At 42.1% G+C, this 111941-nt stretch overlaps 1 protein-coding gene across 1 annotated transcript; it reads right to left on the bottom strand.

Moving 5' to 3' along the window:
• Window positions 1-20864: 20864 nt before the first annotated feature.
• On the bottom strand, window positions 20865-86552 carry SHOC2 (SHOC2 leucine rich repeat scaffold protein). Its single transcript, XM_066620982.1, has 9 exons — window positions 86495-86552; window positions 55103-56076; window positions 46923-47060; window positions 37281-37411; window positions 33455-33643; window positions 31568-31690; window positions 29615-29752; window positions 28140-28257; window positions 20865-27362 (listed from the first exon to the last, which is right to left on the bottom strand). The coding sequence occupies exons 2-9, from the start codon at window positions 55803-55805 to the stop codon at window positions 27154-27156; spliced, it is 1749 nt and encodes a 582-aa protein (XP_066477079.1). The 5' UTR covers window positions 55806-56076; window positions 86495-86552; the 3' UTR covers window positions 20865-27153.
• Window positions 86553-111941: the final 25389 nt, after the last annotated feature.

Raw genomic sequence — 111941 nt, forward strand, 5'->3', positions numbered from 1 at the left:
CTGGGAACAGTGATGAAAATAGGCTCTCTATTTTACCAGAACTCTCAGCTCAAGGATGAATGTAGATAAAAGAGCTGTCCAACACTCAGTCCATGCACAGCTGCCCATGTCCAGCATTGATTAAGGGAGATACACTTTCTGCCTCCTTTCTAGCATGTTGGGCATGAGAGGAGTAACTGACATCAAAGATGATGAGCAAATTTTGGGCCCAATCCTATTAAACTTTCCAGCACTGATGCAGCCCTAAGATAAGGGATCAAACCTTCCCTTACCTTGAGAAGGCCTCTATGACTGTCTCCTCCACCGCAGCTCATTGGCATGGCTGCAATAGCACTGGAAAGTTGGAAAGGATTGGGCCCCTTATTTCCTAAACTATAAGCTGTGAGAAGCTTTCGGTCTTATAGTCCAGAATGCAATATTTGTGAACGCCATTCATGTCAGATGAGAATTTTAAATTAAATATACAATTGTACTCAAATTACAAACATGAGACATGGAAAATGCACTGCTTGTGAAAAACAGGTTGGACATTGTCTCAACTGTGGCCAAGGTAGCTTGTCTTGTACCTGCTCCTCTCTTTCAGTCTCAGTTCTCTATGCAAATTAGACAGGTATTGAAAACAGAATGTCTATTTCCCCTTCTCGCCTGCTTCTGCCTGTCCATAAAACAGAAGTCTCTGGAAAGGGACTGTGACGCTTCTGCATCACGCACAGTGCCTGGCTCAAGGTTGGTACTAAACAGTTGTTCAGTAGTGATGGGGAAGGGCACGTTTTCAAGCATCACTGGGCATCTGTGCCAAAACTGCACAAAAGCACCAACAAGACAGGATTGTCAGGTAAATCCTAATCAAAATGATATTGGCAGACACTCTTACAGCCATGTCCAGAGGGACCATCACTTCCAATTCTTGCATTCCTAGCTGATCCACTCCTGGTAATTCTGTAAGACAAATACTAACGATTGAAACAGCCACTTCAGAGGCATCTTCTATACTAGCTGTCCAGCTGCTTAAGTTCATCTATGCTCATTACAAGCATAAGCCTTTTCAGTTTTTTAATTGAGTTGTTAATGTTAACTTCCAAGTTCTGAAGTACTCACCTAGGAAATCTGCGGTGAAGCAAATGGTCATCCAAGTACTACATAGCTGGAGACGTTTTATTGCCAAAGAAAATCCTCTCCTGTGGTTACCCAACATATATGTTTGAATAAAAACCATTTGAGCTCCAGAGAAAGAAGAGTGCGAGGGTGCAACGACACCTGCTGGTAGTGCCCAGTCACTGCCATTTCAGTTTCCCACTACAGTACTTGGAATAAAATTTTCTTCGTCTTCTTCACTCTAATTACAGAACAGCCAGAATGTAGCAAGTCTGTTACATCCATCTGCAACTGATGGTTACTGACAGTCTCCTGATAGGGAAGTGGCAATTTGAAGTGTCAAAATTTTGGAAGAGCAGGCAGTGAGCAATCAACAAGCTTGATGCCGTAAGAGCAAAGGATGTGGATTCTGAAATGCACCAGTGTATTTAAATGTGTTAAAATGCTACATTTCCAGACATAAGAAAGAATCCTGAGCCACAAGCCAAACTGATGTGGCTGTCTTTAAATATAAATGCTACATAGTCTATGCCCCCAGATAGTTTCAGGCTAAAGAGAGATGGGAAGCTAATGACACCACAACAGACATAAGAGAATTATTGTTATAGTAGAGGAGGAACATGGGAAGAAATAAAGCACTTCCAACTACTGCTTTGGATCATAGAACTGTGAAACTCTTCTGAGTAGCACACAAAAAAACAGATAATCATAGTCATTTACAGGAAGACTGATGACTTTTCAAAGCAAATTTACAGTCCAATGCTGCATGCATCTGTTTTTGAGCTGAGTTGGTACAAATAGCAGCCAGGATAGAACTTCTGCAGCAGCCCTAGGCTGCAATCCTATGCAGAGCTGCTTGGGTGTAAATCCTACTGAACTCAGATACACCTATTGCAGAGTCCCTGTGTATAGGAAACTTCCGCATTTTAGGCACACAGGCTTTCTTGACTCCCTCCATTGTCCTTGGGGCTGCTAGTATTATATCTATGGTTCAAGAGGTTCCACTGGAGCCATGCGATTCTATTACCACATAAATACCCTTCCACAGCTGTTCTGTGTTAGGAGGCCATGAATGCAACCATAGGCAATGGATGCTGCAATTAGGCAAGACCCTTGAGCCCATACATTACACACATAAAAACAGGGACATGCAGGTAACACTCCATCTTTCTGCCTGAGTGCTCCCCACTGCTATCATAAGAACATAAGAACAGCCCCACTGGATCAGGCCATAGGCCCATCTAGTCCAGCTTCCTGTATCTCACAGCGGCCCACCAAATGCCCCAGGGAGCACACCAGATAACAAGAGACCTCATCCTGGTGCCCTCCCTTGCATCTGGCATTCTGACATAACCCATTTCTAAAATCAGGAGGTTGCGCATACACATCATGCCTTGTACCCCGTAATGAATTTTCCCTCCATAAACTTGTCCAATCCCCTTTGAAAGGTATCTAGGCTAGATGCCAGCACCACATCCTGGGGCAAGGAGTTCCACAGACCGACCACACGCTGAGAAAAGAAATATTTTTTTTGTCTGTCCTAACCCGCCCAACACTCAATTTTAGTGGATGTCCCCTGGTTCTGGTATTATATGAGAGTGTAAAGAGCATCTCCCTATCTACTTTGTCCATCCGCTGCATAATTTTGTATGTCTTAATCATGTCCCCCCTCAGGCGTCTCTTTTCTAGGCTGAAGAGGCCCAAACGCCGTAGCCTTTCCTCATAAGGAAGGTGCCCCAGCCCCGTAATCATCTTAGTTGCTCTCTTTTGCACCTTTTCCATTTCCACTATGACTTTTTTGAGATGCGGCGACCAGAACTGGACACAATACTCCTACGTGTAGAAAAAGTAGCTAGGGGGAAGGGGATGTGGAGATTGACAGCCCAATCCTATGCATGTCTACTCAGAAATAAATTCATCTTTATGGGGAAGCACATAAAAATATTTTATTTCTCCAATAAAAAATGGTTTAAAAATAAATAAATAAATAAATAAAAGATTAACAAGTTGTGAGTTCCTGCACCTTTTTTTTTTTTTACAAAAAAAGCACTGATAGTATGTAATTTCCCATATTGCAACTGACTTCTTACAATTTTAATGATAAAACTCATCTGCAAACACTCAGTTGTGTTATGGGAACTACTGTACACGAAAGGTTCTTCCATTCATTTCAGTTAAGAGTACTACATACACAAAGGGAAGCCTACACAGAACTGATGCCATGTCAGTAATATTGACTGGTTGGCTTGGAGGAATGACAATTCTATGTGCACACTGCAGAACTACAAGGCAGAGCTGGAGCTTGGAAATTTCAGAGGGCTGTCTTCTGGTCCAAAATATTGCTAGGGTAGTTTCAATCACTTGAACCATCACAGTCACTCACGCACTATGCTCATAAATTTCTCTAGGTGAGGAGATTGCATCCCTTTCCAGAACAACTTGTTTGAGAACCAGTTCTTAAAAGCCAAAGAATCATTTTCAGAAAACCTTTGAGAAAGGGTTGGTATGTGGGGCTAGACAGTGAGTCAGCAAGGCCCCACTTCATATCTTGCATATCTCTTTTGTTGGCCTCTAACAATACTTCAGACTTAGCCAGAGTAGGTCCAAAACTTCTTAGCACATGACACCAAATACCACCACCCCAATACCCAGCAGTGAGCCAGCCATCACCTCTGCCAGACCTCTTCCATCCTGTCCCAGGATTTGAAAAGGAAGAGGGGAATGGAGAAGAAAAGGAAGTATGAAGGAAAGAAGACTGGTGGTCTAGAGCAGGGGTGTCCAAACCCCGGCCCGGGGGCCACTTGTGACCCTCGGGGACTCCCAATCCAGCCCTCAGGGAGCCCCCAGTCTCCAATGAGCCTCTGACCCTCTGCAGACTTGCTGGAGCCCGCGCTGGCCCGACACAGTGTTCAACCTCTCGTGTGAACTATGGGACAAGGGCTCCCTCCACTGCTTGCTGTTTCACACCTATGATGCAGCAGTGGCAGCAAAAGGCCAGCCTTGCTTTGTGGAAGGCCTTTTATAGTCCTTGAGCTATTGTAAGACCTTCATTCATTCATATAAGTTCCATCTCTAATACATTCATTTACGTAAATTTATTCAAATTTGAAATGCAAATTAATTTTATTTCCCAGCCCCCAACACAATGTCAGAGAGATGATGTGGCCCTCCTGCCAAAAATTTTGGACACCTCTGGCCTAAAGCATCAGAGACACTCTAGCCTGCTTTTCCCTTCCTCCACACTTCCTCTTCCACTCCATTCCCCTCATTTCAAATCTAAATAGCAGCAGAAGGAGCAGTGGAGGCTGGAAGACAAAGTCAGGTAGTGGAAGTTCCATAGCAATCTGACACCTGAAGCAACCTCATGGACATGCCAACCCTAACTTGAAGTGGCAGCAAGATGCAAGTATCTTGTGGTCTTGTATGTGTTCCCTGAGGCATCTGGTGGGCTGCTGTGAGAAACAGGAAGTTGGGCTAGATGGACCCTGGGCCTGATCCATCAGGGCTTATCTTATGTTCTTAACTTCAGCCCCCCCCCCCAGCAATGTAATAATACTAACCTACCTTATAGGGTGACTGAAAGAATTACTAGGAGGATAGTGTATGTGAAGCATCCTAAACAACTAAGGCACTAGAGTAGCCATTTTTCACCAGTGTGTGTGGCACATTAGTGTGTCACAAATGGTCCACAGGTGTGCCACGGGAAATTGGGAGAGGAACATTTATTAGTAGGGCCATGGAGAGATGTGAGCCCTCCCCCCACCCCACCCCCGGCAGCCCAGTGTGCCTTGTCAATTGTCAAAAAACTGATATTGTACTTTGAGCATTTTCAAGTTTTGTCAGTGTGCCGTGAGATGAAAAAGATTGAAAATCACTGCACTAAGACAGATGCTTGTTATTGACAATTTCGCCAAAATAAATTGTCCAGCTGCTGTCATGGAAATTCTTTCCTTAGCATTTTATTTGCTTTCTAATATGGTGTTTTGGGTGGATAAACACTTGCTAAAGAGGAAGTGTTGATACGTTATGTTTTGATGAAGTTTTTTACTCACATTTCATTGGAACTAAAATTCTGACTGGGAGCCAGAATTAGCTGTAATAAGATGGCTGATTCTTTCTCCTTTTCCCCTCATGTAGTTTGTGTCATATATGAACCCTGCCCTGTTCAGCTGTACAAGGCAAACAGATGTAAAAGACGTGCCAGATTATAAAGCACTGCTGAGGATAAATTTTCCAAATTTATACCAAATAAATAAGATGATCTTCCCCCTGAATCCATTTCATTAACTAGATAGATGTTCATCCCTATGTTCCACCTAATATGATAATTCCACGCTCACTGGGACAAAGGCCCATTGCCATCAATGAGTTCTCACAAGTACCTAGGCTCTAAGCATGTAGCCCAAAGAGATTATTGTTGCCAGGGGACGGAGGTGAATAAAGATCAGTGTTCTGCATTTAACCTTGAAGGGGACATAACAAATGAAACACTCCACTTATCTAACTGATCTTAATGTAATGAGATAAAATGTACAGTGTGCTAATAGTCCCTGGAAGCTATCATAATCCTGACAGTAGGTAAGAAAAATATTCACTTCCCAGCAGGTGGAGTTTGTCTGATGAGCATTGTGAAAAGCTTGTAAGCTGTTTTCAGAACTGCTGTGCAACTGCAGATGAAGGGATCTTCTTATCCACAGATCTCCAGCAATCACAATTCACTCACAAATCTCATGATAAAAGAGAATCACTTTGCTGAAAAACACAGATTCTCAGATAAAAAGATCTTGGCTAAGGTGCAAAACACAGCCTTTTGCACTTTCTCTTGCCATAGTTAAGGGAGAGTCTCTTTATGCACACAACTCAATTGACCCCTCTCCAGAAACATTGACTTGGGGGTCCAAAGATCCCCAGTAAGCAGAAAGCACTTGTTTTCCTTATTTAGTGTTGTTAAAAGCACTGTATTATATTCCACCCATCTCTCAATGGGACCTCAGGGTTGTGTACCAAAATTTCCACACACAAACACTCTTAGAAACCAAGCTCCACCCCTGCTGTACTTTTTCGCATTATCCCCAATAGTCACTCCACAAGACTGTGGGAGGCTACCAGAGCAGCATGCAATGCGTCACACACATACACGCCCATGCGTGAGTGGAAGCACATTTCATTTGCACACTAGGATCCCATCAACAAACAGGTTAAGCCAGTTAACCAGTTTAGCCCAGTCAATTAAATCAGCTTATTAACCTGATTGTACTGAGGACTGAATAAGGGCAAGAAACCAACACGGGCAATCTTTCTGACTGGGAAACATTGGCTAGAAAAGACACTGTTTTCCCATGAGAGTTTTCCCGATGTCTCTTTTCATTGCAATATAAGCTCGCATACCTAAAAGCCTTGTACTGTTTTCCCCAAAGAGATTGGTGCAATAAAGACGTGTCACCTTAGAAACATGTCTCTCTGAAAAAAAAATTAGTTTGTCAGTTTGATCCTGATTCAAGTTGAAAAAGCAGAAAACTCAAAAACGAATTTCAGAAAGTCGCAGTGAAAATTTTCTTGGTCATAAAATAATCTTTTGTGTCCCCCACCTCATGTGGGGAGGGGAACTAGCTTTGAGGGTGCATCACGTTGCAAAGGTGATTCATCTACAATATGTAGGCTCTCATTAATGCATTGAGCACCTCTGCTTTAATCTTTAAAAATTGTTTTGGCAGCAGGAAGTGGAGCAGGTGGGAATGAAGGAACCATGCACAAAATGATAACTGGAACATAACACAACCACAATGTTATTGGATATAGATTAAAAGAAAAGGGGCAGCTTTTGGACAAATGAAACAGCAGGAAAAGCTATTGCCCTTGTCTCCTACTGGTGGGTTTCCCTGAGGCATCTGGTTGGAATGGGATGAGGAGTAATCCAAAACCAGCCTCTTACCTGTACTATTAATATTGTACTATGCTTGAAGTAGGAGATTAAAAGCTCGATTCTAACTTATGCTGGAACAGGCAGGCCATACTGGCCTGCACTGTATCCAGTGCAGGTTAGGTCCAGACTGGAGGTCACGTTGGGATAAGGGGATTTAGCTGGTGCAAATCCAAGCAGCCCATGTAGGGCTCTGAGGACTGGGAGTGGGGGTTAGAATTCAGCTTGCAGTGCCACAATTGATCCCACCCCATCCTGGGCCCAATCCGCCTCCCATTCAACCCTTTCCTTGCCCCCAAATGCCCTCTCACCCTCTGCACTGTTTGACACAAACATAACCCGTCAGGTTGGCGCAAGGTCCAAGATTTGGCCTGCACTGGCTCATCTCATCGTTTGGATTGCACTCTAAGATAAAAATTCACAGCACACTAGGAAGCAAGCGGGTATTAGTATTCACAACACAAACATGCGAAGAGGGATGAATTCGGTAAGCATCATCCAAATTTGCCCAATGCAGTCCTGTGTGAAGCGAATCTGGGAGAAGCCCTGTCATAAGTCTTATTTGGGGAGTGGACAAGTAAGGAATTATAGGCCGGTAGCATGGCTGGGATATGAGAAAAACCCCATAACATTCAGAACCAACTCCATGTGCTGGCCTCTCCAACTCCTGAGTTGACGCAAGTGCCAGCCTAACCCAGGGGTTAGGATTGCTCCCTTAGCCACATTGCCATTCCATTATCTCACCTAGTCCATGGATCATGAAGCACTCTTCTCCTAAAGGTTTACAAGGCAGACTACTGCAGCATCAGCTTTGACCACTGTACAGCACTTCATCCAGCTGTAGTGGTTGTAGTGGTTCAGTAGATATAGATCCCTTACGGACACTCTGGTACAGGAACCTTCACTCAAACATGTGTTTTCAGGACTTTCTCTATCCATTCGTGCAGACTTCTTCTGGGGTGTTGGTGGGTATTCCTACAGGTTTCAAATGAACCACTTCATCCAGGATTCCAGTAAAGTTTCTGACATGGTGTTCAGTTTTGCCCACCCTAGCAAATGACAGTAGGATACACTGATTTGAAATTTGGTCTATCTTATAGTGCCCTGTATCTTTATAATGAAACATATTTCACCACCAGGTTGACCTCAGCATACACTGATGGCAGAAACAATGGGAAAAAATAGGGTAATTACCCCAAATCAGAGGTTTCCTAGGAAGTAGTTTGAGAGCCATTTCATGAGTTGGAGAGGTTGCCCAGCTGTCTGTCAGAAGCAACTTGAGTGCACTCATTTACTTCACTGAGTGGAAAAAAGCAAAAAACAGGATACTTTTGCCCATCATTCAGAAGCACTGCTTGTAAAAGCTTCCTTTTACATCGGTACAAATTGGACCTCTGGGTGCAGCCCTTTTGTTGCTCATCTCTGCAAAGTACAGCTGACGTGTCAGAGAAATTGCTGCTTTCAATGACTCCACAACTGACGTGAGAAAATATTTAAGAGGCATGTTATGCAGGGCCTGAATCCCACACAGATTATCCTTTGAGTCTGCACCAGATAGGGCTTTCCATCATATGCCACCTTTGCAGCAGTAGCTTCCACACAACCAAACCAATGGTGTACTAGCAAACAATTTACACTGAAATCTGGATGAAAGCTATGGCACACCACTGTTTCTCATGCATTCGCAGAAGCAAGGCATTCTGCCTTCAGCATGCCATTGGCATGTGCATAGTTGCCTCAGCCTGCAACAGCAAGACTAATAGTCTGAACTGAGGGCAATCGACTACTGCCATGTGCTGAGAAGATGGTGAGACTAAGGACCAAGTAGAATTGCAGAAAAAAAGCCAGCCAGTCAAAGTTGTGTTGTCTTTGGGAAGAGCTTTGAAGGAGGACAAGGCAATGGAGCTACACATGATAACAATCGACAGGCCAGTTCAAATGACTTCAAATTCTAGTCAAGATGTCATTCTCTTGGCCCAGTTCAAAACGTGAGGTGTGGAAGGCAGATCAACAGACCCTGAAATACTATGGTCCTGGAAGTGGCAGAAGCCTTCTGCCATCTTTCCCTAAGGGGGAGAAACTGAAACAAAAAAATGAAGGGGTTCACCCCCTCGCAACTCAGATATTCACAGCATACGCTGTTAGGAGAACGTACACTTTGGGACAGATGGTGGTTCTTGTATGACATGACAAGCAGAAGACCTGTTCACCTTTTCCAAACCAGAGGGTCTAGAAACTTATTTTTTTAAAAAATTAAAATGTTTACAGTCTCATGTTATGAAATCTTTAGTATTTTTAGACTTTCAAGGCTTTCCTCAAATACTTTCCTGAGCACCATCTATCCTAATATTTGCATTAGCTCCTCCTTTGTTCAAGTTGCATCACAATACTGCACATTGTTCCACCCAAGGCGGCAATTTATGACCTGCCCTTTATAATTCCCTACAAACAGCAATGCAATAGAGGATTTCTCACCCATCCCAGGGACAGATTGTAGGGAGTGTTCTCAGTCACTTAAAAAGGAATAAGCTTTTTAGGCTTTACAGTTTCTTCCCATAAAGTGCCTTGGAGGCTGACTCAGTGCTTTAGGCTTGGCTGCAGCTATTAGTGAGTCTCTGCAACTGCTTTATTGCTCCACAAAGCACAAATCAATAGGGGAAAAAAACCCTTTTGAAGAGGAAGCAGCAGAAGGATTTGAAACAGCATCATCCTTGTAGCCTGGAGGCCACTGTCACTTTTGCTCAGCTGATGCTTGACTTTCTCAAAAGCAGCCACCATAGGCCTGTGCATGCATCACAAGTTCACCTGAAGTAGCGACGACTATGTGTTTTGCTATTACTGAACCATAATTGATGAAGCCAGAAAGGAACAGGGATAGCTATAGATCACCAATAGAGCTCATAGTTTGGGCACAAATACTCTAATTTCAATTTCCACTAAATAGACCTGTGGTGGTTTATACAGGGTAGTGCTGAAAATGACCACATACACTTCCACAAATCTATGTTTTTCGCCACCTTTGGATCATGTTAAAACCACACAAAATATGCTCCTAAGAGGAATGGGAGGTGGGATGGGTTCCAGTTACCACCAACGCTATGAGATGTTATGAGACAAGCCTTCTGCCCAGCTGTGAGTCTGTCAATCGATGGCCCTCTCATGGAGCTAGAGGATCTTTTTGACTTACATGCTTGCTTTGATTCTCTACCGCTGTTATGCACACACCACACTCAACCCTTCTCTGGATGGTTCCTGGCTGAGTAAGACAACAGAGGCTGGAGGCGGATTTGCCCTTCAGATTAAAAGAAAAAGGCAGATGTGTTTTAGTCCAAACATAAGAAAAGATTTAGCATGAGTAAGCAAGGATAAAGGGATAAACAGTCAAATTCTATACTTGAAATCAAGAAGTACAAAAATCAAATAAAATACTCTAAGACAGATGGAAAGAAATTCACTTACAATCTGCATCCTCCCTGCATGGGAGAGAAAGATTTTCTTAGGAATTACCAGGGATGGGCGAGTCCATTGTGGCTTCACTCAAGACAAGTTGCGAGTCACCACCCCCACAACCTGAGTCAAAAATAAGTCATAACAGGCTAATTTTCCCAGTTGCCTAGAGCATTTTCACAACTCGAAAAGACTTAAGTCATTCTCTTTAAATAGCCATCTGCGGCTCCATGGAAAAAAACAGGGCTGTGGGGGGAGGGAATGCTGTGTGCATTATGTGACTCAGAGCTCTGAACAGAATGGAGAAAGTGAAGGCCAATTCCTAGGTCAACCTCAATGTACACAAAACTGCATCATTTAGAGAAAGAAGGGGCTACTTTAGAAGAGGTGACTATGACAGCATAACATGGAAATACCTTTGCCTGCACCCCTTGAAAAACTAACACTTGACAGTATGATTAGTGCTGAACTGGGTAGAATAAGTACCTAGCTCAGCACAAAGCAGCTCCTCATATCCTTAAGTGCTCAAGAAGTATCTCTGGAAAAAGTAGTTGTCTTTTCTTCTGGGACATCTCCAAGCTGATAATGGAAAACAGGCTATGTGGCAGACAGCACTAGGCCTGCTCCAGCATACTCCCAACTTTATCCCCATACCAGCTGTAAAGTAGCCAATTCGCAAATTGATTTTATGGAGAAGTTCTTATCCGCTATTTTTAAGCACTTCACTAAATTGTTTTAAGTGTTAAAGTTGGAACATTGGGATTATTTCCCAGTTGAAACAAGGTTCTCAGACTGCTATGGGGGGGAGACTCTATGGGGGGGGGAAAGCAAAACATGGATACATTATGCTGAACCACTTATAAAACATGTTAAAGTTTAGCAGTTTTTGTATATCCAGGGACTACAAATTTCTCAGTGGAAACAATTTCATGGACTACAAAGTCACCCTTGCCTCCATATGAATGTATATTGCGCTGCTAACTGGGAAACAGGTTTTTCAAGTGGTGCTTTTCTTATATTTAGCAAAGGGAAGAGTAACTGTCCCTTTTCACTCCAGCACAGTGTCTTTTATAGTGGCTGTTTGCTGGGGTTCTTCTGCATCTTTTTAAAGGGAACCATTAATTATTTGATTTTGTTGTAAACTGCTTTGTGAACTTTTTGATTGAAAAACTGTATATAACTACTGTTAATTATAATATAACCCCAAACCAACATCCCAGTTCATTATGGGGCCATAGTTCAGTGTATGCAAGCTGCTTTGAATGCAGAAGTTCCTAGGGTCCAATCCCTAACCCCAGCAGGCAGGGCTAGAAAGGCTAGGTTTTTTCCTCTGGTCTGAAAAAAATTGCAAGAACTTCTACAAGATGGTGTAGATTAGTGGTTTTCAAGCTGGTGAGTCATGACTCACCAGCCCAAGAAACCCTGTCTCTGCCCCCTTAAGGGGCAATCCCCTGGATCACACTGTCACCAGGGACCAAGGAACTTTTTTAAACTTACGCCTTCCTGTACTGGAAACCCAGCAGATTCCTCTGCAGGGCTCCCTGCCCCTAAAAACAATGAAAAAATGTGTGTGACCCACTTCCAGTTTTGAGATCACAACCCAGACATGGGTCATGATCATTTTTATTGTTTTGAGGTGCAAGAGTCCTACAAAGGGCTCCAAGGGGTTCCCCGCATCCCCCAGAGGCTGGTGCAGAAAGGGGTAAGTTTTTAAAAAGTCCCTTGGTCCCTGGCAGCAGCACAATCCTGGGGATCAAATTGTTGCCATCCCCTTGCCCCCACAAAAGCTTACCAGGGTTCTCAAACTTCCAGTGGGTTTGAGAACTGCTGGTGTAGACAATACTAACTTAGATGGACCATTTGTTCGGTCCAGCATAAGGCAGCTTCTGGCGTTCCTATATACTGTATAATCTGTATAACCACTTTATAACCAGTTATTTGATTTTTTCTGTAAACCGCTTTGTGAACTTTTAGTTGAAAAGCAGTATATAAATACTGTTAATAATAATAATAATAATAATAATAATAATAATAATAATATAACCAATATACCAACAAATATCTCCATACCCACCCACCCACCCACCCAGGAACATAGAGAGTCGGCTTATATATTGGTCCAACTCAGGACTGTCAACGTAGACTGGCAGTAGTTCTCCAGGGTTCCAGATACAATGTTTTCCTTTATCCTACCTGTAGATGCCAGGGATTTAATCTTGGACCCTCTGCAGATGCTCTGACACTGAGCAACGGCCCCCTCCCTCAATAATTCTTGTACAGCAGTGTTTCTCAAACTGTGGGTTAGGACCCAGTAGGTGGGTCCCCATTCACTTCAATGTTTTATTTTTAATAGATTAGACTTGACGCTACCCTGGTATGTGACTGCATTTGGGGAAATGTTACAGACCTGTACTTTTAACAAGCTACTAAGTATATATATTTTTAACAATTATAGTAAATGGGACTTACTCTTGGGTAAGTGGCAGCCTAGGATCATTAAAAATTTTCCTGCTTGATAATGTCACCTCTGGTCATGACATCACTTCCGGTGGGTACTGACAGATTCTCATTCTAAAAAGTGCTAAACCTGTGAAAACCGCTGTTGTACAGGGTGCCTTTTTTTTTTTAACCCTCTTCAGTGAGATCCAGCAGACAGATTGAAGGGAAACACAAACTACCTAAGAAATTCCAAACCCTTTCCTAAAACTGGAGATAGATGAACTCTTCCTGAACTCAGCTTCCAGCAAGTTGAATTTGAGTGACTGGCAGGATTACAGCTGTAGTGAGGTGGCAATTGCCATATGGTGACCTAAGTGTCACTGGAAACCAAGAGAAAGTAGCAGATGCAACTAAACATCTTGAGAAAAAGAGAAGATCCTTCATCTTGCCTCATGCACCAGAGTTCAAAAAGTCAATCCAAACTACTTGGCAGGTCTGCTAATTTAGGCTGGTGCAGCAAACCTGCTTTCAGTGGCCATTTTCCTTTCATGAAAGTAGCCATGCTCATGGGCAACACTCAGACATTGTGAACTTCCTTCTTGCCTCTACAGACAGGCTCAATACTGAACCTACTTAGCACACCTTGGAAGCCACCTGCTAGGTAGGGCAGCATCATTTGTATTATTCCTAAACTCAGATCAAACCTTCATACAGAAGCACTTGTTTCCTCAGCTTCGTGCAAGACCATTTTAAAAGGAATTCCGTTTGAACTTTTACCTCCACTAAAGAACACAGAATTCTTGACTTTGCCCCATACATTGCGAGCTCAAGGGTGTTGCCAGGCACCATTTCAGAAGGGGGACCTTTTGCTCTCTCACACAAATATGAGAATGTAAGTGTGCTAAGTGCACCCGAAAAGTATGGCAGTTTCTAGTGTGACCAGCAAGTTTAAAATAAGGTCATGGACTGGTCTTATTGGAATTGGGAGAATGTGCTAGGCAAATTAAAAGAAGGTGAGTTTTCTCTGCTTTACTACTAATCCAACAGGTGTGGGATAGTTATACAAGGGAGAGTGGTCTGTGACCAGCAGTACTTACAGACCAAGGCTACAAAGGTTCATACCACAGGCCCAAAGGACCCACAACAGGGACAATCTGAAATTCTTCAGTCGCAGTGACTGTGAGCCCTGGTGGGGACAGGACTGTTAACTGTTTACACAGAAAGTAAAGTGACTCACCCCTATCCTTAACCTGGCTGAATACTCATGCTTTTAGCAATTTGCAACTGAGTGCCATGAGGTAAGGCGAACATGGGAGAGGGGCCATGTTTCGTCCTGCTCCCTCATTTGCCTTTTTTGTGTGCAAAGAGCATCACTTATTTTTTATGCAAAAAATGTATCGATCCTTGTTTGTCAAGGTGGGTTGCAGAATTTAAGAAAAACAGTGCAAAATTAAAAAAAACAAAACACTAAGGTTTGTGTGGCAAGAAAGCAAAGGAAGCTAGAGATGCCTATACTTCAGAGTAAGGTGTGAGAATCAGTGTAAGATTGTCACCTGTGGTGAAGATGGAAAATCACCAAGGATCATGACATCCACATTGCACCTCTTGTTCTGAGGGGAAGTGACTTATGGTTCAGCCGAGAGAGAGAGCGCAAGCAGCAGGAGGAGAGTGAGGTCGGAGTCACCTCACCCAATACCAATTAAAAAAATGAGAATTTCAAGTCAGAGAATTCAAGATCTGAACAAGTATTTGCACAACATTCATCTACATAGAGTTGTGTCCTTTTCAAGTAGTTAAGATAGTGACCTCCCCAATAATCTATCAGCACTGAAAGAGCCAGAGGAGGAGTACAGTAAGGCATCATAGGAACCTGATAAGTTGGAACTAATAATGATTTGATAATTTAAAGCTGGCATTCTGTTGGAAATTGGGTGCTGACTAGTGATAGATTTCTACAGTGTCTTTAAGAAGTTTGCAGCCATCCAGATGGCAGGAAACTAGGAAAACATCCAACAAATGTTCAATATGCTGTAGATTTGTATAGGGATTCTCAAGGATCAAGTAGCCACTACCTGAAAATTCATTCATTTCCTAGTGTCTTATAGTCCTTTCCTTCCACTGATCTTTTGCATGGCAAAAACACTGGGCTCCCCCTATACACTGTCAGCACAGCACCTGTCATTTAAAATAGCCAGTTCCAACCATGTGCATATTTTCTTTCTCCCCCCCCCCTCCCAATTCAAGAGTATTTTCCCAGGCAAATCTACCAATCTGTGGGAGAACTAGTCAAATCAGATCACACAGAAGTAAGGGGACTCTAGAAAACAGAGGCTATGCAAATATACAGGCATTAGGCCAGAAGCAGAGGCACAATGAAAAGTTTGCCTTCCTGATAGTCTCAAGCCTCAAGTCTCAAGTTAACTGCACAAGAATAGAGTTTGTGCAGCTTGGCAGCATCTGAGGGAACGGCATCCAACAGGATGGATCTTGGAGATATGCTAAAAGCCAGTCCACTTGAAAATAGTTACGAGCTACACAGGAGGATAATTAAATGGCACAGTCTGGAATCACCATCTGCTCACTCAATGATTAAGGAGCCAAAGCATCACTGCTTGACTGACACTGCTTTCAGACTTCCTGCTGTCCAATCCATTTGCCTACTGCAATCTCTTTGGAGCAAACTGCAATGATCATCGGCCAGCTTCTTACATTTCACAGTTCATCTTTTTCTGATGGCCGATATCCAGCAGGCTATTCTCTGATATCGCATACTTTTATCTATGCTTCCACATCTGCTTTGCTGGTCAGGACCCTGTTTAGTGCTAATGATGTGGTTGAATTTCTTCAACAATCTGTTAACACAGGCCTACAAAAAAAATACCTTTTTAAAAGTTGCCATGGATGTTCGAACCAATTTAGGATATTTGGGGAGAGGGGTGCTGAACCCAAAAATGGCATTGGTTGTGCCCAATTGGGTCTAGTTTTGGGGGTACACCATAGACACCTTATATACTGGTTCAAGCTGCTTCCTTGTGAGAAAGCCAACTCAATGGCTTCCTCACAAGGAAGCTGCTTGAACAGCATATATGGTGGCTATGGTTTATCCCCCAAACCAGAGCAAATCGGGCATAACCAATGCCATTTTTGGATTCAGCACCCCAAATATACCTAAAAATAGGTCTAACTTACAAGTCCGCAATGTGTGTGTTGGCCTGTGTAACAATCAAGAAACATACAAGATTTTGGGAAACATACCAACTTATGTGAACCAATTGCAGAACTCAGCATTACATAGCTGATGCATGAGAGCCTCCCCCCCCCATTTTTTAATAGCCATAGGAGGCTACAAGTTTTATTAGAGGGAGGGTGTTGCAAGGTTGAAAGAAAGCAACTCAAGAGACTCAGCACTCAGGGGTGATAGTCTGCAGGCTTTTATTTCATTGCAAGCAATGGGCCCACGGGACTTTTGTCTCAAAGCGTGGGCACCTCCCGAATAGAGATTTGGACTTTTATACAGTTTGCCACCCTTTGTCTTCAAATCTAGACAATTCATTGGCTGAAATTTTACATCAGAGATGGGGCAAACACCTAATAGGTTACAGATAAGGTACAATTTGCATTAAACATGGGAAATAGGTGGGCAACAGGTGGGCAAAACAATTGATTGGCTATGATTTACATGCAGGTGGGGTTTCACCTTAAAACCTAGAAAAGTACAAGTTTCTAAATCCTAGCAGGGTGCACTGCACTATAATACTATTTACTTAGTGTTGGATCACATTCACATATATCAACCCAATTATACAGATTGTTTTGACAAATTTTAGAACATCATTAAAAGAAAGGTACTGTGTGATCTTATCTGCATACCTTTCCTATGTGTTAATATAGACACTAGGCAGCAGCTGTGGGGCCTCTCTGCTATACCAAGGCTTTTGTCTTTTATTAAGTGACTCTTAAGACTTTTTTAAAATCAAGCAACTTTGGTTTCTATGGCTTAATTTTATATAACTATTGCATGATTATTAAGTCCCCTTATATGCAGGTTACAGGCTACCTTGTTTTACTATGTACTTTTGCTCTGAAAGTATAAAAGTATAAAAGTTACAAAGCTAGTGAATACAATCAGTGAATGACTCTTAACCTTGGCCAAGGTATGAGCTCATTCCTCTTCAGTAGCTGCCTGGCACCTGCTATCTACACTTCAAAGTGTAATCACCCTGAGCTGAGGCTCCAAGCCCCAGCTTCAGCCAGCTTCTTTCAGTCAGACTCGCAAAAATGATTCTTTATTAAAGCCAAGCAGCCTTTAACATTGTGTGTTGCTATGCTTTATACTTGGCTATCCAGTGGCCTTTATATGTGGGTTACAGTCTGGGGTCAAAGGTCACCATGCCTGGGGTGTGTGTGTTAATCCTTTCATTTCCAGCCGTTTTTTCTCCTCAGTTACCACTCAGCTGCTTTTCCAAGTTAGTATGGGTGGGTGTGTGCACATGCTATAATTTTAAAGAGGCAAGCATGCCCAGAAGAGGAAGTTCTAAGTAGCCTCTCTTGCAACTGCTTTTCATTAAAAAAAAAAAAAAAAGCACTCAGACTACTGCTGTGTAATGCTAGTTTGAACTTACACAGCTAGATCAGACCAGGGATTTTATACAATATAAATAAGCTCTGAAACATGCCTACCAGTATATGGATGGAAATGTACCAGTTTCCATGGTTCTGGTGTAGTAGCTGATTTATATAATCAGTTGGCTAAGTAAGTGGAAGGCCTGCCAGCTATGTTTGATTGTAATGTCTTACATGACCACAAAGTGGCAGACCTTGCTTTTTCAGTCACTTTCTGTTGTATACCACAGAACCCTGCCTGGCTGGTTTGCTATTGCTGCCCATCGGGTGGCATATTTTATGCAACTTACACTTTTTCATTAAACAAATTAAAAGTCATGCACTTGCAATCAAATTGTTTGAACAAAAGAAGAAAACCCAAAATGCACACAAGTACCATCTTTGTTTGTTGTACTTTTCCTATTACAGATGAGATGTTGTTCCTAAACCTCTAAGGACATCCAAATAAAGAGCAAAACTGTTGTTAATTTTGCCTTAAAGGATGCCACTGAAACCACCATCCACATGGTAAGTCATTTTTGTTTCAGTTATAACATTACTGCTAGTCATAACAATCTCTGCTACCACAGTGTAAGTCGCTATGCCCCTGTTCAGAGCTATGAGTGGTTAGACTAGAAACATGAAGACTAAACAGGATGATAAAAATTATCATCTGGGGCAGAGAATGCTTGCCACAGAGAAACTGGTTTCAGTGGACTTCTTATGACAAGTGTAATGTGCACTATAGACCTGAGGCTAGAATGGAATTTGGCCTACAAATATATGATGATTAAGCCCAGTAGGGCAAATATAAAGGATATATGCACATAACACTGGTAGGCCTCAAGAAGGCCAAATTATGCTTTTGGATATCAGTAGGCATAATTAAAGTGAAATACAGTGAGAATTGACTGAATGTCACTGAGTACAAAGCCAAGCAAAGGGATCCCTCTCTTGAAAACATGTGGAAGGAAATGTAACATTCAAATAGAGTATGCATGATTTCCTACAAAAGAACTGACACAAGATCATTTTTATATGCATCAAGCAACCCTAACTGGAGCTGACCAACAGTTTTGAATGTCATCTGTCAAACCACAATGAGATGGTTTGCAGCAACATACAAAGCTACAAGTTCTGCTCCTGGCAAGTACATGAGAACATAAGAACAGCCCCACTGGATCAGGCCACAGGCCCATCTAGTCCAGCTTCCTGTATCTCACAGCGGCCCACCAAATGCTCCAGGGAGCACACCAGATAACAAGAGACCTCATTCTGGTGCCCTCCCTTGCATCTGGCATTCTGACATAACCCATTTCTAAAATCAGGAGGTTGCGCATACACATCATGGCTTGTACCCCGTAATGGATTTTTCCTCCAGAAACTTGTCCAATCCCCTTTTAAAGGCATCTAGGCTAGACGCCATCACCACATCCTGTGGCAAGGAGTTCCACAGACCGACCACACGCTGAGTAAAGAAATATTTTCTTTTGTCTGTCCTAACCTGCCCAACACTCAATTTTAGTGGATGTCCCCTGGTTCTGGTATTATGTGAGTGTAAAGAGCATCTCCCTATCCACTCTGTCCATCCCCTGCATAATTTTGTATGTCTCAATCATGTCCCCCCTCAGGGACAAGTACACCAGATGATCAATTTGCCTTGCACACTGAACTGTCATGAGTACAAAAAAAAGCAGCCCTCCAGCCCCACACTACTTAGTGCACCATAAATTAAGTCTCAGGTCTTCAGCAGCAAGAACATACAATTCTTCAGGTCCTCAATATGAAATGCACAAAGGAAAACAAGATGTCATCTGTCACTAATTTAATCATGAAAAAATAAATGCCAGTTGTAGGCGATTTATCATACTGATAGTTTTAACCCAGATGTATAATTCCGTAATAGGATTATTTTCCATTCCTATAATTCCTTTGCCTTTAAGGACTCATCTTCCCAGTCCTTGATGAGCTTTAATAAATCCTCACAGCAGCGCTACATTACTCTTATTATACCCTAATGGAAAAAAACTGACAGATCTGATTTGCAAGAGGCCACCAAGGTCAGAAGATTGCATTAGGACTGCACAAGAAAGGACAGCAAAGATGATGCTATTAATTGCAGGCACACTCTGGCTGGTTTTACACCTTAGCAGTTATAAACATCTGAATTAGATTATTCTTCTAATTTTGAAAGTGGTCATTCAAAAGCACATTCAAGTGTTTATAAATATGGATATAGCTCTGGGTTTTTAGAAAGGTAGGAGGTTTTTTTATTGAAAGAACTTTTAACAGAGAAGGACTTGTTCACATACCAACTCAGTCAAGGGTAGTGTCAGAGGCCAGCTATCAGAGGGTCCATAAAAGCCATGCTGACCCTCCAGTACTGATGCCAGTAGTTCCATGGGTCAGTTGTAACTGCCTCACACAGCTGTTGTGCCAAGCTCCTGCATCACTGCAAGCCTTCCAAGGGATTTTCCCATTGGCTAGGGGATTCCTCCTCTCATTCACCAATGCAGAGGGTGGGAAGAACCAGCACCTGCTGCTGAGTAACTATTTCAGGGCTTTGCCATACACTCCCCGGCCCCCACAACCTGGCAGCAATAGTGGGCCTAGTTCAGGCACAAACCTAAAACCATAACAAAACTCATGAGTACAAGTTGTAGCAAGCCTTAGACATCCATGCTTCTCTCCCCTCTTGGTTTGATATCCTAGTTTGTGAACAAAATTATGTTTTGCCACAACAGTATTTTGCTGCTTCCAGATGCAACAAACTACAAACAAGGTTTTAATTTTCTCCCATTGCACACAAGAGTGAGGAGCACACAAGCACGAAGTTGACCATGACTTGTGCACCTAAACCATGACTCATTTTAGGTGAGCTGGGCCTTTACGATCCTGATCAAAATAAATCATGGTTCCGTTCGGTGGACCTTTGGTACCTCTTTCTATAGCATTTTCATTTTACTTTGTCATAAGAATTCTGAATTGTTTGTAGCCACAGTGATGCCATGAAAAAAAACTCTGAAACACACGGACTCTACCCAAACTACCTATAACAATATCTTGTACAGTACATGATCTTCAAGTATTTGAAAATACATATGCTTTTTTGTAGGAAAACTGATTAGAATCCAAGTGATGCCTCCTGACTTACTGAATGCAACATGCACCAAAATAGTTAAGATTAATATCTTCATCCAGCGAATGGAGTAGGTGTTTGGACACTAAGTTTACTGGAACAAAAAGAAGGTAAAGTATTTTAACTAAGGTATCCTTTATAAAGGTCTGCATTTTTACATAACTTGCTTACTTTTAGATCAGTTACTATCATGCAACTTTAGAAATAAAAGTCAAGATACGTTAAAACTTGTTCTGTATTGGAGAGATGGGGAGAGGGAAGAACTTCTGAAAAGTAAAGAGATATATAATGGCAATCCAATTTTTGATCATTTTTGATACTGCACAGATTTACAGCCAGAGTTAATTTAGATTTTACCACTAGAAAATGCCCAAAAGACTCAGCGACAGTTCCTTTACAAATATACTATTTATAATGAATACATTGATACAGAATGACTTATAAAAAAGCAAGGCAATCTTTTATAGACATAACAATCAACATTACAATAATTCAGAAAGTACATTTTTGTAGATCGTTTACAAGCTTTCATTTTCAATCACAAATTAGTGTGGTCTTGTATTTAACAGGCAGAATCCTGGACTGTCCTGCTTAAGACCTAAACATCAAAATAAACAGAATCTTCAGTTCTTTTTAGAATAAAAAAAAGCCATCAGATGTTCTTTTGCAGATATTACCATTAGTTATTGTCCTACCTATGCCTTTTAAAAAGTTGGTGTGTTGTGCAAATTACTGCCAAGTATATACCTAATTAAAAGCAAGTTCTGACATGCTGATTAAAGATACAATGGAAGTGCAATATTGACTACACAATGCTCTGTTGCATTCAGGTTCTTGAATAATCAGTAAGGGATTTTTCTCTTTTGATATGTTAAGAATTTAAAAAACCATTCCAATTCCCAATTTCAAAAACTATCCCAGACAAAGGTGCTACTTTGAAATTTGCCTATATTTTCATTTGTAAGTAGCTATCTTTTTTCTTACACTCATTTGTAAAACAACCTGAGTGAACTAGGTTCCTTTGCCAGTCTAAATATTTTCAAAGATGAATACTGTAAATAAAATCTGAAACAAAGGAAACGCTAGAAAACTGGTTTTTCCAAAACAAGTTTAAAAGTATACCTCAAGGAAGTTGGGCAAAGGCCAATTCTTTCTCTTCTATTTGCCCCCACCTGGAGTATCATTCTTTAATCGCCATTAACATTTCATGGATGCTACTTACAATGGATCTTTAAATTTGCTTCAAAAGAAGTTAGAGTTGATAGAGGGCTCACTGCTGGCATGCACTGTCACAAATGCGCCATAAGGCACGTTTGCAGCCCTCAGCACCGGTGGAGTGCCAGTGCTAGCTCAGTGCTGGTCAGTGCTGGGCTAGTGCTGGTAGAGCACTGCCGCTCTGCCGCTCAACAGTAATGTGGACCATCGGGCAGCGGAGAGGTAGGTGGGACATGGGAGGAGGCTGGGAGGAAGGAGACAGGACCAATGGAGATTTGCCCAGATCCTGAGCCTCCATGTCAGGCCACCTGCCCAACACAGAGGTTCTTAATTTTACAACCCTTGGGTCGCCGTAGACTCAAGTAACCCCATTGCAGTGCCATTCGCCTTACCCGGGGGAAGAGGACAAAAGTCCCCTTCTCCCAAGGAGCCTCTGGTGCTGCCCACTGAGCACACAGGATGCAGTGGCAGCCGTTTTCAGCGCCACTGCAGCTCCGCAAAACAGGCAGTTCAGGATTGGGCTGCCCATCCTTCAACTTCCAATACTATAAAACAATTCTTAAAATGTGCAAGTTGGATTCTTATTTCCCCTAACTGTAGTAGAAATGGCTAAATCCTGCCTTACAGCCCAATCCAAAGGGCTACTTCAGTGGTGCAGAAGGATGCTTGTGCTATTGCAACTAAAGCAGCATCTGAACCATCTCTGTCCAATTGCTATGAAAATCCTGCTGTTCTAATAGGTGCTATAGGGCTGCCCCACCAAAGCACATAAAAGGCTATACTGGCTTATAATTAAGTCATACAGGCACCATCACTGCTAGACATAAGCCCATTGTACAGCACAGCTGTGTTCTACAGCAACTGCAGGACAGTGACAATAGCAGCAGCATCGAGAGCAGCTGCTGAACCAGGACCAAGGTGGTTTCCAAGATAGAGAAAAGGAGGTGGGAGTTGGGTCCTTGTGAGGGAAAATATCTATTTGTGATTCCATTAGACGTAGTCCAGTAAGAGTGGTCTAAATAGACTTGCGAAAGTTTCTATAGTAAACCATGAAAGCATTGACTTTCACCAAAACTCTTAAAAACAGTCTTGAAAAGATTGTCACAAATTTTGAAGTGTCACAAAATGTCAGAACTAAATTAGAAGAGGCAATGTACAGAATACAAAAGCAAGGGATAACCAAAGAGCTTTTCAAAAAGATATTCCCAATGGGACTTACTCCTGGGCAAATGTAGGTAGGATTGTTAAAAATTTTGCTTGATGATGTCACTTCTTGTCACTGCTTGATGATGTCACTTCCGGTTAAGACATCACTTCTGGTGGGTCCTGACAGATTCTCATTCTAAAAAGTGGATTCTAGCGCTAAAAGTCTGTGAACTTTTACCACTGATCTAGATATATCTTCAATTATCTTGACAATATTGTATATTGTATAACCTAGAATTTGTGAATGGCACCACAGGTTTAGTTCTTAAACCCCAGTTTACAAATCCTACATTACTACCTGGTTAAAATCAGTGGTGGATGTCCCCAGTCCTGCAACCGGGGCAAAGGTCCGCAAGGGCGTCCACCCATGGGCTGTTGCCGCTCCCCAGCGTGAAAAACTGACCCCCCTCATCTGAGGCTCATGGTGCCTCGTACGACCCGAGTCTGCGTTGGGGAAGCTTCTCTGAGGTTCCCAGATGCCATAAACCAGGGATATCCAAACTTTTTGGCAAGAGGGCCACATCATTTCTCTGACACTGCATCGGGGGCCAGAAAAAAATTTAATTTACATTCCAAATTTGAAAAAATTTACATAAATTTACATACATGAACATATTAGAGATGGAACTTATATGAATGAATGAATGAATGAATGAATGAAGGTCTTGAAATAGCTCAAGGCCTATAAAAGGCCTTTCGCAAAGCAAGACCGGCCTTTCCTTCGTTGCCACTGCAGCATCACAAATGTGAAACAGTGAGTAGTGGAGGAAGCTCTCATCCCACAGCTCATGCGAGAGGTTGAACAGTCACCCTCACGCTGAGAGCACTTGTGCCAGGCAAACATGGGCTTCAGCAAGTCTCTGGGAGGCCAGAGTCTCATTGGAGACTAGGGGCTCCCCATGGGCCGGATTGGGAGTCCCCGAGGGCCACAAGTGGCCCCCGGGCTGGGATTTGGGTACCCCGATATAAACTGTGCTTCCAGGAAATCGGAAGCACAGTTTCTTACCCCGTCTGGAGTCTCAGAGAGGCTCCCATGAGGTCGTAGAGGCTCGCACCTGCGGCATTTGCCCCATCAGACCTAATGGTAGGTCCTCAATTGGTTAAAATCCATATTCTTGCTGAAGGAAGTAAAGATATGCCATAACTGTGAATCATCATTAACTTTTAGTTTTGAAATTCAAGTGACTATTATATGCATTTTGTGAAAATATTTTGTGAATTCTTTTTAGCCCATAATTTATTTACTCTCATCTACCCCCCGCCTTGCATTCTGCACCAATAATCAGACAAAAGGTTAATTCAAATTTGGGAACATTCCTTATTGCACATTCAATGCTTAATTCAAGAATGTATTTTTGACATCTGTTTAATCCTAAAGTATAACTGTTTCACTGGTTTAACAAAAACCCAGTCTCTTATTTTTATAAAGAGTGTATGAATGAATAAAAACCAGTTTCTAACATGCAGGCAATTTACTGGAGAGAGGGAGAGAAACAGTGTCAGTCATATAATCCTTGGCAAGATGAACAATCTTATTAGTATATTTACAGACAAAACTCTCAGTCCTATAAATGCAGCCCAACTTCTTCTACCCATGATTCCAAGGTGGCAGAAGAAACCAACCAACTAGAAACATACTATCCAACTTCACATCCTACTTCAATGTTATAAAAGCTTCCAAAGATCTTCTTCCAATTCTGCTTGGAACAATTTTCAGTACATAACTATAAGTCTGATTTTAAAGCAACAGAGACAACTGAATTGCAAAAGGTATCCCAACTCTAAAATAAAAGTGCATGTGGGCAGCATATAAAGACACATATCTCTCATTTTAACAAGTTTTGTGAATACAAAATGGTTTTCCCATACTGAACCAATGGAACCAATGTTTACAGCTTCAGCATACAAGCAGGCTCTATCTTTTTCACCACCACTACAGGAATCTATATTTTAACACCTTAATGTCAGATGGGTAGGCTTGCACATTGCTGAAGCTATACATTTCTAAAAACAAAAATGTAAAGTGAAATATCTGTTAGTGAATGTCTTCAAAAAAGTGGCAGAACCAAAAATATTTTTGTAAATCCAGTGACATATAGAGTAGTTTTCACTACCAGTTTAAGCCCTTTAAGGTTTTATATCTCTACATGCCTTTTTTTTTTTAAAGGAAATTTTCCCTTGCATGTGAAAAAAACTAACCCTGACAGGTTGCAAGCTAGAATTCACATCAGAGAAAACAGACCAAGGCAGTAAAGCTCGGCCCAACTTCAAAGAAAATCAGGAACACGCAAGTCGCACTGAAATAAATGAAATTTGCATCCTGATCACAAGCATGTCCCACTGAATTTGATTGAAATTGATTCCCAAGAAATATTTCAAGGACTGCAGCCTTAAGCACATAACTAGGAGCTTCAATTCTACTGATTTCAACATGACACTCATGCCTAACTAATCTTTGAACTGTGTACATGAAATAGATCTTTAAGTTAGAAATAAACTACAAACTCAACAAGTGGAAAAAAATTCCTTGGCCATCTATGATCTATCGTTTTTCAAAGAGAGAACACTCTCTAAATGCCAATAAGCCCAGAAGCAAACCCACAATAGTGAATGGACATGGAAAACAAAAATATCTGGAATGTAACTGCTATATGAGCCCCCCCCCCAAATCAAACTTGAAATGACACTGCAAGTGTAGTAGCACGTGTATTTCACCACAGCATCATATTAGCCCTTCAAACAGCCACAAAAATGATAGTAAAACCAGCATGTGAACCACTTTGCTGTTTTTCTCTCCAGAGCAATCAAATTCTAAGTACAAATGAAAAGTTGGTTCTTTTTAACAGACCAGACTAATACCGAGATTGATAGGATGAGGTTAAGAGAGAATAAATCATGGTACTGAACTGATTACTTTGAAGCAAGTGTCCCAGCTATGGGGAAAAGTGCATTTAGTTCAGCAGCAAAACAGCACAGCATGAAGATATTGTGCTTGGATGTGGATGTTCCATAATAATGGAAAGATGTACAAGGAAAGTCAAGATATAAAACCAGAGTAACATTGTTAACCAACCGTAAATCTTACATATACTGCAGTGTTTCAAAGAAAGACACATTCATTAATTATACAAGGACCAGGAGAAACCCTTACAATTGCCTGTTGTGTTTTAACAACATATTTCAGAACATGCAGTTTTTCAACAAATCTATCTATTTCTAATCAGAAAATGTGGTGTACTAAATGAGACCAACCATAAAAGACCTGGTTCAAATATGATATGCCTACAACTGACAACTCAAGGAAGCAAGATTTAAAATTAATTCAAGCTTTCGTTGGATTTATCTTTTCCTGTATCAGTTGCTTATGTTTTTGTTTTAATATAATTCAGTCCATAAAAAGCCTTCAGCAAAAGCACATAAATTCTAGATATGATTAAAACAGAGCAAATCAAAAACAAAAAAATCCAGTGATTTACTCTGACTGTAAACAACATACAACACCTTTTTTCTCAAATCTTAAAATAAGTTAAAGGATTTCCCCGCTAGTGGACAAATTATTCCAAAAGGTTCTTGTCACAAAGAATGTGCGCAGAGGGGAATGATAAAAATTCGTGTTACGAAGTTACTTGTTTTTTTCTCATGGTATGGGGGGGAGATCTATCCATGTTGTCCCTTAAATTGATTAGCAATTTGGTGGCAATTGTTTTTAATGAACTGGTATCTCCAAATTACCCAGACATCCATCAAATTGAGCAAAGAAAACTTAGACAAGCATTTTACAAAGAAAAAAATCTAAATGGCTATGCTTCCTCTATTAGCAGAAACACATAGATGTGGTCTTAAATTTGCCTGTTTTATATTATTTATGTTCTATATATAATATAATATACAGTCTATATATTATATTATATATACACACACACAAACACACACATACATACACGATACCAATAATGCTCTCTGCATTTTGTACAGTGTATGGGACAACCCAATTTATACTCAAACCTGGCACCATGTAGCCTAGATATTATATACACAATGAAATACTCAATGCCATTTATAGTTTGTACAACATGAGGGCAGATATCCATCAGATCATGGCACGATATGGTCCCTGCATCTTGAGGAACTGGATGATAAAAGAAGGTCCCCCTGCAACAATCTGAGCCGGAAGAGTGCTGAGAGGGCAGTTCTCAATGCTCATTATAGACAGTTTACTGCAGAGAGCCAGTTCAAAAGGAAGGCTGTTCAGGTGGGGGTTGTCATTCAGATAAAGTTCTTCCAGGTTCTCCAGTGTACCTATGTAAAAGGTAATAGTTAAACATAATTAATATTAAAAATAAACATGTCCTTGAAAGAAACCTGTCCCTTACTACTCAGAAAGAAGGTTTTACTGAGAGAATTATAACTTGTTCTACTGTCCATTATGAAAACACGGCAACCCCTCTGTCAACCCCTGTCCTCATATTCTACAGCTACAGTAGTTTTCTGTTACTGGCATACCCCCCCCCCCAAAAAAAAATCAAACAGAATGAAATCTGCAGAAGACCACACAACTGACCTTTCCTCATAACTCAAGACCACTGCAAGTTATAAAAATGCCCTATTTCTTTCCTTTAACAACGTCCTAATCCAATATCCTACTTCAAGAGATTTCATTATGTCAAATGAATTCTGAAGAGAACCTCTAGAAAAGGCTGCCTAAATTGCCATTCTGTGTCTTCCAAATGCCAGAAGCCACACTTTTCACCCACAATCTATGAACCCTGACAGTATCCACAGTGCACCAAATACTCTGGGGCTAAGTATCACAAAACTTTTGGTGCTCATCTGACAGTTGTTTGAAGAGTTTCTATGAGAATATGCGTGTACTAAAGATACGATGGAATGAGTTATCCACCTAGTTTTTCCTCCCTGGAATGATCCAGTAAGCAAAATGCAATCAGAATGTCAGTTTACATTGCACTGCAAAGCTGATCAGCATCAACATACTCAGAATATATTTCCAGTCTCTCAGTGCCTGCTGAAACAATGCAATATCATTTATCTATGGGAAAAACACTAATTTCATCTTACCAATTTCCTCAGGAAGTTGCGTAAGAAAATTCTCTCCCAGTCCAAGATGTGTCAGATTGATGAGGTGGCCAATTCCTCTAGGAAGGGTACTCAACTGATTGTTTGTTAGGATCAATCTCTAGTGGATGAACAGAGTGTATTTAAACAGCAAGTTAATACCACCTTCAGAACATTCTCCAAAGGTGATGGGAGCACAGACTTGCAGGTTTCATTATCCATGGGTTTCAGTATCCGCAGGGTCTTGGAATGAATCCCCTGCAGATACCGAGGGCCCACTGTATAATAAAAGCTCTGCTGGGTCAGATCAAATGCCCATGTAGCCCAATTTCTTTTTCCCCCACAATGGCCCACCAGCAGTCTCCCAAAAGCCTACAAACAAGAGAAAAAGGCATACCTTTTCCCTCCCTGAAACTGGCAGTCGTATGCAGACTACCACCAAACTCAGGCACAGTATGTAACTGAAGTGACTAATAACGATTGGTATACCCAAATTCCATGAATCTGTTCAATCCCCTTTTAAAGCCTTCAAAATTACTGTCTTCCACCACATTCTATAGCAACAAATTCTATAAAGTATGTCCTGTGACAGTGAGAGAAATAAAATTTACCACCCTCTCCACATCATGTGTATAAGTCTCAATCACATCTCTCCCCCACAAAAGATAAAAAGCCCCAAACAATGTGGAATTTCATCATAAGAAGGTGCTCCAGCTCTCTGATTATATTTATGATCCTCTTTTGCAACTTTTTCAGTTGTATAATATCTTTCTTAAGGTATGTTGATAATCCTTGGTACCTTTCTAAGCTCATTTTCCTGCATAATATACATAATAATGTATAAGTAATGATACATAATATCATGCACATAAAGAGTTACGCCTCTCAATAACCTTTTATTCAGTGCTAGAGAGTAGTATCCAGTTTTATTCCTCCAGAGCAGGGGTGCCCAAACCCCGGCCCTGGGGCCACATGCGGCCCTCAAGGAGCCCCCAGTCTCCAATGAGCCTCTGGCCCTCCAGAGATTTGTTGGAGCCCACACTGGCCTGACACAGCTGCTCTCAGCATGAGGGCAACTGTCTGACCTCTCACGTCAGCTGTGGATGAGGCCTCCCTCCACTTCTTGTTGTTTCACCTCTGTGATGCAGTAGCAGCAGCAAAGGAAAGGCCAGCCTTGCTTTGTGCAAGGCCTTTTATAGGCCTTGAGCAATTGCAAGACCTTTATTCATTCATATAAGTTCATCTTTAATAGATTAGTTCATGTAAACCTATGTAAATTTATTCAAATTTTAAATGTAAATTAATTCTTTTTTTTCCCTAGCCCCCAACAGTGTCATCTCTATGTGGCCCTCCTGCCAAAAACTTTGGATACCCCTGCTCCAAAGCAAAGACTCTTCTTCTGGAATAAGGAAACAGTGGGCGCCACCCAGCATTATTTTTTTTGCCAAGAAACATGACTCTGCACAGGATTATTTCACCTGTAGATCTCTAAGGTATGCTATTTCCTGAGGCAAGGATTCCAGCTTGTTCTCTTCTAGATCCAACTCTCTTAGTTTCCTCAAGTTTCCAATGCCATATGGAAGGTTTCTTAACAGGTTGTTTGACAAAATGAGAACCTAAAGAAAAATGCATGCAGGACATTTAATGAAACAGCAGCTATTTGTAAGCATAAAACAAAACTAAGTATTCTTCAGTGAAAAAAAGCCACAGACTAGAGCATCAAACTTTAAATGCAATCCCAGTTTCACTCATTGGGTATTACAGAGCTATTGCGATCAGTGGCTAAGAGACCCGAGTTGCAAATCAGAACTTTCCTAGTTCAAATTTCAGCTCTGCCATAAGTTCACTAGGTCTTAAGCGAGCCACTCCTCCTTAGTCTCAGATCCCCAGCCACAACATGGAAAAACACTGACTTTACAGGGTTGTTGTTACTTCAAATAATAACTGAAGTGTTATAAAAACATTCATTATGATTAAAGCAGTCAAAATGACCTTTGTTGGTCAGGTGTGAAAAAGAAAACACAGTACTATCAACTTGATATTATTATATTCAGTTAGTGATCTCTGAAAAATGTTCATATTCTTGTCAGCAGATATTTAATTCAATAAGACAGTTAGGTACATTTTGCAGGGAAAATGTATGCAAAATAGTTTATCAAATTTACATTAGACAACAATAGAAACCATTTACAGTAAAGGCATACTAGAGAAATAAACAGTTTATCAGAAAACTTTTGCATTAAAAATGCAATACAATTGCATGAAAATTCCAGAAGAGTTTTTTTGTGCATCTTTTCCATACTCGTCTCTGTTGCATATACCATCTTCTAATCCTGCATATACCATATTCTATTCCATACAGCCAGATCTTCAATTTATGGGGTCTCCAAAATAATTCTACTCTTGACATGTAGAGCCGGAAATCCAAAGCTTACAGACTATAAAACATCCACATGGACTCTCTCCACAAGGAAAACTCTTTCCCCAAAATGAACTTACCTGGGTATCACCACATAATGAAAGCGTAGTTTGTACAACAAGATACACAGATTCAAGGCCCCACACCACCCTCCTGCTCAACATATGCACAGGTTTTCTAAATGGCTGCAACCTCTTTTATGTAAAAGGCATATTACATTGCTGGGTGAAAAATCCCTGTATAACACAGACTACAATCATGCAGTAAATAGCAGGAAACAATGAGATGGTCTCATAGACACATTTTCCTCTGCTTTGAGGGGGCTGCTTGCATAAAGCCAAAAAAGTGGAACTAACATGGTAACAATGATCTAGATTGGGGGTGCCCAAACCTCAGCCTGGAGGCCACTTGCAGCCCTTGGGGACTCCCAATCTGACCCATGGGGAGCCCCCAGTCTCCACTGAGACTCTGTGCTCCCAGAGACTTGCTGGAGCCCATGTTTGCCCGAAGCAAGTGCTGTCACAGCATGAGGGCAATTGTTCGACCTCTCTTGTGAGCTGTGGGATGAGGGTTCCCCTCACTGCTTGCTGTTTCACATTTGTGATGCAGCAGCATCAGCAAAGGAAAGGCTGGCCTTGCTTTGTGCTAGGACTTTTATAGGCCTTGAGCTATTTCAAGACCTTCATTCATTCATATAAGTTCCACCTCTAATACTGTATATTCATGTATGTAAATTTATGTAAATTTATTCTAATTGGAAATGTGAATTAATTTTTCCCCCGCCAACACTGTGTCAGAGAGATGATGTGGGCCTCCTGCCAAAAAGTTTGGACACCCCTGTTCTAGATTAATACAAAAACCCATAATGGTCCAAAACTCATCCCAAAAGATAGGCTATTTACCATTTCAGTATACACTTACCACTTCTATTAATTCTCTGGTACAACAAGCACTGGACAAACCGTTTTGAAAGAATTTAGCTCGGTTTCTCTTCCTAGTACATTCTACTCACCTCTAGAGAAACAAGCCCAGAAACGTCTTCAGGAACCTTGTTGAGCTGATTTGTAGCTAAATTGAGTTCTACCATGCTTGTCCATGTTCCAAAGTCCAGGGGAAGGGAGGTCAGCTGATTGTCCTACATTTTAACACAAATAAGGCTCAGGAGTGAGGCTGAAAACAGTACATTTAATAATCATTCATGTTCCTGTTTAGATTTTTACTGCATTCTGAATCAGATTTTTTCCATAACTCATCTGATTCCAATTAACATCAGATAAATTCTGGACCGTACACTTTTATCCTTAAGACTATACTGCAGTGCGTGCCCCCCCACCCCAATTTCCTGCTTGTGAATGATGTGCGTAATCTAGATTATGTACAGCAGTAGATACCTTGTGGACAGATCCTGTGACACCAGTGCAGACAACCCTCTTCCACTCATGCCTGCTTGGCCAGGGAACTGGGGTTAGTATGTAAAAAGTTAAGTAGTTATCCGCCACCATACATATGCTGTCACACACCCATCAGGAAACACAATGCTGTTCTTCCCAACATAATAATGCCCTGCTAATATTGGAGTTTCTTTTTCTCAGGCTTATTTCTAAAGGGCACAGATTTCTTTTCACCAGCACAAAAGCCTACATGTCCCACTAACACACACATGCACAATCAAACAATTATCCTATAAAGCAAAACTGTTCATGCAACTTGTAAACTTAAGATGCTACTGCTAGTAGGGCACTCCAAGTGCTACTGGGAAGGTTTAACAATAAAAGCCAAAGAATTTTTTATTCAGTATAGTTTATTTCAAGAATTATAACTAGGGAATAGTAAGAGAATGAACAATGTGTATGCTAGATCTAGTTTTCTGTTAACTATACAGTGCTTGTAGTAAAATACTGTATATGTAATCAAATCCAAACTGCATGGTGTTTCAAGCATGTGTGACCTAATTAGAAACTATAAATTCAACAAGCAGGCTGTGACTAGTATTCATGTTAACCTGAGATACTACTCATCTTTATAGAAGAACCAGTTCTCTCTAACCAAGGACTCATAAACCTGTATTACAAACAGCAGCATTTATCATAGCTGAAGAAATCTAGCTCTTCTGATTTGGGCCACCACCAAATGAAAGCAGTAATATGCTGCAAAGGAATTCAGCTAAGCTCCAAACAAAGCAACAATAAAATGTTGTTTTGAGTCAGTTAATACTGTCCTGCAGTGCATGCAGTCTAAATATTATACCTTTATGGAAATTAAAAGGAAGCCATAGTTACTGATCTGCACCTGCAATATTTTATATATATTGCAAATGTTCCAAAGACCAAAGTTACATAATCTAGCCCACCAGGATCAAAGTTATCTAAAATCTTTCACCATCTGAACTACAGCAAAGCAAGGCCTTCCATTTTTCAGATTACCATAGTTCAAAATCCTTCTTGAAATTAAAAGAAGGTCAAGGTATTTCATGGCACTAGCCTATATACCAGCCTGTGGGAACCAATGTATTTGTTTTTCATAAGGAAAAGGAATGAAGGGATGAATGTACTTTAAATATAAAAACTGCACAAATAAAAAACCATGATGCCACCATTCAGGCTCAGTCAGTTTGAAACGCTAATCATGTAGAAGAGTGAAACTGTCTCTTGCATGTTCTACAGCAGCAATGAAAGACAAAAGATAAAGGCCAAGTCCCTCTTACTGCTTCTAGTAGTAAATGTTCAAGTTAAATCTATATCAGAAAAACATGGTTGTTGCTCCAAACAATTTAAATTATTCACATCTGATCTAAAGCACAAGGAATACGGATACATATGGTATCAGTGTCTATTTGATTGCATTTTATTTAAATAAATGTTTACCATTGGCAAAAACAGGAAAGATAACAATGCCTCACCTTCATGTTCAGCTTACTCAACACTTTTGCTCGAGAGAAAATCCCAAAGGGGATTTTATTGATGCGGTTGTGTTCCATGTTGAGAGCATAGATGGTAGAGAACTGGGAGGGGCCACCCACTGGATATGACTGGAAATAGTTCCTTGCCAGAGTTAGGCTAGTCAAATTCACAAGACTGGATAAGAGACCCTGGGGAAGAAGGTGGGAAAAACATGCTTAAATACAGACACGCAAGAACCCCGAATCCCAAAATTTCTGAACTGGATGTCTATTTTCTCTTGCTCACAACTGGAATTCCACAGCCTCATCAGAACTTTAGTATAGCAACATATATATATTTTTTGTTCATTGTTTCTGATCAGTTATATTTACAATCACCATATTAATGTCACATCTTCTTATACAGCATTATCTGACCCAAGTTTCACAGGACTAAATGCAGAGAAGGCATCTCAGTTTTCCTCTGCTGAGTAAGAGGCACTTTTTCAAGTGGGTGCTCCTCTTTTTTTAGCAGGGGAAAAGTAACTGGCCCTCCTCACCCCAGCAGTGTCTTTTCTAGTGGCTGCCTGCTGGTGTTCTTTTGCATCTTTTTAGATTGTGAGTCCTATTGGGACAGGGAGCCATCAGTTATTTGATTTTTCTCTGTAAACCGCTTTGTGAACTTTTAGTTGGGAAGCGGTATATAAATACTGTTGTTAATAATAATAATAATAATAATAATAATAATAATAATAATAATAATAATACATGAGCAGGGGCATACTTTCCTGGATACAATGGCAGGTGTACTGCAGAATTGTCCCCAAAACTGATGGGAAGATAAAGCTGCTTCTACTGGAGAAGTACGTGTGCTACTGCTATTTAAACAGGCAACCCTATCATTTTCAAAACACATTATTACTTTTGAAAATTATTATTCCAAAGTAACGTTTGAAAACATCAAGAAACATGAAAACCCAGTGGTAGTTATAAATAGTGAGGTAATGTCTAGCTAGCTCAGCCAATTGTACACACTGCACAGTGACAAGCTCAGCTACAGATATGTTAACTATTTTTAATGCAATAATTTAGAAAAACTGTGGGGACAGGCTCTCTGTCAGAAGAGATAGTCTCCCTCATCTCACCTGAACAAATGCCTCTTCAGTATGTCTGATACACACATACTGTATACATACACACACACACCTCATCCCAAGATCTGATTTCTTCAGGAATATTGATTGATATGCACATTTATGCATGACTAAGTAAATATTAATAACAAAAATTTCTTAATTGGCAGAGAGCCCTTCTTTAAGAGACACTGAATTCAGGTAAGGCATATACTCTGTTGAAAGTGAATTTGAGATTAACTAGTTTCCTGTTTTTAACACTTCCCTTAATATTTTTTGTTTGAAGTTCTATGACAAAAGCAATAAAGCACAGGTTGAACCAAAAAAAAAGGATTCAGACAGTATCATTTACCATATCGGCTTTTTTATGTGTAAGAGATTGCAAAGCATGACTTATTTTTCTTCATTAACAAGGTGCAAAGCACACACTTGTCACACTGAATTTTTTTATGTTTTATTTTAAAATGAAGATGAAGTGTCTTCTTTTGGTTTTTGCCATGCTAAACTTCAGAAAGATGACTGAAGTCATAATAGTTGCACACACAATGCTCTAAACCAGGGATGGCTAAATTTGCTTAACGTAAGAGCCACATACAATAAATGTCAGATGTCCAAAATGTCCAAAAGCTGCAATATTTAAGAAGCATTTACATTCTTATATATTTACTCACCATGAACATTACACTTACATTTTAATCCAGTGGACTGACAGTTTATATCCAGTAAATAACTATAATGCATGAATTTTTTTATTTACCTTTTACATTAATTGCAATGCAAAAAGGAACTCAGCCAACTTATTTCCAAAGTTGCACATTATATGTCAGAGTTGCTTGTGGTTCGTGAGTTGCATGTCTTTTGGTCACCACATTCTATACCCTTAAAGCTGCAATGTGAAGTCAGGAGTTTCCCTCAGGAACAGAAATTCCCACTGTAAATGGAAGGCATGGTCTGCTCATGCAAGGGGTCCAAGTGCAATTGAAGGGTCTTTGCACAAGCACAATGCTCCTTTCCATTAATGAAGGGAGCTCATGATGGCAGAAGCACTCGTCAGAATGTATCCCAAGCCTTTATGCATTAAGAGCCAAACTATGCATTGTTAAACACCTCAGTACTGTAATGTGTTCCACCCTTTCAAACTGCAGTTGCGTGGGGGGATCAGAATTGCAGCATTTAGGCAGTGGATATCTAATCCTTTTCTCTTGTACTGTGGTCGCAAGGAAAATGTATCACCAACCCTGAAGCAGCTATTCGCCATGGGAGCAAAAACTACCACTGGCAGCAGTTAAAGGAAGGGCTGAGAAAGACTTCTGTTTGAAAACCTGCTTATCATAATACAATCATCCATTCATTCACACTGATATTATACTTCTTGGGCATTTTCAAACAACTTGGGACTTACATATTTGAGGAAGAATCAGAGAAGCGACTGGATAATATGCTCTTTAGAAAGGAAACAAAGTACTCACTATTTATGAACTCTGTTGGACAGCTGCCTCTCCCAAACTAGTCTTTTAGGATCTAATGTTTATTAGGCATTGCATCATCGTGAACTTGGCTATGTTTTGCAATTCTGCAGTTTTCTTTGCAAATATGATTTCTTTCTTCTGCTGCCAAAAAGGCTTACTTTAAACGGATTACACCACTACACCACCATGCAAGTGGCTCTTTTCAGTAACAATTACAACTTACAGACAGACTAGCAGCACTTGTGAATAAAGTAATTTTTATTTGTTAAGAGTTTTGGACTGGGAGCCAATTTATCTTGGCGATAAAGCAATCCGTTTTCTAGTCTGTCTCCTTTGTATATGTAATTACTCTTCACTGACATTTATAATGTTCTTGGAAGGGGCAGTTCAGCTTTGTTCTCAAAAGCTTCCAGGCAACTTTCTTACAGCAGCCTCTCTCTCCAAGTAATATTCATTCATTCCTATTCAATCAGTGCTAACAATTTATATCCAAGATATACAATTTGGCAGAATTTAGTGCTTTCCCATTTCCAGATAATTTTTCTTCAGGTAACCAAAACCAATACTAGTGCTTTAGATGAACAATTAGATAAACAATTATAAAACATTAACCTGAAATCATCATAGTTTTTAGTAGCACAGAACAGGTACAGGCACTGGAAGCAATTTCCAGAAACAGCAGTATAAACTCTATATAGTCAAATATCATGAATGCTGAAAAGTCCAATCTACATATAAAATTTCTCTCCCTCCCTAAGCATCTTTTGGGGAAGACTGGAATACAAGATGGAAAGTGTATGCATTTTTTAATCTTTATATAGATGCAGGTGAAATACCTATGTACTGAATAATTTGAAGTCCCGGTCCCAAAAGTCTTGACTACACATTGTCACCTATTCTGGCTTACTAAAATAACTCTTGAAGTTCATTCATACTGCCAATTCAACCCTGGACTGGTACAATGCAGGGCAAATTTCATATCATGGGCATTCACTAAATAAACCATCATTTATTAAACAATTGCAGAGCAATTACCCATAAGGAAGTCTCTTCCACATATCACATGAGCACAGGCTAATATGAAGTTCATATGAACTTAAGGCTTTGGTTTAACATTTGAAATTCACACTGCATTCCCCTCTTCATTCACTAAAAGGATGGATTTACTTTTCAATACCTTACCAAAAAGGAATGTTTTACCTTTGCTGGGTTTTTTATCACCCCATTTAAAGTTGAGAGCCTCACCTCTGGTAAGGTTGAAATATTGTTGTTCTCCAAATTCAGTTCATCAAGTTTACTGCACTGTGCTAGAGTCCTGGGTATTGCAGAGAGCCGGTTGTACCTCAGACCAAGACTTTTCAGACTGGACAGATTTCCTAAAAACAAGACGAGGATAAATAAGTGACATTCTCATTAGAAACTGGAATGAAGGAATTGCAATACATTTATATATTCCCTTTGGCATTGACAGGAAAAAAGAATTAATCACTCTGTCCTTTGAATTTTTATTTGTTTAATAAAGGTGGGGCTTCAGTATCTGCAGGGATCTGCGTAGAGCCAGATCTTCAGATAGAAAATCTGTGGATAAGTAGGCTCAACCTGTAATGATATTTTACATTTACATAGTGCTTTCTGATCATGCCAAGCACTTCCATGTATTATTTGATGTAGTCTTTACAACAACCCTGTTTAACACTATATTGTGGCTGGGGAGCTGAGAAGGAATGACTTGCCTAAAACTACCTAGCAAGTTCACAATATAAGAAAAATTAGAACTAGTAAAGTTCTAATTCTCAGCTCAGTCTCTTCACCCTTGCACTACACTGGCTCTTAGAAAGGAAACAGCTCCTTTCTACAAGAAAATCTATGAATAATTTGAAAAACATAAATTTTCTAAACTTTTCATCAGCATGATTTTTTCACCATTGAGCTTTGCTTCATCTCCAGCTTCCTAGCAATTTTCTAAAAGAATACATCTCAGACTTTTTCCTTTTTAAACATTACTGACCACTCATCACTACAGGTGACCACTTTACACATTTTAGATTACAGAGACAAGCATTCCTGGGGAGAGAGGATTTAATAGCCTTCAAAAGCAGTACAATAAAGAAACATTACAAGAACCTTTGCAAGTCGGCTGCAGACCAGGAGTTAATTAGTGGAAAAAACTTGCCTTCTCCTAATGCTTTTTGCACACAACCCTAGGATTTAGTTGCAAATGTACACATCTAACATGACCCACCACTGATCACAGGACCAATAATACCACGGACAAACTACTGACCATCACCTTGCATTGAGTTTATTGCTTGTGTTGATTACAATTTGGAAAGCAGAAAACCCCAATCTAGAATAAATTTATGTAATGTGAAATTATGGCTAGAAATCTTTAGGCAAAATACGACATTGCTAAATAGATGGTAAATCACTCAAGAGTGTTAATTTTATCTGTGAATGCTGAGTGCAGTTTGAAGTCAACAATCTATAGGGCAGATACTTCTAATTCATGCAGCATGAACATGCAGATTTACTCAGAAGCAAGCATCACCAAATTTAAAGAAAATTATAAGTGTGTCTAAGATTGCTGAAATTTAGGTTCAACAATTTCAGCAGGTCATCGGATCTTATTTCCAAACAACCATAGGACCATGCTGCATGTGATCAAGTGTTTCATCTAAAATTTAACTGCAATGTGGCCATTAAATGATTGTTTGCATTCAAGTTGCATGTATTTCCACCTTCATCTAGCACAGGGGTGTCCAAACCCCAGCCTGGGGGCCACTTGCGGCCCTCAGGGGCTCCCAATCCAGCCCTCAGGGAGCCCCAGTCTTCAATGAGCCTCTGGCCCTCCAGAGATATGCTGGAGCCCATGTTGGTCTGACATAACTGCTCTCAGCATGAGGACGACTGTTCAACTTCTCACCTGAGCTGTGGGATGAGGGCTCCCTCCACTACTTGCTGTTTCACATCTGTGATGCAGCAGTGGCAGTGAAGGCTGGTCTTGCTTTGTGCAAGGCCTTTTATAGGCCTTGAGCAACTGTAAGACCATCACTCATTCATATAAGTCCAATCTCTAATAAATTCATTTATGTAAATTTATTCAAATTTTAAATGTAAATTAATCTTTTTTCCGGGTCCCAGACACAGTGTCAGAGAGATGATGTGGCCCTCTAGGCAAAATGTTTAGACACCCCTGATCTAGCAGAAGCATTCACGCAGCTTTGTGCTTTAAGAACACAGGAGAACGTTGAAGCTTAATGATCTTGTTCTCCGTTTAGGTGCAAAGTATTCATTCCTTTATAACAGTAAATAAACTGCTGCTAAGTAGGAAGTTATTCCAAAGACATCAATACAGATATACAAAAAGAAAGATTCAGTATTGGGCTGGATACAAAACGCTCCCCACCTCTGGAAGGAGGCCACTTTGGAGCTCATTCGTTGTTCTTGAAAAAGGTAAAGCTGAATGCAGAACGGCATCAAACTGCTTAAAACTATTTAAAGATGGAATACTATACATACATATTTTATATATTTCTTTTTCACAAAAGTTCAAAGTCATTGACATGGAAAAGTTGATTAAAAAACTGTCCCTGAAGGGCTCACTATCTAAAAATGATGAAGGAGCAAGCAAAGAGATACTAGAAAAAAAAAGATTATGCAGAGGTGAAGAGCGACAGTTCCTTTCCACCGTTAAATATAACGGAACCATCACTATAAAGGACACCCTTTTACACAGGTTAGTAAGGGAAAACCAGTTTAAAGCAATATTCACCAGTATATTGTCCTAACATTCTTCCCCATACAAAAGTACCCACCTCTTCATTAGGCTCCAAAATAACATTTTGGAGACTTAAGTGGGAGCTCAAAAGAACAGCTGCCTGAGTGCCATAATTATACCATATCTTCCTGGAAGGCACAAACATTATAATATGATCTGTTTAGATTTTCCAAACACAAACCCCACTTCTCAGATCTCCTTTTTGTGCAGGAGCTATTTTGCAGTCTCTTTGCAAAGGAAGAGAAGTGTACATCTAACTTACACACTTTAATACAGACCTTCAAAAACACAATTATTCTATACTCAACAAGCCCAGCTATTTCTGAAGCCAACAAGGAGAGCAGTTTGTGCAGAGGCAATAGCAGTAAATCTGCAAGTCACTGCTTCTGCCCTTCCCATTTGCAAAGTGACATTCTTCCCTTTCTTGGGAACTTCTCACTCATAAAACACTAAATCACTGGTTTAGAAGTGTTTATGTACAGTAACGATGCAGCCAAAAAAGGTCATAAGCAATGAGTTGCCACTTATTCCTTCAGTGGAGAGATTTCTAGGGGGGAAAAATCCTAAGCAAAACCCTGACAGCTCTGCAACTGTGCTGCATAAAGACAAAGGGAATCTTCTTCTTAACTGCTACACTAAATATCTGCAACAAGTGAATAGCAACACTGAATTTACATATTTGAATATAGGACAAGCAGGAACTATAACAGAGGTTCCCAAACGATGTATCGTGACGCCCTGGGGCACTATGGGTCACTGGCTAACCTGCAGTAAGAACCTGCAGGATGCTACAAGCAGTGGTAGGAGGCTCAGTCCAGTGGGTTTAGCAAAAGTTTTCCTAGAGAAGCTATTTGCAACCATTGCGGCACATTGGCATGCCGTGAATGGTCTGCAGGTGTGATGATCATATATTAGTAGGGCCACTGGGGAATGAACCCCCAGCTGGCAGTGTGGTGTGCCTTGACAATTCTCAAAATACAAATGGTGTGCCTTGACAATTTTAGCAGCTTCTCAGTGTGCCATGAGATGAAAAAGGTTGAAAATTGCTGTTCTAGAGAACACATAGAGAGGAATAGAGAACACTGTTATTTTTGGGTTCCCTATTTTGTTTCAGAACTAAGGGCTACTCACCCACCTGGACTCACTATTGGAACATATGATTCAACTGATGATTGGTAAGAATGCAGTGGCTAGGGATAGAAATATATTAAATTATATTTGAAATATTTTTCCTAATAAACTCAGTGCACTACTACTGATGGCATAATCTAGGAAAAAGAATAAATGAATATGGCAACTGACAGAACAAGTAAAGCAAGTTAAGCTGCTCCAGAAGAGACAGGACCTAAGGGCTTTATACAAATTGAGGAAAAATGCCTAGCCACCCTGTAGCACAGTATGAGTAATCCAGAAACAGTCTAGGTACCAAGGTTACAGTGATGCTTGTAACCTTTGTTTAGGGCAAGTTTTTGCTCACAGCAGTTTAGGAAATGTATCTATTGCACTTGGCTAGATCTGTTCTGAAAGTACAGGACTTTGAATCCTCTTTATTACCAAAAGCTTAATAAAGAATAAAGTTTTCCTCTCATAGAATGAATTTCTATGCAAGTCATAATAGGCCTTAATTTTGAACTAATGGAGAAAGACTATATGGTGAACGCTGTATTTTCCTGCGTTCCCCCTTTGGCCAGTTAACCTCCCAACAGCTATGATGCAGATTGCCAGGCAGACTTGGGGGGAATGTAGATTTGGAGAAACTAGGCTGCTTAGCAAACTGGTTTATCTAGTTCACAAGGTGCACTTCCATTCACCAAGGAAGCTTCCAATGGCAGAAGCATTAGTCTAGATCAGTGGTTCTCAAGCATTTAGCGTCGGGACCCACTTTTTAGAATGAAAATGTCAGGACCCACCAGAAGTGATGTCATGATCAGAAGTGATATCATCAAGCAGGAAAATCTGTAACAATCCTAGGCTGGAATCCTACCCATACTTACCCAGGAGTGACTATCATTGTTAGAAGCATATACATAGTAGCCTGTTAAACATACAGATCTGTAACATTTCCCCAAATGCAGACACATACCAGTCTAATTTATTAAAAACAAAATATTGAAATGAATGGCCACGCACCTAAAATTGGCTCGCAACCCACCTAGTGGGTCCCGACCCACAGTTTGAGAAACACTGGTCTAGATGTTATCTTGTGTTAGTGGAAATACTATAAAGCAGAAGTAATGTACTACTGTCACTCAAATGAAACAATACGGTAAGTATACCAGCATCTGAAGACAAGTCTCATGGAACCTGATAGAACATGGTGTGAACAACTATGAGAGATGCTGGCTGAAACCATTCTAAACATAGTATTTATTTAAATTTATATCTACAACATAACCCAAGAAGATCCTCAGGGTGGCTTATGAATAAATAAAGTCACCACAAAAAGATCCATATGATAGTTTACACTAATTAAAACTCATTAGATATGTTTTCCCATGAGCATTCTTGAAAACACAGGGACTGTGGTTTTTGTCTTTTTAGCTGATATATAGGTACTGCATTGTTCTGAAAGTATAGCCTGACAGTTTTCTTCATACAGCTCTCCTATGTAATGCTGAACATCAAGCGTCAATTCACTCGGAAGAGTAAGACTTACTGTGCATAATGAGGTATAATTAAATCTACTAAGAACTATTTGAGTCCATTTGAAGTAAAAGAGGACTGCAACAGAACAGCTACTTGTTTAGTGTAGTGTACATAGTTTCTACCCTCTTTTTGGCTTCACAAGAACTGTGCGAGGTAGGTGAGGCTGAGAGATAGTGACTGCTCGAGGTCACCCAGGAAGCTTCATAGCTGAACGGGGATTTGAACCTGGATCTTCCAAGTCCAACTCCCAAATCACTATACCATCCTGGCTCTCATACTTGAGGCTCAAGTTAAAATTCCTGGTGGAATTTACAATAGCTACTGTTCCCTTCATATATGGACCTATAATCAATTTTGTGTATGTTTTAAGATGTACATAACCAGGTTTAGACAATTTTTAAATGTAAGGCACGGTGACCTTTGACCCCAGACTGTAACCCACATGTAAAGGCAACTGGATAGCCAAGTATAAAGCATAGCAACACACAATGGTAAAGGCTGCTTGGCTTTAATAAAGAATCATTTTTGCGAGTCTGACTGAAAGAAGCTGGCTGAAGCTGGGGCTTGGAGCCTCAGCTCAGGGTGATTACACTTTGAAGTGTAGATAGCAGGTGCCAGGCAGCTACTGAAGAGGAATGAGCTCACACCTTGGCAAAGGTTAAGAGACATTCACTGATTGTATTCACTAGCTTTGTAACTTTCATACTTTTAGAGCAAAAGTACATAGTGAAACAAGGTAGCCTGTAACCTGCATATAAGGGGACTTAATAATCATGCAATAGTTACATAAAATTAAGCCATAGAAACCAAAGTTGCTTGATTTTAGAAAAGTCTTAAGAGACACTTAATAAAAGACAAAAGCCTTGGTATAGCAGAGAGACCCCATAGCTGCTGCCTAATGTCTATATTAACGCATAGGAAAGGTATGCAGATAAGATCACACAGTACCTTTTCTTTTAATGATGTTATTCTAAAATTTGTCAAAACAATCTGTATAATTAGGTTGATTTATGTGAATGTGATTCAATACTAGGTAAATGGTATTATAGTGCACCCTGCTGGGATTTAGAAACTTTTGTACTTTTCTAGATTTTAAGGTGAAACCCCACCTGTATGTAAATCATAACCAATCAATTATTTTGCCCACTTGTTGCCCACCTATTGTACCTTATCTGTAACCTATTAGGTGTTTGCCCCATCTCTGATATAAAATTTCAGCCAATGAATTGTCTAGATTTGAAGACGAAGGACTGAAAAATTGTATAAATGTCTAAATTTCCATTAGGGAGGGGCCCATGCTTTGAGTCAAGAGTCCCATGGGCCAACTGCATGCAATTCGAATAAAGAACCTGCAAACCTTCACTCCTAATACTGACTCTTGCTTTCTTTCAACCTTGCAACAAATGTACTATAAATTCCACATATTATTGGTTATTCCAATTTTATTAATTCATGGTCCATCTAAATTACATTCCACTATCTTAAAAAATGTGGGAATACTAAGGACTTCACAACAACTTACATGTATGCACAGATTTGAAACTGCTATTAATGCTTTCAGATTTGTATAATCAGACTGGGTGTGTTTTTTTATAGTTGAATCTTACAAAATATATAGGGAAGTTCATTACAGTCTTGCAACAAACACGCTGCAATTTGGCAATGCAGGCAAGTTGCAGGTACAATCATCAGGGAATGTGAAAAGCTTTTTAAAATTACTTAAGCAAAGGAATATGTGTCTGAATATCGAGAGACAGACCGCTAATTCCAGCATTTAAGTGATTCATCCACTACTGTAGTCCCAAGTGCTGACGCTAGCCACAAAATAAAATAAAAAGCAATCCAAAAGTCAAGCTACAGCTTGCCTAATGCAAAACCTAACTTTCATGATTAAATAAATAGCCAATGCTATTGTAATATTTTCACTGCAGAATGAATAAAGAACTGGTTCCATATCATCCAGCACTGAGGAGTAGTAAAGTGGTGGGTGCTGCCAACTCAGTTGACTTAAAGCAGAGGTTCCCAAACTGGGGCACTGCAACACCCCAGGCAGGGAAAACCTGCCTCTGCCCCCTTAAGGGGGGAAGAGTTAAAGAACTGCTGGCTTAGAGCTTATAGAAGACTGTCTGGACATTGTCCAAAACAGAATACTGGACTAGATAGCTAAGATCAAGATCTAATAAAGATATTCTTAGAACAGTGTTCTTCAACCTTGGGGTCACAAAGCCTCAATTGTGGGGCCGCAGCACAGGAATGAAAAAGGTTGGACTAGAGCACCACCAGGTAAAGAGGGAAGCTTCTGGTGCACCCTTCAGGTACTAGGAGATTGTGCCCCAGTCCTGCTCAAGTTCTTAGCAATTGTGCTAAAATAGCTTTTACTAGCACCAGGCTTCACGATCACTTTTTCTGCTCTCTCTAATAAGAATATTTGTTTACAGTGAACAGTGCTGGGAGGGTGTAATAGGAGTGAAGAGTGGGCGACAATGGGGGCAGGGAGGGCAGATAGGGTCCCAGGAGGTGGGGTGGGATCAACAGTGGGTCCCCAGACTTTATTTATTGAGGTCATAGCATGAAAAAGGTTGAAGCCCACTGTCTTAGAAGAACCCCAGCATCACAACCTACTCACATATACTGGCTATGCTCAGTCATCCTAGTTTCGAACAACATCTGCTAGTACATATACCTCCCCCTTCCCTTAGTACATGAGGGGACAATGAATTTATTGATTTGAAACTCATGGATTAGTTTTGTGCCAAGGTTTAGGACCAATTTTAATCTTCAAGATATCAATAGAAACAGAACTGATGAATGCAGTTCATTAGCAGTAGATGCATCAATATGGGTTCTGGAGTTATTGGCTGTAGTCTCTAGAAGGGTTTTAACAAGTACTGAAAGGTCAGTGGGCCTTTCATGCAGTGATTTTGAAGAAGGCAACCCTCTAAGAAGAAATGCAAAATGTGCAGGAAATAGAACTGGCTGCTAGAATATGGGATTTGCCTATAGGCATAATAATGTTCATGACTATTGACTCCCATGCAAGCTTTAGGTTTCACATGCGTGTTGTCTACATATATTATAAGTTGTAACAATGAGAAAAAGTTCTTTGAGGGGATATAAAATTCCTCTCACAGGAAATATCCTAGTAAATCAATAATTGGCACATATAAGTAAATGACTATAATTCACTACATGGCATGCAGTAGCATGAAGTTATTAAAGTAGTTTAGAAAGATTATTCATTCCATGACTATCTCACTTTATGAACACAATTTCAATTTAGCTTCTCAGAAACTGTCATTTTAACGTATTCACTTGTGATCATTAGATTTCTAATTTTCTTTGTTACACTTAACTGTACTAGTGGAGAAAAAACTTTAAAAATGTATATTTTTAAAAATCATTTTTAAAAACTAAACTATAAATTAAAAAGTGAGAGAATGTTATCTGAGAGATTAAGGTATTCTACAGAAAAAGCAAAGGGAACAAAATATCTTACACTAATGATTACAAATCATATTGAATATAGTAACAAATGTCATTTTTAAGAAGTTATCTAAAGCCTAGTTTAACCTTTGGGTTGCAACCTCATTGGGTCACGACACCTCATTTGTGGGGTCACCAGCACCCTTACCACCAGTGGTGACCTAGAGCACAACCCTCAAGCTCTTCCTCCCTCCCTCCATCTTTTTTCTTCTTTCTCTTTTAGCCCAGATGGCTGGGGAAAGTAGCTGCTGCTACTGCTGCTGCTTTCTCTTTCCATTGTCTCATGCTTGCTAAACAACATTGTTCTCTCCCCCCCCCCACACACACAAAGCTGGGTTGCAAGTCTCAAGAGCCTGCCTCCATGCCAGTTGGCCACTCCTCTGTCCCTGCCTACTTTGACATCCCACCTTAATAGTGCCTCTCTATTATGCTGCAGTGTGGGCGAGCTGCGTGGCTGCTTGTCTTTCTCTTTCTCTTCTCACAAGCCTTTCAAACAGCATTCGTTTTTCCTCCAACCATCCAAGGCTGGGTTGCAGGACACAAGAGCCTACCTCCATGCCTACTCAGCTTTGCTCCCCTCCACCTGCCTGCAGGGGGTAGAAAGCTTGTGAGAGGAAGAAGAGGAAGATGAGTAGCTGCAGTCAACAGCAGCATTATTGGGTTCACATTACAATATATTCACAATACAGTGCAGTCTCTGAAACAGATTACCAATGTAAAATCGATTTACTGTATACATGTGTTACAACTTTTCTTGCCTAGAAAGCTGGGTAGCAAAATCCTGAATCCATGAAGTAACCCCTCAGGTTACCAACAGATGTTTCAGAGTCCGAAGTTTACTGTAACCAGTTAACACTGAAAGTGCTTGTAATTCACACTTCTCTGTATAGTTACGGGTCATAATCAAATTATTTTGTGTTATGTTTGTTCAAAATCTCAAATGCCAGAAATGACACACTTCTAGAGATGTTTTTACATACCTATACTGTCTGGAAGGTCCAAGAGTTCATTGTGCTGTAGATCAAGTTTGGTGATCTGTGTGCAGTTTCCAATCTCCTTTGGAAGATGTTCAAGCTGATTGTGTGCTACATCCAGCGTTATGAGGTTACGCAATTCACCTGAAAGGACACCAGCGTACATATGATATGAGAAAAATATTCTGTCTAGAACTGTACATTGAATGCAGATGCAAAAGACTGCCTATAGGTAACTGAAATTAGCATGCAATCCTCTGAAGTCACAAATGCAGCAATCTCAGACCGCTATGCTCAGGTAGACCATTAAACTAGAGCAGTGCTTCCCAAGCTTTTTAGGGACCCACTTTTTAGCACCCACTTTTAGCAAACCACGTTTTAGGAATCCACTTTTTAAAATCTAGAACAACCCATTAGACAAAGAATCTAGAAAGAAATGTTTATTTCTTAATATTAATATATTAGTAAATAATCAGGGTCCTGTGGCACCAAGGCTACTACAGATCTTTCATAAGGTATGTGTGTATGGACATTTGTCAGACGCTTCCTAGAAACTGAATTCAAGGACTGTTCCTCCAAACCTTTACAGTCATTTCAAGGTACACAGAAGGCTGAACAAGATGAGCAAGGAGAGCAAAATGCACAGTTAGGGACTTCCAGGCCAGACAAAAGGTTGAAATTGGATGATCCCATGTGATTGATTGACATTTTACAGATGTGCGTCACTTGATGGATGCAGTCTCACATCCCCATTGTTAAGTGACATCATCATTAAACAATGTCACCTGCACAAAACCTCCAAAGCTGAAGGACTCCCCTCACCTCTGGAGGCTTATCTGCCTGTGGCCTCCACGGGGCTCAGAATGGCCAAAAAATTATAAATTCCAGTTTCTGGAAGCGCCTTTCAAGCCTGATGTTTTACAGCAGTGACAGAAGCAATAACCACATGTTTACCAATATTCATACCACTGGAAGTATCTGTACTTCAGTTCTTTCTTCTGCTGTAACATACTAAACTAGCTACTGTTACAGCCAGCACTTTGAATGCCACAGAATCCTAAACTGGTGGGCACAGTGTTTACAAGGGCCATTTCACTAGATCACATTTCACTAGATCAGCGTTTCTCAACCAGTGGTACTTGAGTGGTCTGGTGGTACATGTGGGACGGCAGACCCCCACCGCCTGGCAACAGACCAACAATGCGACAAGTAGCAGTAGGAGGCTTGGCTGAGAGGGCAGAACTCCAGCATGCATTTTTCACATGCTTGAAGAAGCCCTCCTGTCTGCCCTGAGCCTCTTACCACTGTGTCGCGTCACATCTGGTCTCCTAATTTGGAAGTAACTGGCAATGACATCACTGCCAGTTACATCTGGTGGTACTTCCAATAAGTAGACCATGCAAGGTGGTACACAGGGGACAAACGTTGAGAAAAACTACACTAGATTAAAAACCTAAAACCTAGTTAGTCCCAATCTGAGTGTTTGTTCCTTAAAACTGCTCCATCAACATACATCACATGACAGTAGTTTACAGATGGTTCAATTTTCATTATGATTGTATTATGATTGTATAAAACAGATTAAACCATTTAGGGCTGTGCAAGAAAAAGTCTGGCAGAAATACTAATGAAGTCTTCCACCTTTCCTCACAGTGAAAGTGATACATTTTACTTGAGTCATGTAGTGATTTTCCCTAACTGACAGACAAAAAACATGCCACTGAGAGAGCTCATCTGACACCAAAAACAAGCAATCATTTGTACATAGAAAACATTTTGACTATTTTTCCAAGGTCAATTTTCAAGCTTTTCCAAAGCTCCACAATTAACACACTCATTTTCTCTTAAGTGTAAATACAAATAAGCTGCTTAACACTGTCACATTTTCACACAGAAAGAGAAGAATCCTCTATTTGTCACCCTCTTTATAACACTCCTAGGATTAGGGTCTAGTAGAACTCAAGGAATTGCAGAAATGTAGAAAAAAAAATAGTTTCTATTTTTCCAGTAAGCTCAAGTTTGGATAGACTAAATATTGCCTTCAACATCCTTTCAGGGACGTAGAAGATTTTGTTCAGTTGACTGTTTCAATACTAAGGTTAGAAACTAAGGTTAGAAAAAAGCCCAACCTAACGTATCAACTTCAAACACAATTGGAATGCTGCAATGTGGTGTGCAGAACCTGTTTAGCAAAAGGGAAAAAATCCTACAACACAGACTCCCATTATACATGCCATAAACACTTTTCACAAAAGAGAGAATGACTCAGGACAAACAAAATTAAAGTTTACATAAAATTAACAAAAGGAACAGTTTAGGTCTTGGTTTCTCAACCAATGGAACAGGTATCACCAATGGTACTTGAGGTAGTGCCTGGTGGTGCTTGCAGGATCCCTGGACACCTGCTGCCTGACAGCAAGACCAGGAACACAACACAACAGAGGTAGAATGCTCCAAAGTATGCTTTTCCACACTCAAAATAGCCCTCCTATCCACCCTGAGCCTTTTACTGGTGTTTATCACATCACAACTCGCCTCCCAACCACGAAGTCACTGGCAATGATGTCATCACCAGTTACTTCCAGTAGTACTTTGAATAGGTGGACCACGTGAAATGGTAGAGGACGAACGTTGAGAAGCACTGGTCAAAATAGAGAATATAGGTTTTGAGAAAGTATAAGAGAATATTTTCTAACTCCTTCCAGAAGCGAAATTTGTCTTACCTAAACTACCGTACTTTGAATGTCAGCCATAACTGAGTAAATGGATGATACTGCCTATATCCAAAATTTTTAAGTGTTATATATGCATAAAAATACAACTACGAAAAAGAAAAGCAGGAGAATCAAGTTTGTATACATCAAAGATCCTAAAGATGAGTAAAATTTCAATTACTTCCAGACACAATTCACTTGGCAGATAATATTTGTGATTGCCAATATGGTATGCAAAAAAGCTTTTCCACAACTGGATTACCTCTCCTGACTGGGTGTGCCATCCCTGCTTAAGCAGATTGAAAATTCTATAATCCTTTGCATCATGATAAATCCTAAACCAGATGAGAGCTTTGGCTGGGCAGAACAAGGGGAAAAGACATTATGAATATTAGCAATTTTAATTTTTGCTTCAGTTAGTGTTTCTAAAGGCCCTTTTTTACCACTCTGTTTTCAAAACCCTGTCCCCCTTGCTTCACCATTTTCTGCAAATTATTTCAACTTGCTAGCCTCCTACATAGGAGGCACAGCATTTGAGCACAATATCTATCATACTAAACACATTTTTAATACAGATAGTAAGCTGCAGTCTAACTGTGCAATCCTATGTATTCTACTCAGAAGTAAGTCCCACTGAGTTCAAGGGTACTTTCTCAGGTTATGTGTGTATAGGATTGCAGCCTAAATGTATCCAGTGCTAATAACTACCGTAGATACTCGCCTATAAGGTGAAAAATTTCTTCCCAGAAAAGCAGCCTGAATCATTGCCCCGCCTTATCTCCGAGGCAGGCAAGCAGTGAGGGGGGGGGAGGCGAGTGAGCCAGCCAATCACTATTGTGGGAGGGAGGGAGAGAGCAAGTGATCTTCTGCTGAGAGGAGGATGTGCAGGCTGGGGTTGCTGCTGAGCATTTGCAGCTGCCTGCGGGTGTGGTGCGGGTGTGCTCCACATGCTCCTTCAGGCTGTTGCCCAGCTGCAAAAGCTCCAAGCGCAGGGCAGGGCAATTGCCACCGCAGCCATCAGCAGCCCCCCTCACTCAGCACCAGCGCCAATGGAGGAATCTCTGGAGCGGCACCCAAGACAGAGCAGGAGACAATGAGCTGTGTGTGGGAGGGGGCATCTGAGCGAGGGAGAAGCAGTCATTTGAAATAGCTGAGTCCATCTCCTCTTTCCTTTTTGTTCCCCCTTCCCCCCTTCCTACTGTATTTAAACTTGAAGCACTCCACTGGAAAGCCCAACTTGCTAACCCCCTTCCCATCTCCCCACAGATGAAGCTGGACAGGGTGGGGAAGGGGGGAGAGTGATCTTTTTAAAGAGAGAGAGAGAGAGGCAGCCTGCAGAAGGCTGTACCTTTGTTTCTCAAGCCATTGAAAGGGTTAAGTCCATCTCCTCTTTCCTTCTTGTTTTTGCCCCCTCCCCCTTATTGAATCTAAACTCTCTGCTGCAAAGCTGAGGCTTGCTAGCCCCTCTCCCCATAATCATTCACCACTGATGAAGTTGTACTGGGGGGGAGAGGAAGAGTTAACTTCTATAAAAGGAAAAGTTTGTGTGTGTTAGAGAGAGAGAGCACTTAAAAACAGTTAAGGCTATAATCCTAGCCTCACTTTCATGGGAGTAAGCCCCACTAACTTAAGGGACTTGCTTCTGAGTAGGCATGCCTAGGATTGGGCTCCCAGTCTATTCCCTCCTCTTGCTTTCCTCTCCACCTCTCCCCTTACTGTATACAGTCACACTTCAGTTTCTCCTTTGCAAAACTTTTTGCAAACCTTCTTGCTAACCTCATTTCCCCCTATCCTCACCAATGAATTTGGACTGGAGGGGGAAAGTCCCTGCATTTGTGTATGTGGGGGGAGCATCTGTGAGAAAGAGAGAAGCAATCTCCCTGTGTGTGTGTGTCCTTTTCACTGGAAGAGTCCTGGAGACCTTGCAAAGATGCAAAACACAGGAAAAGCAGAGAGTAGAATTTAAAGTAGAATTATTCTGCAGCAACAGGTATTTTAGCCAGAGATCTTAGCTGCATGCTGGCAGGAGCTAGGAAGCACTTGCAACAGCTGCTTATGTAGTAAGCTTTTAGGAGAGCATGCTTGCTTCTGCAGTATCCCCCTGCCAGGACCTCCACACGAGGCCCGGAGGCACTGCTGCCCTCCCTCCACAGAGGGTATACTTCCAAGTAAATCAGGTGCAACTATGTGCAGCTGCACTTGCTCAGTCACTCCTTGTTGCTTGTCTCTCTACTGTGAACTGAATTGCACACTCCCAGTTGTGTGTTCTACGTAGAGCTTTTGGCTTAAGGCACCAGGCACTTTAAAGGAGGATTTCATTAATGGTTCTACTGGTATGCTGTTTCCAGTGTACTTAGAGCCCAATCCTAGGCTTGACTACTCAGAAGTAAGTCCCATTAAAGCCAATGAGGCTTACTCCCAGGAAAGTGTAGATGGGATTGTGGCCTTACTCTGATAGTGTTTACAAATGGTTGTTGAGAGCACAATTTAAAAAATTAGTGAATAAAAATGTATCTTATGATCTATGAGATAGATCATAGTTTTTAATAAATTTTAAAAACTTTTTTATTTTTAAATAAAAGACTGTTTTTGCTATACTATGTATAGCAGGAGGTCTGGTCTAGAGGGTAGAGCCTCCATTTGCCTGAAGATAACATCCACAAGGTCGCCAGTTTGAGGCCACCAGCACCATGCGACCTTGAAGCAGCTGACAAGCTGAAGCCGAGCTATTCCATCTGCTCTGAGCGTGGGAGGATGGAGGCCAGAATGTGAAACCAGATCAGAAGGAAACACCTGAATGTTGTGGTTCTTGAAAGTAACAATTACTGGGAGGTTATTTTTCAGGAACTGGCCTTGGGTAAAATCAGACAAAATTATAGTCAGACACCTCCCTAAGTTAAACCCCCGACTTATCCGAGGGTCACAGCAAATTCCATGATTTTGGGCTCAAAACCTGCCCTCGTCTTATCTGTGAGATCGACTTATAGGTGAGTGTCTGCGGTATATACTTGCACATTTGTAATAAAACAGACCATTACTAATTCCCTGAGTTCCGTTTACAGAAAACAATGTAACCCAATGTAGTGTCCATAACATTAATTCAGACATAAACATTCAAAACATATGATTTAAAAAATAAGCCAAACTCCTGACATTGGAATATATTACAAAGTAATCTTAGATTAGTACACTTTACAACTTGTTTACTTTTGAAAATGTCATACAGAATTAGCCTTTGGTTCTATTGTTCAAGGCTACACAGGGAAAAAAACTATAGTCAAATGATCAGAAGTGACAAGCTCTGGCTTACACATAAGCCAGTTATAGTTTGTGGTCACTACCGCTCCTCTATATTATTCAACGTCTCTTCACATGACAGAGAATTTAGGATTGGGGAGGCTCATGTCACACTGGACTTTGGCACAGGCTGAAGCAAGCAAAGCTCAGCATCATGAAAACGTCAACTACTATCTTCCTATAGCTAAGAGAGAGGAGATGGATTTTAATATAAGATGCTGGGCTTTAGAATTAGCAAAAGCTTTTCCAGCAGCTCTGAGCTCAGCATCACAACATGAACATTCCCTCCTTGCCTTTCCCAATTCAAACACGTGGCTTACAACTAGGCAGTAGCTTGCACGTCTCTTATTGCTTCTAGGTTATTCAGAGCTATGCTCCAGTAATCCTATTGATGTCTGAAGCTCTACTGCCATTATTTTTATTTATTTTTCACATTTCTATACCATCCTTCTTCCAAGGAGCTCAGGGTGGCACTGCACATGGTTCCTTCCCTCTTTTTGTTCTCACAACAATCCTGCGAGATAGGCAAGGCTGAGAGATAGTGACGGGCCCAAGGTCACCCAGGAACTTTCACAGCTGAGCAGGAATTTGAACCTGGATCTTCCAGCTCTAAGTCCAACTCCCAAACAACTACACCATCTTGACATGCAGCAAAATCTCAAGAAAAGTGTCCTCATATATATAGCTGTAGAACAGGGATGGCCAAACTTTCTACTTTCGGGCTCTTGAACCTTTATTGTGTAGAAGAGGAATTTCACCAGGTGCAGCTTGTGATCTCAAAGGTCCGGGAGCCCTAAAGGTTGACCAACCCTGCTTGAGAGCAGAGCAGCAATAACCCCTCATTTTGAAAAACCCCATCCTTCTTCAAAAACATATAATTTGAAGAGAGTTTAAAAGCATTTCAGATTTTTGCCCATTCCTCAAATGAACACCCGTTTAATAATTTCCAAGTATCTAACTAAGGTCCATTGTTTTGCTATTTACAGTTGAATGCTTATGAAGATTTGACCCATTTTACTGAGACAGGGAAGCTTAGTTTCAGAAACTTCCCTTTTGGAGACCTAACACACATAATTGCAAGCAAAATTTTCAACTTTACTGAATAAAACTGTGGATGAAAAACTAAGTTTGTAAAAATGTCTTGTACTAACTTATACACACAATATCCTTAAATTAGAGACATAGAAAACCACTTAATAAAAAGAGGAAAGGAATACATCAAAGTCTGAAAGATAAGTTTTCATTACAGAAATGCCTTGAATTCAGGCAGATACACTCCCCCAATATTTGTTCATATTTCTCATGCTCTGTCTATGAGTCATTAACAATCTGCATTTTTCTGTCACACTCTTCCTCCCTGCAGCCTCAATGGAATGGAAATTTTTTTTGTTTTTTAAGAGAGAGAGAGAGAGATGGAATATAAACTGGGTTTAACTTGGTGGGAGATTTCCAGTGTTTTCTTTACATAATTCATAGTTCTCAGCAACAGCTGCTGGAAGGGCTTCCTATACAAACTACAGGATGACACATCAGACTAAACAGCTCAGAGAAGAGAAACAAACCTTCTTTGGTGGCATCCTCAGAGAACTATTCTTAAATTAATCTTGCTGCAACTATTTTTCTGTCTAATAAGACACATACCACAGTTTCCACGCAGCCATGAGTTTTAAATCTATTTGACAAAGGTCAATTTTCAAACCTGATGCAACTACTGGCTACAACAAAAAAATAAACATAGCTTAGTACTTCTCTAAAGGAAGAGTAGCAAACAGTTGTCCAAGCTTCCATTTAACATTCCAACAGCTAAAAAATCCCAAGCAGATACTTAAAAATGCTAGACCACTCCCATTAGCACTTCCAAGCCAGGGCCCAGGCATCAAATTAGGCATGACCATGCATCAGAAACAAGCTTCCGCCATAACCCTACAAAGGACAGGCTGGTTTGGTGGCAATTGAAGGATTACTAGGGCGTGGGGGGGGGGGAGAATGAATGTTAAACACTTCATCCATGGGTCCCCTCTTCCTCATCTTTTTCCATGGTAAGACATGACAACTGGAAGTAACTTTGGAGAGAAAAAAGACATGAGCAAGATAACAATGAAGAAACACTTGCCTTTGCATGTTATATTTACAGTTTAAGATCTAGTGTAAGACATCACAATGAAGTTTTCTTACCAATTTCTGCAGGTAGTTGCTTGATTTTGTTCTCCCGTATGCTCAGCATGGTGAGTATAGACAAGTTTTTTATATCCTTTTCCACAGCTGTGATACGATTAAAGCGTAGATAAAGTGTGGTAAGGGACGTTAGTCTGTACACTACTGGAGGAATTTCTCTAAGTTTGTTATGCCTTAGATCAACCATGCGAAGTTGCTTCAAGTTATCAAGAGAGTCAGGCAGGCTGGTAAGTGAGTTCTCGCTCAGGGCCAGTGTCACCAGATTCACAAGGCAGCCCACCTCAGCCGGTAATGACTGTAATTTGTTACCATATAAATAAAGTTCTGTCAATTGCGTTAGCTCTTTGACAGCTGATGGGAGCACATGTATAGACCTTTTGGCCAAGTCCAAACGCACTGAATTTTCTTCCCGACATTTGTTTAGCTCCTTGCTGACCTCAGCGTTGCTAGATTTTTTGCGAGTGCCTGGAGCTGGATTAGGTCGTTTTATTGTATTGTCCACTGAAAAAGCCACACCTGGCTGTGCACTACTAGAGTCCTTCTTCCCATCTTTGGTTTCTTTCCCTTTGGTCTTAGGCTCTCTCTCTTTGCTTTCTTTCCCAAATCCACCAGAGGCCTTAGCCTCTTTCTCCCTCTCCTTTGCTGAAGACACTTTGGGGTCCTTCTCTTTACAATCTTTTTCTTTTCCAAGATTACTACTCATGGTTCCTTAGTTCAACCAAAAACACGTGAAATTCAATTTAAATTTTAGTTAATAAAGCTCATTAACTACCTAAGAAACCAGAACTCCTAAAATGATTCATTCACGTCTTGAATGCACAGTTTCAAAAGACAAAATCCTTGGCTTGGAGCAGCAAGACTGATGGTGCAATAGCCATCTGCTACATGTTGGTTCCAGAAGCACTCTCCCAGATTTGATATCAGAAGATCCAGCTGTTGGACTTTAGATAATCAGAGGATCTTCATTAGAAGCTCTGCAATACAAAAGTAGAAAAGGCAGCTATTAGCACAGGCATAATTCACGTTCAGATGACATGTTGAGGATTCATATTGCAGGCATGACAGAAATAAAATCATCCCCTACCACCACTTTTTCCTCAGTTTGAAGAAAAGTTTCAAAAAAGAATAAAATGTGCACTATGCTCTCCCAACAAATAAGCTAATGGATACTAATGGATACTAACTAGGTAGAATTGCTGCAATAAACTAAGACAAAGACTGGCGAGATTTTAAATTATCAACTGAAGTGGAATTTTTGGGAGGATCCCAATCTTGTTCTGAAAAGATCTCTCTTCCCTTGTTGGAACCTAACTTTACAACTCGTTTAAATACTTCAAAAATAAAAAAAATGTTGCTAATGTATTTGGGGCGCATATAAAACCTGCAGACAAAAGACAGTACATAAACGAGGGAAAGAATAATTTCATTTACAGATAAACCTCTTAACTACCTCTGAGAAGTCCCTTAACTATCTCTTTGAGAAGTTCCTTATCTTCCTCTGTGATTCATTAACCACTGATGCTTAAAGGATAGACTAAACCACAGTATTTGTTGCAAAGAAAATAGTCCTAGAACATAAACAATGGTGCTTTGTTTATTTTAGTCTCAACATCTAATTTCATTCTTTTAACTAAAAGAATTTAACAATACTGTCTTTTGTTCTGTCTTATTTCATCTATGATGCTGAGAAACTACATTTTAAGTTTCTTAAGTAAATCTCAGCAAATTGCAAGCCCTGAATATCTAAAACTCAACTTGCACTCTATAAATATGAATGGTACTTAAGCAAGCTTGAACCAAACAAATGCTTTCTGCCCCTTTTCTATATGACAATGTCATGCTCAGGACTTCAAAATTTTCAGTTGGCAACTAAACTCAAAAAAAATGTCATTACCAGGTTCCTGTCCATAACTTTGTCCCTGATCTCACACTCCTTGATCTCCAACAGGTTGGGAGCAGTCAGTGAAGGAGGAGGTAGAAAAAGAACAGCAGCAGAAAGGGGGAGAAAACTGATATGGGGGAAGGAGTGAAAAGTGCACTGTGAAGTCCATCCGTCCCCCCCAAAACATTTCAAGTCTCCTAATGCCACTTTCACCTCAAAAATGACTGCAGGAAAATAATCAGGTGCAGCTTACATGCTTCTCTTAAACTTTCCATCTGACAACAAGACAACCTGGAAGCTTAATTTAAGGTGGTGAGAAAAATCCTTTGACACATTCCCTTTTCTTCAGTTCATGAGCCACTATATTCAGAAGCAGGAAATGTCTATTCAAGAACCTAGTGCTAGGAACATGCAACAATAAAGGGTATTGCCTTTATGATAGAGAGGTCCCAGAAACAACTATGCAAAAAGGATGTGGCAGTAGATAACCCAGGACCTGAGCCAATAAGGCCGTTCTTACATTTTGCTCCCTAGAAATCAGTACTAAGGTCATATCTAAAGTGCAGATTTATGAAACAAACATAATACTCATAATACTCATCTGTCTTTATAATACAGGAACAGAGCGCTGTATTTCAAGTTTTTGTAACAATATAGCTTGTGGAGTCTGAAGAAAAGCAATGCCAAAATACAGAAGCTCCCCACTTAAGAACATTCAACGAGGACTTTCTAGACACAAACATGCCTGGCCGTTAGAGTTCTCTGTAAGGTGCACGGCTGTGCACATCTGAGTCAAGTTCCACAGAGCACAGAGTTTGACAGGAACAGGATAACTTCCTCTAACACTACACCTCTACTGTACAATAATCATCCACATTAGGCAGAGTTTCATCTAATGAAAGTTATTCGGTGCTTTTTCTTTTTTTTTAAAGAGTTCTAGTGCAAGTTCAAAAAAAAATTTTAAGCACTGAATGGAAAATAGATAAGAATTCAAATACATGCCATTTATCTGTGCTTAAGTGTTTCTGTTTTACTATTAGGAGGCTGCATTGCAAGTGCATGGTACCTGTTGCAGACAGCACTTTTGCAGAAATTGCACATGGTCAACAATCTGCCCGTCTTTCTGAGTTCAAATCCATCTACAACTGACATATATGGAGCAAGAATCTTATGAGCTGGGGAAGTCTTCAAGCACCTTAGAAAACAGGGAGGGAGAAATCATGCCCTGTCAAGTTCCCAAACTGGTCTCTGCTCACTGACATCATACTGTTTTGCCCCGCCCCCTGATTTGTTTGAGTAAGCATTGAGGGGAGGGAAGCAGCAAGAAGGACAGATTGACAGACGAGAGCAAGTGGATTTGCCATCTACAAAATCCAACTTATAGTGCACACCAACCAAGATACCCTGACAGTACCTTGATAATAAGGAGTATCTTGATAAGGACATTTTAAAATAATATTTACTTTAAGAGCACCTTCAAAATCTAGGCACTGCACAAAAGTTGAAAATTTTCCTGTTTCCCCTATGGCTCAGCTTAGGAAACAGTGAGACCACTAAAGATGCAAAGTCATTCTGAAAGGGGCTACTGGCACCAGCAGCCAGACTTTCTGCTTCTGGGCCACTTTTCTCCTCGCTAGAAAACAGGTCATATATATCCTTCTAAGCGACCCCTTCAAATAATTCAGCAACCAGTACAGGTCTTTGAAATTAAAAAACAAGTCACAAAACCTTCTATTTCAAGTTCTGACTCCAAATTTGCAATCCCCAAGTTATGCTGAAAACAAGCAATTGTGTTTTTTCTTTTTTGCAAGTGACAGCAAATGCGTCACAGCAGACAGTGCTTAGTTCCAAGTGGAGACAGCCAAGATTTAATGGGCTATCCACAGTAAGTTTTCTAGTCAGTATGCCCACTTTGGAGACTTAATCCGTGAAGCAAAATTCAGATAGTAATCCTTTTATTTTAAATTATCTTACCTCTTGCAATTGAAAACAGTTTGTACACCATCAGTCTTTGCCCATGTGGTTCCTCACCACGTACAGTTTTGAGTTCTTTATCACTGTTGTCATGGCAATTTGCGGTGTATTGCAGTTCTGCATAATCTGTTAAATCTTGAAAGCCATAAATTGCTATGAGTGACGGTCTTAGCTCCCATCTGATAACACCCACATTACAAAAATGCTAGCACAACCAACATATTTGTTGATGGGTGGAAGTACATCTAAAGGCTGACTGGCTTTGGAAGACATGTCATACCAGCTTAGGTTAAAGCAGCGATATGTTCAACAATATGGTGGACAAAACACTATGATGGTTCTCACAATCCAACAGTTGCATCTTTCTCCACGCTTAGAAAGAGAAACAGAAACTTTTACTGGCAGTATAAACTTTTTCTAGGGGCTTTTCACCTGGGATGATAGCAATGTGAGAAATGGAGGCACCCCAAACACAAGAATTTCAGGAGGCCCAATTTGCTCAGTCACTGAGGGTGCAATTCTAACCTTATGTTAAACCGACGCAAGTCCCTTGTGCCACCACAGAAGGGTCACAAGCGTAAAGCATGTTTGCGCCTTCTCGAGTGTCAGCTGGGCCAGTGCAGGAATTTGCACTGGTCCATGGAGGCTGCATCCAGCCTCTGCACTGACAAGGGGGGTGGAAGGTTGCGTTGGCCCAGCTTGGCCGACGCAGAGGTATGAGGAGGGTGGGGAGGAAGGCGTTCTGGGGCAGGGGGAGGGTGTTCCAGGGGGCGGGCAAGCAGGGAGTAGGAGACGGGGCTGGGATCCTGCAGTTATGCTGGATTCCTACCCTGTTCCCTGAGCAGCGCGGTGTGGCTCCAAGCCAATTGGTTCTCCTCGAACTTGTGCCACCTCCTGAGGTGACGCAGTTCCAAGGAGATCCACTGGTGCAGTGGTGGCTTACCTGGGGGCAAGGGGAAGAATATCCCCTTACCTCCGGTTGAGCCACTTCTGACCCCAACCTTGTGCTGGATACAGCGCAAGCCTCCAGCACATGGTTTAAGCAGGCAGCAAACACATTTTTATTGGCAGCACTAGTTTGGTTCTTTAGCTATTGCCTTTGTTTTCTTTTCTTGTCTGCATTGACTGGTGATGGTTTTGTATGTTGTGAGCCACCCTGACGATTCCTAAAGGCAGAGGTTCCCAAAATGTGCGTCGCAAGACCCTGAGGTATCACAAGATACTCACTGGGGCATTCTGGGACAGCCGCCACCAGGCATCAAGGCTGCAACACAATTCTGCAAACAGCTGTGGCAAGATTGACATGGTAGGCAGAGCTGCTGCACACAGTTTTCGCACATTTGGAAATGCCTGCCCACCCCGACCCTCTTACCCTGTTTGTAGGGTCACTTCTGATCACCAAACCCAGAAGTGGTGATAATGCCATCGCATGGTGCATTTTGCATCATCACCACTCAGCAGCCAGGTAGGTTTGAGAAGCAATGCCTTAGGGATGAAAAGGGCAAGATAAGCATTTTAATAAAATTTCCATAAGTAGTGCACACAATAGATTTCTCTATGCAATCCTACCAACAGGATCATACGAGGAAAGTTGCTGCTTTTACAATGCGTGACCCAGGCCAAAAAGCATGTGCGCATATAAGTATTTCTTATACTAAATCCCTGAAACAATTGTCACAGCAGTTTTTACTTCATTACTATGAGATGTCTTAAGCAGAAGGAAAAAAACTAAGTATCTTGACTATTATTCTAGCCTCAATTCATCGAAGATTTATAAAAAGAGTAGATTAAAAACCATAATGATACAAAAGTAAAGAGAATCTTGCTCTTTGTCTGTACAGCTTCCCCCAAAGAAGAAAGAATAATAAAAATCTACCAGGAAAGTGCATACATTTACTAGATCACATTGACTGCATTCTCTACCCTCCTACATCTGCTACTTTATTTAAAAGATTTTTATCTCACCTTTCCTACACTAGAGAAAATGCCCAAAGCAGCTTACAATTCAGATCAATATATACAATATATAAAATAAAATCATAGTAAAGGAACACAATCAACTGGAGGAGAGCAACTATTTATAACCAAAGGACAGCTACAGGGGCACAGAGGGCAGACAAACATTACATCACACAAATGCAAAACAGAACAAAAATGTTTTGAGCCTTCGCCAAAAGAGTCTACACAGAAGACTCGCCCCCATGGTACCATCCCTCTAAAGGCAACCCTGGAATAAAGGCATCACCATCCCTAGAATAAAGGCAGCACTTAAAGGAGAGCTCCCTCAGAAGACTTAAGAGAGTGGGCCGGAATGCATGGAAGAAGCCGGTCCCCAGGTAACTTTCAACACTAAATGCTTTTATGCATGTCAGCTTTGGCCTCTTCCAAGCAGTATAAGATTACTTAGAACACTTTAGACAACCTACATTTTCTGCCCATAATTAGATGGTCAGAAGTCACAAGATCAGGTTTTGTAGAAAGGTTGATTTCAGGATGAAACCAGGAAATATTTTCAGCGCAAGTCTAAACAAGAAAAAGGAGGGGGTTCATATGAGAGGATGAAGCACAGCACCTAGACTGACAGAGCAGAAACTCCCCTTCTGTGCATACACCATTAGGTTTTAAAACACATCTGCGCGCGCACACACACACACACAAGTACTGTGCTGATAATATCTTCCATCTGAGAAACAAAGAAGTTCTCAATTTAAAAAAGAAGATGGTATCACGGATGACTGTTTTCAGTACTGTAACTGATAGGCATGCATCAAAGTTCAACTTTTCAGACTGTCTAAGGGGGCATGCACATGCCATAAAAAGTAACTATGCTAAACTGCTAATATTCTCTATTGTGCCCATGAAGATAGCTTGTAACAAGGTTTCAGAAGAGTTTCATATTCAGAAGGATAAGGAAACCAAGCAATGCATGCTATTTCCAAAGACTCCTTTACTCTATATGATAATCACGTTTACTGCTGTTAAAACATATTGTGAAAGGAAACATGCCTCTCCAAACATGGCATGCCAGAGCATCCCTGGCTAAGTGTAACTCCCTGGCACATGCTCAGCATTTCTTGGTGATCCATGACTTCTTTCTAAAGGACTTGCTGACTGCAGCAATTGTCAACAGAGCCATGGCACACATGATTGCTAATTAAAGGGTGAAGTATGTAGCTCTCAAGAGAGCCTATACTGTAGCATCGTGTGCTTCAAGTCATCTATTAGTTGCATGCTACTTGCCTACTGCCAATACATGAAAGAGGGGGAAAATTGTAAAGGTACCTCTGAAGTACAAGGCTGTAAACATAAGAATGTCAAAGGAAGTACAGTTCCAGCCTATTTATACACGGATTTGACTCAACAGGAATGGCCACTGCAAATGAGAAGGAATGTGCTGATCCCTGGAGAAGGGGAAAATGCACCCCTTTAAAATCAGTTCAAAAAACTGAACAGTCCTTTAACAATAGTCTCCTTAATGAGGGGGGGCAGCTGGCTGACCATCAATCCTTCTCTCTCCAGGCAAACCCTCCCTTCCCCCTGAGCAGGTGAAAGATACTTTGCATTGGTGAAGGGAGGGGTCAGAGTGAAGCCTTTCTAAGCACCCTGAGAGAGAATGATTGTTGGATTGTCTCTTAATGACTCTGTCTTAACATCACAAAGGTCAGCAAGGCTATTTTTAAATCACTGGAGCAAAGAAACTTTGTCTTTTAAATCGATTTGCTATAGTGCGTTTTTTGCCATCCACAGTTTTTTGCCATCCACATGAGCGCTTGGAATGGAATCCACACAAATTAGTCTCAGCCGATAAACAAGTATGAACATGATTAAACCTACCATTATATGGTAGATTCAAAATGGAGCCCTGCTCTTTAAACCAGCACTGCAAGCCTGAAGTCCACATTGCCAGCAGATTCCAAGGTTGGCAGGCCTCCCTTTCAATATGGCAGAGAGAAAGAAATGAAATATGAAGGGGATGAAATAGCACAAATACTTTGAAACTTTTGCAGTGCCTAAGACAGATATACTTCTGGTGCTATCAACAATTTTCAGACCTGGATTTACAAAATGCTCTGATTTTATAAAAAGCTTTGGGAATTGTGCTGATAAAACATCCTATAAATATGTAGGCTCTCTCTTGCAGAAAAAATGTGCAATTATAACAGACTAAAACAAATGTGTAACAATAGCTGTAAACACATGTACACATTGTCAATTACTACACTTTACAATCCTTGGTTCACTTTTTAAAAAACCATTAAGACTACTTGTTTTACATCAATTTACTATAAAGGACACATCAAAGACCACAAAAGTTGCAGTGTTACATCATGAGCCATGGTAAACAAACAAAACAGGAACGCTTAGTCATTTGCTCATAAGGAAACATCTAAAACAATAAACCCTCTGTCAAAAGAGAATAGTCAGAGTTGGAACCAAAGGTCTTCAACTCTCTAAACTTCAAGGCTACAACACAGATTCAAACAGAATCCTCAATAGGAGATAATGCTGGCATAAGGAACAGAACAGTACTATTTTGATTCCTATCCAACACACCTGCGCAACGGGTAAATTTCCAACTCAAAGTTCTGACTGAACAATGGTCTCATGGTGGTTTCACAGGGAGCACCACAGTCCTCCCAATTCTCTAACAGCATTGACAGACTGAACTGTTAATAAAAACCAAATAAAGCTATCCTCAGGAGTAGGTCGGGCAGTCATAGATCCCAGGTGTTGGGTGTGTCCTGGGCTTGAAAATAATCCCTAACCTGTAATTGTCTCTGGGCAAGACAAAATACATATTCAATTGCCCTGCAACTCTGAAAGAGGCATGTGGAACCACTTTTCCACTATTCCTCCGGCTAGAAAAACAGAAAACACAAAAAAGCCTAAATATAACATATCTAGAACCACTGTCTGCTCTGAAGGCTGCACACTGGGTTCTCTTTCCTTGCCTTGCTGTAGTGGGGGCAGAAGAAGAGAAACAGACCCATGTACTCCATCAGCAGAGCTCTGTATGAAGAATGTGTTCCACTTTTTTTTTTTACTCTTCACCTGCCTTCCCAGATTAGTGGCAGCTGCCCTCACACCAGACAACTCATGGTAGAATTGAGAGAGCAGCTCCTAATATACATGCAGACATGCAACAGTAGCACATAATTACAACACTGATGTGAAACTGTGCTGCTTCTTAATTTCATGTGCAACATTTCCAAGAAAAATGCAATATTTTAATGTGCTTTCTAAACATATCAAAACATTATCAAACCAAACAGGACTTTGGATACAATTCAATTGCACAATTACTGTTGCAGCCAAAACCAGAGCCTTTACATCAGTTGCACCAAGGCTCCAAAATAGCAGACCCTCAGAGGTATACCATTCTAACCCTTGCTGGAGTGGATCACAGAGGGCATCTGTTCTGCTGGTGCTTTGGTGCTGCTGGATGGTCTGTTAATACTTTTGCTTTTCTATCTTTATTTTTATACTATATTTTACACTGATTTTAAAGCTATTCTAAGTAACTAGTCTCAGGAAAGTGGCATACAAATATTTTAATAATAAATTAAATGGAGCAACTTTAGCCAATCTTGTCCTTGTAGAGAAGAAAAAAATAAGAAACTTTCCAAGCAGATTCTTCAAAGTCTGTTAAAATGATACATCACATTTTAAACAGAATAAATGTGTTCAATGGCATTTCTAGAGCGGGAAAGAAAAAAAAATCAAACGTTCTTGCCATATGCCTGTTAAATGTTCTGATGTATATAGCATCTAAGTACGATAATTCAAAAATGTGTAAGTGCAAGTACGATTATTTGTGAACTACCAAAACTATCCAAAATGCTTAAAGCCAAGCCAATAAAGTGAGTACTTTAAGCATACAGTCAATTTGCTTTTATATATCATGAGCAAGAAAGCTTTGGCTCTCCATAAATTTTCTAAGTAAACAGGATGAGAACGAAAGCGTGTCATAATAAACCCACATGCAGTTCATAGTTAAAGATTTGTATCATTTATACTCACACCCATACATGCCTCCCTGGTCTCTGACATGCATTTTCACTCTTTGTTCTCCATCATCCCACCTCTCCCGTAAATATCTGTCTGTAACGTATAAATCTGAGGATGGGATACAAAAACCCCTGAACAACCTTTCCATTACTTCAACATACTTTCCACTTTAACTGGAAAAAAAGATGAGGTAAGTCCTATCTAGTCAGAAAGAAATGTATTTTGGTTTGTGGATTTTCATGACTAGTACAAAATGTATTTTAGAGTATGACACACACACCCCACACACACACACAGGTCAGCACAGCATACTACTCCACTAAAATCATTAGCATAAATTATTATATCAGGCAATTGTCCCAACTCAGAGAACCACAAATACAACAGAAAGTTGCAATCATAGAGCTCTCCTCATGTAGCAGGGTGGGTTTTGCCTCTGACAGCTTTATTGCCTACAAGTCTGATCACAGAAAGGGACAAAAGCCATATAGTTAAAGGGTGGGCATCTCTTTTACATGTCCAAAGGAAAGCAAAACCTATGTGAATCCTGTTTGCTGATACAATTCCACACGTCACTAAAAACTCATGGGAGAACCACCTCTCTCATTTCATGCTTGGAGCAAGACCTCACCCAAATTCCATCCCTAGCCAGAAAATCTGAAATTCAAGCTCATGTTCTACCAAAGCCTTTAAAAATACATAAAATAAGAACTCGGGAAATGACCAAGTTACATCATAACATGAGCAAAGGCGGTTATCACTAAGGAGACCTTTGCACTTTCTCCTCTGTTCCCACCATAACATCAAAGATATTTATGTGAGCAGGAGTGTTCTTGCTGGTAATAAACTTTCAAGTTCAACCAGAGCAAATCCATTCCAGCCAACAGTCGCAAAAAATACTGCACTGAAGAATGAAGATAGCAGTTTGCATCCTACTATAGCATTAGGCACTCCTCCCCACTTGTCTCCTCTGATTAGCAATTACATTTTTCAACAAGGTGACAAGTTCTTGGACTAAAAAGTTTCAGCTTATATCTGAGGTACTATTTTCAAAGGTACTTCTTCTGGACACAGAAGCTGGGGAGTTCCTTTCACCTACTTAACAGGAAGGAAGATTCCCATGAACACCAGTTGCTGGAATGCAAGCTGCTAGTGCATTCATCTGAATGAATACCTTGTGGCAATGAACCACACACAAAAAAAACAGACCCTGATGTTGCAATGAGTAAAGGATTGTGGAACATGTTGCATTGCAAAGAGGCTCTCAATTCAATCATTTCTGTACAAATGGAAAATACAGTGAACTCTCAATGTAACAGACTTCAGAAAATTTTTTGGCAACCTTCAGTCTCAAAAGACTACAGCACCCTGTATTCCCAGGCAGTCTCCCATCCAAGTACTAACCAGGCCTGATGCTGCTTTGCTTCCAAGATCAGACAAGATCAGGCATGTGCAGGGTAACAGTTGAAAAAACAGGCATATTCTGTTTCATTAAAAATTAGTCATACATTTTGCACAAGCACATCTCCACTGACTTTAATGTATTCAGATTTAATGGACTTTCAGCATTAATGGACTCCCTTTCCCACCATTAGTCCACTGAGGTTTCACTGCAGTAGTACAGGTCATTCCATTCCGGAACCCCCAGTGGATAAAAAAAGTCAGTGGATACCAAATCAGTGGATACCAAGGTCCCACCTGTAATTTGAAATCCTGGAATCCTCCTCACGGACTTTTAACACTGAATATGCCAAATTTCTATTACCTATTCCTATGGGAGCTAAATGCATTTCAGCACCAAATTACTCTGAACTCTGCAAGTTCTACAGTGGTAGAATATCTTGTTCAACCAGTGTGGGGAGGGAAACGAGCCAAGAAGTCCTTGAGGAACCCAGATAGATTTATGCCTAGATATTTTTACTTCAGAGATACAGAAGAGTCCAAGGCAAGAAGAGATCTGGGACCTGGCATGTCTGTAACCATCTCTTCCACTACATCCTTCTCCCCAAGACATGTTTCTTAAGGAGCCTTGAAAAAAGAACATGGAGAATCAGTGGAAATGACTTGTAGGAATGGACAGCATCAATCAAGATAGCATTTACCCCAATTCTGCTTGTGAAAATCCAAGTTGAGGCATTCACTTCTACAATGCAAAATAATCCACAACCCAACTAAACATCTTCTGTGGTGACTATAATGTGTGGATATGCCCCAAACCCAAGTCTGCTAGGCTTTTGTACAATTCTAGTAATCACAATGTTCAGGTGAGTGAAGCTCATCTGAAGCTAGAGATTTACAGTCTTTAGACACCTTTTAAAAATGGCACAGTACAATTCATATTTTTAAGTAAGAAAACATTTCTCCTGCAATGTTTGAAGAGCCCTGGTGCAACAAAAATGACAGGAACAAGGTGAAGGAAAACAACAGTAGCATCATTGAAACCAGTCATCCCACTGTAAATAGATTGTTTTTTCTGCCTTGTTTGAGATTGCAGTATCCTCTATTTTTTGCTAAAAACTGGATTGTTTCTATCAGTACAACATTTACACACTCCGAATAAAAATGCCAGCATGAGTTGGTGTAAATCATTTTTTCATTACAATTGCAAATTAAAAATCAATTAAAGTCTTTGAAAATAAGTCATTTTGTATTACTGTATATTGTAAAATCCATCAGATCCTATTCAAAACATTTAAAAAATGCCACCCAAGGTAAAACTTCACTTGATCATTGGCCCATTGCTAGCTACACCCAGTCCACCCATTCCCTCCTCAGTTTAGGCCTGGTTCATAATGTACTCAGCCCAACCTGTCCTGTCCTATTCTTTCTCATCAACAATCAACTTCCAAGCTGTTAGAAGAGAGTGACAATGGGATGGGATGGTCTTACTGAGAAAATTCCATTAGTTTCTGTGGATCCTGATATACTAGCAAGATCATCGAGATTCATGAGAACTACATTTTCTTGTGCCCAGGATGCTGCCATATGACATTAAAGATAATGTAACAGAGGCCCTGAAGTCAGGCCTCAACACTGCAGACAGTTAAGTCTGGGAGCCCAGTTGTGCTCTTCATGGCATTATCAGCACTGCAATGGGGTCTTAACTCAGAATGAAACAGAGCTTAAATTTGGACAAAATGAATCAAGCTCAAACTGACTTGTTTGAGGAAAACTCACGCCAAATTGAGTGCAGGGCACCTTGCCCAACCACAGCACCATTCAAGTTACCAGCAAACATTATTTCGTTAAAATCACATTGTAACTTATTTCAGTAGCACTTGGCTCTGAGCAATATGGAGATTTTTAAAAGGGTCCACACTGAATAAAAAAGACCACTGAAAAATAATTAGGGAAATAAACACCTCTAAAAATGAGAGAAGTATGCCAGCAGTGGAGCCCCTGAAACACGTGGGGGGGGCGTTATTTTTTATACAGACATTCAGAAAAAAACCAAATTCTGATATTTTTGAATAAAAAAACCCTGAACATAGGTTTACTATGCTTATAAATATAAGCACTCTCCCTTTACAAACCTCCTAAGCACACACACATAAGAGAATTAGCAGATTCTGCTATATGAATTGTGTAATAGCTAGTTGAACTGAGCTGAATACCAAAATAAAATCGCCAAGCAATGAAACAATGCAAAATCATTTTCAAAACTGGGTTCTAGGTGCAATATGTCTTAGTTAAGATTTTTCCCTCTTTGAATCAACAGACTTTTACACTCTCAGTTACAAACCTGGTGTGCACCCCAGTCAGAAGTCAAAGTATCATAATGTTAGATAAAACTAAAGGTTTATCTTTAAACTCAAAGTTGTAAGAGAACAAAAAGCGAAAAGACTAAACTTTTCTTTTTGTTTAGGTCAATTCTGATACAGGAACAAAAAAATGGACAATGAGAATTAGTAATTCTGTGTTGCTGGTGAGGGTTGAACAAAACCATCTGCAGCAATTAAATTCCCCCCTCCTATCAGTCTATATATACACACAGAGAGGGGAGGTGTCCTGATTTAGTCATTCAACAACACCCAGCCCAAACCCCTGAACCTAGAAGCATGAAATTCGTGGAGCATATTCCTTCCATATTGCAAGCATCCACGAAGAAGGGATTTTTTAGAAATTTGATCCGAAGAGGGTCAAAAGGGGTTAAATGTGTTTCCCTATTACTTAGGATTGGCTGGCCTTTTCCCCTGTGCTACTGAGAGAGGCCTGTGGTCTCCATGGCAACTGAGGCCAGGCCAGCCCTTTCAACTTAAGCCTTTTAAAGTCAGTATGGCAAAGAGTTGTAACACTACAATAACAGAAAAATAACAGTCATTTTACTGTTTACTCTGCAATCACCAGCACTTGCTCTGCTTAGAGTTGAGTGGCACATTCTAGCTTCCCTCATAGGAGGCATCTTCTCTTGACTGTAGTTGCTGTCAATAACACCTGAGGGTCACTCAATTTAACTCAGTATGGCATTTGAGTATTCAAATATTAAGGGGCAGATGCTGCCTCATGCTATTTTCCCCATTACAGGACATAGAGCCTGCCTGTTCCAGTCCTTCTCCTATCTTATGTATGACACCGGCTAATAGCTCAGGAGGCGTGTGAGCTCATCAAGAGGCACATGGTAGACAACTAGGAGGAGTTCTATTATGACCCATGACAACAAGGGGGACAACTACAAAAGCTTTTATAACTACCTCGCTCACATGGCCTAACCCTTTACTTGTGGTGGTTTATGCAAGCTGGTGGCAGCTGGGCAACTGTTCAAGTTCGTCTTCAAAGTTTACCGCAATGGTAAGCTCTACGAGAGTCTTGGTGTCACCCCGTGAGGAGGTTATGCTTTACGCAAGACCTTTCTAGGGGCCATTTCGATGCATACCTGCCACACAAACCTGAGGAACTGTCCAACACACCATTCCTCTCCCTCAGCCTGACTGCACACATTGGTGGAGGGAGGCAAGACAGACCACGCTGCCTTCAAGTTGCCCCTCAAGCTCACCTATGCAGTATCACCCCTGTGCAGCATCTCAAAACACGGCCCAAGTGCTACAGGACTGTAAGCTGGGACAAGAGAACCAAGGTGCACAAGGGGGGTATTGAGGCACTGAGCATAACTCTCAAAGACAATAGGGGCCAAAGAGTAATGGGGGAGTTACCATGCTGCTAGCCGGGCACTTCCAGCAAACTCTGCAAGTAGTGCCAAGGGGAAGTCGAGCTGAAAAGGTTAAAGCATACGTCAAGGCATCATATCTATAGCTCCTCATCTGGAAACTTACTTTCAGGAAGAACATGAGGGTCCACTTGAGAGGCAATGTCTCTGCTGGCAATTCCCTGAACTCTTACTCAAAATAGGGGAGGATAGATTTGTGCAAATCAAGCACACTCAGTCAAGACACAAATTCAAAGTAAGGTTAAAGGAGATGATTGTTACCCAAAACTGTTTTTCACAGTAGGAACAGCTATCAATTCATGTTGAGAAACATGCCACTGATTACAGCCTGATCCTATAGAATATAGATGCTGACAAAGGGCCCAATCCTATTCAACTTCCTTATGCTGGTGTAGACGCAATGCAGCCTGCAGGTAAGGAAACAAATATTCTCTTAACTTGAGGAAGCCACCATGACAGCCCTGCCACCTCAGGATGCAGCACACGCCCTGCTGACACAGCTGCACAAACACAGAGAAGTTGGATAGGATTGGGCCCTAAGTTCCTCTAAATTAAGTGAAGTTTACTTCCATGTAAATGTGGAGCCTTAAGTCTTATGGGTAACAAATTGCTATCTATTAAGGAGTTTTTTTTAATCTATTCAGGAACAAACAATTGCTTACCTCAAAAAAAAACCCATCAACAAATATGTAGGTGTCTATTGATGTAGCAAGAACTTAATGTTAAAGGACCTGACCCAAAAAACTTACCAGCTGCTCCTGCACATTACTCTTCCAGGCTGGAAGACCTGATTTACTGGTTTCTTTTTCCACTATTCATGTAGCAACAGACCTTTAAGTACACATAGCTTGTTCAAATTACGAAATACAAGTTGAGACAGACTCAATACAGGTTGAGACAGACTCATTATTCGAGAGGGTTCTGTTCCCAGAACTCATGCGGATGGCAAAAATCACACTTAAGCAAATCCATTTAAAAAACAATGTCTTGTTGCTCAGCAATTTAAAAATAGCTTTGCTGACCTTTTGTAATGCACACAGAGACATTCAGTCTCTCTCCAGGTGCTTAGAAAGGCTTTACTCTGAGCAGTGACCTCTCCCTTCCCAGGCTCTCCTGAGCCCAGTGCAGGGAAAGAAAGGAGGAGGTGATAATGACTTGCATTCTTTCATGTGCTCAGGGGGAAGGGTGGAGCCACTTGCCTGGGAGTGATGAATTGTCTACCAGTTGCCCTCTCTCACATTAATGAGGCTATTGTTAAACAACTTTTTTTCCTTTGATTTAAAGGGCCCTTCTCATTGAGTTGAGATAAAACCACAGGTAAAAGTTAGGTTATACCTGTACTATACCTGTTTAACAATACCTGGCTATTGTTAAACAACTTTTTTCCTTTGATTTAAAGGGCCCTTCTCATTGAGTTGAGATAAAACCACAGGTAAAAGCTAGGTTATACCTGTACTGTATTTAAGAAGAACTCCAACTTCTGCCTCCTGCCACTCACAGTATCATGACTCTAATTTAAAGGCATTTCAAATATTACTTTTAGATAAGTTTATGAATGTTAGGGAACAATCTTCAGTCCTTTCAAGAATCTTATGTGTCATGTACTAAAAGCTTCTCTCTCATACACACTTTGGAGAAAAGCTTGTACCCATTTATCAGAGTTGGGAATGAGTGCAGTTAAAAAAACAGCTTAACTCGTACAAGATTAACTAAAGGAAGAAACAAAGAATTCTTGTTTATGATCACTGTAATACAAATAGCAGCTTCAGAGTATAACTAGAAGACCATTCTGATCACTACCACTATTCAGTGACATCCTACCAAGCAATGGTTATTTAGATACTTCAGATACATCAACTATTTTATACAAAGAAAATGCGTGCACGTACAGACACACACATGGTCAAAACAACACCTTACAGAATCATCATGTGCTAAAATGTTATGTGTTTTATATCAAAGTTATCTTTATTTCTCTTCCCTATTTACTGTGATTGAAGTTACTGGTTGATCTAAAGCTCTTGTGACTGAGCTGAAGTATCCAAACATATGTTAACACAGTGTTTCTCAAACTGGGGGCCGGGACCCACTAGGTGGGTCGCGAGACAATTTCAGGTGGGACCCCATTCATTTCAATATTTTATTTTTAATATATTAGACTTGATGCTACCATGATATGTGACTGCATTTGGGGAAATGTTATAGACCTGTACTTTTAACAAACTACTATGTATATTCTTTTAACAATGATAGTAAAGGAAACTTACTCCTGTGTAAGTGTGGGTAGGATTGCAGCCGAGGATAGTTAAAAATTTTCCTGCTTGATGACATCACTTCCGGTGGGTCCCAACGGATTCTCATTCTGTCCTGGTGGGTCCCGTTGCTAAATGTGTGAGAACCACTGTGTTAACATATAATAGTTATGAATTATACTAAGTTTAACATTCTAAAATTACGTTTGATACAGTCAGAAGGTCACAGCATTACAACTGTTATCTTCTATTTCAGTGCAAAAACTATTCTTAGGCTTCTGGATATTGCATATTAAGAATCATGGAATGGGCAGGATCTTCCAGGGATCATTTTGACAACAATCTTCCATCATCGACAGCAGGGGTGCCCAAACCCCGGCCCTGGAGCCACTTGCGGCCCTCGAGGACTTCCAATGCGGCCCTCAGGGAGCCCCCAGTCTCCAATGAGCCTCTGGCCCTCCAGAGATTTGTTGGAGCTCACAATGGCCCGACGCAACTGCTCTCAGCGTGAGGGCGACTGTTTGACTTCTTGCATGAGCTATGGGATGAGGGCTCCCTCCACTGCTTGCTGTTTCACATCTGTGATGCAGTAGCAGCAGCAAAGGAAAGTACCGCCTTGCTTTGTGCAAGGCCTTTTATAGGCCTTGAGCTATTGCAAGACCTTCATTCATTCATATAAGTTCATATCGATTGATTGATTGATTGGATTTGTATTCCGCCTTTCTCCCCGAAGGGCACCCAAGGCGGCTTATATGAACAGTTCAGTGCTGAAATCAGTCTTTACCGGAGACTGCAGCGTCTCCTTTCAGTAACATTTTTACAAGAAAAAGCTACATAGCCAACAGTCCAGGTTCCTTTAGGTATCCTGTCTCAACTTGGGGACTATTTTTATTTACTTATAGGTTGTGGTTCATTAATCACAGGGGTTTCATTCTGGAACCCCCAATGGATACCAAAGCAGTGGAAAAATAGCTTTAAAGACCCACTTCCAGGTTTCTCACTCCTTTATTGTCGCCCCAGATTGCACTGATAGACACTAAACCGCACTCAGTCACTAGGCGGGGTGAATAATGGAATTTAATGGAATGAAATTATCATTATTTAACAGCACCAAAGTAGGAAATGAAATTTTGGTGCTTTTTTTTTTCCTTGTTACAAGACATTTGAAGGTGGACCTCGGTATCAGAGGTGCCAAATCAGTGAATACCAAGGCCCCACCTGTACTTAGAATAATGAAATGTTAGGAAAGGACAAATATCATCCAATTCACTCACACCCAGCTCAGTGCAGGCAACTGGTACAACATCCTTGAAAGATGGTCATCTAGCCTCTGCTTGAAAACCTCCACTACTACACGAGGAAAGGAAATGTTAGGAAAGGACAAATATCATCCAATTCACTCACACCCAGCTCAGTGCAGGCAACTGGTACAACATCCTTGAAAGATGGTCATCTAGCCTCTGCTTGAAAACCTCCACTACTACACGAGGCAGACTGTTCCAGTGCTGTTCCAGTACCCTGTCTTTCAATTAAAATTATCCCCAAGGCAGCTTACAAGAATACAACAGAAAGCAAACCAGGAGCCCCGTGGTGTCTGGAAACCCAGAGATTACAGGCTTACTGGTGCCCACCAGTCTTTGGACCAGCCATTTTCAACCTTTTTCAGCTTACGGCACACTGTCAAGGCACTAAAATTGTCAAGGTACACTCCCAGTTTTTTACTTACATTAAATTACTACATTACAATTAATTTTCAATTAATATAATTAATACAATTAAATCATTACATGACAAAGGGCACAATCCTAACCAGGTTTACTCAGAAGCAAGTCCTATTTTGTTCAATGGGGCTTAACCTCAGGAAAGTGTGGTTAGGATTGCAGCCAAAGACTAGGGGGAACATTGAAGGGGAATGTGCCTGTGGGTCTTGCTTCTGAGTAGACATGCCTAGGATTGAGCTTTTCGTTGCACTCTTTTTTCTCAAATACAGGAGCAGGCAATTGACACTTCTCTCTCCTTCTGTCCCCCACCCACCCCCTACTCTCATAATTGCAGTTAACACCTCTCCTACTGTCCCTCCCCTCACTCATCCCCACCGTCCCAAGGTCCATAATCACTTGCCTCACATTCTCTCCCCCTCACTGCCAAGTGCCTGCTCCTGTATTTCAGAAAAAAGTGTTTCCAAAAGCCCACTCCCAGGCGTGTCTACTCACAAGTAAGTCCCATTACAGTCAATGGGGCTTACTCCCAGGAATGTGTGGATAGGATTGTGGCCCAGCACCCTTCCTCTGAAGGGCAAGGCAGGGAGGGTCACTTTGGGGAGCTGCAGGCAACTGTGGCAAGGAGAAGGGACTTTCGGGGACTCTCAGCCAGCCAATTCTTAGGCTGGTGGCCTCAGCAGACTCGCTGGCTTCCTACCTGCTTGCCTGCCTCTGGCTCCCTCCTTCTCACTCACTCTGCCCAATCAGCAGGCAGAGCAGGCAACAATCCTTCATACCCAATCCTAGGTGTGTCTACTCAGAAGTAAGCCCCATAATAGTCAACGGGACTTACTTCCAGGTTAATGAGGATTGGGTTGTAGCCTTCCTCTTGCTCACAGCAGGAGATGCAAAGCAGTGGCCGCTCATTTTTCGCCACTGTGGTGTGAGGGTCAAAGCAGCCGCTTCTCCCACGCGCGGCTGCTGCCTGCCTCCTCTGGCCCCACGGCACACCTGGGTTGCCTCAGTGGTTGAAAACCCGCTGCTCTGGACAATGAGCACTTGAAATACAATTCTTTTTCAGGCAGGGAGGAAGAAGGCAAGCATCTTGCAACTGCTGCATTCCCTGGCCAACAGTGGGGGCCAGCTTGATTTCCCCTCACTATGGTGCCCATGTTGGGAAACAGGGGGTGCAACCTCCCAAGAATCCGAAGTCTTGTGGCCAATGACAGAACCATTATTTGGGTGTACTTTTTTTTTTTAAAGCATTTAAATTTAGGTTCCAGTATCTGCTGATTTCGGCATCTGCATGGATACCTGTCACGAAAAGTGATCATCTGACGGTTAGGAAGAAAGAACAGCCCTTTTCCCTTAAAAAGAAATTGGTTTGTTAGGGGGATAAGGGGCAACTGGGATACATTCCTTTAGCTTAAGTTTGCTCTAAGAATGGATTCTGTGAGTCAGTTGGGTCTCCTTCCCTGATCACCAAGGTTAACTATCTGTCCGTTAGAAATGAGTCAGGTCTAGAGTAAGTCAGGTCAGGATTAAACGTTTTAAATAATAGGCAAAATTTTTCCGTTAGAACTCCCCTTATTTGAGCAAAGTTTATTGGTTTTATGAGATTTGGCAATTTAGTAACATTTGCCTTGTGCATAAAACTTCTTGGTCTAGACTCTGGATTGGAAAGAGTGCGCTGGGGACACCTGGGTTGCTTGTTTCTTAGTTGGTTTATTTTAGACCAGAGGGAGGGATGTTTGGGCTCAGTCTCTTTCACAGTTCTGGGGGCAGACTTGTATCTGTATATATTTTTTTCTCTTTCAGAAAGAGGGGGTGAGTTTAAAAATCACAATCTTCTCTGGTTTGTTCAACAAAAATGGGGAAGTTCATGACCCAGAGGTTTGGCGGTGATGTCATCACTTCCAAGTCACCAAGCTCCATCCACTGTGCCTTCCCAGACTTGGACCTCACTGCACATCACCTGATTGCTACAAGCCCAGTGATCTGAAAATGCAGACAAAAGTAGCATAAGGTAAGACCTATCAGAGCAGAAGCTAGTGTGGCAGAAAGGCAAGGTAGTTTCTAGGCTGTGGAGAGAATAGATGGCTAAAATTTAAAACTTAGTTTCACAGAAACCCAAGGAACAGTGGATTAGATCAGAAATTCTTCAACTATGGTCCACGGAACATTTTCAGGTAGCTCATGAGACCATCACAAAAACACCTGGAAAATGCAGTTTTACCTTGCTTAGTAAAGTTTGAAATCATGGCTTGAGCTAGAAGTCAAACAGATTTATCAAAAGTGATCTTCAAAAAGCTACAAATACATTTGTACAGGCAGGCCTCATTACCTGTAGATTTGGAACCCAGGGATTTGTAAACTAGAAATGATGGTTTTCAGCCCTCCAAAGGCCTTAGAAGGCCTTCTGAGGATTGGAGAAGCTTCGTATGGCCTTCCTGGCCCTCAGAAGGCTCCTCCGGTTGCATTCAGAGTACCTATCCTACAGATTTGATTATCCACAGGTTACAGCATCTGCAAGGGTTCCAGCAATAGAACCCCCGCAGATAATGAGGTATGCCTGTACAGCTATGTTTTGGTACAACATACAAAGCTTAGATTTTCTTCTACTTGAATCAGCAGACTTTCAATTCTTTAGAAGTAAACTTAATTCTCACCCTCAACCATGTCCTGACTGGTTGTGATTAAGAAAACTTGAAGTAAAATTTTGTTTTCCTTTAAAGTATATTAATAAGGTCGTGTTGAAGCAAATGTAGACATCATGTGTTGGCAACCTTCAGTCTCGAAAGACTATGGTATCGCGCTCTGAATGGTGGTTCTGGAACAGCATCTAGTGTGGCTGAAAAGGCCAATTCGGGAGTGACAATCCCTTCCACACTGGGAGCAAGTGCAGTCTGTCCCTGGTCTGTCTCCCTGGCTATGGGCCTTCCTTCTTTGCCTCTTTGTCTCAGACTGTTGGCCAAGTGTCTCTTCAAACTGGGAAAGGCCATGCTGCACAGCCTGCCTCCAAGCGGGCCATTCAGAGGCCAGGGTTTCCCACTTGTTGAGGTCCACTCCTAAGGCCTTCAGATCCCTCTTGCAGATGTCCTTGTATCACAGCTGTGGTCTACCTGTAGGGCGCTTTCCTTGCACGAGTTCTCCATAGAGGAGATCCTTTGGGATCTGGCCATCATCCATTCTCACAACATGACCGAGCCAACGCAGGCCAACGCAAATGTAGACAATAAAACTGGCAACTATGTTTGTTTAGATACTGCTAAGAGAAATGAGAAACTGATAGCCAGCCATCAACATTGTTAACGTGGGTTGAAAAAAATCCTTTTTATCAAAGACTGTGTGGACTTGGAAGGCAAGTTCTTAGCATTCTACAGTACTTTCAGAATTACAGACCTCGTATTTTATTTACTGTAGTACTTTACTGGTAATGTTACACTTCCTTGTTTGGAAACTTATGTTCTGGCAATGTTTATATTTACAAAAACCTGTTTTAAACTGTGGGTATATGTTTAGATTAAGCCACCTGGTTAGCTTTTATGGGAACTTATTTTATATAAGAAGTTTTAGTTCCATTACAATATTAGCCACTAACCACCAGAAAAACAAGTTCTTCCACATTTATGGAAGCATAAAAGGAATCTCCTCTTATTTTGATAATTCAACAACAATTCTAAAGGAGGAGGGAGTTAATGAAAGATTATATTTTTCTAATGAGTGTGGCCTAAAACACGAAACTTTTCAGGCACTGTGACCAAGAGACTGAGGATGCAATCCTAACCAACTTTCCAGTACTGACCTAGCCTCAATGCAGCCATAAGCTAAGGTAACAAACATGCCCTTACCTTGAGGAGGCCTCCTTCACAGCCTCCCCACTGCAGGATGCAGTGCTCGCCACACTGACACAGCTATGTCAGTGCTGGAAAGTTGGTTAGGATTGTGCCCTGAGTTGCAAATCACGATCTTCCCAGTTTGAATGTCAGCTCTGCCATGAGTTCACCAGCTGTCCTTACTCCCTCAGCTGCAATATGAGGGATGATAAACTTGCAACAGTCCTGTACGTATTAACACCAAGACAACACATGTGTAGCTTTTCGCACACCAGAATGTGCCATATGTTATTAAATTGGTAAATATGATGGAGCAACATAGATATGTCACCTGCTTTTTGTATCATGGGTAGCTCTACTGTTTGGGTACAAAACAATTCCTATTATATTCATACAATAACCTCAATTCTTAAAGGGAAATGACCCAGTTTTGGTTCCCTATGCTGGGTCACACACCACTGCTGTAGGAGACCACTTAATATCACATGCCTCAAACAGCAGACACTTTATGAACAGAAATTTTTAGTTTCCCCTCCATACTAACATAATACGCAACTTTGAGAACCGGGATCACCAAACTACAGTACATAGTTTGGACCAGTAGTGTGGACCAGAGCTGGCTCACATCTGGTCCACCAACACACTATGACCAGCCCCTGAACCCAGCAGTATTATAATTAATGTGTATCCCCCCTTCTCTTCTTCTCCCACCCCATTCACCATTACTTTCTCTGACTGGACGCAACAATAACAAGCAGTCTTACAGCTGCAAAAATTGTAATTTTGTTCTCCTACTATGAACATTCTTAGAGTTCTATATAAAATGTGCATATTTTCTATAATTGACCCATTCTGTCTCATTATAGGAGCAAGACAGTGAATTGAAAGTTTAGCCCCTGTTCTAAGAATTGCAGCTTTTTTAAAGTTTATAAACAATTCTTCCAGTACTGCCCAGGAGTCTCTTCTCACTGTTAGATCCCACATTCCTAAATCCAAGAAATGCAAAAAGGAAGTGTTGAGGAAAGAAGTTGAAGCTAATGGGGGGGGGGAGGCAAAGGAAGTTATGTTTTATTACATTCAGATTACCGATACTTAAACAGTGTTCTTTTTTCAGGTTCTAGCATGCTCAGGTCACGTTCGTTTTTCAGATTCTAGCATGCTAGAATTTTGAAAAGTGAGCTCAGAGCTAGAAAAGATGGCTGCCACCATGGACACATCACTTCCTCCTATTTTCTATATTAAAAAGAACACTGCCATAGATTTCTATGTCACAAATATGGCAACATCTATACAATTTATTTCAATAATGGGATGCCATTTTGTCATTTTTTTTTTAAAGAGCCATGCTGGAAGTATGCTAGAAACATCACTTTTGCCTATCTTAAAAAAAGAACGCAGCCTTAAAATCAAGTTAATGCATTTCAAGTACCTTCACTCTCTCAAATGCAACTCTTAATAGTCCAGCAAATAATCAATGTAAAGGGGTATCCAGCAAAGTGTCCAGCAAATAATCAATGTAAGTACTCAATCCCAAATATGGATTTCTAAAACAGTAGACTGGTGCAAGTCCAACAAAATCTTGAATTCTTCAGCAACATTAGTATAATGACCAATCCAAGTTTAAACAGTCATGTAAACATAAGATGGAACTTCATGACATGCAAGATCAACGACAAATTATCCATATGTAAAAGCATATGTTTCTTCCAGTGCTCTAAGTTATGCTTGTTCTGCATGAATACCTTCCTACAGAGTTTCAAAATGTCTTCTGTAATATTAATCTGAAGCTATGAAAAAAGAAAATGCATCTGAGTTTTCACATAATCAGCATTTCCATGGAACACTATACAGTGTCAGATTCAAACAAACTCATAAGAGCCCTGCTGGATCAGGCCAAAGGCCCACTGAGTTCAGTTTCCTGTATCTCACAGTGACCCACCACATACTTCAAGACAAGACACAACTTACATCCTGGTGCCTCCCTTGCATCTGGCAATCAGAGGTAGCCTACCTCTTAAACCAGCAGCCTGCACATACCTACCATGACTTGTAACAAGTGACAAATGTCTGTTGAACCCAAGGGTAATTTCGAAAAACACAGAACAAGATAAATGGCAATCCAAAATGTTATTTGAAAAGCAGCAGGCCTATAATGTGTTATATTCTAAGTACTCCAGACATGAACAGAAGAAGTTCTGCTTGCACTTCTCTACAGCTCTAAATCAACCAAAATCTGCTCTTAAGCAATGGAGACCCTCTGGAGTAGGATGACATATGGCACAAAGGGTTGGAGCAAAAAGGGTCTCCCCTCCCCCTTGTGTGAGAACTTCTTTCCCTTATGCTACAAGCACTTAGGATACAACCCAGAATGTCTATTGTAGAGAGACAATGTGTAGATATTTGACTAGGCCCAGGAAGACCTAGATTCTCACCCCCATTCAGTGTTAAAACTTATTTGGGCCAGACTCCGTCTCCAGGCCTAACATACCTCACAGAGTTGTTTGCAAGGATAAGATGGGGTAACCTATGTACACTACTTTAAACTTCTCAGAACAGGAGCAGAATATAAAACATGGGCACTATATAGTAATACTACTACTGTGCAGATGGACAAAACCAGGCCTGTTTTTTGAAGCACCTTTCAAATTCTCCTCCAGTACTGCGGTCTTCAATTTGCTAATAGCTGGGACCCACCTCAGACACTGAGCAACACAGGATAGCACCTTCAAGACTGAGTAAGAGGTCATGGTTCCTCTACTTTTCCTGCCTGGTAGCAACCAATCAGACTGTCTTGCTATGGTGTACTACTACTACTTGTTTTCTTCCATGCCATCTGGAACAGGAGCAAAGAGTGACATGACAAAGCATGCACTCAGTGCTGAAAGGTGACGGGAGAGGAGGCACAGGCAACGCACAGAGCAGTGGGAGTGATGCAGCAGAGGGAGCAGGTGGATGGGAGACCAAGTGAACCTGCTAAGAGTAGGAAACACCAAAACAACCTCACCAAAATCAAAGCCTTTGGCAGGATTTACCTAAACCAGAACCCCTAGTCTTGTCTACTGCTCAAACTGTATAGGCCTGTCGTCTCAGAACAAAATAGCAGCAGCACTTCCACAGCCTGCCTCAAGACAGGTCAGACCTACTTCTAAGCCCCAACCCAACTGCTGAACACCTCTGCTCTAGCACAGTGGTTCTCACACATTTAGCACCAGGACCCACTTTTTAAGAATGAAAATCTGTCAGGACCCACAGGAAGTGATGTCATGACCAGAAGTGATATCATCAAGCAGGAAAAGTTTTAACAATCCTAGGCTGGAATCCTACCCATACTTACCCAGGAGTCTCATTGACTATCATCGTTAAAAGCATATACGTAGTAGCCTGTTAAAAGTACAGAACTGTAACATTTCCTCAAAGGTAGTCACAGACCATAGTAGAATCAAGTCTAATATAATAAAAATAAAATATTGAAATGAATGGGAACCTACCTGAAACTGGCTTACGACCCACCTAGTGGGTCCCAATCCACAGTTTGAGAAACACTGCCCTAGCTATTAGGATAACCCAGGAGGCAGGCTGACCCTGGCACAAAGTAAGGAAATTATTAATGTTTTTTTCTGGTAAGCTGTCTTATAAACTTCACTTCTGGTATCTTCAATTGTGCAAACTTTCTGTACAGAAAGCACCATGTTGAAATTAGGCTTAAATGCTTCTCTGTGCACACACATGCTGGGACATTGCAACTGTCTACTTTCACAAACAGCAGAACAAACAAGTTACCACACTACAGGTAGTGACATACCATTTCCTACACTGAAGTGCTTTTCATGAAAAAAAAAATCTATTGTATTTTAAGAAAACTTTGGAGTTAAAGATAATAACTTAAGTTAAAGATAGTAATAGCCAACAGAAGTGCTTTCATGACTGGAAAGCCAAAATGAATGATATTATGCTGAAACACACCTCTGTTTCAAGCCAAAATTAGGTTTTAAGGTGTGTCTCAGGAATGCTGGAACTTCAGACATTACCTTAGAATTTCAAGCAAATACTGAAAGCTGTTTATTTACTTGAAATACCTTAAGAATAGCAATTTAAACCATTTCTTCCCAATGTTGCTTATACACAACAGGGACCAAATGTGTACACGTGCAGGCCAGGCAAAATGGGTTAAACAGAAAATCTAATAACTATGCCAGTCAAAGCAGTTCTAACACAAAGACAATTGGTTGAGTTCACACACACTGAATGGCATTTAATGTTCCACATATTCTTTTCAGTTTTGAAAAAAGAACTACAAAGGGGAAAAAACCCAAGAATAAAAAGAAAAAACATACAGAACATTAAACAACAAATCCATTCAATGTACAAGGCAAGGAATGGCATAAATAAGGAACTATCCCGTTTCATATATTATACTACTCTAAACGTTTAGGAAAGGTCAGCTACAAAAATTATAATATCAAATCAAGCTGAAATGAAATCATGGGATGTGCTACCACAGGAGATACAGTACACAAGTGCTGTTAAGCAATGTGAATCAGAGCAGTCCTATAGAAAAGAGAAACATGATTGTGTCTACATGTGCTTATCCTGAAAGACCTTTCAGCAACAGAAGGTAATACTATGAAAAGCAACACCTTCACCTGCTTTATTTTACAAAATACAAACAAGAGAAAATACAGTTAATACAAAGGAAGCAACCTATCTGCACTCTCCCTCTCCCTGTCTGCAGCTAATACAGTACAGTAACTATCTGTAATGTATCCCGTTGGCAGTATGGATGCTGTCCAAGCACTAAGACTGGAAGAAATCAGTATGTTGGTTTTAGAACTACAACTACTGCAAAAATTCATACAGCACTAAAGCATTCTATAGCAGCAGACACAGAGGAGGAGAACTGAGCATGCATGAGACAGTCCTTGAGCAAGCTCTCCTGCTCCCGCCCTATTAACAGAGGAGGAAAGGAAAGTAGCAGGCAGCATATACTGCTGGGGGAAGGGAAACAAATGAACAGTGGAGCAAACCATCAGCACCATAGCTGGGGGTAAACAGAACCCTCCCCATTTCATCCTATATCAGGGATGCCCCAACCCCGGCCCTGGGGCCACTTGCGGCCCTCGAGGTCTCTCAATGCGGCCCTCAGGGTGCCCCCAGTCTCCAATGAGCCTCTGGTCCTCCGGAGATTTGTTGGAGCCCACACTGGCCTGACGCAGCATGTGGGCGACTGTTTGACCTATCGCATGAGCTGTGGGATGAGGGCTGCCTCCACTGTTTGTTGTTTCACGTCTGTGATGCAGTAGCAGCAGCAAAGGAAAGGCTGGCTTTGCTTTGTGCAAGGCCTTTTATAGGCCTTGAGCTATTGCAAGACCTTCAGTCATTCATATGTTCATCTTTAATATATTCATTTATGGAAACTTATGTAAATTTATTCAAATTTTAAATGTAAATTAATTCTTTTTCCCCCCGATCCCCGACAGTGTCAAAGAGTCGATGTGGACCTCCTGCCAAAAACTTTGGACACCCCTGTCCTACATGTAAGTAAGTATTGGCCTGCCATTACTACAAACTGAAGAGCCAATAAATGAGCTAACTGAACCTATGTTCCGCATTTAAACAGAATATTACAACCACGTCCACAATATATTTCACGATAATCTTGCATCTGCTTCTAAGCCATTCCTTTCCCACAGCACTTACTAATCATAACCCATGAACATATTTTGTATACTACACTAAGGTATAATGTACAGTCCGAAACACATTAGAATAATCCCCTTTACAAATTAAAAAAGCCAGTCAATTATTTAAACCATTTCCACAGATGGGCTCACTAAAAGATCCTGAGTGAAGCAGCAAAAAGTACTCAAGAAATAAAGAAAAACTAATACACTACGAAACTGTTGCAAAAATTATGTTTGCGTAATGGAAGATTTGACCATTTAGTACAGTACTGTATATTTAATTAAGAACCTGCATGTTAGTATGATGTAACTGTGGAGATATTATACATGAATACTCCTCCCCCTGCCTTCTCCCACCCTATGAGATCTGCATACTGAGGAAAAAATGTAACTAGCAGCCATCCCACACACAGCACTGTTTACAAATCTTACCTCTACTACTATCCCTGGCACTGATATAAAGAAATCACTTCCCATGTCTATGTAATCTTATCTCTATTCTTACAAATACAGAAGTATGGTTATAACAGATAACAGAACTCCAATTTTTTGAAATGCCACTACTTTCCTAAATCATATGTAAGCTGTCACAGCCTGTTACTTGTTACATCTTGAGAGGCTCAATAGTTCAACAAAACCAATTTACATGTGATGACTATCGTAAAGCAAAATTAATCCAGCTGCCATCTATTAGGTAATCTATGCTATTACTTGCTAAGAACTTGGCTGCTCAAGATAAACTATTACAAAATCTAAATATTTAAACTTTGTCAACAGTGATGAAGTTTTAAAATGCAGCTTATCTAAAATATAAGTTTAATACATAATAAATTTCACATAAAACCATTGATAAGAACTGGACGGTACTGGGTAGTAGAAATCACTAAAATATTTGTGCCTAAAGTATGGCAGCACATATTGTGCAACTTCTAATATGACTAACAAGGGTTTCAACTTCTTAACTTCAAAGTGAAACATTTGATGGAGATAAAACACAAGCAGAATCTTTTAAGATATTGTATTTGTTTTCCGACTGAATTACTAAAACCCTGAAGTTCTGTTTCAGCAATTTCATGGCTCCCAAAGCAACCACAGTATGCAATTAAAACTCCATAATAATTACTATTTGTCTGTGGAAGCATCTTGGTTCATGCACATATGCAGTAAAAAAAGGATTTCACAGCCAATCTCAAGCCACATTTTGAAATTAGCTCTATATTTTAGCATGCAAACAGCTTTTTTTTAATAAATGACATTCATCTCTTGAAATATCCAGACCTGACATGCATCTGTTTTATTTGAGAGTATTTATACAGGTCAGCAATCCAAGCATAATTATGTTTGTTCAATTGATAATAATCACTGAAAACATTACTATGAAGGGCTTAATACGGGCACTGCATACCTGTTTAAAGACTGCATCTTTTAAATGGGATAACAAGCCAATTTAAAACAGTAACACCTTATAAGGCTCCGACAGAATTAACCCAGCAAAGACAATGAAATAGGAAAAGGATTACAAATCCTTTTGAGAGGAGAAAAGGGCTGCGCAGACACTCAACATCCAGTGCTAAAAATGGAATTATCACCCCAAACAACAGTGATTCCTGCAAGCGCTCAAAGGCCCTTGACTTGTAATATTGCTTGATGCTCACATCAGGAAGGACTTGTAATATTGCTTGATGCTCACATCAGGAAGGACATGAGAGAAAGGCTGCCGTTCTCCTTCTTGGCTTCCTTAACTGCTTTACAGCCCAATCCTATCTGTGCTTTCCTGGGAGTAAGCCCCATTGACTCTAATGGGGCTTACTTCTGAGTAGACATGCATAGGATTGAGCTGTTAATGTCATCACCTTGCCACAATATGTACAAACAGGGCCATACTACGCATGGGAGCACCAAGCTGCAGCGGATTATAACTCCACCTCGGCACAGGCTGCAGAGCGTCAGTGGCAATCTGCAGCCACTCACTTCCATCCACCTCCCTGCCAGGGTGGCTGAGAACTAGCCTGGGCTGCCGGAGAAGGCAGGAGCCCGCACAGCACGACTGGGCGCAGGCAAGGGGGAACGCTGCTCCAAGGCGTTGCTCCTGCCGCCGCCGCCTCCTCGCAGGAACCGAGAAGCGGGCGGAGGCGCGCCTTGACCTTTCATCGCCAGCGAGGGAGCTGCCCTCCCCTCCGCTCCGCTCTCACTGGCACCAGGCGCTTCTTCCAGCCCACCCGCCGGAGAGAGACGCGGGCGATACCTGCTCGTAAAGCGGGCGGCAGGGCTTCCGACGCGCCTGGGGCTTCCGGCTTCAGCTTCTCCTTCGGCCCCGGAGGCCCGGCCCCCGCCTGTCAGCAGCAGCCCGAGACCCGCCTGGCTCCGAGGCTCCCGGCAGCCAGCAAAGCAAAACAGCCCCGCAGACACACACCGCCGCCTCCCAGCCCTTCTCGCTGCACGCGCCACCCACTGCCGAGGAGAGTCGCAGACGGGGCTTCCCCCGCAGCCGGCACCCTCCCCCCGCCTCCGGGTCCTCCTGCACAGGTGCAGCCCCGCGCCGCAGCCCCGAGGGCCCTTCCCTCGCCACAGCTCCCCCGCGGCCCCTCCTCCTGCAGGGCCCGCTCCCCTCTCCCACCCACAGCCAGCCCCCTTGGCAGACCCACCGCCACCCAGCCCGGGCTCCCCCAGAGCGCCGCTGCCGGGACCCCCTTGGCTGCAGCCGCCTCTGCCTCCCACATTCCTCCACTGCTCGCCTTCCACGCAAGCCTCTCTCCCGGCGTCCGCGCCTCCAGCCCCCGCCCCAGAGCCCCCAGCCCTCCTGCCTCCTCCCCGCAGCCGCCTCCCTCCCTCCGCATTCCAGCTGCGCCCCAGCCCCTCGACGCGCGCCCCGTGCCCAGGCCTCCCCCGCTCACCGTGCAGCTCCGCCATCCCTCGCAGCCGCTCTCGCCGTCCCCCGCCCTCTCTTCTTCCTCCGCCGCTCTCGGGCCGGCCGCCGTCACCGCGCACTGAGAGAGCCGTCACGGGACTCCCCGCCCACAGACCTCCACGGCAACCATAGAGAGGGACGGGGAGAGAGCGTCGCGCCGGCCAAGGCACCCGAGCGCCGCCATCTTGGCCAGGAGCGGAAACGGCTCTGTTGCCATTGGCAACGGGGGCACCTCTCGGGAGAGCGCTGGGCTAGGCCCAAGCGCAGGACGGGGCAGTGGGCAGCGCCTTTCCTGAAAGGTCGAGGCCCCAAACACCCCCAGCCTTGGCTGCGTCCGGCCTGAAGAGCCGCGCTGGGAGTACAGATGTCGCCTCCCCTCGCTCACCAGAAGGCACTGCACAGGAGGGCACAAGCAGCATCACAAGACGGTGCGCTGCACCGTGTCTGTGAGAGCCCAGGCGGTGGCGTAGCTGGAGGGGGCGGAGCGCTCAGCCTGGCGGAGAGGTGGGCGAGCGGCCCCTCCCTTCGGAGCCATTCCTGGCGGGGGGGGGCAAAACGGAGCCGTGCGGCTCCGAAGTGAGGGGTCACTCGCTCGCCCCCCTCCAGCTACGCCACCAAGCCAAGGCACAAGCCCTTGTCACAGATCATGCAGTGCTTCTCACAAGTTCCATTCTTTTGAATGGGACTCACTCCCAAGTAAATGTGCACAGCAATGCTTCTCAGCCAGCAGTATGGGTACCACCAGTGGTACTTGAGGTGGTGTCTGGGGGTACTCATGTTACCCCTGGGCGCATGCCACCCGGCAGCAACACCAGGAATGCGATGCAACAACCAGTGGCAGGAGGTGCAGCTTGAAGGGGAAGAGCTCCGGCATATGCTTCTCCATGCTCAAAAATGCCCTCCTGTCCACCCTGAGCCTCTTACGTTCATGGCGTTGCATCTGGCCTCCCAACCCAGAAGGAACTGACAATGGTGTCATCACCAGTTACTTCTGGTGATACTTCCAATATGTGGAGCGTGTGAAGTGGTTTGGCGGAGGACAAACCTTGAAAAACACTGGGCACAATCCTAACCCCTTATGGCAGTGCTTTCCAGCACTGGCATAGCGGTGCCAATGGGACGTGTGCTGCATCCTACAGCTGGGTGTCACTCATGGAGTCCTCCTCAAAGTAAGGGAATGTTTGTTCCCTTACCTCAGAGCTGCATTGCCCTTATGTCAGTGCTGGAAAGCACTGACATAAGGGGTTAGGATTGCCCAATGGTGTATAGGTCCTATCCACATTTTTTCTGAGAATAAGCCCCATTGACTATAATGGACCTGACTTCTGAGTAGACATGCATAGGATTGGGCTCTAAGCCATCCATCCTCACTCAAAAATGTACTGTTTCAAAAGCCAAACCAATTCCCAATGGATCAAGATGAGAAAAATGTGAACACCACACAGGTGAAGTACAATAAATCAGACCTAAGGAACATTCAAATCACATCTTTGTTATTTAGCCTCAGTTATTTAATAGGCTATTCACACATGGAATGAATTGTCACACTAGTTGGGATAGCCACACAAGGACTGATGACTTTTTGAGAAGATTAGCCTGCAGTTTGCTGTAAGTGCCACTGAATTCAGTGGGACTTACCTCTGATTAGTAGATATATGCAAAGGAGCGCATTATTAGGTAAAGGGTATTTTCATAGCATTAATGTGATTAACACAGGATAGGAAGTCAATTTAAAATCCAAAGTATAGGGTGCTTGAATTATCAGGGGAAGGTAGGAGGCCCATGAAGAAATCCACTAGCCCTGATCCCCATTTTGTCAAAATTGTGCTCCTAGTAGCTGTCTGAAAAATAGCGGGAGGGAGCACAAAAGGTAAGGGATCCAGATGTTTCTTGGCCCCTGTAATTTGAGCACTGAACATTGACTCAGATACAGGGAAAGCAAAAATAACCTCTGTATGTTATTATAATAACCTCTAGAGCTTCTCCCCATGTTTAGTCAGAAATAAATGCCACTGAGGCCCAGTTTAAATGAGATAATCGGGGAAAAACAATTGGGAGATTTTGTGTGACTGACATAAAGTTTAAACTGGGTTGCCATCCCCGACATGTGCAGCATGAACACTGTAGGGATCTGTTGCCCATGGGGATGCAGCACTCATACCAGTGCTGCACCTGTATGTCAACGACACAATTTTTGACTGGCCACAGTGGACTCCTACACAGGTAAAGGCTTAACATCACCACATTTAACTTGGGCCCAGGAATAGCTTCTAATACTACAGCACATGAAGCCATCCACAATGGGAGTTGCCTCACACTTCCAGGTGAAATTCCAGGTGAATTCAGGGACAACTGAAAAAGTGTCAATCTTTCCTAAACAATTTGTCCTTCTAACATTACAGCAGCAGCACAATAGCTGAAAGTGCAACAGTTAAACCTCTGGATGTCTGCAGGTGCTGTAACATCCCAAATTGTGCTTAGTTCACTGGAACTTGCTTCCTAGTAAGCATGCTTATAATTGCAGCATGGAGTCCCACTTGCTACGGCAGCGGGGCTTATCATCAGAGGGTGCATGAAAGGATGATGGGGGAGAGGCAGAAGAAACTGCATTTGTCTGATCTCCCACTTCATTGGTGGCTTTAAGTGAACAAATCCATAGGTTGCAGCTGGCAAACTTATTTCAACACAAGACTTCACCCACTCATGTTCTAATATTCTGACTCTGGTTGGTAGCTCTGCTTGATTATAAGCATTGCAAGCTGTGTTGCTGTGCCTGTTCCTGCCTGTCCACATCCTAGCCAGGGGAAAAAAACAAAACACCTGGTTACTATAAAGTTTTTCTGACAACTTCAGAATTATGAGTTCTTTTCCATATTTCTGCATCTGATACATTTGTAATTAATTTCTGTTCAATAGCATAAACATGCATACCTCTTAACTGTCCTCCACTGTGTGATGTAGTTGACAAACTCTATTCCACATTTGGCAAAATTATGCTGTTATTTTGTTTATATTTCTGTAATTTTTAAAAATTGTGTCTATTGTTTAATTTTAATACTGTAAGTAAGGCACTGTGATACTGTCTACTGAAAAAGCAGGGTGCAATTCCTTTAAGAAACTGATAAAATAAAAAAATTTACCTAGTCCTCTGAGAGCCAAAGTAGACAGTACACAAAGACATGAGAACAGTCTTCCAACTACTGTATTTCTTTATTTTTCACCAGCGGAAGGCCCAATCCTATCCAGTGTTCCAGCACCGTTGCAGGTGCAATGCAGCTCTGATGTAAGGGACTAAACATTCCCTTAATCTGAGGAGGAGTCCATGACTGCTCCCCCACTGCAGGATGCAGTGCATGCCTTATTAGCACGGCTGCACCAGGGCTGGAAAATTGGATAGGACTGGGTCCTCAGAGGCTGCAATCAAGACTGAAAGGACATGTTACTTCTCCCATTCCCTTCTTGCTATTTGTCCAAAAGTCTCTTCCACAAATGATTTCTCACTCGCAGGGGAAAAGATGAGGAGAAAAGTATTGAGCGGATGAATTTGAGTAGACAAGTGTCAGGAGGGAGAGGTAAGCAACCCTGCCACTGGTTCTCTACTCGAACTCCCTTGACTGCTTGAAAAACCCTGTCTGTAGACATGTCTCTGTGCAACATCTAGTTTTGCCTTAGAGGCCTCTGGTCTTGCGCTCACGGTGGTGACATGCACTTTTACTATATACACAGTTTATTTTTAATGGAGGATTCCAAAAAAGAACACTCTCTCTCCAGTATGAAGTGATACTCAAGGCCCAATCGTAGCCAAATTTCTAGCACTGATGCAGCTCTGAAGTAAGGGAACAAACATTCCGTTATCTTGAGGAGGCCTCCGAAACTGCCTCCCCAGCACAGGATGCAGCGCATACACCATTGGCATGGCTTCATCAGGTTCAGAAAGTTGGAGAGGATTGCGCCCTCAGACACAAATTTATCACCTAAGTGAGAACTAGGCTGTAGGCCCAAATCTTTTAACCAAAAGCCACCAGGGAAACTAAGCATTTAAATGGAGGACTGGGGAGGAGGCTGATTAAACCTTTCCTCTACATGTGTCTTTCTGCTCAAACCCAGCTGTTTTTTTACATATAAGGGAAAAGATTCATATCATCAGTTTACCCCATATTCCCTAGACTGAAGACAAGGTGAAAACATTTGAGCAAAGAGAACTTTGTGTGTCCAAGCAGAGAAAGTAAAACAAGTTTCAAAATGAAACAAATCTGTGACTTGACTTTTCCAAGGAGGGAAAATTCAGAGCTCTTGAATTTAACCTCTGTGCAACAATCGTAAATAACCTGGACCCAATGAAATGAATTTTCGCTTTGATTGGAGCAGGAGCTAGATTTCATGAAGACTTAATTAATGTTTGAGAATGTGACATTTGTAAAAGTTGTAACAAACTTACATTTAAATATCTTAACATTTACATGCTTAAAACCTCTAGATTTTTGTCTTTTTGATGAAAGCTGGAATTCTTTGGACTTCGGTACTATGTAAAAATGGACCTTGGGAAACTATGTTAATGGGAATATAATTCAAACTCATCTCTGACCTAGTATTTCTGACTACAATGCTGCATACCTCTGAAGAATTGCACAGAATGGCCTGCCAAGAAAATCCCTCTGTGTTTAGTACTAGTTTATGGGAATGCTTACATGAGCAAAAGCTGCTTTAAATCCATCATGAAAATATAAAGTCAACACACAGGCAAAAAGACTAAAAGATGGGAGGAAAGCCAACATTGATCAGCCCCAAAGGATTCCAATCATTTAAACAGAAAAAGTCATCAATTGTCTTCCTATGACGTGAGTTGTTTGGCAATGGAAGTCTCTTTAGCCAAATATATACAATGCAGCTGACTATAATGAATCTCCTGACTAGAGCTGCCAGTGTTTTTCTGACAGGGCTCCTGTACTTTCAATAGCTCTTGACAAGCAGAAATTTAGCAGGTAAAGCTATTCTCGTAATTTCATCCCTGTGGCAGGAATATCTTCACTTAATGTATTTCAGTCTTGAGTGTTGACTTCTTAAAGGCACAGAAGTTCTGTTAGGAAAAATCATTGGCAACCAGAGAGACAAAGTGGAAGGAGGATAAGGAAATTTAGCATATTGTAATTAGAAGACACATTTTGTTCTTTGTTTCCAAGTCAGAAAGACACACAACGTGTTGATGCACATTCACCCTGTTTACATCACAGCTCTAGCAGAGGGACCACAGCTTAGAGGCAATGCAGAAAATATCAGGCTCAATGCTTGGCATCTTTGGTTAAAAGGATCAAATAACCAGTGGGAAAGACCTCTGTCAAGGCCCTGGAGAGCTGCTGCCAGAATCGATAATACTGGGCCAGATGAATCAATCATTTGGCTCAGTATAAAACAGTCTAATACGTTCATAACTGTTTTCACTACCAGGGATCAGCCCCTGAAACATGCACTGCAGTAATAAAAATGGAAAATGCCCTGGACATGTGCAGAAAGCCTTTTCTTCAGCCATGCCTAGTCCCTATAGATCTGCATTTGGGGAATAGAACTTCTCAGTCAGAACATTTCCAGTCAGGCTTAGACCTCAGTAGCTCTTTACTGAGAAATGAATATTAATTCCTAGGAGCCAGCAGTTAAAAGGTCCAAGAATCCAGAGCAGTACATTTTCCCCCATAAACAGATTATCTATAATAGTTCACATTCCCCAGGGAAAAAATTAACATTACATAGTCCAAAATAGTTCCCAACAATGACACTGAGAGAGCGAACCACATCCTGTAAAAGAAAAACCTTGAAACACAACAGGGCTAAACTGTGTGCATCCTCTTCAGCTATGTAGTCCATAATTGGCTCATGAGGGTCACAGCTTGACTAACAGACCATAGAAGGCACTGACTGGGACATGGCATGCCTTCAAAAGGGTTTTCCTAATGGCCATCTGTTTACATCAGGTCTCAGAGGTGGTCCAAGGGAATCAACTGCTTGAACTCACCCCAAAATTCAGCCACTCACCTTCCTATCCCCAGCAGCACATGTGCTCTATTTCACACACAGCCCTTCTCAATTTGTACCCCCAGACTCTCTTCCTTCTGCAGTTCTGCCATCACTTTTTTTATACAGTGGCTTGACTGGGAGAATGCTGTGAGCAGAACATCTCTGCTTCTAACTTTCTCTCCACCAGCAACTTTACAAAAAGCAAAGGCAGTAGAGGGGCAGGCCCTCCCATCTCCATCCTCTTCACATGTGCTCTGCAGCCAGGCAACCTCAGCCAGCTCCCTGAGGCAACAGGTTCAACTGGCCTTACAGTTGGGCCAGCCCCGCTGGGTCCACTGCAGCTTTAAGAGCCAGAAGTAGCAGTAGCCAAAAGATACAGATACTATGACTTTAACATTTGAGAGGGACAAGGATATTCCAGACAAAGAAAATCATTCTGTGCTGCCTTTTTCACAAACACCAGGTGAAAGGATAACCCTAAAGGAACTCATGGGAAGCTGAATAGTACAAAGTTAGACCATTGGTCCATCTAGCTCAGTATTGTTGACAATGATTGGTATGTCTTTCCAGGGTTTCAGGCAGGAATTTTTCTCTGCCTTGCTTGGAGATGCCAGGAGTTGAACCAGTGGTGTGGCTACAGCATCTGGCACCCAGAGAACAAAAATTTTTAACACCTTAGTTTAACACCTCCTAGGAGCCAGATCTCTTTGCGAAAGTGCCTTTCTAAGGCCTCCAGGAGGCCTTCTGAGGTCCGGGAAGGCTGAGTGTGGCCTCCCATGCCTCAGAATGCCTCCTTGAGACCTTAGACTACTTTTTTTGGCCTCAGATTAGCATCACCTCAAGGCATGGTGCCTGGGACAATGTACCCCCCTGCCCCCAGGCCTCCTGCATGTAAAGTATGAGCTATAACACTATGGACCTGTTTAAATGTATGACTTCTCTACCACCATCACCCCAGTGTTTGGGAACTGAACCCAGGACCACTCACACAAAGTGAGAATCATGTCTCTCCAACAAGCCAGTTAAAGGTATGGCTACCCTATACCCCCGAGCAAGGTTTGTTCAGAATCTGAATCCAAGATCTCTTGCACTTGAAGTGAGAATCATAGCCCCTAGATGAACAAACCATCACTCTTAAGTGATAGAAAGATCCCCTGGGGAAGATGAGAAACAACACATGTGCAGTACTTAGTGGGATCCTAAATGACACATGCCTTTTCTCTTAATACCTGCTATCTTCATCCTTGGCCCAGTTTGGACCAATTGGCTATGCAGCCCATCAAGACAAAAACAACTGATGCTTTCACGCCTCACAGTACCAGCAACATGTAGTCTATTTCTGGGCTGATTTGTGATGCATGAAAGCTGTTCTTCAATCAGCACATAACAGTGTGATTGCCCACACTCAAATCTTCATTTGTCCCAACTGTATTTATCACAAAGAATTCAAAGAATGTGCTCTGACAATGTTTATGATTCAGGAATGTTACTGAGGCACAATGGCCATTGACCACAAGGGGGCAGGCTTCCACATATATTAGAACTGGCTGTATTGTAGTGAGTCAACCAAGATGACCCCATGGGAAGCATATTTGCAAGGGTATCAAATGAAAGACTGCTTACATGGAGACTAGACCGAATGGTGCCGACCCATTTAGAGCGCACTTTATGAATTAAGCCTTGTCCCTGTGGCTCAGAGGTACAATAATTGCACAAGTTGCTCAATTTCTGACAGTCTGGAAAAGATCTCCTCGGCTCCTAACATTGCTGAAGGTGTGCACATTTATTTGGCATCCAAAACACAGTCAAGTCAGCTATTATCTCAGTAAACACACTGATGCTCTGCACATAGTATTTAATGTCAGAAAATACTCCCTCCATACCATTTTTGGTTGGAAAGGGGCTGGCTGGAAGGGTCATCAGATAGCCATGCCAACAAACTTGACATGGCTAATTCTCCCTCCTATCCCTTCTCTTCCCCATCCACAAATGAGGGCTTGTCCAAGAACAATCACCTGATTTCATAATTTTCAAGGAGCAATTCCTTTATTTTCCATTGTCACAAAATTGACCCAGAACAGCTTTCGATTTTACAAGGCAAGAGGGGGCTCTTGGGCTGATCTCCCAGTGTCTGGAAGTAGCTCTTATGTGAGTGAGGACTATCTGGAAGAAAGAAATAATTTGAGTGCACCTGTTGTTACGTGAAAAGCCCCCTTTTTCCTTAATTGTGATTTTATATCTGGTTATGTTAGTAAAACATCATGCAGGCCACCCTCCTCACAGCACACTTTTCCAAAAAACCCTGGTCAAGCTACAAGCTCATGGATTACACAGCCTCCCCTTCCATGTGAATTGTTTTAATCCAATCACTGTTTATGCAAACACATTAAACTTCTCACATAGGACAAATTCAGGTAAAGTCACAAGCTCATGGTGACAACATCCACCCCCCACCCCGGTCAAGGAGTCTGGCATAGTAAATCATTGTTTAAATGTCTCTATTCTTTGTATTGTTTAACTCAATCACTGCTTAAGTACTGCATGCAGATTTGAACGGCTTCCTGGTTTACTGCATGTTGTAAGTCTCTCCCCCAGGAAGCCAGCCATTGCTGATAACTGACTTCCTGATCATTCATTGTTTTACATACTCCAAGTTCCCCACTGTGTGTAGTAAGCAAGCACATTCAGGTCAGCAAAAAAAAAACCCTTTTTAAGAGAGGGCTTTGCTACATGCTTGCTCTCTCTGACTCTTCCCCCCAAGGCAGAAGGTCCTCCTCCCAGGACTCTTCCCCCCCCCCCATCCAACTGCTTTACAAGAAAGGTAACTATATCGCGTCTGGAACTCTTTCCCTTCTCTCCCCCCTTTTCCTCCCCTTCTTTCCCCATCTTTAGTTAGCAACTGGGATTGGCAGATCAGGGATCCCTAAAATCCTTCCCTACAATCTTTCCCTTCTTCTAATCTTCTCGGATGCACCAAATACTTTTCACATGCAACCACCATAAGCTAGATGCACTAGTTGCAAGTACTAGAAATATATACTTATCATTTTTCCATGTGCATTATGTTTACCTGTGTGCTTTTGTAATAAAAATATAATCTTTTATTGAAAGTTATCTTTCTCTCAGTCTCCTCATTAACCTAAAGGGAATTTCTCTGCATTACGCCGTCTTGTTATCCAGCCTGTGATCCTGAAGTTCCAAAAAGGGTAGTATACTAATTCCCCTAACAAAACAGCCCTTTTGGTAACACTGTAGCATATCCATTTGGCTTTCAAACATGCTTAGGTGCTAATATTATTCAGATAAATATTAGCCTTTATGTATGAAAGTGGTAAATTTTGCACATTCCTCACCACTTTTAGCTTTGTATGCTAAATTACATGTACTTCTTCCCTATCCAATTAAATAGACACTTGATAGAAGGAAGCAATTCTAGCATGCCACAGCAAGTATTAGTGTAGAACTGCAGTGGTGGCATAAAAAAATATAGGGACAAAGAGGGCTAAGTGCATTTCAATGGTGCAAGCTGGGCCCCATGTGTTAGATTTTGGAAAGAAAAATGACATATGCCACATTAATGTCCCCACTCTAAAACATATTTCTCTGAACTAAGTCTTATTGATTTTGGTGGAGTTAAATGTTCTCTTCCACATCCTCAGTTCCATTACTGACAGATGGAAGTGAGCCAATGGGGAACTGTTCTTTATATATTGATTGATTGATGATAATAAGGAAAAGCAATCTAAATACATGAAAAGTGCTTCCCTTTAAGTCATAACAAGGAGCCAACAATGGGGGAGAAAAGAGGGTCATTTATTTTTCTGTGGGGGACATTCTCACCTCACCTCTCCCCCCCCCCACCAGTGCTTTTATGTAGGCCTATATTTTTTCACTACAAAGAACAATTACTCATTCCTCAGTAAACATTTGTTGGAGTCACATACAGAAGACGTATAAACGGTTCTTAGCTAAAATTACTAGGTCCGTGTATCTCCCTGCTTAGATTATAGCCATGTTCATGTATGAGGGTATGCCATCATTCTACAAAAGCAAAGAAAAAGAAAATGATGTGGTATTGGGGACATACAACAATTCAGCATCCGCAAAATCTCAGTGTTCTCTTTTTAAACAATGTACCTTTCTAGAGCATTCTTATGCAGAGCCTTTAGAACTGGGTTTCCCAACCCGTGGTCCGCAGAGCCTTCGCAGGCGGTCCACGACCTCTCTGGTGAAAAAAGAAAAAAAATGCCCTTCCAGGAAGAAAAAAAACCTCTGCAGTGCCAGCAGACAATCAGAGCAGCTCAGAGCCAATCAGAGCATAGCCTTTCTCCTTCTCCTGCCTCCCCCCTCCACCTCCCTTCCCTCCTTGTCTGTTAGTGCCCAGACAAGTGAAAAAATGAAGCACAGGCGCCGTGTAAGGTGTGCGCGTTTGTGCAGCCTCCTGGCTCAGCTGCATGCAGAGGAGAGGTGCCCTGCCGCTGCTGCCTCCATCCCTTGACCCTGTGCCTTGAAGTGAGCCCTCACAGCCTGGTTTTTCAGGAGTCAAATCAGGACTGCAGCCAGCCTGGAAAGTCTCTTGGGTAGGCAGGTGGGGGGGGGCCGCCAACACCACTGCTGGAGGAGGAGGAGGTAGGGGGCCTGAGGAGGGGAGGAATGGAAGTAATAAGGAGGAGGAGGAGCAGGAGCAGGCTCAGGCTCGAAAAGGTATTGCTGGCTGGCTGGGGGGGTTTCCCTGAGAGTAGGTTTCTCTGGATGTGATTTCCCTGGGAGTCCGGACTCCAGCTGGCCAGGGAACACAGGGGCAGTGTTGCAGCAGGAGAGGGGAGAAACAGTATGCTCAACCCCCAGCCCTGGTACCCCCTCCCCAGTTGGCAGGATTGGGCCTCCTGGATGTGCTCTTCTAACACCCAGGGGTGGAGCAAGGGATCCAGACAACCAGGTTTTGGCACCCCTTTTGGAGAGGGAAACAGGCAGCACCTCTGCTGTCTTACTGCAAGCTGCCCACCTGGGGAGAAGCAATCCCAGAAGCTGCAGAACAGGCCCCACCGTAGCCAAGTACAGCAGGTGCAACTCCTGACTCTTCCTCCTCAGAGAGCAGCAGCAGCTTTGTCCATGGGGAGCCCTCCCCCACCCCACACTTGGCCAGTTCCCCTATCTCCTCAGATTGCAATCCTATGCATGCTTACCTTGGAGTAAGCCCCATTGACTATAAAGGGACTTACTTCTGAGTAGACATGCCTAGAATGGGACTGTTAGTCACACTGTGGCTGTGATTAACTTCTCCAGAAATTTCTCCAATCCCCTTTTAAAGGCATCTGGTCTAGACACCATTGTCACATCCTGGGGCAAGGAGTTCCACAGACTAATGGCAGAGTAGGCAGCTGATGTTTTGTGGCTGCAGCTTACCTATAGGCTTGCTCACACTCTCTTAGCTCCAACCAAAGTAGTCCACAGCTAGAGCATGACAGCAATTAGAACAGGAAGTGAAAAGAGGCTTCCCCCCCCCCCCCTAAAAACCTTGCAGTGCACACCAAAAGGACTTTTCTTCCTGAGACATGCAGCAGCCATTCTGAGATGTCTCTCTGAGCTGGTTCTTCCTTCACATGTCTCTTCTCCTTCAGGACCCACCTGCCTAAATTGTGTTGAACACTTTCCTAAGGACTCTGGACTCACAAGTGGGGGGGGGGGAGCAGGGCCAGGGCTGTGTAACAAAAGGAACTGTGGAGGGATGTGTGTGCTTTTTGTTGGCTCATTTAACTACCTTGCATGACCTGTCTATAATCCCCTTGTGCGTACCCTCTCCCTTTTTGAGGTGTTTTTCCACACTTAAAAGAGGCAAGGGCTGTGCGTAATGTGGTCTGGTGTGGGGGAAAAGAGACTGGATTGAATTGGGTGGGTGTGAAAACCTCTGAGTTGGGGGGGAATTATTATGTGTTCCATGTATTCCATGTAAACCCAAGACTTTCACAGCTAGTGAAGCAAATGCAAGCACAACCACCACATTAATTATTAAATAATCTTCTTATGTATTACAAATTTAATTGTAATTTTTGTGTGCGAGGGTGGGAGGGTTGCACGTGGTCCCCACCGTCTCAAAATTTTGCCGTAGTGGTCCCTGAGCTCCTAAAGGTTGGGAACCACTGCTTTAGAACATACAAAATCACCATAACAATGCAACCCAATGCAACACTGCGCCTACACGTTTACTCAGGAGCAAAATTACTATGTTCAATGGGGTTTATTCCAGGTGAATGAGCATAGGATTACATCCTAAGAGCCCAATCCTATTCAGTGCTGGTGCAGTGGGGCCACACGGCCTACACTGTATCCAGCGCTGAATTTGGGCAGGCTGGAGGTCTCCTCAGGATAAGATAACATTTGTTCCCTTATCCCATGATGAGTCACAGCCTGCCCATTGGGGCTACTTGGATCTGTGCCAGTTAAATGGCTGGCACAAGTCTGAGCAGCATCGTGTAGGGCTTTCAGGGTTGGGATAAGGGCTGGGATACAGCAGAGTCCTGCTCTGCTGTTCACACCCCCTCCCGTGCGTGAACCGCCCCCTCCCCCCTGCATCCTGACACATCCCCTCCCCTGCCCTATACCACCCTCCTGCCACCCTCTCCCTGCCCCTCCACCATCTGGCATAGTACCTACCTGCTCCAAGCTGTCGGGCTGGATACAGCACTGGCAGGACAGCACAGACCTTCCCACCAGCGCTGCCTACTTGCAAATGGGCTGCCAAAGTTAGGATTGGGCTGTAAATCACTGTTTCCTCTTGCATCCAACAGCTAGACTCAATGCTTCTTCTAGGGACCTTTCAGATGAGTTTTAGTACAATGGACACACTGTCTGGTCATGCAGATATTATGACATGTTCATCTTTATATTGCTCGCGAGTACTTCCTTGGGCTCCACTGGACACATTTTATACCTGAGATAATCCATTAATAAATCATGGTGTGGTACAGTTGTGCACTGACTACTGTCTGAGTGGTAGAATGTGCTTCAGAACTGGCTTTTCCAGTTGTCTGATGGGAGTGGTTTTGATGTCGTCATAAATTTTTACAGTTGCCAAAGTGGTCCTGAGCAGGAAAACAACCCAAGCATAAATAAAATTCAAGGCATATTAGGCTACTATGGAAAACGTGCTTGATTAATTTCACATGCTAACAGAGTATTCAAGGCAATACAAAATTGGTGTAATGCATGGAATGACAACATATCAACATGTCACCTACAGTCTTTAAAAAAAACTGCCAAGATAAAGCCTAAATATGCAAACAGAAACAGGAAGTGGCTGGCTGGATAAGGATAGCAAAATCATGGAGGTCACACACATAAGGGTACGCTAGGCACATCTGTGTAGACGCATATAAATTCATTTTAAAAGATGAATGGAGAGGAGGGGAGCAGGGCAGCTATAAGTGCATGTTCATGTTGTGCCCCCTTACGTGGATATGTATAGCACTAGGACAGCACACAGAAACGAGGAAGATGTGGGACCTCCTAGACCTTATCGCACACAGGCAACAAACAGCAGTACTACAAACACCCCACCTGGAAGGGTCCCTAGTCTTTCCCTGTTTGCTTGTCTTGTACATCTGTATGAATGCATCAGTATGAACAGGAAGCCAGCAAAGATCACCAGGATTTAGCCTGCTCAATTTTAAGCAGTGATATTGATGCAAATTGGTTTCATGAAACTGATGGAAAACTACAGGACACTATGCTTTTTTTTTTTTTTTAAAAAAAAGGGCCTTACTTCCTCATCTCTCACACTGTGAGACTTGGACATACTGTTTCTACAAAAGTATCAGATTCTTCACATGATTCCCAATTTTCGTGAAAAGAGACATGCACCGGGCTTAAAAAACAAAAACAAAACGGGATTGAGATTACAGTTACAAAAATTCAGCAACATTAAAATCTGCAAATCCTTAATGGAAGGAATCGACTTTGCAAGAGGATCTAGTCACGTGCTGTCAAAAAACAGTTTTCAGCCTTTAACCATGAATTATGACACTGGAATTGGTTCAGTTTAGCAAATGTAAAAATCTACCTGAGGTAACTACATTGCTTAGAGCTTCATACTAATAAAAAAAATGCTGGAGTTTGCAAAATTTCAACTTATTGTCATTAACTGGAGTATAAAAATGAAAGAAGTATGCATCTTCTATTGTATGGGGTTCAAGCTATGGGTCTGGGTGAAAGGGCAATGAGCTAAAAAGTCTGCACATGTCCAGCTCAGCTTTCTAACCTTTTAGCAGATACTGTCCATGTGAACTATGAGTGGGGATGGTCCAATTGGATCTGCCACCTGTTGCCAGCCTGACCCACTGCTGCCATCACCACTTCCCTCCAAAAAAACAAAACAAAAAAACCTCAGAAAAAAAGCAAACAGAAATCTAACCCCTTCCATCACCTGTTCCTGCATGATCCTTTTCAACAAACCAGGAAGTATGGGCCATGCTGGGAATTCCCAGTGAGCCTACACATTATTTAAAGAGACTGAAAGGAGTGAGGTAAAGTGGCTACTTCTCTATGCACCTCACATGGTCCCTTTAAATTTAAAGGATATGCTGCTCTCTAAAATTAAAGGGACTGCACAAGGAAGGAGTGAGATGAGTGAAACAGATTGCCACTGCCAAGCACAGGCAGTAGAAATACATTTCCCTACCCACTCACCTCACTCCTTCTTCTACAATGCAGCTCCATCTGCGGAGGCAGTGGCAGACTTGTGGTGGAAGAGCAGCCCTCGTCTGCCACTCCTTATGTGTTCCTGGCCTAAAGGATATAGATCACACTCTCCTCCATCCCTTCTGCCCCCAGGGTTCAAGCAGCAGGAAGGCCTGAAATGATACCATTCGGGACCTGAATGTTCTATGCATGCAGATTGCATCCACAGTCTTGCAGCATCATGAGGGCATTAGTATGGGCATACGCCTATACTGCCTGAATACCCCCAAATGCTGCCTCCATACACACTCACCTACCCATGGATGAGGGAAAAGGGCACGAAGGCAGATGAGCAGGTACCCCCATACTCCTTTCCTCTTCTTTACAAAGAATGTGGTATGCAGTCTCCCTGCTTCACACCACCATAAATGAATGGGAGTAGGTAATGCTGCCTTCCCAGCATTTCCTGCTCCTGTTCACTGCAAACAAAAGTGGTGTGGAGCAGGGAAGTGCATATCCCTGTCTTCATAAGCACAGGGAAAGAGAGGAAAGGAAAGGGGTGGGCTCCAGATCACCTCTCCCTGTCCCTTTGGTGCTCTTATAAACATCAAGTAGTCGTAGAGAGGCTATCTGGAGCTGTGGTGGGTTTTTTTTTCCTTCTCATTTTCCCTCCAGCAGCACTGGAAGGAGAAAGGGGCTCTCACGATCCTCTTCCAAGTTGCTCCCAGCAAGTCAGAAGAAGATTGGAGCACCCACTGCGGTGGCAGGCTGGAGAGGGCAGAGAACAGATAGGCTGAGAGTTCATCCATTTGTGTCCCTCCATGCAACCATTTCAGGTTGCCTCATGGCAAAGCCAACCCTGGCTGTAATTCCCCTAAGCAGTGCAATCCTCAATGGTTCCAAAGATCCACAGAAGCATCTCCAGTTTGCTGTGACTCTTGCGGAGCAGGTCAGGTCCTCCACTTCATCTCCAGAAGATGTGGAGAGGGTAATGCAGCAGTTGCCATCCAAAACAGAGTTGACAGCTCGTGGAGAGGCCTCTAGGTCCTGCTACATCCTGTTAAAGTGATCAGAGCATGTTGGACATCTGCAAGTAGAACTCGTGAACTCTGGCCTGTTTCAGATGCAGGTTGTCCAGGATGTCCCCTGAATAGTGCAGTGGCTTTGCCCCAATTAGACCCAAAATCATCTGAGCTTTCCTGGAATTTAGTAGCAACTTTAATTTCAAGACTTCAGTTAAGCACTCAAAGAAATTGACATAATTTTTAATATTAACCATGATTCCTGATCACCCAGTAAGTAAAACAAATGGGACTGGATGAAAGGCTTTCAGCAGCAACTCCCTGTTCAGCTGAGATGCAGTGTGGTTTCTCTTGCTGCCAAGTCTTACTTAATTGTTGGATTCTAATCTGCTGCCTGCCCCATAAAGGACAATCTGCTAGAAATTCACAAGTAATGTCCTGTGTTTAATTACATTGAAAACAGTTCCCTGTCACTCTAAAGCAGGGGTGTCCAAGCATTTTGGCATGAGGGCCACATCATCTCTCTGACACTGTGTCGGGGGGGGGGGGGGGCCTGGAAAAGAATTAATTTACATTTCAAATTTGAATAAATTTACATAAATGAATATATTAGAGATGGAACGTATATGAATGAATGAAGGTCTTGCAATAGCTCAAGGCCTATAAAAGGCCTTACAGAAAGCAAGGCCAGCCTTTCCTTTGCTGCTACTGCTGCATCACAGATGTGAAACAGCAAGCAGCGGAGGCAGCCCTCATCCCACAGCTCAGGTGGAAGGTTGAACAGTCATCCTCATGCTGAAAGCAGTTGCGTTGGGCCAGCACGGGCTCCAGCAAGTCTCTGGAAGGCCATAGGCTCATTGGAGACTGGGGGCTCCCTGCGGACCTGACTGGGAGCCCCCGAGGGCTGCAAGTGGCCCCCGGGTTGGGGTTTGGGCACCCCTCCTCTAGAGGCCCCCTCCCCCTTTTTTTTAAAGTTATAGGCATTTTTCTTTTTTAAACCAAAGGCATTTCTGATTCCAATGTACAACTTGTGCATTAAAATGAGGGCTCCATTATTTATAGTTAACTATTCTCTGCAGCTGAATGCACCTCCAGTTGTCCCTGTTTACCAAGGACAGCCCTCCTTTTTGATATAGCAGTATGTCCCTGGTAAACCAATGTTCCTAGGTTGCCTTTGGGAGGGGGTGCCTTTTCACAACCTTGTTTGTGTGCACATACACCATCATCATCATCATCATAACAACAGTATTTATATACCGCTTTTCAAAGTGGTTTACAGAGAAAAATCAAATATTTAATGGCTCCCTGTCCCAAAAGGGCTCACAATCTAAAAAGATGTAAAAGAAAACCGCAGACTGCCATGAGAAAAGACACTGCTGGGGTGAGGTGGGCGGGTAACTCTCCCCCTGCTAAAAAGAGGAACACCCACTTGAAAAAGTGGCTCTTACCCAGTTAGCAAGGGTTCTAACATACACCAGAGTCCTTCTGTTTCAGCCCCTTGAATGGGACCTCTAGTAGGAGTTAAATCCCAGTGTGGGCAGGATGCATCTTCTTCACTCTAGGGCAGGGGTGCCCAAACCCCGGCCCCGGGGCCACATGCGGCCCTCGAGGCCTCTCAATGTGGCCCTCAGGGAGACCCCAGTCTCCAATGAGCCTCTGACCCTCCAGAGATTTGTTGGAGCCCGCACTGGCTCAATGCAACTGCTCTCAGCGTGAGGGCGACCGTTTAACCTCTCGCATGAGCTGTGGGATGAGGGCTTCCTCCACTGCTTGCTGTTTCACATCTATGATGCAATAGCAGCAGCAAAGGAAAGGCCAGCCTTGCTTTGTACAAGGCCTTTTATAGGCCTTGAGCTATTGCAAGACCTTCATTCATTCATATAAGTTCATCTTTATTATATTCATTTATGTATACTTATGTAAATGTCTTCAAATTTTAAATGTAAATTAATTCTATTTTCCCCAGTCCCCGACACAGTGTCAGAGAGATGATGTGGCCCTCCTGCCAAAAACTTTGGACACCCCTGTTCTAGAGGACATGAATGCAAATGGGCTCAAACAGCAAGTGTACTACTATGTCTCTTCTACCCCCCCCCCCCCATGTATGAAACTGCCATATACCGAGTCAGACCATTAGTTCACCTTGCTCAGCACTGTCTTCACTGAGTGGAGGAAGCTTTCCAGGATTGCAAACAGGGGGTCTTTCTAGCTCAGGGATGCTGTAGAATAATCAGAAGCTACCGGCTTAGGACATAAAAACCTACTGAAATAAACAGTCTTAGGCTGCAAGCCTACGAACACTTTTCTGGGAGTAAGCCCCACTGAACACATTGGGACTTACTTTTGAGTACATAGATCTAAAGCACTATTTACACATGTCCATGAGCTTGGGTATACCCAGTAGAGGCTTTGACTCCTTCCTGTTGTGTGGCAGATCCTCATGCCATATGGTGGTGTGAGAGTGGCCAAAGAGAGCATTAGCTGAGGGTCCATGCATCTAGGGGCCCACAGCTGACACCTCAAGCCTGCCTTATAGGCCAGTGGCCACGGTGCTGTCACTCCAGCCAGTGGCACTGCAAGGAGCCACTCCTGACCCTGAAGTTTTCTTTTCCCCTTTACCCCTGGCTGTGAAAAGCTCGCCAGCAGTGCCTTCACAATCAGCATAGCTTAAGCAGAAATCCACCTGTGCTGGAAATGTAGCATTCAGCATGGGGCTTTGCTCCACAGCCTACCACAACTGGTGCCAGCCATGCCTTACAACACTGTGATCTGTCACTCAAAAGAAAGACGGAAAATATTCTACAAGTTATGCCCAAGTATTCTTTGGATCCAAGTCATTGCATTGTTAAATACCAAAGCATTATGTTGAATCTCAGCTGGGATTCAGTCATTGCTTCCTAAGAATGTAATCTTTAATGTCCTTCTCACAAAGTAAATCCAACAGAACTCAGTGGGACTTGCATGGAGGAAAAAATGTTTTGGATCAGATGGCAAAACCCTGTAGCTTTGTTTACAGATTGCTGTATACTGTGTAACAAATGTTGAACAATGTCATGTGTATCTGAATATTTAAATGTTTATTAATTTTGATACAAGTATTTAAAAAATGCCACTATTTTCGGCACAGCATCAATAACTTAGCCACAATTTATGCTATGCAGTTGTATAGTATGACATGCATTACACTGCATTAGGCAATAGGGTAGATAAAAACACAAAATGCAAGATAACTAAAAGAGTTTTGACAATACAATAAAAAAACTATGAGTAGTATTGCAATCAGTACAAGAAACATTAAAAAATCAGCATAAACTTTTTTTGTTACATAGTGTTATACAGTCAGTTCTCGTTTTCTGCTAGGGTTAGGTTCCTGGAAAACCTAGTGGATACCGTATCAGCAGATACCAAATCATTGAGCCTAAGAGGAAAATGAGGTTAGGTTACAGGGAACCCTTTTCACCATACAGGCCCAAATCCTAACCAACTTTCCAGCTGGGACATAGCTGTGCCAATGGGGCATGTGCTGCATCCTGTAGTTAGGGGGCAGTCACAGGGGTCTCCTCAAGGAAAGGGAACGTTTGTTTCCATACCTGGAAGCTGCAATGCCCTTATGTCAGGGCTGGAAAGTGGATTAGGATTGTGCCCACAGTCTATGAACTTTATGAACCTGAATCTTAACTTGAAGTCTATGGGGCTGGGTCTATGAGGGCTCATCAGTATCTCCAACATCTGATGTTTCCCCCACAGTGCTGGATATCCCTTGCTGCATTGAAGGTTGTGGCAATGACTGTTTCTCCATGCTGGCTCTCTCCGGACTCCTTGAAGTTTGTTGGCCCAACAATGAAGCCTCAGAGTTCAGCAGTGGGGAGGGGTTGCTTCACCTGTCCTCTTTCTCCAGCTGTTTCTTGGCTTACCCCAGCCCCAGAGTAGGCCACTGTCTCTCATTCTCCTCCCACAACCTCTCTCACCCTTGCCTGCCTGCCTGTGGAGGCATCAAGACCACCCTCATCCCAATACCAGCACAGTATTCCCAGATAACAGAACAGAGTCACAAATAATGAGAGGTAGGTGGCAATTAGCAGATAGAGAATTTGCATATAAAGAGAACTGACTGTACTTCAGTTTGTGGCATCATTAGCCACAGAGGTGTTCATAACCACAATCAAACCTGTGAGGACTTAACCATGAACTTAAATTTCTAAAGTAAAAGTGGACATGGGGGGGGAGGGGGGAATAGGGTTCCTGTTCAGAGAAACTCTCTTGTCTATACTGCATACAGTGTAACCAAATGCCAAACAGGTAACTTCCAATGAATGCATATGCTTGAGCACCCTCCAGTAGGTAACTTACTTCCATTATAGCCAATACATTCCTGTCCCTCAACATAGTATAGAAAGTGGTTAAAAAGAAAACCTCTGTTAACATAGTTCCAGCAATTTCTGACCAGAGGATTTTGTGTGTGTGCACATGTGTGATGAGACATGAGTGTTGGCACGGCTGGTTAGATTTTGGTCTCCTTTTGAAACTTGACTTAAATGCCTTTGGCACAAACTGCATAAAGACAGGAAGCTCACCCTTTGCAAGTTGCTGACGGTGCTGTCATTCATTATCTGAAGGCAAGTTTTAAAGTAAAATGGAATCTGTCTCAACTGAATAGAGCAGGACTTGGGGGGATTCCAGGGAGCAACTACCTGGGTGGGTGAAGTGGTCTCACCTTGGGGGACACATTTTGGGTACTTTCAAAAAATAAAAGATTGTCAAATTTGTTTATTATTATATTTTTACCATGGGAGGAAGGCAACTGGATATTCTTCCTCAGTAATGTGCATTGAGTTATCTCTAAGAAATTACAATTCAGTTCAATAAAATCAGCAGCACCATTATGCTCTTATAGAAGGTGATAACATTTGAGGAAGAACTAGTTCATAAGTCATTAATTTGTCCTTATACAGTACATGCATCTCTGCCCCTTCCACCCCTCCCCAGAAACTGATGACAGAGTGGGAGAACTGGCGAAGTTGTTGTACAAGCGATAAAATCGGAAAGAGAAAAACATCTTAGAAAATTTGTAGATCTAAAAGAATGTTTGTCAGTGCTAACATATGGGCAGTGATGTTGGAGAGTTACCAAAGCATTACTCCAAAGCATGGATAAAATAAAATGTTTCCAAAAACAAGTTCTTACAAAGGTTGCTTTGTTTGCTTGCTTGACAAAATGGAAAGTTTTCATAACTGATAAAAACTTTCTAGAAAAAACAAATGTCTTTACATACTTTGTGGAGTCAGCCCTGTGAAAGATCATTACAAAATCCCAAATGCAAATTGGTAGCCAAACCGAAACACCATAGGGGCACAGGTTATGCAACATGTCCTTGGTGAACTGACAGGAACTAGGGCCCTGTAATGGAAATGCACAAGATATCTTGAGGAGATAGGATGTGGTGTCAACAGTGGCCCCTTTAAGGCTTAAGGCCTTGGCATTCAGCAAGAAGTGTGCTGCACAGCTGCAGCCACTTGAAGGCAATAGGGCCCTCAGGTATAAAGCACCTGATGAAGGGAGAGTTTGGTGTGGGCAGTAGGAAAGGAGATTGGATTGAGGAATCAATGGTACTGATGTGTGTATGGATGTTGGAGGCTGGTATTTGGCTGCCATGGCCCTGCTGAGGACCAAAGTGCTGCTATAGTGGTGGGAGGAGCTGCTGGCAGGGGAGGGAGGACCTCTGCAGGTTAAACAGGTGAGCCACCCTGGTGGTGGGGTCCAGCAGCGCTGCAAGGGAGAACCAGGGTCATTTTGGGTGGAAAGAAATGGAGCTAATTAGCTTAAAGTGGGCATAATTCTCCATGCAGAGCTTGGATTGGGAATCTGGCAAGATAGGCCCACACAGTCATCCTAAAATCAGTAAGACTAGGAGGTCAAATGAGAAAAGCTGGGAAGGATCTGGTTCAAGGACCTAAAGGGAGGTAAAATCAGAAAATGTTGTCAATCAAAGCTACCAACAAGCAGAAGCAGCCTTTTCCTGCACTGTTTTGAAGGTCTGCTGGAGCCTAAAGAAACAATGTATAACTGGAGATGACAGGGTTCTACAAGACCTCCCATGCAGAGTGGAAGTGGTAAGATGCAAAATAGTTATTTGGATTTGTGCTGGATGATTCAGACAATCTGTTCAAGACAGAACTGGTTTGATTTGGGAAGGAAAAAATGGTTTTGTGAAGAAATCTTCAATCTTTGAAGTTTGGGAGGGGGCAATTCTCTCTTCACAGGTCCTGGATAGAAAAAGAAGCTACTTCCTACTTAAAATATCACAACATGTAGAGCACAGCCCAGGAAGGGGGCAGGATTGGTGGAACAGGCCTCCGCCATATCCTAACTACCCTTCCAGCCCACCCACTATGACACCAAACTTCTCAGATTCAAGAAGCCCCATAGGGCAGGCTGGGATGTTACTTGGGGTTGTTGGCATCCTTCAGTCTCGGAAGACTATGGTGTCATGCTCTGAATGGTGGTTCTGGAACAGAGTGTCCTCTCCAGTGCGCGAAACCTGGGTAAAGTAGGTATGGAGGATAGGCTGTTACCCAGGCAGCAAATCCCCCCTCTCCATGTCGCTGAAATGGTTCAATGGAAAGGCAGAGGCCAATACGGTTGGTTCCAGCGGCATCGCAGGAGTTGCCAGAACGTGACTGTGTTCAGCCGTGAACTGCCTCAGGGACTCTGGCTCCGGATTTTGCCTTGAGGTTGACTCCTGAAGCCTTTCCCATAACTGGATGTAGCCACAAGGCAGTGGAGGTTTGGGATCAGAGTTTTCCTTCTCTCAGATGAGCTGCCTTCCCAGGCTGACGAGTCCCATCTACCCGGTGGCTGTTTAGTCGCCTCTTACGACAAGTACAGCCAAACTGAGGGCCTATTCTTATCCCCAGCCCCAAGTATCCCCAAGGGGGTTTACTTGGGGTAAGGGAAACATATCCCCTTACCCCAGAGCTTTTCAAACTGGGGCATCGTGACACCCGGCCTGCAGGCCCTGGCCCCTGCCCCCTTAAGGGGCGGGGGCAGCCTGGAGGCAGGGAGGAGACAGTGTCGTGACCCCCAAGATTGTGCTGCTCAGGGGGGGTGCAGGGGCTTGGGTACACGTACCCAATTTGCGAGACCTGCAGCAGGGCTCCCCGCACCCCTGGAGAGGCGTGATCCTGAAGATCATGCCACTGCCTTCCCCTGCTGCCTCCCCCCTCCCACCCATGCAAGAACTTAGTGGCTCTCAAACTCTCCCAGAGAGTTTGAGAACCACTGCCTTACCCTAAGGAAACCTCCAGCTGCCTTTTAACTTGTGCTGGATACAAGTACCTTTGTTCAAGTATAATAGGGACACAGAGATAAACCACTGAATTCTCTAGAATTAGCCCATTGTGACCAAGATGTGCTATAACTACACAATGCTTTCTTGATGGGGTTTGGTGACCATTTCATATACAGGTTGAGAACAATTATTTGCATGGGTTCCATTCCAAGCACTCATGTGGATGGCAAAAAAACTATAGCACTATATTTGCAAACTATTTGCACTATAGCAAATCAATTTAAAAAACAAAGTTTTTTTTGCTCCATTGATTTAAAAACAGCCTTGCTGACCTTTGTGATGTAAGATAAGAGTCATTAAGAAGACAATCCATCAATCAGTCCTCCTCCAAGAGCTTAGAAAGGCACTTCACTCAGTCCCTCCCTTCAACAATGCAAAGTGATCACCTTTCTTTCAAGTGCTCAGGGGGAAGGGAGAGGTTGCCAGGAGAGAGAAGGATTGATGGATTGTCAGCCAGCCCCCCCCCCATTAAGGAGGCTATTGTTAAAGGACTGTTCAGTTTTTAAAACTGATTTTAAAGGGATGCATTTTTTCCCTTCTCCAGGGATCAGCACATTCCTTCTCATTTGCAGGGGACATTGCAGGGGCCAGAGTCAAATCCGTGTAAAAAATATCCAAGTATAAATAGGCTGGACCTGTATGTATATAAATGACAGAGCCTGCTGGCAAGCCTAGTATATTATTCTGAAGCAGTTCTAGTACACTCAGTGAGTCTTATTCCAAGGAGAGTACATAGAAAGGTAGTTGTAACTGCTCATTCATAACAGTATTAGGACATCTGTTTTCTTGGACCAAAGTGTACTTAATCAGATACATTAAATATCATTCTCAGTTGGGAAATGTAACTCCTCTTGCATTTAAACTGCATTTGGCCAAGTGGGCTTTCATCTGCAAAAGCTTATGCCACAATACAACAGGTTAGTCTTTAAGATGCTATCAGATTCTTTAGTCACTTTTGCTGTTATTTCCCTGGGATATGTCTAGATCCACTTGAAATTTTGGTGCATGATCATTCTTCCCCATTATTTAACTGAACAAGCCCAACACCTAAACATAATGGTTAATTAGTGAATAAATATGAACCATCAATTACTTGACTGTCCATAGTTTCTGAACTTTAAAAGGCTGCAGTTCTAGGCAGACTCTGGTTGGGAATAAGTCCCACTGAATTGAGTAGGGCTTATTTCCAAGAAATAAAACCAAATTTGGCAGCATGTCTCAGCTCATTCCTACATCCTACACAATTCAGATAACTACATGAATACACTGCAAAACAAAAATGCTTTGGTATCACAGACAATTATTTAAATTGAGCTGTGATAAAATTTTAACAAGTGACTTTGAAATGATCTAAACAAGTTGTAAGCAATCTATCTAATCACACTTGAATTATTAAAAGTATAGTTTTTAAAATATGAAAATCATAGACTAGCACATTTATCATGGCACAAGTTTTTGGGGACTAGATCCCCAAGGCCCAAGATTAACTGGATTTTGATTAGTTCACTACTTGTGGGAAGAAAACTACTGTGTTTTCTATTCACTTGGTTGAGCTGCCAGTATTCAAAGCAAAGCCCTATATGGTATTTACTACATGCCCTTATTATGGGCCAGATGCACATAAAAAGTGTGAGAAAAGCAACAATAGGAGGAAGGAACACACACCCTGTTTGAGCCCAATCCATAGAGTACATGAGTAAAACTGCATTGTTTTCTAACAGAAGTGTATTTTGCCTTTGGGTACCGGCCTGTTCTATCCACACCATATCATGCACTGAAGCTACCACCACCCCAAAATATAACACCATTGACAGAATACCCATCATTAAGGATAAATCATCCTGGATTTTCTGCTTTTTTTTTTGTGGTCCTGAAATACAGTATGAAGCTGCAAACATTCAAGATGATGCCCTCTGTATCTCTTATCAAGTATGATGACATAAGAGGAGCCCCACTGGATGAGGCCAAAGGCCCACCTAGTCAGCTTCCTGCATCTCACAGTGGCCCACCAGATTCCTCAGGGAGCACACAAGACGGCAAGAGACCTGCATCCTGGTGCCCCCCATTCTGCGCTAGCCTACCTCTAAAACACGGAGGCTGCACACGCACATCACGGCTTGTAACCTGTGATGGACTTTTCATCCAGAAATTGGTCCAATTGCCTTTGAAAGGCATCCAGGCCAGGCACCTATGCCACATCCTGTGGCAGGGAGTTCCACAGACGCTGGGTGAAGGAATATTTTCTGTGGTCTGTCCTAAGTCTCCCGACACTCCGTTTTAGTGGCTGCCCCCTGGTTCTGGCGCTGCATGAGAGGGAAATAACCTCCCTATAGCCACCCCATCAGCACAGCCTGTGGCAAGGAGTTCCGCAGGCGGAT

The sequence above is a fragment of the Tiliqua scincoides genome, chromosome 3 (genome assembly GCF_035046505.1).
Source record: "Tiliqua scincoides isolate rTilSci1 chromosome 3, rTilSci1.hap2, whole genome shotgun sequence".
Classification (NCBI taxonomy): domain Eukaryota; kingdom Metazoa; phylum Chordata; class Lepidosauria; order Squamata; family Scincidae; genus Tiliqua; species Tiliqua scincoides.

Bases quoted from the DNA above. Each gene is read 5' to 3' on its own strand.
- SHOC2 (XM_066620982.1), bottom strand. From the start codon at position 55,805: ATGAGTAGTAATCTTGGAAAAGAAAAAGATTGTAAAGAGAAGGACCCC. The intron at 31,691-33,454 runs GTGAGGCATTGT...GTTAAAATGTAG, and splicing joins TGAGTAAGCTGAACATGAAG to GACAATCAGCTGACCTCCCT. The intron at 28,258-29,614 runs GTGAAATAATCC...TTCATCCACTAG, and splicing joins CATACCTTAGAGATCTACAG to AGATTGATCCTAACAAACAA.